We start from the raw sequence: 141,442 nt of genomic DNA on the forward strand, positions 1-141,442 counted from the left end.
CCAGGGGAGGCTCAGGTGGGACAGGAGGAGGAATTTCCTGCTGGAAAGGGTGGTGAGGCCTTGGCAGGGGCTGCCCAGGGAGGTTTGGAGTGCCCAGCCCTGGAGGTGTCCCAGGAAGGCCTGGCCGTGGCACTCAGTGCTCTGGGCTGGGGGACAAGGTGGGCATGGGGCACAGGGGGGATCCATGGGCTGGGAGGGCTTTTCCAGCCCCAGTGATTTTGGGATTCTGATAGAAAAGCAGATGCTGATAACCTGTGCAATCAGTGCTGGAAGGAAGAACAAGGAGCATTCCATGGCACTGGACTGACTGATCCCAACCAGCCTCCAGCGACCGTGCTCTTGCTGGAGCCCCTGGTGTCTCTCCTCCCCCCTGACTGGGGCAGGATGGTCCTAAACACTTCAGTGCCAACCCTTGTTTGAAATACTTCCATGCAGGATGGGGCTTTCCTTGGTTTTGCTGGTGTGATTCACTCTCAGGGTCACGGTGCAGTTGTTGGGGTGTCCCGGGCAGGGCCACCAGTTGGACTCGGATGGTCCTTGCGGATCCCTTCCAACCCAGGATATTCTGTGATTCTCTGGCTGGTTTTCCTTTCGAAGACCAAGTGTCCTCCTGCTGGAAAAAGGCCTTCCAGTCCAAGCAGTGCAGGCAGCTGAGTGCCCTTGCACGGCAGGTCTTCTCCAAATTGGGAATGAGAACAAGGGGAAGGAATATGTGACCTTCCAGCCTTAAGCTCCGCGTGCCATGTGGCTGGTGGGAGGCATTAGCAAGACTCCACTGTTCATTGTTGTGGGTGTCTTTATGAACACTGGTGACTGAGAGCCAGCAGTAAATACAGACAAGCACCAAAAATCCACATTAACACTTATCCAACGGCAGAAAAAAATACCATGGGAAGTGCCTGGTTTGCAGAAGTTCCGTGTGGAATCCGGGCTGTGAAGTGGAGGTATTTAGGGCCACGGTGACATAATCCATGCCATGGAGTAGCAGCGTTTGCAGGGGGCTGTGCACAAGCCAGATCTATATGTGCTCTAGCCCTGCTTAAAATAAAACTACACATACTATCACTGCCTTATTCTGGGAAGCAGCGGAACGGGGCGAGTGCTGCGGCAGCGACAGATCGGTGTAGACTCCACGTACTCGGGTTCCTCCCACTCTTGTCACGGCCATTTCTCCTCAGCAGTTGCCAGAGCTGGGGAGAGGCAGAACTGAGATTTTTGGGGAATGCAGGAACAGGGTGATCAGGGTTTGCTTTGCACCCTCATGGCCTTGATGGTGGGATTCCAGCCGTGCTGTGCCCGGAGGAGCAGCTCACGGGGGTCACAGTTCCTTGGGGCAGGGGAGGAGAAGGGTGTATTTATTGTCTGAGCCTTGATCCAGGCTTAGGATCATAGAGTCATGGAGTAGCTTGAGTTGGAAGGACCCCTGAGGATCATCCAGTCCAAGCCCTGCCCTACCCAGGACACCCCAACACTCCCCCCTGTCCCTCAGAGCGTTGTCCAAACCCTCCTGGAGCTCTGGCAGCCTTGGGGCCGTGCCCACTGCCCTGGGGAGCCTGGGCAGTGCCCACCACCCTCTGGGGGAAGAACCTTGTCCTGAGATCCACCCTGAGCCTGCCCTGTCCCAGCTCCAGCCCTTCCCTGGCTCCTGTCCCTGCTCCCAGAGGTCGGAGCTGCCCCTCGGGAGGAGCTGCAGCCCCCGCTGAGCTCTGCCCTGGGGCTCCTCTGCTCCAGCTGCACCAGCCAAGTGCCCTCAGCTGCTCCTCAAGGGTCCCTCCAGGCCCTTCCCCATCCCCGTGTCCCTCCTTGGGACACTCTCTAAGAGCTGTGGGTCTATTTTATAGGATGGTGCCCAAAACTCCACACAGTCCTGGGCACCAAAGCCAGTTGGAATCTCTGTGATGGTGTCACAGCCGTAGTGTTACAACCCCAGAGATGGCAAAGCCCCAGTGGAAAATACTTGTGATGCTCACTCAGCAAAGCTCCTGCTCCCTCCCCTCTCCCAGTCCCCCCAGTCTTTTCCACACGACTGTGCTGGACGAGCTGGTGGAGATGAAAAAACCTAAATATTTTGGGATAATGATGCTGAGTCATTAACCATGTGATGGAAACAATTCCTCCAGTTATCTCCAGCCAGCTCCACCTCCAGCCTCCCAGTAGCCGGGGGCTGCTAAAGTGCTGTCCCTCCTCCTCCAGAGCCCTTTGTGTTCCAAGTCCTTCTGTCCACAGGCAGGAATGGCCACTCTGTCCATGACTCACACCCTGGGCACTGCATTCACTCTGATAACACTCATTCCTCAGACCCTTTCACATCTAACAGTTGGAAAAGTCTGGAATAAGTAGACTGGGGAGGGGAGAAAGATCCGCTCCCGTTTGCTTCTCTTTAAATATTTAAATTAGTGTCTGAAAACCAACCTTAACAGGGACCTCAGCAATTGTAAATCTTAAATTTTACATCTATTTCCACGCCTGCACCATCCTGGATACAGGTGTGGACATCCTGCAGATGTAGTTTGCATATAAAAAAGCTGTTTGTGCAGCTCTGGAGGTGCAGGAAAAGCTTTTCTGCATGCAAACCAACATCCACATTTTGAAAATGTGTCATTAAGTGGTGGTTTATCACACATTTTTTTTGCCTTCCTCCCTTCCAAATAACTGTGTACATAGGATTGAAATACTGTGTGAGCTTCTAGTTGGAACAGGATTTTCTGATTCTTCAGTAATTTATATTTACTCCCATCTAACAATGAAAATTGCTTACAGCACAAAACTTCAGCCTACTATGGATTAAAATGCATTTTGGAAATGTCCCCAGATTCCTGGCACATTAATTACGACGACTCAAATGTACAGAGCATTTGGGATCTTTAATCTTCACGTTCCTGTAATAAGAAAAGTTGTATAATCCACCTCTGAAGGACAAATCCTTATGAAAATATTGCAACTATATCCTGGTAGTGGACTTTTGAAATCTCTCATCCATATTCAGCGAGGAGAAGCCTCTCATTTTCTCCTATTACCACATTGGCTTGTTTGTTGAAAAGCACTCCTGGAGCTCAGCTGCTGTTCCAGGTCCATTTCCCCCCCTCCACAGCCCGTCCTCCTCCCTGGGATTGCTCGTGGGTGGGCAAAGATGGGACCAGAGCAAAGACAGAACAAGGAGCTGGAGCTTCACTGGCCCAGGTTGCCCAGAGAAGCTGTGGCTGCCCCTGGATCCCTGGAAGTGTCCAAGGCCACGTTGGAGCAACCTGGGCTGGTGGAAGGTGTCCCTGCCCATGGCAGGGGTGGCACTGGATGGGCTTTGAGGTCCCTTCCAACCCAGACCATCCTGGGATTGTATGAGGTGCCACCTGGGAGAGGGGACAGAGGTGAAGCCCAAGGGATGGACAGGTAGGTGGAAGGCAGGTTAAAATGTGGTGCTTCCTAATATTCCCGATTTGCTGAACTTAGCGTGGTCCTGGAAGGAGAAATCTTCCTCTGGCAGAGGCATTATGGGTCACTGCCATTCCTGACTTCTAAAGTGCTGAAGTTTAATGGCATTTGCACAGAATCCCACACTCACAGAATCCCAGAATGGTTTGGGTTGGAAGGGACCTTAAAGCCCATCCAGTGCCACCCCTGCCATGGGCAGGGACACCTTCCACCAGCCCAGGTTGCTCCAACCCCGTCCAACCTGGCCTTGGACACTTCCAGGGATCCAGGGGCAGCCACAGCTTCTCTGGCCAACCTGGGCCAGGGCCTCCCCACCCTCCCAGCCAGGAATTCCTTCCCAATATCCCATCCAACCCTGCCCTCTGGCAGTGGAAGCCATTCCCTGTGTCCTGTCCCTCCATCCCTTGTTCCCAGTCCCTCTCCAGCTCTCCTGGAGCCCCTTTAGGCCCTGGAAGGGGCTCTGAGGTGTCCCTGGAGCCTTCTCTTCTCCAGGTGAACCCCCCCAGCTCTCCCAGCCTGGCTCCAGAGGGGCTCCAGCCCTGGGCTCATCTTGGTGCCTCCTCTGGACTCTCTCCAACAGCTCCACATCTTTCCTGTGCTGAGGCCCCCAGAGCTGGACCCGGCACTGCAGGAGGGTCTCACAAGAGCAGATCAGAGGGACAGAATCATCTCCCTTGGCCTCCTGATCCTGCTCCTCTTCTGGTGCAGCCCAGGACGCCGTTGACCCTCTGGGCCGCAGGATTTTCCTTGTTCTTTTCCAGTTCACCTCTCCTAACTCGGCCTCTGCACGTCGCAGATAAAACACATACAGGAAGGAAAATTCCACTGAACATTTGTGCTTTTCACTCTCTCCTTGTTTCCAAACACCACTCTCGAAGCATGTGGTGCCAAGTTACATAATATATATATATTAGTCCTCCCTCTCCTGTTCCTGGGTCCTGCACAGGAGCAGATTTGGGGTCTTTAAGGGCAGCTGAAGAGGAAGAAACACGTGGTTAATTCTTCCCTGTGCATCCCAGAGAGCAGAACAGCTGAGCTGGGCTGGGGACAAACACTTAGGAGGAGAAAACATAAGATTTTCTGGACAGGTGTGTTGCTCCAGGATCATCTATCAGAGGAGGGGTATTTGGACGTGACACAACATGAAAAAGTGCAGTTTGAATTCTTTCAGGGCTCAGACATCGTGTGTTACCTGTCCAATGTGAGAAACCAAAGAGAATCTGTTTAACACCCTCCTCTGGATAATAACCAGTGGTTGTTGGTGACATGGAAAAAAACCTCTGGGATTGAACCTGTCAGAACTCCAACGTGATCAGTTCAAAACTTTGCTGTTTGCTGTGTGATATTTGTGTTTGTAATTTTATCTCTAGACAGAGCTAAACCTGTTTCTCTCCTTGCCAAAGGAAACGATAGATATAAATCATCTACCAAAAAAAAGTGAGGCACGGGGCCATTGTTTATGTGATATGGAACAATTTCGTTCTTGGTAATTATTTATTTTGGTCCAACTACAAAGAGGTAAGAGCCTTATTTATTTTTTTTTTTTAGAAAGACAGGAAAGAAAGCAAACTTAAAGCATTCCATTTTCCTTGGCATTTTCACACTGATAATGGGCTTGTTCAGCGTTTAAGATTTAATGGGAAGAGGAAGTGAAAAGAGGCAAATTCTGCCTTACCCCCCCTCTGCTAAGGGACATTTGCTGCTTCCTATGTATTTCTAAGTGCAAATTTTACTCTTATTTCCAGTATGACTGTCAAAACCCATCCTCGATTCTTCACAGGGCAGGAAATTAAATTCTGCTGCTGGGTTTTTCCCCTGTTCCTTCCTTTGTTGTGGTGTTGTGTTTTCATCCCCTGGTCCCGCAGCCCCAACTCACCCACAGTGTCCTGCTCACACCTTGCAGCAGGTTTCATGTGGCTACAGCCCAGCTGGAGCCACCAAACCCCAGGACTGCAGTGATGCTGCTGTTGCAGTCCCATATTTTGTGCTAATGCTGCCACCAAAAACGTGGTGGCACCTTGGCTGTGCTGCTCCTTCTTCACCACGGGCTCCTTCCTCCATCTCCGCTTGCCAAGGCCAGCATTTATTTGATCCAGCTGAAAATTAAATAAACCCAGAACTCCTTCATGAACATAGAATTCTGGAATACCCTGAGCTGGGAGGACCCCCAGGATCACCCAGTCCAAGCCCTGGCCCTGCCCAGGACACCCCAACACTCTCCCCTGTCCCTGAGAACATTTTCCAAACCCCCCTGGAGCTCTGGCAGCCTTGGGGCCGTGCCCACTGCCCTGGGGAGCCTGGGCAGTGCCCACCACCCTCTGGGGGAAGAACCTTGACCTGAGATCCACCCTGAGCCTGCCCTGTCCCAGCTCCAGCCCTTCCCTGGGTCCTGTCCCTGCTCCCAGAGGTTGGAGCTGCCCCTTGGGAGGAGCTGCAGCCCCCACTGAGCTCTGCCCTGGGGCTCCTCTGCTCCAGCTGCACCAGCCAAGTGCCCTCAGCTGCTCCTCCAGACCCTTCCCCATCCCCGTGTCCCTCCTCTGGACACTCTCCAACAGCTTTCCACGTTTCCCATGTACACATGTGAACTCCCACACACCTTTGGAATGACTGCAGAGGTCCCACCATAGGCTGCAGCCACAGGTCATCGATCTGTAAATCGTGTGGGCTTTGTCTTGTTCCCTCTTCCCACGGTGCCTGGCACACACAAAGCACCAGACAAACAACAGCATTGCCATGGAAATGCTCCCAGCCGGTGCACAGATCGCTGGAATTCGCCGGAGGAGCCGCTGACGGATCCTTGTGCTGGAACCCAGGTAAGAGACAACGTGGCACTGGGAGCAGGGGGATGATGGGGGGGGTGTGTGGGTGCAGGGCCAGCAAAGCCACCCCTGGGTGTGAAACGTGCCCGGTGTGAGCGGTGACAACGTGGTGACACCGAGGGGACACTGCTCCTCCATCTGTGCCAGTCCCACGTGCCCCGGGAGCGCTGCCCGGGCTGCCAGGAGCTGTGGCAGCTGGCACTGCTGCCCACAGAGGTGAGAGCAGGCAGGATGTGCTCTCACCGGGCTAATTTTGCACCGGAGGAGGATGTTGGCCACCGAGCACGGGTGGCTGGTGGTGCCAGTGGCAACGTGCCAAGGTTGTCAGCTGCCAGCACCGGAGGGGAAGCGGCTGTGGAAAGTGTAATGATGGGCACTGCTGCCCTAGGAACGTGAGGGAGGTGTTGGGCACCTTCTATCTCATCATCTCTCCGTGAGAACTCGGGAACGTGGCACGTTGGGGAAGCGTCAGCTGCGAGGAGGGAATGCTGAGAATCACTGATTGTCTCGGAGCCCCCGCACGGCTCGGAGCTGGGAGGGAACTCGGCAGCTCCCACTGCTCCAAAGCCAGGCAGGGAGCTGCTGCTGCTGCTGCTGTTGTGCCCCGAGTTCTTCTGCTGAGAATAGCACAGGTTGTTCTGCCTCGCAGACTTGTAACATCTTATTACCCAACACAGACAGTTCCACATCCCATGGAGCAATGACACAGTTCACTGTTTCACTTTTTGTATCTAATTTCACCAAGGGAAATGGGGATTGCTAGAATATTGTAATTTTTTTTTTTGGTGTATCAGCATTCATAACTTCTCTGCAAGGGGCTCTTTGACTTCCCCCTTCCCCGTGACCGTCCCGTGTTTGTTGCAGATTGTTTTCCACACGTGTTTTCTGTAGGGATTGTTCTGTGACTTAACCTAATCCCAGCTCCTGGAGATAAATTCTCACTTTTTTTTCTGACACAATATTCAGTTCTGAAAACAAAGGTCTGTTCTGATTCCCCCTCATTTTTGGGGTCGTGGTTCACTTAAAGAGTTGGACTCGATGATCCTTGTGGGTCCCTTCCAGCTCGAGAACATTCCATGATTCTGTGACTATAATTGCAAATCCTGGTAAACGTGGCAGGTAGATTATCCTCCACTAAAAGAAGAGGTTTGAAGTGTTTCCCAGACACTTGTAGCTGCTGAAGCAAGTCTGAAAAATCTTTGTTCTGTTAGGATTCACTGTTAAGGATCATTGTGGCACCTCACGAAGACAGCCAGGGAATCACAGAACATCCTAAGTTGGAGGGGACCCAAAAGGACCATCCAGTCCAAGCCCAGGACACCCCAACAATCCCCCCCATCCCTGAGAGTGCTGAGGGAGGGTCCCCTTTCAATCCCACTTGCTGGTTACAACACGTGTGTGGACACACAGACACACGGACACGCCTGGCAGAGCCGGGCTTTGCTGCCAGGTCTGAGCCTGTCCTGACTTGTTGTGCTCAGTAACTCGGGCTCAACATCCTCCTGCTCCTCCCAGGCTCACTGGGCTGTCAAATTGTGTGTTAAATTACAGAACAGACCCAGCAGGGCTGGAAGTGGGAAGGGAATCCCACTGATTTTCTTGAAAGCGAAGGGAGAGATTTTTGGGTACAGGTCAGTAACAGTAAGAGATGCTGCTGCAAACTGCTTTCATCTGCTGGAGTTGGAGAATCATGGAAAGTTTGGGTTGGAAGGGACCTTAAAGCCCATCCAGTGCCACCCCCTGCCATGGGCAGGGACACCTTCCACCAACCCAGGTTGCTCCAAGCCCCGTCCAACCTGGCCTTGGACACTTCCAGGGATCCAGGGGCAGCCACAGCCTCTCTGGGCAACTCCATTTTTGGGCCCAGAAATCTCCTCATGGTAGAGATGCCTTTCAGCTGAGTGTCCTCATCAAGGTTATCATGGAATCACAGAATATCCTGAGTTGGGAGGGACCCACAAGGACCATCCAGTCCAACCCCTGGCCCTGCACAGGACACCCCAACAATCCCACAAATAACTAGAAATTTCAGAAAAACCTGTTGCTAATAAATTCTTAAAAACCTCCGTAATCCCCAGGTGATCTGATTTCCCAGGTGGATGATTTCAGTAACATCCAACACCTGGGAGCTCCTGATCTTTGTAAAGGAGAACAACTTTGCACAAATGTTAATTACAGAAATTAGCAACTGCAATAATCATCTGCACAAACTGAACTTGAAGCTTCTGGCTGTAGCAGGATTATGTTTTATAACATCTCCTGCAGGTTGGACATGCAGGAATAACTGTATTATCTGAAAGATTTCACAGAATCACACAATATTCTCAGTTGGAAGAGACCCACAAGGATCAGTTTGAAATTATTCACATTGCACTAAACAGACTTCCTAGTATAATTTTTCTAGGACTAAATTCCTTTGTATTTCTTAATCTAATATTTCTGTATATTCCTCTGTAGTTTGACTCCAGTGGGCTCTTTGCACTGAAGTTAATATTGGGAAAAACATGGGCTCCTCTTTGTCATGGACAATTTTAAACTGTTGCTCTGCAATAAAGAAACCAAGACTAAGAGCAGGGTGTTTTTTCCTCCCCCATGGTGATATTTCTGTGTCTGGCAGCACGAGAGGGAAACAAAGAAGGTGCTTGACAAACACTCTTTATGTCATGCCAAGAGAGAATTCTTTAATCCTGTGGAATGAATGATGGAGGATATGCAACACTTCCCAAAGTGGGAGTTCAGCATGTCAGAGCTGGCTTAAGTGCCAGGCTGGCACTTGGGGAGGGGGAGATTTGCCTCCTCACCTGCTAAACATCCTTGGAATAAACTATTTCTCCCAAATGTTCCTCTCTCCCCGAGAGGAAAACAAATCCTCTTTTCCCCGAGCCCTACAAGGCAAAGTGTGAGTTAAGATTGAGCCTTAACTGTGGAAGGGTCTGGAGAACATGTCCTGTGAGGAGCAGCTGAGGGAGCTGGGGGGGTTTATCTGGAGAAGAGGAGGCTCAGGGGGGACCTCATTGCTCTCCCCAACTCCCTGACAGGAGGGGGCAGGGAGGGGGGTCGGGCTCTGCTGCCATGTCCAAGGGAAAGGAGGAGAGGGAATGGCCTCAAACTGCACCAGGGGAGGGTCAGATCAGAGATTAGGGAAAAAAAATCCTTGTCAGAGTGGTCAGGCCTTGGAATAAGTGTCCCAGGGAGGTGGTGGAGTCCCTGTGTCTGGGAGTGTCCCAGAGGTGTCTGGATGTGGCCCTTGGGGACAGGGATTGGGGGTGATTGTGGTGGTGCTGGGGATGGTGGCACTGGATGATCCTGGAGGTCTCTTCAGACCTTGATGATTCTGGGATGTCTTGTTTATGGAGTATTTCTGATATCTCCACAAACACCTACAGAGGCTGAGTTTTTTTTTATGGGGATTTATTGGACAAAAAGCCCTGTGCATGGCCTGGATGACACAAGTGCAGCTCAGCTGAGGCCCGTGGAACCACTGGATGTGCTCTGCAAGGTGGTAGAGATGGTCTGCAAATGTCAATCCAAACCATTCCTGATCCACCAGAAATGTAAAGTAAATCCAAACCATTCCTGATCCATCAGAAGCCCTGATCATCCACCCTTGGCAGCATCAGCCTCTCTGTGCCTGAGGAAAAGGGGGACCTGCAGGTGAGCAGGTCCATGGATCAAAGGCACAGTTCCAGTCAGACTCTGATACCTGAAAATTCTGAAGGAATGTCTGAAATCTGCCTTTTCTGCCCAGACACGCTTTTTGAATGGGAAAAAGAAAAAAGAAAAAAAAAGGAAGGATATCCAGGGAAACCTGGTGCAGGAATTGTTGTTTCCATAGGAAAGGAAAGGCAGAGCTTGGCTGAACAGTCTTCACTTTCATCAACCCGAGTTTGGGAAGAGCCACCTGAAGCCATGATCAGGGGAGCAGGAGACTGGTGGGATCCACAGGAACAAGGGGAAAATGTATTGGCTTGTTTATTTTTTTTGCTTTTCTCGTGTATTTACAAGATGAGGAGCACACCTACACATCAGCACTGTAAATAACAAATGGCTTTTCACACGTGATTTAATAGGGTGCTGGGATTAAACCTCATCACTCCCCTAAATTCCTGTGAGAAAATGTAGGTTTAAACGAGATTGAACATTTGGATCAGGTTAGATTTCCTTGTTTGTGAGGTTGTGTTTCCACAACACAATTTATTAGCAGCGAATTCCCACATGGAGAGCACGACAAACAGCTGGGAAAGTCGGGAGAGGCTCCGTGCATGGGGGAGGTGCCATTTTAATGGCCCAGATTTCCATCCTCCCTGTGCCAGCCCCGGGAAGAAGGCTCAGCACAATCACTGAACCCACTGCAAACAGCTGAAGTGGCAAATCAGACAATTTCACAGAGTCCCAGGATCCCTGGGGTTGGAAAAGCCCTCCCAGCCCATGGATCCCCCCTGTGCCCCATGCCCACCTTGTCCCCCAGCCCAGAGCACTGAGTGCCACGGCCAGGCCTTCCTGGGACACCTCCAGGGCTGGGCACTCCAAACCTCCCTGGGCAGCCCCTGCCAAGGCCTCACCACCCTTTCCAGCAGGAAATTCCTCCTCCTGGCCCACCTGAGCCTCCCCTGGCACAGCTGGAGGCCGTTCCCTCTCCTCCTGTCCCTTGTTCCCTGGCAGCAGAGCCCGACCCCCCCCGGCTCCCCCCTCCTGTCAGGGGGTTGCAGAGCCAGAAGGTCCCCCCTGAGCCTCCTTTTCTCCAGGCTGAGCCCCCCCAGCTCCCTCAGCCCCTCCTGCTGCTCCAGCCCCTTCCCAGCTCCGTTCCCTTCCCTGCACACGCTCCAGCCCCTCCAGGTCTCTCTTCCATGAGGTTCCAGACCTGGACACAGCCCTGGAGGTCCCTCAGCAGTGCCAGCACAGGGGACAGTCCCTGCCCTGGGCTGTGCCCACACTATCCCTGACCAAAGGAACACCCACACTCTGCAGGCCCCACCAGCAGCACATGGAGGTGTCCCAGCAGCTCTCAGTGAGGGAAGCCAAGTATTGACCCCAGTCCCAGTGTGACAGCAGGGCAGGAGCAGGAGAGCACTGGTGTCCCCCCCCGGGTTTCACTCCCGCTCCTGTCACACATTCCGTGCAGCTCCATGCAGATCATCCCCCCTCTTTGCACCTCTGCTGCTTCCCACCCCCTTTTCTTTCTTCCTGCCCCTCCAAACAGCCTCCAGGACAAGGAGCAGAACTGCTGCCTCCCAAATGTTTGCAGAGCAATGCAACAAAAACAGCCTTTCAGGTTCATGACAAAACCTTTCAGCCCTCTCAGAAAGGAGCAATGCAGGTCCTTGGTCGTCTCCCAGGTGATGGGATTTCAGGCTCCTTTTGCCAGAAATGCACATGATGTAGCCAGACTTTATTTTCATTTAATTTTATTTAATTATATTTTATTTTATTTCATCTCATTTTATTTAATTTCATTTATCTTGCATAAGTTACCAACAAAGGCTTAATATCTGGTTTTTTTACCTGTGTCAGGAAATCACTGAAGCAGAAATTCAGCCGTTCTGGCACAGCCTGTATTTATTTACAACTGCAGAATTAACAGAGAGACCCCAAGAAACGATCCAGGGATCAGAAACCTTGCAAAGTTCACACATTAGACCTGATTATTTTTTCCTGGTTTGAGGTTACACACTGGAAAAACTTCCCTGGGAGCTGAGAGATGCCTCACCCAACAATGACACCCTCAGGATGCCACAATTCCCAACTTCAGATGCTTCTTAAGCCTTTCAAATATGTGTTTGCAATTTATAAGGTGCATTTTCCTCATGAGCTGTTGGCCTTGGGTCTGGTGCCCCCTTCCCAAACACACTCCCTAATAAATTTATGCCTTTTTCAGCTGCATTTAACACCCTCAGTGCTAAAGACCCGATGACCTCAAGTGGCACCAAGGCCTCCCTGGCCTCATAGGCAGGAATTTTTTCCTTAAATATAGCAGAAATTGTAATTTTAGATACTATTTAATCTCCCTTCTCCCTCCTAAGCATCAGAGTTTCCTGCTGCCTTCCCCCTGTTCCATATTTCAAGGCTCTTCTCATGTTTCTTCTCAGTGCTCTTTTCTCCAGATTAAATAAAACACCAAAAAACTAATTCTTCGAGATTTCCCTCCGGGGTAAATTTTTTTTTAAAGCCTTTTAGCCCTTTTTGCTGCTCTCAGGACTTTTCCCCAGCTGCCCTCGTGAGGCAGCTGCAGAACCACCACCAGCTTTCTGGAGCTCAGTGGCCAAAGTGAAACAGCCCCTTTTTTTTTTAGTTTCAGACCCACCAGGGCTGAGCAGCACTGGAGAAATTATCCCACGTGTCTCATTTTTCCACACCAGGATGGCACTGCTGATTCTTAATTTAAGCTCTTCCAAAATCCCCAAGGCACTTTTGTGCAGCTCTTTTGCCTCGCCAGCTCCTTCCCCTCGGGGGTTTATTCTCATCTAATTTTTTACTGCAATCCTGTTTGTTTGTTTGGTTGTTTTTTTTTCAGAAAAATCCTATTTTTTTTCAGACCATTTCTTCAACTGATCAAGATGCTAATCCTGCCAAGGTGCTGGTAGAACTCTCCCTACCAATTTAGCAGCCACCCTCCAAAACACAACCAAAGCAGTGCAGGTGCCAGCCCCAGGGAGGGCACCTGCAGAAGTTCTTGCCATAATTCTTCCACATCAACAACGAACCAACACCAGTCCCTCTTCTGGAATATTTTTTTCAGACAGCTGAGTCCACCTCACAATAGTTTCATTTCAGTTCACTCTACAAGGAATCACGAGAGAGTCTGTTGAAAGCCTCCTCCAAGTCAAGATATGCAGTTATCCATTGTCCATAAGATCTGCTACTGTCAGAGAAGGAAATGAGCTTTGGGTCGGCATGATCTGTTCCTGGCAAATCTTTCTCGGCCTCTACTTATCATTTCATTATTTCCCATACACAAAAGAAAACTTTGTTACATTATTTGCCCCGACACATTCCCAGGAATTCGAGTTGGGCTGTGTTTTTCCCTGTTTATGTTCCCCAAGCTGCTTTTCTTCTCCCTTTCAAAGATGCTGCAGTCACCTGTCCCGGGCCTTCCACTGCTCAGGTGCTGTGGGAAGGGATCCCTTGTGGTTCTAGGATGGCTTCAGCCAGTTCCCCATGTGCTCTTGGTTGGTTTCTGGCAGGTCTGGCGTTATTTTCTGATTGGAAATGCCATGTTTTCTGATTGGAAAATAACCCACTCGACTCTGGGCCTTCTGTTCTTCAGACATTCACTGTTAGTCAAAGGACCATTGTTAATTGTTCTTGCTGAAGAGTGAGGGGGAAAAGACATCAATCATTTGGCCTTTCCTGTGCCACCTCTCACCAGCTGCCATCCTTGCTCAAGAGGAGATGGTTTATTTGCCATTGTTTTGCTCTAACAGACAAAAGTGCTCTCCTGGTACTTTCTCTTTCCTTTGCTAATTATATTATATTATTTCTCTCCCTTGTCCTTTCTGATTTCATTCTTACAGGCTTCTGTTTTATTCTTGCCCTCGTTTGCTGCAGTGTGAGGCCATGTTGGAGGGTTAATGAGTCATTTACTGAGATTTAAACAACTTGTTCCTGTAAACTGAGGCACAGAAACCAATGTTGTGCCTGTGGTGGCTCTGCAGCTTCTTACCAGGGTCTTCCTCTACCTGCTCCTGCACTTGGAGCTGTTTCCTCATCAGGGATCATGGAATGGTTTGGGTTGGAAGGGACTTTAAAGATCATCCCATTCCACCCCCTGCCATGGGCAGGGACACCTTCCACCAGCCCAGGGTGCTCCAAGCCCCATCCAACCTGGCCTTGGACACTTCCAGGGATCCAGGGGCAGCCACAGCTTCTCTGGGCAACCTGGGCCAGGGCCTCCCCACCCTCACAGGGGAAAATTCCTTCCTGATATCTGATCTAATCTCACTTTGTATCTATGTAATCTCATCTTGTCTCCCTGGCAAGCTAAGAACTGAACCCTGTCAGAACCTCTGAGCTCTCCACTCTGTCATTCCCACCCCCATCCAGCCACAGTTCACAGAATCCCAGGATCACTGGGGCTGGAAAAGCCCTCCCAGCCCATGGATCCCCCCTGTGCCCCATCCCCACCTTGTCCCCCAGCCCAGAGCACTGAGTGCCACGGCCAGGCCTTCCTGGGACACCTCCAGGGCTGGGCACTCCAAACCTCCCTGGGCAGCCCCTGCCAAGGCCTGACCACCCTTTCCAGCAGGAAATTCCTCCTCCTGTCCCACCTGAGCCTCCCCTGGCACAGCTGGAGGCCGTTCCCTCTCCTCCTATCCCTTGTTCCCTGGCAGCAGAGCTGAACCTGCCCTGGCTCCACTCTCAGAGTCAGAGAGTTGCAGAGACTCCTGGTCCTACCTGGCAGAACCAGGTTTAGGTTTCTGGTGGACAAGACACTTTGTGGAGGATCAGGATGAGCAGCAGAAAGACACCTCTTCCTCCCCTTTCCACAGAAAAGAATCACCAGCCATAAACACATTTTGTTGCCTCTTGGGTGTGATGTTTTTGGGATGGGCTTGGCTTGGAATTACCTGTGGTTTAAGGATGTGTAGATTCCAGTTGCTTGGTTTGAGACAATTCAAAGTTCCAGTGAATGTTCTGAGAAGTTCTTACGTTCTTCATTCAGAGCATTTCACTCGTTTAGCACCAGCTGAATTCAGTTCCATCTGGGGTCATTCAACACTTCTGCAAATGAGACCACAAAATGTCAATTCTGATCCTCAGAAACAGGAGCATGAAATTCGTGGCCACCTGCAAGAAATGTGGCTTAACTGCCTTGTGCAGCATCACACAAGAACTATGTGTGCAAGGAGGGACTGAATCCAGTCCTGGGGCAAATCCCAGCTGGTTTAACCAAGAGCTCATCCTTTCTCACATGATCCCGTGAAAATCCACTGCTCATCTTCTGTCTCATGAAACAAATGTGGAAAAAAACTTCTGTAGACAGAAGCCTCCTCCACTATGTCATCCTGACACAGCTCCAGAGCTGCTCCACCCTGCAAAATAAATGTGGCAGAGATCCCATGGAAAGAGAAGTAGGCAATTATCTACTTTGCATGTGCCTATGCAAATGAGAGGAAGGAGAAATAACACTCCTCATTATGGAGCATTGATTTTGCAACCTACTCCTCATTTGAAGCAGATTTTACATTTTACATTGCAATTCTCCAGCTTTTGAAAAAGTGAACTGTAAAAAGAATCCAAAACTCCTTCCGCAGCATCCTATTGTTGCAGATGGACATGGAGCTGCTGGAGAGAGTCCAGAGCAGGCACCAGGAGGATCCCAGGGCTGGAGCAGCTCTGCTGGGAGGAAAGGCTGGGAGAGCTGGGATTGTTCAGCCTGGAGAGGAGAAGCTTTGGGGTGACCTAAAGGCAGTGCCTGAAGAGAGCCTACAGACAAGATCATGGAATCATGGAATGGTTCGGGTTGGAAGGGACTTTAAAGCTCATCCAGTGCCACCCCCTGCCATGGGCAGGGACACCTTCCACCAGCCCAGGGTGCTCCAAGCCCCGTCCAACCTGGCCTTGGACACTTCCAGGGATCCAGGGGCAGCCACAGCTTCTCTGGGCAACCTGGGCCAGGGCCTCCCCACCCTCACAGTCAGCAATTCCTTCCTCATATCTCACCCAAACCTACATTTTTTTCCAGTGGGAAGCCATTCCCCCTTGTCCTGCCACTCCCTCCTTTGGAAATAGTCTCTCTCCATCTTTCTTGTGGGTCCCTTCAGGTCCTGGAAGGCCACAATCAGGTCACCCCAAAGCTTCTCTTCTCCAGTTGAACAATCCCAGCTCTCCCAGCCTTTCCTCCCAGCAGAGCTGCTCCAGCCCTCTGACCATCTTGGTGGCCTCCAATGATACACAAACACATGATTTTTCCTGTTCTTTTCTAGCACAACCCATTCACCTTCCCACAACCCATCTTCCCCTGTCCTAATCTTCAAGTCTACCTTTCCTCTATCCCAGCCTTTGTCCATCCATTCTCACCTCTCCCTTTCCCCTCACCCTCTCTTTTACATCCTCTCATTAGATCCCTGCCCCAGTTTAAAGCATCATGTCACAGTCTCCTCCACATTCCCTCCCTCTTGTCCCTGCTCTGGTCTCCTTGCCCACACTCCCACTTTTCCTTCATTTCAGGACTGTTCCCATGCAGGATTTGTCCCCCCTAGTTCACCTTCTCTTACCTGAAACGTGTGGTTTTCAGGGACAAATCTCATGGAGAAGGTGGACAAATACCAGGGAGAAACAGTCCTGTACCTGTATCTATCCCCCTGTCTAGAGGCCACAAACCAACCTCACCTGGCAGGGTAATTTCCCTTTTCATAAGCAATCCCTGTTTTCTGATGTCTCTAAAAATCCCTCCTGATCTGAAGTTCAAGATAAGAAACATCCTGGTCCTAAAACTGTGATAAATTTTGATTTTATTTTGATGTTGAGCAACATAGTGTAGGTAGAAAGTAAAGTTTTTAGTAAGAGGAGAGAATTGGCTTTTCTGTGGCACACACAGGACCTGCTGCAAAAGGAGCCCGAAGGAGTTGTGGTTAGAGAGGCTGTTATTGGGCATTTTGAGGGTTTAAAAGTGTCTTTTTCTTCCCTCCTTTTCCCCCTTTACCCTGCTGTGCTGGGCCAGCTTCTCTGTCAGGAGTCTCTGAGATATTGCATCACGTGTTTTTATAGAATCCCAGGATCCTTGGGGTTGGAAAAGCCCTCCCAGCCCATGGATCCCCCCTGTGCCCCATCCCCACCTTGTCCCCCAGCCCAGAGCACTGAGTGCCACGGCCAGGCCTTCCTGGGACACCTCCAGGGCTGGGCACTCCAAACCTCCCTGGGCAGCCCCTGCCAAGGCCTGACCACCCTTTCCAGCAGGAAATTCCTCCTCCTGTCCCACCTGAGCCTCCCCTGGCACAGCTGGAGGCCGTTCCCTCTCCTCCTGTCCCTTGTTCCCTGGGAGCAGAGCCCGACCCCCCTCAGCTCCAACCCTAAAACATTTACAGCAGCTTTATCAAAGAATAGATTCTGTATTTCCATATGCAAATTGGATGCATGAGGACATATTTTAATCTCATGCTTTATTAGAAAGGGTGACATTATTCATTCACACTCTCTGTGCTGCTCTCTGGCACAGGGATGGACGGGAAAGACACTAAGATGCAGAGAGGACTGTTTGCCCAAATTCCAGCGTGAAAAAGTCATGGCATGAGCCTTGCAAGTCAAAAGTTTACACTTGTTACTTAATAAAGGAAATAAATCTGTATTAGGGGACTTTACATTTCCTTACTGAGCATCCAGGGCATGGCCACTACATGTTGTTCAGACCTTCCTCTCTAACCCTTGACATTTAAATATTAAATGAGGGTTTCCTACAGTCTTTGGATGCTTGTGGTTAGGGGGTGTTTTTTTTTGAGGGAAAAGAAACTTGTGAGATTCCAGGGAGCTTATACCTGCTGAGGGCCCTCAAGGGCTGTGTTCATTAATATATGTATTAATGTATAAATAAACCTACTAAACCAGGAACAAGTGTTTGTACCTGAGTGAGCAAATCCCATCACAGCCATAAGTGAGACTCAGGCTCAGCCTTATGTTTTTGGGGTCTTGAGACACGGTGTTGAAGTAAAGCTGTGGGTGGGATTCCCAAAAAGGGGGGGTTTGTTGGCCCCATGCAGATGTGCATTTACGGGGCTTGCACGTGGAATGGGGTCAGAAGTGAGTCTGAACGGGGAATATAAATGTACATCCAACTGAGAATCAAATACTGGCGTTTGAAAGCAGCACTGGAGATTTCAATAAATAGACTGAGGCATTTGCATAAAGTTCTGTGTGAGAGAGGACTTCAGGAACAGGGATTGGATGTGTTTCCTTTTTTTGTGGCAGGAGAGTGTTTTAAGGAGGTAGAACACTGGTAGAAGTGGAAGTTGGAGCTCTCCCCACTCCTTTCTGCCCCTGGCCCAGGACACAGCTCCAAATGTGACACAGAGAACAGCGTGGTTCAGGTGTGGCAAGGTGCACCTGGAAGGTGGGAATGGCTGGGATACCTGGGCATTCCCACCTCCACTGGGAACCCCCACCTGCATTTCCTCACCAGGAGCTCGCCAGGCCCCTGTTCAGAACGAGGAAGAAGCTCAGGCCAGACACTGGATTTAAAAAAAGGAAGCAAAATAACCCAGGGAGGGTTCGTGCCGTGGTGAGCACCGAGAGGCAGTAAATTATCCCTGTCAGCTGCCTGGCAATTAGTGCCTGAACATGGGGGGGGGGGGGGGGGGGGAGTTTGGGAATACGTGGAAACGCTTCTGCACAGGTAATTTATCTTGTAGCAGAACCCAAAGCAGCTCCCAGGACTCCCACAGGCCTTGTCGTGCCTGTAAGGCACAGGATGTGTTGGGAACTACTGCAAACTCACAGCTGCTCGAGGGGAGGAAGGCCCACAGCGGTGCCAGGGCTGGCTGTGCTGCCAGTCACCATGGAAAGGGCTGGGAGAAGTTTTCCACTTGCAAAACCTGCCCTGGGGATTTGTTTCGGGGACTGTGGTACCACTCCCGGGCAGGCAGAGCGAAAACAAGCGACCCTGGGTATGGGAAGGGCACGGGTGGGGTTCCCAGGTGAGGTGTGAGGCCTCCCTGGATGGGCTGGGATTTCACAGAGAGTTCATTAAAGTTTTTTAATGTTGAGTTCTGCTGCCTTCTCTGCTTCCCCTTGGCCACAGCGTGGTGGCTCTGCTCTCTCATCCCTCTTTTCTGAGGACTTCCAAGCAATGAGGGCTTCAACACCTTGGGCAGAAAACTTGTCTCTCCTGGGCACACGGTAGCTCTGTGAGGGCAGGGAATACCTCTGGAGGGACAAATCTCTGCTGCAGGTGAGAGAAAAAGTGTCAAAACAAGCCTGATGCACCCTCAGAGCCCCCAAACCCCTCCTTTGGTGGGGGCAGGTGGTGGCACCTTCCAGCACAGCCCCAGCTGGACGCTGGTGTCGGACGTGCTGCTGACAGAGGGGATCTGTCACTGACCTTGGGGTCTGAGGACAATGCCAAGGGTGTGTGCCCAGCTGGGAAGGGTTTGTCCAGAACCTCCCTGGCCAGGAGGACCCGGCACCAAGGCCAACCTCGGGTCCGGCACCCACCGGAGCGCCGGGCGGTGGTGGGCACTGACCAGGCTGCCCAGGGCAGCGGGCACGGCCCCGGGGCTGCCAGAGCTCCAGGAGCCTTTGGACAGGGGAAGACTTTGGGGTGTCCCGTGCAGGACCAGGAGCCGGACCCGACGATCCCCGCGGGTCCTTCCCGACTCGGGATACCCTGTGATCCCACAGGCTCAGGCACCTCCGCCCAACGGACGCGACCGAGTGCGCGCTGAGGCGCGCCGGGGACGGGGAAGGTTCTGGAAGACCCCAGGTCAGAGCGGGCTGGGCGCATCCCTGCGCGGCGGGAGGTGTCCGTGCCCGGGGGATGGCGCGGGGTGACCGTCACGGCCCCCCGACCCCGGCCCGCTCCGCCAGCCCCGGGGACTCCGCGCCGGGTCCGGGGTTGCCGCCCCCGGCCCGGCCCGGCCCCTCACAGCCCCTCACGGGCCGGCCCGGCCGCCCCCCCGCGCCACGGCGGGCTCGGGGCTGCGCGAGGGGGGAGCGCGGGAGGCGGGCGGGCGCCGTGGAAATTTCCACTCCCTGCAGCGGCGGCGGCGGGCGCGGGGGGCGGGCGCTGGCCCCGGGCCCCGCGGGGGGAGGGCGGCGGGGTCCAGCCCGGGGGGTCCGGTGCCCGCAGCCGCCGCCGCCCCCTCCCCGGGACGCGGGGCAGCCCCCGGGCCCCCCCGGGGCCGGTCGGGCGGAGGCGGCGCTTGGCGCGGGTTGGGCCGAGCCTGCGCAGCGCCGGCGCCCTTTAAGCCGCGCCTGCCCGCCCGGGTGTCTGTGCAGGGACCGACCGCGCGGGAAGGAGCCCGGGGACGCGCCTTCCTCCTCCTCCTCTTCCCTCCTCCCTCTCCTCCTCCTCCTCCTCCTCCTCCTGCTGTCCGGCAGCGCCGCAGCCCCCTCCTCCCCGCCCTGTGCCCCCCGCGCCTCCCGCCGCCAGCGGCTCTAAGATGCCCCGCTATGAACTGGCTTTGATCCTGAAAGCCATGCAGAGGGTGAGTGAGGGAGAGGAGACGGGAGGCAGGGAGGGAGGCAGGTGGGACCTGGCAGACCCCCGATGTCCCCCGGTGTCCCCCGGTGTCCCCGCGTGGCCCGGCCGGCCGTGCCCGCCCTCCCCCGGCGCTGTCGCAGCGCTCCGCGGGCTCCCCATGTGTCCCTCCGTGCCCTCTTCCCCCCTTCCTCATCTTCCCTTCCCTCCCCGCGCCCTTGCAGAGTTTGCCGAGTTGCTCCCCGAGAGCCGCAGTCCCCTTCCCCCCCCTTCCCCTCTGCTCCGCAGGTAAGGAGATCCCTGGCTCGGCGACACGGATGCGTTTCTCCTTCCTCACCCCCCCGCCGGGTGCAGGTGAACTTGGCCCTTCCCGCGCCCCTCCACATCCATCGCCCTCCCTCTCCCAGCGCTTCCCCATCACCCGCCGCGGGCACCTCGCGGGGCCGCAGCACCCCCGGCCCCGGGTCCCTTTGCCCTCGGGAGGCCGTGGGTTGTTGATCCCTGCAGCTCCCGGTGGCGGGTTCCACGCCGGGGAAGCAGCAGCCGGGGATGGGTTTTTTCCTGCTGCCGTTGCCGGCACCAGTTGAGCGGGGCCGATAGGGCGCCGTATCGCCCGTGGCAGGGGCTCCTCGGTGTCGCCACGGACCGTTGGCGCTGGTTTTTGGCCGGGCGGTGATAAAGCCGCGCTGGGAGCTCGGTTCTGATGCTCTCGCCGTTCTACAAGAGCTGAGTCAATGTGTGGTGGTGGTGGGGGGGACACTCGTGTGCATGTGTGTAAAAATAATAATAATAATAATAATAATAAAATAGGGACAGCTCCGCGTAGATGGGGGGTTTATTTGGGAAATCAGAGGTGATACTGGCCCTTCTCTAGTACCTTCTATAGCCTTTGTTTATCTGCTACTTTCCAGCTTAATGTGCAGTGCTGGTGTTGGAATGTAGCGCTTGTGTTAGGCTGGAACCCTCTGATCCAGCCCAGCGTGGAGACATAGTCTTGGATTTAACCTTCACTTGTAACACACACGTAGATTTGCCGTGGAGCAGCGGGAGCTAAACATCATCCCTGTGTTTCTCTGGGAGTTCTGGGAGCACGTCTGGATGTGCCGCATGCACTAGTACATTTCCATTCATTTTACATGGACCAGCCACATGTCAGCGTTGGCTTGGCTTTTTTTTTTTTTCTTTCTTTTTTTTTTTTTTTTTTACCCCGTGGTTTAACTGCAGAAGCCGTAGTAGAAACATCTCACCTGAGTCCTCTAGTGGAGAAACCCAGCAGCAATTTAAAACGCGGGTGACATTGCTGCACCACCTCAGAGCAGCCTTCACTCCGGGGGAAAAAAAAAACCGCTGCTTTTTGGCTCGGTTGTCAACGTGTAATTTTCTTTCCCGTGTATTTTTCTTTTTCCCCCTCCCCATCGCTGGATGAGCCAGAGATGCTTTTAGAGCCGTGCCGTTCGTGTGGGAGATGCTTTAAGCCGTGCAGGCACTCGAAAATGCAGGGCAGAAAAGCGTAGCAAATCTGACATAATACCGAGGCAGGAATAAACTGACTTCTCTGAAAGGATGCCACGGAGTGCTCTCTGCTGGAAAGGACCTTTGGTTTCCAGGATCTGGGCACGGGGATGCAGGATGAGCTTTTAGCCATAAGATGCTTCTAATGGGCACGGATGCACTTGGGATTTAACATCTGCAACCTTTGCCTCTTTGAAGTTTGACTCTCCAGCATGTTCTTTCCAGATAGATGCACCTTCAGGTGGTTTTGTTTTCTTTTTTTAGCTCTGCGATATGTTAAAACCCTGAAGTTTGGGTTCAGGTGTGCTGTTTTTAACCTACCCTTGGTATAACTAGTGGAGTCTGTCTCTAGGTGCTGCTATTTTTGTGCTGTTGACAGCACACCAGATCTGGGTGATTTTTTTTTTTTTTTTTGTGTGTGTCTTCCAGTACTTTGCTGCTCCTGCCTTTCTTGTGGCACGAGAACACTTGGAAAAATATTTCTCTAGTGGTTTTATGCCACATGGTGCTGCTGAATCCTGGCAGGGGGGTTGCTCTGAGGACCCCCGCCATCCTGACTGTAATACTAACTTAAATTAGTCAAAATAGGGGGCTAACAAAGCAGTCTGAAGTAGTGGGTTGACTACAGAGTTCCTTCCTGTAGAAGTTGGTGTGGTCACATACAATCCTGAATAATACCTTGCTTTTTCACCCCTTCCTTGTGGAGCCCCTGGGCAGGTGTTCCCTGTCCTGCCCTGGCAGAGGGGCTGCATGTCCTGGTGCCACTTTAGTCTGAGCAAGTGCTCACTCTCCTCCTGGTGTCTGTGATGTCCTTCCTCACCTGTGACAGCTCCTCTGCCTCCCAAAAAAACCAGCAAACCTTTGCCACTTGCCCTTAACGTCTCTGAGCTCCCCGAGTGCAAACCTCAGCCTTCTAGTCCTTCCTGCCTCTTTCCCGTGGCAAATTTGGTGCTTCTCTGGGGTTTTCCCCACCCACAGCTGTTTTTTTTTTTAATAGTTACCTCGGTATTCTCATAGATCCGGGCAGAATAAACCCCTCCAGTTCCTTTTTTGTTGCTTTAAACCCTGGTGCTGACCAGCACAACCCCTGATGTTCCTGTGTCTCCTCATGTCTTGACTCCTCAAAGCCTCTTTTACTTTCCTTTCATGCCTTAAAAACACAACTCTTTGGGGCTGGTGGGGGACAAGAGGGGAAAATTTCAGTTTGCAGCCCTGTCACTGGTTGTCTGCACGTACTTTCCACCAACACTCCTGACTTTATGCTGAACTCAGAGCTGAGCAGCCCTTCCCTGTCCTCATTTGAGAGGTAACAGACTCGCAGTAGAAGCAACATATTTGTAAATATTAGAGTCTTTCATCCTCAGCCAGTGACTCTTAGGAAAACAATAATAAAAAACCCCAAAAGCACCCTGAAAATAAATAAATAAAACTGGTACTCTGTGGTATGGCTGGGTTTGAAGAGGAAGGGGCTCGGTTTGTGTGTGTGTGTGAGGATCTGGAGGAGGTGCTTTGGGGAAAAGGAGGGTTTGAGGTCACTGAAGCAACAGGAACTTGGGGTGGAAATGGTGAATTTTAGCCACGTGTGTTGTTTTCTCCACTTGAATGTGCAAATAACAAACAATAAGGTGAGCTTGGGGAGCTTGAGGGCAGGTTTTTCTCCTGTTTCCTACTGTTCCCAGTCACGAAATCCCAGAATATGCCGAGCTGGAAGGGACCCCCAGGGATCACTGAGTCCTTCCAGGGATCATCGAGCCCTTGTGGGTCGTGTCTGCAAACAGCACTTTACCTGCCCCCAGGAGCCTGAGGCAGAGCAGTGGTGGGGAAGATAGCTGTTCATTGCCTGAACTTTCCTGTTCATCCCTAAAGATTACTTTCCAGTTATTCCTAATTTTCTCCCAGCAGTTGTCTTTGGCAGAGCAGGACCTGGAGCAGGGCAGGGCAGTGAGCAGGAGCAGGTGAGTGAGCAGGAGCTGTGGCTTGCTGGAGAGAGCAGAGTTCTTCAGGGAGGCTTCCCCTTCCTGCTGGAACTCCCTGGAGAGTCCAGGAAAGGAAGTGAGGGGGGAAAAGGGAAGGAAGGAAGAGCTGGAAATGGCTCCCCTGTTGCTCTGGTGCTCTTTTGCTGAGTGACCTCAGGGTGGCAATGCCAGACCCTCCCTGGGAATTGGGCACCCTGGGACCCCAGGACAGGCACAGCATGGGGGGTGTTCCCATCTCTGCCAAGCTGGGAATCCCAGAATCCCAGTTTAGGTTGGAAAAGCTCTCCAAGATGATCAAGTGCAACCTTTGATGACCACCTTGTCAACCAGACCAGAGCACAGGGACACCCATCTTCAGATCAGCTTTGGAACTGGAACTGAGCCGAATGGACAGTTGTGCAAATAATTCCTATTTCAGAGCATTTCACTATAAAGGAGGAAGCTTATCAATATTTTATTAGCACTGTTATATCTGTGTACTATATCACTTCACCTGTAGCAAAGGATAAAAGCACAATATGGTATATAGTCTAAAACCTAATTAAATTACCTTGTTTCAGCAAATACCTGGACTGGGAGACACATCCACCCACCTCTGCAATCCCAGAATGGTTTGGGTTGGAAGGGACCTTAAAGCCCATCTCGTTCCACCCTCTGCCATGGAACCACTAGCCCAGGGTGCTCCAAACCCAGTCCAGCTTGGCCTTGGATGCCTCCAAATAACCTAAATTAATAACAATCCTGCCCTGACTGTGGGCTCTCATTTTCACAGGCCTGTCCACACAACAGAACTCGCCTTCAGCGTGTTTGTTGCCTTTGGAGTGGGTTGCCATGTCTCAGAAATTCCCTACCTGGAGATTGGCAGCTATTTCAGGAAAGCCAAAGGAACTGGGCACTGGTGTTGCTTGACATCTTGACTATTAAACTTAATTGCTGTGTGGGCAGCAGCAGCAGTTGGGCTTTTGATGTCTTAGTTGCCAGGAGGGAGGGGGGAGAACGAAGCAGGAAGATACTGGTTTTATTTTCTTTCCTTTCTGGTGAACCCACCTGTTGTTAGAGTGGGATTTTGCCCATCCCCCCTTCCCCGCTGAGCAGGTTAAAATTACCCAAAAGTTTCCCTCTAATTCCACTGACATTTTTAGAAGGCTCTTCGCTGACAGGGAAGGATCCAGTGGTGCTGGAGAGAAGACCAAAGACTCAGGACTAAAAGACAAGCTTGGAAAACAACAAAATGTGGTGCTGACACTCCTGGAGGAGGCAGCTTTTTGGTGTCTGCCTTCAGCATTCCATAGGAATAACTGGATTTTGGGGTGGTGTGATGCAGACAGCCTTTGAGAACGATCCCCTCCTGCCCCATGTTTGCCATTTGCAGTCTTAAAAAAGGACCATGTTCAAACCTGGGGTTTTTGCCAGGTGTGGGAGGATTATTCTAAGCCTGGTTTAAGTTTAAACCTGGTTTAAGTTTGTAGCAGAGACTTGCTGTGGAGGTGAGTTTGGAAAGTTGGCCGGGGTGAGTTTATGGCCAGGATAAGGGACTCAGGAGCCTCCTGGTTTGCAGACTGCAGTGTGAGGGTGTAAAACAGCATTTCTTGTTCCCCACCCTGAGTGCTGAGGTAGGATTTGGGGCAGGCCTGTGGTGGGTCTGGCAGGATTCTGTGGGAATATTTAGTCCCTTTCCAGGGGGCAGGAATGGTGGGATTTAGGATACAACCTCTCTTTGCCCCTGTTCCCTCAGCAATGTGCTTTTCCTTTTGGTTGTGTTTCCCTCCTGGTGTGGTCACTGTGTCTGTGTGTTCCTGTGCATTTGTTGTGTGTGTGAACAGGGAGATGCTCAGAAACTTCAGACTGTCTGTCCTTTAACTCCTGAAAAAGCAGAGTTGTGCTAAAATACCATTACTGATCTCCCCTGTTGTAAAACCTCTCAGAAGTGACTGACTCCTTTAAAAAAAAAATGCCTACTACATCACTAAGAATAAGCTGTTAATTCAGCTTATGTGTGTGTGTGTGTTTTTTCTAATCTTTCAAACCTATTGTGTAATGATGGAAGTTCTTGCTCTCTTTACACATCCTGATTTCCCCAGTTCCCTTGTTCCAGAGCTGTAACACTGGCAATTTCCACCCCAAAATTGCTTTGTTGGCAGTTGTTGATTATTGATTATCTTGCTTTTTTAATCTCTGCCCAGAGAAGCTGTGGCTGCCCCTGGATCCCTGGAAGTGTCCCAGGCCAGGTTGGAGCACCCTGGGCTGGTGGAAGGTGTCCCTGCCCATGGCAGGGGGTGGAATGGGATGATCTTTAAGGTCCCTTCCATCCCAAAATATTCTCCAGTGTCCGTCCTGTGGATGAGCTGAAAAGAAGGTGAAAGGGAGGGGAAATAAAAGCAAGGGGAGGGATGCAAAGTGTAATTAATTATGTAGGTACAGACCAGGAAAGATGGGAAGTAAATGTGTGCAAGGTGCAGGTGAAGGACTTGCACTGTGGGAGCTCCAGTGCAAATATTGGTGCTAGAAATGAGTTCCTGAAGAAAAACTCATCACCTTGGGGAGGAGAAGGGCAGGAAAGGAGTAGATGGTGTAAAGGAAGGGGCAGGAACTGCATAGGAACTGTTGTTCTGCTATTTTTTTAATCCTGGTTTGTCCATTTCCAAGCCAGTCCTTGTGTCCAGTGATGCAAATATCTAAGGAATGATAGTTAAAAATCAAGGTACACGTGGAGGGGAGTGTGTGCAGTGGAGTTGATGTGTTTGAGACCTTTAGAAAAATAAATCAGTGTTTGGTGGCTTTTAATACAGGTAATTACAAAGCCTGATGTAGAATAGCACTAATTGTTTTATAGCCAACATAACTTCATTTAACCCTTGTTTTGCTGCCTTAAGATCCCCAAGAAGGATCAGAAATGTTGCAAGAGGAAGCTTGGAGGGCCTGAAACCTCAATCCTGAGAGTATGAGTTCCTCCTGAACTTCTGTCTCTCCTTCCAATAAAACTTGTGATGCTTGATAGTCTTGGAAAGGTTGTGGGCAGCCATAAATGTGGGGGGAACTCATAAATGTGAGGGGAACTTGGGGAAATCCTAAATAAACTTGATCAGCTTGGTTTTATTTTTTCATTCCTCTAGGAAGAATTCCTTCCTAGGATTTTACCCAGTGGCAGTGGCACCACTTCTTTCTCATTCCCCAGGTCAATTCTGAAGGCAAAATTCTCTTCAAATGGGGTAAAATCCCATTTTTTTTTTTGCTAGGATTGTGGCAGTTACTGCTGAATTGTGATAACCAGCAGCTGAATTGCAGCTTTGAGCTGCAGTCTGACTGAAATCACAGCTCTGAGCTGAAGTGAAGGGGCACCTTCAGTAGTGGCAGAGATTTTCCAGCACTTCCTGATATGTGCTTTTAATAAGGTGACTATTAGAGGTTTGTCCTCTACATCCAGACAACCAAAGTGGTCCCAAATCCACTACAAAAATCGAACACTTGTATGTTTGGGCTTGTTTTCCTCACTCTCTTGCTGTTGCTCTTGTGCCCAGGTAATTCAGCAGATGAATTCCTGCTCGTGGCAGTGACAGTGTTTGTGTCCATGAGCTCCAGGCTGCCAGGAGGAGGAATTGGAGTCTTTGGGCTCAGTGTCCCTCTGCACCTCCCAGCTGAGTGTGCCCTGACCTGCTGACCTGGCAGGGAAAACCCTGCATGGCGCTGCCTGAGCCCAGAATCTTCTGGGTTTTTGCCATCCCCTGGAAGAGAAACCCCTTCCCACTTCCTTTAAAATGACTTGCTTGCCCTTTTGTGCCCTTAATTCCTGTTGGCCACGTGCCTGCTGGGTTCCCTCTGCCCTCTTTTGCTCTCAGTTCCTGGGTGGAAGGACCAACTTAAGCTGCTGATTAGTCTTAAGACCTGAGTAAGATCCTACCTTGTGTCTAGGTGGGCATGGAGAAGACAGTCCTTCTTTCTGGTACCTCTGCATTTTAACAAATAAAAAGGCAATTTCTACCTCCTTTCTTCTGTCCCCAGCTTACCCCCCTTCCCCTTCTGGTGTCTGGAGTTTTGGGAGGAGCAGTGGAAGCAAAGGAGTCTGTCAGTCCTGTCAGAGTGCTGGGGGCTGACTCAAGGCCAAGGAAACCATCCCAGTGGGAATGCCCCAGGCAGTGGCCTGGAGTGGCTTTGGGGCACTGCTGGTGTTGTAGGGTTTGGAAAACAGCCCCTCTCCCTCCTGTTCTGCAGTTCAGCAGAACTGTGGCTTCTCTTGTGTTTGTGGAGTGTTGAAGCATCTTTCTCCTGCCTTCTCTCTCCTCCTTGGTTTGGGACACTAAATAGGTGTCTGAGCTTGGGATAGGTGGCAAAAATGGTTAAAAAACCCCCAAAGTGACAGTTAAATTGATGTCCTGCTCTCCCAGTGTCAGTGCCAGGGCCCTTCAGCCTCCGTTGGCCTCACATCACTCCAGCTGCTCCTTCTGCCATCGTCCCCTGTCTGGGACATTCCTGACTGGCAGATGCAGGGCACTTCCCTGCTTCCTTTGCTCTGGGGTTCCTCACTTCTCTCCTGTCTCCCTCAGCAGTTCTTTAGAAAAGAATGGAGAAGAATTGATGGTGGGAAAAGCTGGTTTTTTGGGGGGGCTGCACTGAGATGGAGCCCAGAACTGGAGCGATCGCTGAACCCCCCCAGGCAAAACCAAGTTCCTGAGGTGTTTGTAACAACTCCTTTGGCTTGAACCTTGCCCCTCAGGTTGGACTGGGGTGGCAGTGGGGGTTTAGGACTGGGATGGCAGTGGGGGTTTAGGGCTGGGGTGGCAGTGGAGGTTTAGGGCTGGGGTGGCAGTGGGGGTTTAAGACTGGGATGGCAGTGGGGGTTTCTGCAGTTGTCTCTGTCCTCCAAGGCCCCAGCAGTGTTGGGGGGTGAGGATGCAGAGCAGTGCCACGGGCAGGTTCATCAGCTCCAGGTGACTTGTGAACGTGCTCCTCTCCTCCCTCACCCTGTTGAGCTGCTGGAACTGCCCCTCCAGACCTTCCCTCGGGTTATTAATTAGATGTGAGAGCTCAACCTCTGCCTCTGAGCTCTCTTGCTTCCCACGACGTCCCCTGTGTGTCCCAGGTGGGATTCCTGCCCCAGCTCCTGCTTTCCAAGGGAAAGTCCTCAGACTGCTGCCCTGGATGTTGAGGGGGTTGCTTTGCAGCTGCCAAGGATGGTCCCTGCTCTCTCAAGGGCATGGACTACATAAGTTGCTATGGATCACTTACTCCACCAAGAGCTTTTGTGCTCCTTTTTTTTTTTCCTGTTCTAGAGCTTTTTCCTCTTTTTTTTTTTTTTTAATTTTTCCTCAGATTTATATTTTTTTCAGACAGCCCTGTGGACAGGTAGGAATTCCCTCCTGTGTCCGTGGCAGTGTGAGGAGTCCAGACAACACACTCCAGGGGTTGGATGTTGTACAGACCCCACTCAAGGCATGAGACTTCTATTATTTATTCGTTTTTTTCTGGGACAGAGAGTTAATATTTTCCCTGCAGGTATTGAGCCTGATAATCTGGACATGTTTCTTCCAAGCATGAGAGTTGTTCAGTAGGAGAAATGCTCCAGGTAGGGGTTGAAATGCTCCAGGTAGGGGTTGAAATGCTCCTCGTTGAAGAAGGTGGAGAGGGAAAATGTTGTTTCCAGGAGAACTATTTTGAAGTCTGTGAACACAGTTAAATATTGAATTTGCTCAATATTGGTGCTGCTGTGTGATACCTGGGCTTCTGCATCCTCAAATTAACCCTGAAAACACTGGGATTGATGAAGGAAAAAAGGGAAGAACTGAGAAACTTCCCATCTAACGAGAAGACAACTGAGCTGAGAACAAATAGTTGCTTTAGGGCTGGAGCAGTTTGATCCTGGCATGTTTTAAACCCCTGTTTTATTAGAAAAGCACTGTGGAGAAAGTTTTCTTTTGAAACAATCCTACCAATTTCTCCTCAAAATCCCACCCTGGGTCTGCTTCACATTATCTGATGCCTCTCCAGGGAATTGCTTGGGAGTTGTTTTTTGGGGGTTTTTTTTTGCCTTAAAGAAGAGGAGAAACATGTGAATTGTTTCCCCAGAGCTGCAACCTCTATCTCCAGACGAGAGGGAAGCACATTGTTTTGTGCTTTTGATATGATCCAGCCAGAAAACAGCCTTAGGGGAGAAAAAAAAAAACTTCCCAGTCCTTGGCAGCAGGGCTGTCTTTCTGTCTCTCTTTTTTTTTTTTTTATTTTCCCTGTCAGTGCCACAGTGTTCAGTGTTCTAATAACTCCAGATTAAACTCACATGGGGCATCTCCAAAGTCCTTTGTAAGACTGGAGGTCAAAACTTGCTGAAAGTTCAGAGGGACGAGTCTCATTTTCCTAATGAACACCAAAAAAAAAAAAAAATAAAAAAAAAGTTCCAGGGTTATTTTGGAATTAGGTCTAAGAAACTGGTACAAGAAGCTACTTCAGGGCTGTAATTTTGTGGCAGTGCAGCCAATTTGTAGCGGCTGCTGAAAACTTTCCACCTTTCTGAGCTGAACCCTGTGAAATTCGGGTCACCAGGGTGATGGGGGGGGTCTCTGTGGTCTCCATCGGTGGCCTGGCTGTTCCTGCCCATGGAAAAGGCTCATGGAAGTTCACAGGTTGTTTCTTTTGGTTAGACCTGAGCCCTTTGAAGTGTCTTTAATTGAGGGATGTCACAGTTTATTGGAGGGCAGCAGCATCTTAGTACCGACACACACTTGGAGTCTCAGAGTTCCAGGATGGTTTGGGTTGGGAAGGGCCTTGAAGATCATCCCATTCCACCCCCTGCCATGGGCAGGGACACCTTCCACCAGCCCAGGTTGCTGCAAGCCCCGTCCAACCTGGCCTTGGACACTTCCAGGGATGGGGCAGCACATCTTGTATCAAGTAAAACAAGTTTTAGCAATTATATTTGTGATTTCTTCAATATCCCTGTGCAAGGTGCTTTTGGAAGGTCAGTGCTGAACCCACAGGGAAGGTGGTGGGAGGTGAACTCAACTTCAAGTCGAACATTTCTCAGTAATGGAGCAGGACAACAGAAGAGGGAAAACACCATTTATTACTATTTCTTTATCTTGCTGTTCTTCCATTTTTCTCTGTAGTAGTTTTTATGGTGTCTGAGTAAAATCTCTTCTTCCCCTTTCCTTAAATATTTATAGTTTTGGTCTAAACATAAGGTAGTTGAGAATTTAGCTGAATGTAGTAGAAGACACAACACTATTCAAGTGCTTAAAGCCAAGAATAGGCCGTCAGGCTCGTGTCTGGCTGCGTCATCTGACGTGGAGTGTTTATAATTTTGGGTTGGATTAAGCTAATAGAGCATTTAACTACTACTGGATTTGTGGGGGGGGATAACTGGGAATTCTTCTATGGAAGAATTTAAAATGCATCTGTGGCTTGAGGCTTATGAGAAATGATAAACTGAGCTCACTGCTGTGACCAGTCCTTTTTGTGCCACGTCTCCATGTTCTCTCATTACTGGCTGTAACTCCAGGAATATCCCTATTCCTGTAGGTTTGTGGTGGGGACCCTTATTATATTTTTATTATCTATATTTTCATTATATATTCTTATTATGTATTTTTTATTAAATATGTTATGATCTGGTTTAGTATATATTTTATTATATTAAAATGTTATTACAATATATCAAAATTATTATATTACAATATATCAAACATATTTTATCTATTTTAGTATATATTTTATTATATATTTTTAATATGTTGTTATCGATTTTATTATATATAATATATTTTCATTGAATATTTTATTAAATATTTTTGAAGTATATATTTTGAAAGCATATATTTTGTTATTATATATATTTTTGGATTCTGGACTCCTCTTGAAAACCAGCCAGATCATACAAAGAACACGATTGTGAATCTCTCCTTGAGGCTGAAATTGTGGTTTTCTGGAATCTACTTTTAAAATACATGAGAAATGCCCATTTTTCCATCAGCACCATCGATTCCTTCAACACAAAGGGGCAAAGGGTGTGTTTTCAACCTTAACTCTCTTGGAATTTGCAGTGGTTTTATTTACTCTTTAAACACAAGGAATATGTTACGGGGATGCTAAACAAGAAACCAGCCAAATATTAGAATCTGTTATCTGGCTGTTTGTATTAATCATTAATTAATAGGGACATTCAGCCCAGTGCCAGAGCAATCCTGCCAGTGCAGTGGAAGGGGGAACACCTGGAGACTTGTGACACTGGTGGATCTTGTGGTCAGGAATAATATCCAGGGATTTGGAGGTTTTTTTGTGTGTACATTATAATTACCAATGGGTGGGAAAGAGGACTGGACTCAGACCCTGTTCCTTGTTCTCTGGAATAATCTAGACTCCTCGAGGTTTGTTGTTCTGATCTTTAGGCTAAACCTGATCTTTGCTTTGGTCTCCCTTTCCGTTCCTCTGCCTGGTGTAGGAAATGGAAGGATCCCACATCCAGCACTCCCCAAACCCATCCAGAAGGTTTGGGTTGGGAAATGAGGCCCTGGCACAGGTTGCCCAGAGAAGCCGTGGCTGCCCCTGGACCCCTGGAAGTGTCCAAGGCCAGGTTGGAGCAACCTGGGCTAGTGGAAGGTGTTGGGTTGGAACTGGATGGGCTTTAAGATCCCTTCCAACCCAAACCATTCCATGATTCCGTGATACCTCCCAAGGGATAAACGGGAGAGGGGAGCATCCCATGTCCAGGACAGAGGTCAGAGCCTTCAGTGTCCTTCAGTGCCCCTTCCTGTCCCAACTCTTCCAGCTCTGCCAGCAAGTCTTTATTATTAGTTCTAAAACAATGAATTTTGTTCCCTGACGTTCTCTGGGATAATGTCAGGTGGGATTTGGGTCTCAGGGAGAGAGGAGCAGGGGATGCCTTGTCTCCATACCTTCTCCCTGGGATGGTGGTGAACCTTTCCATGGCTGGATGCAAATGGATGCTGGGAGCATCCAACTGCTACCAAAATCCATCCAGTGTTCCCTCCTGTGCCTGGGGTGCTCCCAAAAAATCCAAAGTCACAATTCCAACAGAACTACCTGAAGTGGGATGTCAGGCAGAGTTTCGCTTCTGCCACTTGCTTGAACAGGACTTTCTCTTCCCTTGGATCCCGTGGGATATGTAGGAAGAAGTTTCCAAGTGAAATGTAACCCTGTGATTATGTGTACCCCAAAACTCACCTCCAACCTGTGGAGTAACCTCGATTCTCCAGCTGATTTTAAATTTCTGTTGTTTTTTGACAGTTTTGTGACTTCACTTTGATTTATTTATTTATTTATTTGTTTATTTATTTATTTATTTTAGCTCTAGCAGCCACTGCATCCATGTGGTGCCAGGATCTTGTCAGGATTTGTGGGATGCAGTGCTAGAGCCATACAGGGAATGACTGGCTCCGTAGAAGTTGTTATTTGTTGGGTTTATTTTCATTTCATTTTCCTAAGATTGCTTGAAAGAGGAAGACTTGAAAGTGACTTGTGAGACACTGAAGTAACACGAAATAAAATGTATTTGTGTTCCTTGCCTCGCTCTGGGGAATCTGGGCCCTTCAATCCTCCTGAATTGCTGCGTCTCCGAAGGTACTCGTAACCCCCGAAGCTGCCCTGCGAAAGGCTCTGCTGCTTGGTTCTGCCAGTATTGAATGATGTCTGTTATGGAATCATTATAAAGGGGGAAAAATCTGTGGTGTTCGGTCATTGTTTTACTACACTTCAAATTTTTTCTCATTACTTCATGAAATTCCTCTCTAATTCAATCTTTGTCTTTTGTCTTTGCTGCCTTGCAGGGTTGGTACAGTAGGCCTCACTAAACTTAGCTGCAACTAAGAATTTCTCCTACATCAACTGAGTTAAGGCTGATGCTCTTGTGGAATGTGGATTAAAAGTGCGTGCTAAGTTCCAAATTCCCAGTTGAGAAGCGGAGAAAGTAAATGTACCACTGCCACCAGCATCAGGACAGCAAACCAAGGGACAAAGAATTTGAGCCGCGGTGTTGCTCTTTGTTAACTGGCTCACGTGGTGCTTAAGAGACGTTGGCTGGGGGGCGAGAAGTGGACGCCAGCCGGTTACAAACATGAGGGCCGCCCTGGAGACGGCAGACATTGCCATTGTGGCCCTGTACTTCGTGCTGGTCATGTGCATAGGTTTCTTTGCCATGTGGAAGTACAATCGGAGCACCGTGAGCGGCTACTTTTTGGCAGGGCGTTCTATGACCTGGGTAGCGATCGGTGCCTCTTTGTTTGTGAGCAATATTGGAAGTGAACATTTCATTGGGCTCGCAGGATCCGGAGCGGCGAGCGGATTTGCCGTGGGCGCGTGGGAGTTCAACGCCTTAATGCTTTTGCAGCTTTTGGGATGGGTCTTCGTCCCCGTCTACATCCGGTCGGGAGTGTACACCATGCCCGAATACTTGTCCAAGCGTTTCGGAGGGCATAGGATTCAAATCTATTTTGCAGCGTTGTCTCTAATTCTTTATATCTTCACCAAACTCTCGGTTGACTTGTATTCGGGGGCGCTTTTTATCCAAGAGTCGCTAGGTTGGAACCTCTATCTGTCGGTTATCCTGCTTATCGGAATGACGGCGCTCTTGACTGTGACCGGAGGTCTGGTGGCCGTCATCTACACAGACACCCTTCAGGCCCTGCTTATGATTATCGGTGCCCTCACGCTCATGATCATAAGCATCACGGAGGTCGGTGGGTTTGAAGAAGTTAAGAGGAGGTACATGCTGGCGACGCCGAACATCACGTCCATCCTGTTAACCTACAACATTTCCAACACCAACTCCTGCAACGTCGACCCCAAGCCCGACGCTCTTAAAATGCTGCGCGAGCCGACGGACGAAGACATTCCCTGGCCCGGATTCCTGCTGGGACAGACCCCGGCTTCCGTCTGGTACTGGTGTGCCGACCAAGTCATAGTCCAGAGAGTCTTAGCCGCGAAAAACATCGCTCATGCCAAAGGCTCCACCCTGATGGCGGGTTTCCTAAAGCTGCTGCCCATGTTCATCATCGTCGTGCCGGGCATGATCTCCCGCATCCTGTTCGCGGATGACATCGCCTGCATCAATCCCGAGCACTGCTTCCAGGTCTGCGGGAGCAGGGCCGGCTGCTCCAACATCGCCTACCCGCGGCTGGTGATGAAGCTGGTGCCGGTGGGGCTGCGGGGCCTCATGATGGCCGTGATGATCGCCGCGCTCATGAGCGACCTGGACTCCATCTTCAACAGCGCCAGCACCATCTTCACGCTCGACGTCTACAAGCTCATCCGGAAGAGCGCGACGTCCCGGGAGCTCATGATCGTCGGGAGGGTCTTCGTGGCGTTCATGGTGGTGATCAGCATCGCCTGGGTGCCCATCATCGTGGAGATGCAAGGCGGGCAGATGTACCTGTACATCCAGGAGGTCGCGGACTACCTGACCCCGCCGGTGGCCGCCCTGTTCCTCATGGGGATCTTTTGGAAGCGCTGCAACGAGCAGGGGGCCTTCTACGGCGGCATGGCCGGGTTCGTGCTCGGCGCCGTCCGGTTGATACTGGCGTTTATTTACCGCGCTCCGGAGTGCGACCAGCCGGACACGAGGCCGGGCTTCATCAAAAACATCCATTACATGTACGTGGCCACGGCTCTGTTCTGGATCACCGGGATCGTGACCTTCGTGGTCAGCCTCCTGACCCCTCCGCCCACGAAGGAGCAGGTCCGGACCACCACCTTCTGGGCCGTGAAGAACAGGAGCGTCAAGGAGACGGCGGCCAAGGGGGAGCTCTACAAGGCGCAGGAGAAGAGCATCCTCAAGTGCAACGAGAACGCCAACCACATCATTCCCAACGGCAAATCCGAGGAGAACCTGAAAAACCTCAAGCCGGAGGACATCAACCTCCTGGTGACCTGCAGAGACGACAGCAACCCGGTGATCTCGGTGAGCCACTCCGAAGTCGAGACGCCGGTGGATTGTTACTCCAACGGCCAGGCGGCTCTGATGGGCGAGAAGAAGCATGAGGAGGAGACTGAGGACCCAGAGAGACATTTGAAATTCATAGATTGGTTCTGTGGCTTTAAAAGTAAAACCATGACCAAGAGAGCTGTTCGGGAGGTCGAGGAAGAGACTGTTTGTTTACAAATGCTGGAAGAGACTCCAAAAGTTAAACTATTACTAAATACTGGACTGGTCTGTGTGTGTTCGCTTGGAATATTCATGTTTGTCTACTTCTCTTTGTGAGTGAATAGTGAACTTTTAAGGGTATGGCTGAACATACAGAAGTTGATACAGGTCTCTGGAGATTGGTTTTCTTTTTCCTGGTTTTTTTTTTTGTTGGTTTTTTTTTGAATTTCAAACAACATAACCACAACCCAGGCATTGTTTACGCTATAATTGTAAGATCAACTCAGCTTTAGCCTATTTCCAGACCATTTGAGACGTGTTGTCCTCTCTCTGCTCAAAGCAGAACCTGTCCTGTGGTGGCTTTTTTTCTTTTTTCCCTTTTGTGGTTTTCTTTTTTTTTTTTGTGTGTTGTTTGGTTTTTTTTTTCTTGTTCCATTTGCAGTACTAACCTTTTGTTTTTATGTGTATAAATATACCAAAGGCAGGCAGGTGGCTGTGTTTGAAGTCAGGCAGTTCCAGCTCAGTCAGCATTAAGATAACGAGTAATCATTTACCAGTGTGGAAAATCTAAATGATCAAAGCTGTGTCAAAAGGTTTTTAAATGTAGAGCTGCGATGCACATCCTGTAAAATAACTGTATTCCCTTGGCCAACTTAGCACTTCTTAATTTTGCTCACTGCTTTCAGTTGTTTTTATTTTACTTTTTTTAATTCAATTTCTCTTATAGCAACAACAGGGAGTTATTTTGTCTCATTTTATAGCACTTAAAACATGATAGTTGTTAGTAGCTTTCTGTTTTTATTTTTTTTCTTTGTAAGAGAAGTTTTGACTTTTGATTTATTTTTTTTTTTTAATCCACTGTAAATTCCAGTACTGAAAAATCGCTGTATTTGAAGGGAAAAAAAAAAAAAAAGAGGGGAAAAAAAGAAACAACAAACCAAAATGAAAAAAAAAAGCCTGGACATGACAAACTGTCACTGGAGCAGAAGGAAAAAGAAATAATCTTTATTTGGGTTTTGTATTCAGCAGGGTGGGAAGGGATCTCTGGAGATCATCCAGTCCATCCACCTGCCAAGGCAGGTGACATGGGAATGTGTCCAGGTGGGTTTGGAATGTCTCCAGAGGGAGAAACTCCGCTCCCTCCCTGGGCAGCTGTTCCTGTGCTCTGCCACCCTCCAGGGAAAGATGTTTTTCCTCATGTTGAGGTGAAACTGGTGTTTTAGTTTATGGCCATAAGGCCAAGAAGATAATTTCAGCCTCTTCAGTCTCTGCACCTTCAGGACACAGCATTAGGCTCTTTATAGGGAAAAAAATCTGTTTGTATGTTCTGCCACTTGGGAAGAAGAGAAATGTGAGGCTTTGTGTGTTGTCAGTTTGTTTTCCACGCTGGGAAGGGCCTGTTTTCCTGTGCTGTGGATGTCTGGAAGGAGTCTGTCCCCAGCCCTGCTGCTGCTGCAGGTGGAGTCTGCGAGGGGAGAGAAAAGGAAGGGGGAGTGGGGGGGAGAGGTGAAAGTGCTCCTTATTTTCCAGAGTCCTCTTGCCTCATGTCTTCTCCCATTTCTCCTTTCACCCTGTCAAGCCTCCTTTTTTTATTTTTTTGTGAGGAATCCCAGAATGATTGAGGTTGGAAAAGACCTTGGAGCTTGAGTCCAACCCATGACCCAGCCCGACCAGAGCACCGAGTGCCACATCCAGCCTTTCCTTCAACACCTCCAGGGATGGTGATTCCACCTCCCTGGCCAGCCCAGTCCAATGTCTAGTGGCCTTTTCTGGGAAGAAATTCCTCCTAATTCTTCCAGCCTAAAGCTCCCTCCTCCAAACAGCTCCCCAGGGATTCCACGTCAGGAGATAAGGAACGTGTGCCACCATGATCTGTGTCAGGAATCCAGGTCTGTCCTCGTGATTCTTCAGAAAAGTTCATTTCTCCCAGACAATTAGTAGGTCTCCAGCTGCTGAGGATCTTTCCTGTTGAAGGATAAATCCTGAGGCAGGGATGAGCAATTCCCAGGTGTGCAGCACGTGGAGCTCAGCAGACCTAAAGGCGGCAGAGCTCGGTCCACATCCCTGTTTTTGGGTGCAGAGCTGACAGTGTGTGGCTGCCCTTCCAGTATTAAACCCCCTCCCAGCTCCAGGACAGGGTGGTCATATCCAGGCTTTCCATGGAAATAGTTCCTCCAGTTCTCTTTGCTCCCGAGCTCGTTCAGGGCTTGGGAGAGAACAAACTGGCTGGGCCAGAAATGGTCTGAGGGACCATCTGAGTGTTCAGCAAAATCAGTTCCAGGGTCCAGCGACATTTCCTTGGCACGGAAACGAGAACCAATTCCTGAGAAATCCGTCTGTAGAGATGAAATTGGGGTCAGTCCTGCCTTTGAGTGCTGGAGGAGGTTTCCTTTCCAGCCCAGTGGTGCCGTAACCCGTCCACATTTAGCAGATCACAGATCTGTTTGCAGGTGAAATGGTTCCACTTCCATTTTTGTGGGTGGTTTCTTTCCTGTTAGTTTTGGTGGTGTTTTTGTATCGATCGAGTCTCATTCATTCCGAAACTCCAAACAGAGGCTGAGATGCCCCACTTTCCTCCACTTGCTTTCGTTGTTGCTGCTGGGAAGTCGACTGCTCTGGGGTGGAGGAGTTGGAATGTTGTTGCAACCTGTGTAGAAAGAGTCATCACCCCCGGTCGTGGTGTCGGTACCAATGTGACAGGACACATCTTCTTACCGTTTTATGTGGCTGGTTTCGTTCAGAAAATGGTTTCAAATCCTTTTTAATGGCCAGAATTAAAAAGGGTGCGTGAATTAATGGCATCTCAAATCACTTCAGTAGTGGGCTGAGCTGGGAAGGATGAGGAGATGCACAAAGCACCTGGATTTTTTTTTTTTTGTCCAGAGGACAGAACGTTGGGCAACGTTCGATCTCGTAGCGGGGATGGAAAAACAACAACTCGTGGAGGGTAAAGATCATCTCAGTCCAACAACCTCTTCTTGAAAAGGCTGGGATCTGGCTAAAAAATGCCTCCTTTGGCACAGGGAAACAGCCTCATGTGCCAGGCACTGTCCCTTAGGAACTTGGCGCGTGTTTTTAGGAGCGGCCGGTGCTTGGCTTTTCCAGGCCGCTCCTCTTTGCTCTCAGTATTAACAAATGCTTTGCCACAACCTGTTAAGCCAGGTTTGCTCAGGGACCCTTTGGCTTGGCTGCCATCGCCTCACCTGTGCTTGCTTTTTTTTTCCCAGGGTGCCTTAAAAAGGTTGGGAAGTTGAAGGCGCGGCTTTTCCGGCCACCCGAGGAGGGGCTTTGCTTCCAGTGGCTTTTCCCTGCTCGTTTGAACTCCTCTTTGCCTTCCCCAAATAATTTAAAGAGGACACCCCAAGGGGTTGTTGATTCCCAGGTGTCCCCTTCACTGTAACTACAACCCATGGAGGAATCACCCTTGGAGGGTGGAAGGGAGTCAAGTCCCTCCCAAATGTGGAGCCTGAGATGCTCCATCTCCCGGTTCCAATATTCCCACTTCCCAAACCAATGAGTTGCCACATTAATCACAGTGATAATTGGCAGGCAGCCTATTTATTACTTAATAAATTAATACTCTGCATCCCCCCCCCCCTTTGGACCTGTTATTGTGAAGAAGCTTTTAAGCAAATTATTTCTCCGGGTTTTTTTTTTTCACATTTAAAAATGTGGTTTTATTTCTGTTTTCGTGGCATAGAGGTCATAGAACTTGCTGGTGTTCTTTGCTGCAGATAACCACTTAAAAAAAGGCCTTTGTTATAAAAAAATAGATATATTTATAAGGCTTCAAGCAAGCTGCCTTTTGGTACCTCACCCTGTGTTATGGACCTTGGGAGAAGTTGCTTGAGGATTTTTTTATAGCGTAAACATGCCTTTGCTAGTCATGGAAGGTGTTGAGGAATTTTGGTTGAAACACCGATTTTTTGGGGGCTGGTAAAATTCCAAAGCGTTTCCCAGAATGGACAATCAGTTCCATAAATTTTGTGGCCTCCTCCTCCTCCTCCTTGGTGGGACTGGTTGGTGGTGCAGGAGGAGATCCAGGAGGACCTTTGCTTTTATCGTGGTTTATTTATTGCCTTGAGCTGAGAATGACAGGCTGGAAAAACTGATTTTTGGAATGACAGCTTTTTTTTTTTTGTTGTTTCTCTTGGTATTTCCCTTAACTTATTTTTTTTTTCTGTTAAGATATTTGAATTTTCTCCCAGAAATGGTCGAAGCCTTTTATTTAAAAAAAAAATAAATAAAAATTTAAAAAAAAAAAAAAAAAAAGGGCTTCTTGAGAGCTTAATAGCAAATTTTGGGAGACTGTTCTTATTTAAGTTTTTTTTAAATGGCTGATTTGATACTTTTCTCTGCCAAAGTTTAGGGGTGGGGTTGATTTTTTTTTTTGTTGCTGTTGGTTTTTTTTTTTGTTGATTTTTCCTGGTAGCTTTTCCTCGAAGGAAACGGTGGGAGATTGTAAGAAATAAAAAAAATGGCCTTCAGTATATATTGTATTGTGTATTTTTACTTCTCTTCTGTGTTCCCTGATCCCAGAAGGGCCAACATGAGACTTCTGATGCGAGTCACGAGCCCTGTGACCCAGGAGGGAAATGAATCCATTTCCTGGGGTTGCAGTGGACAGGGCGGAGCCATCCGAGGGTCTTAGAAGATGCTTTCGACTTTAAAACAGCTTTATTTTTTTTATATATCTATTTTTTTAAATCCTAAGATAGAGGAGGTGTTGGGAGATGCTCCCTTTCAGAGAACAGGATACATGGAAGAAGCTGGAGTTGGGAAGCTCCAGCTTTTTTTGAGGAAATCTTTGGATTTAGCATGTACAGCAGAGCAAAATTACTCATCTGTTCATTTGGTATATTCTGTATGTTCTGTGCCCTTAAATGTAATTGTTTTGAAAAGGAAACTAACCTTGTCATGTGATGTTAAAAGAAGCAGATTTCTGTGCAATGTTTTAATTTTTTTTTAAAAAAAAAAAAAAGAGAAAATGTTTGTATATAATTCAATGGTTTAATGTGCTTTAATTGGCCTGAGGTAAAGAGTAGTCCTAGAATGTAAACATATATAATTAGGATTTCTGATTTCACTGTGAGATCTCTGAACTCTTGGTTGTTTTTCGGGTTGGGGTTTTTTTTTCTCGGGGTGTTTTTTTGGTTCTTTTTTTGGGCAAAGTGGTTTGTTTTGGTTCCGAAACACTTCGAGTTCTGTTCCTGGTGTTGGTTTAAAGGCTTCACTTCTGTTCTGATCTCGAACTCCCGGTCTGGTGACATCTGGTGACACACTTGGCATTCTCAGCTTTTCACTGTGTAAAAGTCAGACACACTCGGGGCAAAACCGCTGGTGGGGCGACAAATTCTCCGTGTCTCTGAGTCCACGCTTTTAAAATGAGGTGGTTATAAAAATAGTTGCTGTGCAAAAATGTTAGTAGTCTTCTTCAAGAAGAAAGCGAAATTTTCTAATCTCACTCGAGCAGTCTCTTCATTCATCTTCTTCTTTTCCAAGCACAGTGTCAAAGTGATGCTGCTTTACCTTGTATCTCTGATAGAATGTTTTTGGGTTTTTTTTTAGGGATCTGTGAAGTAGTTTTGTTGCTGTTGGATTTTTATATAAAATACCAGTTAATGAACTGCCTTTTTTTTTTTTTTTTCCTCTCTCTGGGTTTTTTGTTATTTGGGTTTTGTTTTTTTTTTTAAACTCTTCGACTAAAAATACATTTCAGACCAAAACCAAATGATATCATATAGCATTTGAAACCTGCCTTTTTTCCTTGGCCCTTGTTTTATTTGAAATAAGCCAAATGGGCATGTAGATAAGATCACTATAATGGAGCCAGGTCTCTTTTGGTAAAGTGTTATTTAAAGGTCTGTTAAGATCTTATAAGAGAAATATACTGAAAAACAAAAAAATTACTGTAGTAGGAATATAGATTTAGAAGTGTTAATGAGATTAATACAGCTTAATTATATTGTAAGTTGCTACTGTCCTTAATGACAAGCTTTTTGTCATAGAAACGATGTATGATAAATTAATTTTGGTCTAGTGTATAGAATTCTCATATTGCTATCAATCTTTGAAGTAAATCTGATGCAAAATTCTCCTAGTTAGCATTGCTGGCCCTGTGTATACTGTTCTTTGTATCCTGTATGCATATTATTTTGCCTCCTGCATTAGTCTTCAAACTAAAAACTCTTATTAGAGAGTATTTGGATACTTCAGACTGTGTTTCTTGCAGTTTACATTCCTTTACCATGGCATTTTTTGTCCTGTCCAAAAGTATTGTATGGAAATGTTTCAAACTTCTGTACAAAGTTTCAATAAAAATAGAGACAAAAAGAAAAAAAAAACACCCACAAACAAACGACCAACAAACCAACAGAACAGAGATTTGTGGAGCTGGTTCGGAGTGTTCTTCCATCCCTGGGGGTGAAGAGGCTTCCTGGCTTTCCCCTGAGATTCCAAGGCCTCTGGAAGCAAAGGGAGGGCAAAACCAAAGGGGACTCTTGAGAACTGTGAGAAGAACTTAAGGATCCGAAATGCAGAAATCTTTGGGCCAACTCATGTGGGAAGGTGGGATCGGGATGGGCTGGGGTGAAATTCCGTGGCCTGGAGCTCGGGGTGCTGGCAGGGCACAAAATGTGGGAGAACCCACCTCCAGGAGAGGCCCTTGGTTGGATATTGTGCAAAATTATGATTATTTGAGGTGTTTTCTTCCTTTAACTGCCCAGTTCAGCTGCTCTTTAACCAGTTCTTGAGTGGGACAGGCCCCTTCTTCCGTGACTGTGGAGTGTCCTCAAGTATTTCCAGTTTATCCTCCTGGGATTGCCCTTCTGTGTCTGCCTTGTTGGGATCTACCAGTCAGTCCCTGGGCCCAAGTTTTCCAAGGAAACTGGGCCAGCTCTGGGGCTGATCCCGTTTTCCCTCTGGTGGGAAGCAGCTGGAGCTTGTGGTGGGCAGTGCTTGGATGGTTGCCTTTGGGGAGGGAAAACCTTCAGCCAGGCTTTGTTTGCCCAAAATAAAAGCTCAGCAGGGTCCTGTAAGAGGAGTGCAAACAGGAACCTTCCACTTCCCGATCCCTCTCATCCCTGTCCCCCAGAAGGACACATTTAAACTTGGAAAACGTGGGAATTGTGACTTCTTCCTTTGTCCAGTGATGGTCCAGCAAGGAGAGGTGGTGCTAAATCACCTGTGGACTGGGAATTAAGATGCTCTTTTGGAGATGGGATGTTGGCCAAGACCGTGAGAAGGATCTACACTCAAGATTTTCACCTACTGAGAAAGTGCATTAATCAAATTATTCTTGGGTTCTCTTCTTTTGCTGATGTGCTGTAAAAGAAAAAGGGAAGCTTTGCTGTTGTTGGTTTCAAGGAGTAGATAAAAAACGTTTTTGGAGAGGAAGCTTTGGATTTGGGATGAAAAATAAGGCACTTTCCTACCTGCAAACTTGGCTTGGATTTGTGATTTCCAGGAGGGAGCGGGACTCCGGTGTTTTCATTAGTTAGCTGTTAATTAATGGGTTGTTTAATTAGTTTATTAGGTGTTTGCTCAGCAGATTCCCATTTCAGTGATTTGAAAAGAGGTTCAAGAAGCCTCTTTGTCACCAGCTGGTTCTGTTTGTGTTGGCAGAGACCCCGTCAGTCCCCAAAATCCTGGTGTTTGAGGCTTTGATGTTCCTTTGGGTGGGGAGTTCTGGCCCAGGTGAGTTGTGGGCAGGTCCAGTCACTGCTGCAGCAACACTTCTTTGGGGGGTTCACTGGGAAAACCACCCTGGGGATGGGGGGAATGATCCCCCCTGAGGTGAATTCCCCCTCCTGGGCCGTGGCTTTCCCAGTTTGCCCTTTGGATGTTTTCTGGTGCTGGGACAGGGAACAAACCAGGTTTCATCTCTGGACTTGCTTTCTTCACATGTCATCAGGTTGGACTTGATTTGATTTTTTTGGATGTTTGGGGGCTTTATTTTTGAGGTGTTGGTGGGTTTTTGAGGTGTTTGTGACAGGAGAAGGCAATAATTTGACTTCATGGTCGTGGTGTTTATAACCCTTGCATTTGTCAGCAACTATTTTTAATACTTACCCGAACCCTGAAACTACTTTATAAGTTAGTTTTGTGTATCCCAGTGTGTTTATTGCAGCATGTGGCAGAATTTGGGCAAGAAATTGCCAAGGTTCCCTCTTCATTCTGCACATCAGTTGGTGCAAACAGTGTGACTTGCACCTTAAATGCTCTTCTGGTTCAGAGACAAGGAGAGTTCATGACCTGCAAAACTGAGAGGATTTTAAAATGATGGTCGATGGGTCCTTGGGACAGGCTTTGGAAAGGTTTTATTAACCATGTTCAGCTTTTTTGTTAGTCCTGACTCTTCTTCTGTAGCATTAAGGATGTTCAGGATGGGTGTGACGAGCTGGGAAGGGGCTGGAGCAGCAGGAGGGGCTGAGGGAGCTGGGGGGGCTCAGCCTGGAGAAAAGGAGGCTCAGGGGGGACCTTCTGGCTCTGCAACCCCCTGACAGGAGGGGGGAGCTGGGGGGGTCGGGCTCTGCTGCCAGGGAACAAGGGACAGGAGGAGAGGGAATGGCCTCCAGCTGTGCCAGGGGAGGCTCAGGTTGGCCAGGAGGAGGAATTTCCTGCTGGAAAGGGTGGTCAGGCACTGGCAGGGGCTGCCCAGGGAGGTTTGGAGTGCCCAGCCCTGGAGGTGTCCCAGGAAGGCCTGGCCGTGGCACTCAGTGCTCTGGGCTGGGGGACAAGGTGGGCATGGGGCACAGGGGGGATCCATGGGCTGGGAGGGCTCTTAGGCAGTTGCAGGTGTTTCTCCCAAGGCTGGACCATTTCTGGCCTTCCAAGGCTGGAGCATCCAGCCCAGAGAACGCAGAACTGGAGCTGTGTTTGTCCCCTAGGGCTGTGTTTGTTTGTCCCCTGGAGCTGTGTTTGTTTGTCCCCTGGAGCTGTGCCCCAGCCCCGCCGTGTTTCCCTGCTGCCAGTCGGGCACTGCAGGTTCCCCCCAACCAGGGAGTGGGAAAGCGGGGTTGGAAAATACTACCCATGCCCTGGGCTGGCTTTGGCTGGGCTGGAGTTGATTCTTGTCTGAGTAGTTCCTCTGGGAATGTGTCCTGGGTTTGTGCTGATCACCAGGTTGGTGATTCCGGGGTGTCTTTATTGCTGAGCAGCTCTTGCATGGCACCGAGGCCTCGTGTGCCCCTCACACCTCCCACCCAGGGGAGCACACGGAGCTGGGAGGGGCACAGATGGCACAGGGGATCCCAAGGGACATCCCAGACCATGTGCTGGGGGAGGAGGAGGGAAGGGGGGATGTTTGCAGTGGTGATGTTTGTCTTCCCGAGTCGCTGTTCCCTGTGACAAGGGCCCTGCTTCGCCGGGATGCCCCTGGGAAGTGGGGAAGGAATTCCTTGGGGAAGGAATTCCTTGGTTTCCTTTGCATGGCTTTTGCTTCACCCATTAACATGTCAGTATTTCAACCCATTCCTTCTCTCATTCTCCTGGGTTTTCTCCCCCAGTCCCACTGGGGGAGGGAGGGAGTGGCCGTGTGGGGCTTCCCTGCTGCTCAGGGTTCAACCATGACATTCCCAAAGCAACTGTACTAGGAGAACCTCTGCCAGTTGGGAGCTGCCTGCACACACGTTCTGGGTTGGATTTTGGGAAAAGGTTCTTCCCCCAGAGCTCCAGGAGGGTTTGGACAACGCTCTCAGGGATGGGGGGGATTGTTGGGGTGTCCTGGGCAGGGCCAGGGGTTGGACTGGATGAGCCTTGGGGGTCCTTCCAACTCAGGACATTCCATGATTCTATTCTCTGTGGGGAAAAGAAGTCACCAGAAGTTCAGGGTGTCTAAAAACTGGCAGGTTGTTGCTCTGGGGAGAGGAATGGATGCCCTGAATTGGCAAATTGCAACCGTGTGTCCCCTCCCAGTGTCCTCAGGGAGAGGTTTTCCAGGGAGGGGTGTCCGTGTGTGCATTTCAAAGGCCAGGGAGAAAAGAGGGTTGGAAAATAACTCCCTCCACATCTTTTTGTTTGGGGTCAGGGGGTCTTTTCCACTCTTAATTATTTAAGCTTAACGGATATATAAATTAAACTTGGTGAAGTCTGTTCACATCTGAAGTCGTGAGAGGGACACAACTTGTAGTTTCTGATAAACTTGGTCTTAGCAAGTTTCTGATAAGCAGGATTTGGAGATCAGGAGTCCATATTATATTTTATATGTATGTAATAGATATTTGGAGACCACTGAAGCCCATAGTATAATTTATTCTGGTTGGAAGAAGAGTTTTAAGTTTCCAGCTGGAGCTTTAAGGAAGGGGTTTAATGGATTCTGAGTTGATTCTGTCCAGAGAAGCTGTGGCTGCCCCTGGATCCCTGGAAGTGTCCAAGGCCAGGCTGGACAGGCCTTGGAACAACCTGGGCCGGTGGAAGGTGTCCCTGCCCATGGCAGGGGGTGGAATGAGATGATCTTTAAAGTCCCTCCCAACCCAAACCATTCTGTGATTCCATGAATTTCTGGCCAATTATACTTGAATTATTTCTAGCAATAAACCCTTGAAACTGCCCTGAATCTTGGTGGCTTGGGTTGCTGTTAATGTCAGACTTAAAAGACCCCTTCTTAGAAACTATCAAGACTCTCAGCTCTCTAAAATGAGTTAAATCCAGCAAAGTTCAGTGCTGAGGCTGATGTGTTAATTTAACTGGGACTTGGTATTTCGAGGGGACTTGGATTTTTGGCTCAGTTTCTTCTGTATTTTTCCTTTGATCTTAAATGTTGAGTTAAAAATAAAAAAAAAGGCATCATAGAATTCAGATTCTTTGAGGGGGGGAAAAAAGGTGGATTTGGGGACAGGAGAGACACTGGCATGGCTTTGACTTGAAAAGTTGCTGCTTCCTCTGCATCCAGGTCCCCAGGTGTCCTGTTCCCTTCAGGTGGAGTTGCTGGTTCCTGGGCTTACACCCCATCAAAATGCTCATTGAAGACCTGGTTTGGGCATGGGCTGTTATTTTTAATTCAGACTGAGTCAGTTTTGATCACTTCCCCCCAGAAGACCTATTTTTGGTGGCTTTGCCTGCCTGCTGTGATTTTTCTCACTATTCCCAAATGAGTTTCTGGAACAGTCTCCTGCCTTTGTGTCCAGTCAGTGTTGGATGGAAACACGAAATGGTGGCATGAGCAGGAGATGGGGGGGATTTTCCCAGTTCTTCCTTATCCTGCCTTGGGCAAAATGGTGCTGTTGGAGTTACAGAACCCTCTCTGTCCCTGCCCCATGTCCAGCTTTCCCTGAATTGATCCAGCTCTGGGAACCCCAACACAAGAAAGGTGGATCCATTGAGTCCAGAGGAGGCCATGGAGATGATCCAAGGGCTGGAGACAAGCTGGGAGAGCTGGGAATGTCCAGTCTGGAGAAGAAAAAAGGATCCAGGGAGACCTCAGAGCCCTTTCCAGGGACTAAAGGGGCTCCAGGAGAGCTGGAGAGAGACTGGGGACAAGGGATGGAGGGACAGGACACAGGGAGTGGCTTCACATTGACAGAGAGCAGGGATAGATGGGATATTGGGAAGGAATTCTTCCTGTGAGGGTGAAGAGGGGCTGGGATGGAATTCCCAGAGAAGCTGTGGCTGCCCCTGGATCCCTGGAAGTGTCCCAGGCCAGGTTGGACGGGGCTTGGAGCAACCTGGGCTGGTGGAAGGTGTCCCTGCCCATGGCAGGGGGTGGGACTGGATGATCTTTAAAATCCCTTCCAACCCAAACCATTCCATGTTCCCTCCCCAGCCTTGCCCAGCTCTGCAATCCCAGGCAGGAGTTGGGAGCCCTCCTGTTTTTGGGGCTCAGTTTCCTGGTGGATCCCAGCCCGTTTTTCCTGGGGTGCAGCTCAGCTCCCACATCTCCTTTGCTCCATACCCACCTTTATCTGTGTGTGGATCTCTCCTCTCCCTCCTGCAGTGGTTGGACCCTCCCTAGAGCTGCTCTTCTGGTTTGTTTATGCTTTCACAGTAATTGCAGCTTTGCAATTTTGGATTACTCAGCTCAGGCTCCTTCCCCAGGCAGATAAAACCCCTGCTATTGGCTGAGTTACATACCTGGCTGTGCTCTTTAATATTAGCACTAATTTCTTTGCTGACCATTCTTTATCATATAATCTTATTTTTCCGTGTCTCCTTGGGTACCAAAACAGGGTGTGACAGTTAAGTGGCTCGTTCCACCTTCCCCTCGTTTCTCATGGCAAAGCCTTTTCTGGTGCCAGTGATTTTCTTGGCTCCTTCACCAATCCATGTTTGGATTTTTAATCATTTTCACTGATCAGTTTCTAATGTTTTATTAAGTAGGAAATGACAGCAAGGAGTTTTTTTCCCCCTTGGTTTTGCTGCTTTTGAATTGCACTTTCTTCTCAATGTAGATTTTGCATTCTTTGATTTCCCCCTCAGTAAATAATCTCAGGACAAGCTTTGTAACTGCTGAACAACCAAAAAAAAAAAAACAAGACATAGTTTTCTCTTACTGTTACTGCCTTGAAGGGATGATTGAGCTAATTAGGATGGGCTTATTTCTGTTCCTAATTTGAGATGTACCTGCTGACTTTAAATGCTTCCTGTTGAACTGAGCGAGTGGCCAGAAGAACTTGAGCCCTAAAATTAAGTATTTGGTGTCCACTTCCCTTTCTTTCTCTCCAGACTTCCTGGGGGAGCTCTGGTGCTTTGAGAAAGCTGCTTTCTTGGCCAGATCTGTTTTTTCCATCCCTTGCACTTGCTGTGCTCTCCCTCTGAGGTGGAAGTTGAGTCCTCTCCCCTGGCTCTGGTTCTTTCCCCTCAGTGCTGGGGGGGTGGCTCCTTGGGTTTTAGGAGGCATCAGCATCCCAACAGCTTCATTTCCAGCCCTTGCCCCGTTTCTGGTTTGTCCCCAAGCTGTTCTTTGCACCTTCATGGTTGATGAGCTCATGCCTGAAGACACTTTGCCATCAGAGCATTCCTGGGGTCTTTTTCCCCTTTTCCCCTGTCTTTAAGATGTTTCCTGGTTGCCTCATGAGTTCTGTGTGACCTCCAGGATCATCCAGTCCCACCCCAGCACCACCACAGTCACCCCCAATCCATGTCCCCAAGGGCCACATCCAGACACCTCTGGGACACTCCCAGACACAGGGACTCCACCACCTCCCTGGGACACTTATTCCAAGGCCTGACCACTCCTGCAGGGAAAAATTGTTTCTAATCTCTGATCTGACCCTGCCCTGGGGCAATTTGAGGTTATTTTCTTTCCTCCTTTCCCTTGGATGTGGCAGCAGAGCCCGACCCCCCCCGGCTCCCCCCTCCTGTCAGGGGGTTGCAGAGCCAGAAGGTCCCCCCTGAGCCTCCTTTTCTCCAGGCTGAGCCCCCCCAGCTCCCTCAGCCCCTCCTGCTGCTCCAGCCCCTTCCCCAGCTCCGTTCCCTTCCCTGCACACGCTCCAGCCCCTCCATGTCTCTTCCATGAGGGCCCAGAACTGCCCTCAGGATTGGAAATGGGGCCAGCCATGGGTTTGGAAGGAGTATCAGGGCCTGTGGTTGGGGTGACACCTGGGCAGGTGTGACCTGGTGGGAATGGTGCAGTGAACGTTTTTCTCCTGGGCAGCTGGAAGTTTAGATATGTGGGAGCAGAGGGGGGGGAAATTTTAATCTTTAGAAACAGTCCTTAGGTTGCTTCTTCCAGGAACTCCCCCCCCATGTCTGTAGGGGCTGCAGGGAGGGGGCAGAGGATGGACCAGGCTCTGCTGGGGGGGCCCAGCAATGGCACAGGAGGAACGGGCAGGAACTGATGCCCAGGAAGTTACACCTGGACAGGAGGAAGAACTTCTTGGCTGGGCAGTGAACAGATTGTCCAGCCCTGAACAGACTGTCCAGAGGGGGTGGAGTCTCCTCCCTGGGGATATTCCAGACCCATCCTGTGCCATGTGCTCTGGGATGGCCCTGCTGGAGCAGATGACCCTCTGTGGGCCCCTCCAACCTGACCCATCCTGGGATTCTGTACCTTTTGGAGAACTCCTGGCTGACTGAAGTGAACCCAGTTCCCTGACAGAGTTCACCAAGTTCACTGAGGGTGAAACCAGTTGAGAGGGCTCTGGTTTGACTCTGGAGGCAGAGCTGGAATTACCAACCAGGGCTTTTGTGCTCTTGGGAGCTCTTCCTGCTCTCCAGCACGAACATCCTGCCACCAGCTTCCAGCTTCTCCCCTTCTCTCCCCCAGCTTTGCCTCCCCACATCTGTGGTGCTGGAATTCGTGCTGGCTCTTCAGGAAAAAATGTTGTGGCTCGTGGGTTGGGAGCCAGGCAAGGCCATTTCCTACGTCCTCAGCTGGTCTGGCTCTGAGGCAAACCAAGGAACCTGTGTCTGTGGGTATTTGGGTTAGGAGAGGCCTATTTATAGTTGGGTTGATGGCTTTAGGCAAGCTCTGATAAACCAGGGCATTTTTTGGAGAGGGGGGATGAGAGGGATTACAGCGACGAGCTTTCAAACCCAACAATTAGTTCGTGTTTTCGAAGTGGGGAAGGTTGCAAAAATGTGTAATATTTTACAGTCCCGGATGGAAAAATCTGTGGCTTTCTTTTTCTTGTTCTTTTTGTTTGCTTTTGTGTGTTTTAAATACACGGGGTTTGAATCTTAGGCTTCGTTGTGCTTGGAAACTGCACAGCACGTTGGACTTGGAGCCACTCAGGGAATGTGCTGATCTGAGGGGATGGGAAAAGGAGACAAAAAAGCTCGTGTGTCATTTGGGCTTTGAGGGATGTAGAGGAGTGAGGTTACCCAGTAATATTTAATTTAAATCTGCAGGGTGGTTAAGGGGGGTTTGTCGGGGGGGACCTCATGGATCTCTCCAGCTCCCTGACAGGAGGTTGTGAGGGGGGGTCGGGCTCTTCTGCCACATCCCAAGGGAAAGGATGAGAGGAAATAACCTTAAATTGCACCAGGGCAGGTCCAAATTAGATATTAGAAAAAATACTTTCAGTGGAAGAGTGGTCAGGCCTTGGAATAAGTGTCCCAGGGAGGTGGTGGAGTCCCTGTCTCTGTGAGTGTCCCAGAGGTGTCTGGATGTGGCCCTTGGGGACATGGATTAGGGGTGATCCTGGTGGTGCTGGGTGAGGGTGGGACTGGATGATCCTGGAGGTCTCTCCCAGCCTTCATGATTCTGTGGTTTACACTCAGGAACCCAACTTTGAGTCATCTTATGCACGGGGTGACTGAAGACTCACACGAGTTTTCTCCTGACTGAGAAGAGATGGTGATGTTGGTCTGATCTAATAAAATCTGAATACAGCTGCAAATCAGCTCCTTCATTCCTTTTCCATTCCCAGCTGGTGCCACCTCGCAGGCCAGGTAGACCTGGGGTTGTGTCCTGCTGTGAAATGTTGCCAGGAGAGCAGGGTCAGGCTGTACCTTCTGCTTGGCTTTGCTTGGACACTCGTTTGTCTTCTGTTCTCTGTAGGAGACCCGTTTCTGAGGTCCTGGAGCAGGTCCAGAGGAGAGCAACGAGGCTGGGGAAGGGACTGGAGCACAAGTGCTGTGAGGAGAGGCTGAGGGAGCTGGGGGGGCTCAGCCTGGAGAAGAGGAGGCTCAGGGGAGACCTCCTCACTCTCTGCAACTCCCTGACAGGAGGGGGGAGCCAGGGGGGGGTTGGTCTCTTTTCCTAGGCAACCATCAGCAAGACAAGAGGGCTGGGTCTTCAGCTGTGCCAGGGGAGGGTTAGGTTGGAGATTAGGAAGAATTTCTTTGCAGAGAGGGTGCTCAGCCATTGGAATGGGCTGCCCAGGGAAGGGGTGGATTCTCCATCCCTGGAGGTGTTTAAGGACAGACTGGATGTGGCATCAGTGCCATGGGCTGGGAACCACAGCGGGGTTGGATCAAGGGTTGGACTTGATGATCTCAGAGGTCCTTTCCAACCCAGGAATTCTATGATTCTATGATTCTTAAAATAATTCTTGTTGCTGAGAGTGTGTCAGCCTTGCAGTTGTTTTCCAAACATTCTCCCTTGTGCTTTGTGCACGTTCTCCTGGATATTGTTGGGTGTCAGTACCCCAGTGATTCAGTGCTCAGCAGAGCCCCCCCTGCCACCCAGTGAGCCAGAGAACACTGCAGCTGTTTTCTCCTCCGTGTTTTTTGGCTGCCTGTCCCTCAAACTTGTTTTTCTGAGGAGTGCAATCTCTGCATGTCGGACTAATTGCTGCGTGCTGGCTTCTGGGACCTTCCAAAGGTGTGGATGTTGGCTGGGAGAAAGGAGGGGGATGTAGGGATTTAGCCAAGGGGCCATAGGAACATGAATCAGCTGTGCCATGTTGGCCAAGGGTGTCCTGGGGGGCATCAGGCACAGCAGTGAGGGAGGGGATTGTCCTGCTCTGCCCTGCACTGGGGCAGCCTCACCTTGAGTTCTGAGGGTGGTTTGGGTGCCAGAATATGAAAAGGATCTAAAGCTGTTGGAGAGCACCCAAAGGAGGGACACAGGGATGGGGAAGGGCCTGGAGGGGCCACATGAGGAGCAGCTGAGGGCACTTGGCTGGTGCAGCTGGAGCAGAGGAGCCCCAGGGCAGAGCTCAGCAGGGGCTGCAGCTCCTCCCGAGGGGCAGCTCCGACCTCTGGGAGCAGGGACAGGACCCAGGGAAGGGCTGGAGCTGGGACAGGGCAGGCTCAGGGTGGATCTCAGGACAAGGTTCTTCCCCCAGAGGGTGGTGGGCACTGCCCAGGCTCCCCAGGGCAGTGGGCACGGCCCCAAGGCTGCCAGAGCTCCAGGAGGGTTTGGACAATGCTCTGAGGGACAGGGGGGAGTGTTGGGGTGTCCTGGGCAGGGCCAGGGCTTGGGCTGGGTGAGCCTTGGGGGTCCTCCCAGCTCAGGATATTCCATGATTCTCTAAGTGTGCAGCTGAAGTGACAGTGTCAAATGACCATGGTGCTGTTTGTTCTCTCTGGATCACACCACAGATCCATGTTTTCCCCACTCTGTTCCCTTTAAATATTCTGGTGAACAATCCTAATGAGCAACAATGGTCCAGGAACCCCAAAACTGTTCTTTCCTTCCACCCTTCTTTCCAAAGCTCACCCAGAGTGACACCAGGTTAGTTCCATCCATTAACTGTTTTCTGCTTCCTACTCTGCTGGGGCCTGATGTTGACATTTCTGGAAACTTTCCTGTTGCCATAATTCACAAAGGAATTATCCCTAAAGATTCTCTTCCTTAGGAGGAGGTGCTGCTGCTCCCACTTTGCCCTCTCAGGTTGCAGACCCATCTCTCCTGGTGCTGAGCTGTGCAAGTGCTCCTGTCCCTCCTCTCACATCAGAAGAATAACCAGATTTATGGACATTTCCCATTTTTTTTCCCTTTCTCTTCAAGCCTGAAACAGCTGCTGTGCTGAAACGCACCGTGGAGGCTCTCATGGAGAGAGGAGCTGTGGTGAGGAAGCTGGAAAACCTGGGGGAAAGGGCTCTTCCCTACAAGATCTCCAAGCACTCGGAGCGCCACAGGAGAGGATGGTGAGTGGGAGGTGTTTCCTTCAAACCCTTCAGCTGCTGCTCCTTTAAAATCCACAGAAACGACTCGGATTTGGTCTTTCTTGTGCTTTTTGGGAGTACACCTGGAACCTGTGTGATCCCAGCAAGGTGCTGTGTGGCTGTTGGTGGCCCTGTGTGTTCTGCTTGGAGTATTTTGTGTCATTTATTCCGTGTGGTGTCAGCTTTTTGGTAGTTTTCAGTCGCTGTGTTGCCGTAGCCCCGATCCCAGGGCTGCAGAATTCCTTTCTCCAACACAAACAATATTACTTTGCTGTGTCATTTTTCACACAACGATTTTCCAAACTACTCAGGCCGTTGACTGATAAAATTTGAACTTAATCTGCCGTTGCTGATTGGCAGGAAAGGTTCTTTTTCTCTCCTCTTTATTAATAACCACGTGTGCCCTGGGAGAGACCCAGGTGTGCTTCCGATCCGGGTTTGATTTGTGATGCCCTTGGAATCGTGGAATTCTGGAATGGTTTGGGTTGGAAGGCATTTTAAAGCTCATCCAGCACAATCATCTGCTTTATCTGTAGGCTCAGACTGAAGTTGGAATCACAGAATGGTTTGGGTTGGAAAGGATTTTAAGGATCATCCAGTGCCACCCCTGCCATGGGCAGGGACACCTTCCACCAGCCCAGGTTGCTCCAAGCCCTGTCCAGCCTGGCCTTGGACACTTCCAGGGATCCAGGGGCAGCCACAGCTTGTCTGGGAATTCCATCCCAGCCCCTCCCCACCCTCACAGCCAAGAATTCTTTCCCAATATCCCATCCCACCCTGCCCTCTGGCAGTTTGAAACCATTCCCTGTGTCCTGTCTCTCCATCCCTTGTCCCCAGTCCCTCTCCAGCTCTCCTGGAGCTCCTTTAGTCCATGGAAGGGGCTCTGAGGTGTCCCTGAAGCCTTCTCTTCTCCAGGTGAACCCCTCCCAGCTCTCCCAGCCCCACCTCAGGACGTTCCAGGTGTGGTTTATGGGAAGCCCAACAAATGTGAATTATCCTGAGGAAGGTGCCGTGGGTCGCACCCTCTGCTCGGGCTGCTTTTGCTCCTGGAGGGAAGTGGTGCTGCCTCTCCCAAGGACTGAGGAGTGTTGCTAAGCAACTGCTGTGCCTGTGGTAATCAAAAGAACAATTAGCAACAGGCTCCTCCTCGTCCCCTGTCAGCTCGGCCAACCTGTGCCGGGTTCCAAAATATTGTATCTGCAGAAAGAAATTGGAGTGGTCTCTGCAGAAGGCCATGGGGAACAGAAGCTGGGAAAACCCCTTTTCCCTGACCTCATCTCTGGGGATTCTCCCTGCCTTCTTCAGCAGGATGGAAAGAAACTCCTTACACGGTGTTATCACAGGCCCTGCCCAGAGAATCCACAGCCTGGTCTCCTCAGACCTCTGCCTGAAACCCATCGTGTTCCCCCCTTGCATGTGCACACTCTGTAACCCTTTGCACAGGGACATCCGATACCTAATCCCCCCTGTAAATCCCCCAAGATGAAATAGGGTTTTTCCCAATGCCTAAGACCCCAAAAATGCCTTAACCTGGGTTTTCCCCTTTACCTCATCCTTGTGAAACCCCTCAATTTTAATACCATGAATACATAAACCTCCTGTTAAATATGTAAACCCTGAACCCTTTAAAAATGAGCTTGTGAGTCCAAATAACCTATTCCAGTTTCTCTTCTCCCTGGGGTCGTGAGAGCTTTATTGACCTCCTTGGGGTCGTGAGAGCTTTATTGACCTCCTTGGGGTCGTGAGGGCTTTATTGACCTCCTTGGGGTCGTGAGGGCTTTATTGACCTCCTTGGGGTCGTGAGGGCTTTATTGACCTCCTTGGGGTCGTGCTGGCTTTATTGACCTCCACAAACCTGCTGAGGTGACTCCAGGGATGAAACCCCAAACCTTCCTTGGAGCATCTCCCCCTGGGGCACTCGGGGTGTCACTGCCTCCCCAGAGGACCTGCTGGTTCTCCTGGGGAGCTGCCAGGTGGAGCACACTCAGAGAGGGCAGGAGATCTCCACCGTGGGCCTGTTCCTTCAGCCTGGAGGAGAGAAGGCTCCAGGGACCCTTGGAGCCCTTTCCAGGAGCCTCTAAAAAGGAGGGAGAGGGACTTTTTTTACAAGGACTTGGAGCAACAGGACAAGGGGGAATGGATTTCAAGTGCCAGAGGGCAGGGTTAGATGGGATATTGGGAAGGAATTCTTGGCTGGGATGGAATTCCCAGAGAAGCTGTGGCTGCCCCCGGATCCCTGGAAGTGCCCAAGGCCTGGTTGGAGCAACCTGGGCTGGTGGAAGGTGTCCCTGCCCATGGCAGGGGCTGGGACTGGATGATCCTTAAAATCCCTTCCAACTCAAACCATTCTGTGATCCCTCTGCTTCAGACCCTGGTGTTGGGCCAGGACTGTCCTGCTCTCCAGCTCCTGGTGTCCTTCAAAACAGGGCTTGATCCTGCCAGTTCTGTATTTTAGGATGTGAAGTCTTGTTGTGTACACATGGGAACTGATAAAAATTCTTGTTCCAAGACAGAATTACTAATTTCCTCATCCTTCTGTTGGAGTAGAAGCAATTTATAAACATTCAAGTCTTTTCCAAAGGGCTTCCTCGGAGCGAGGAGCTGGTGTGGCTCTCCTTGGACAAACAGGGAGCTGAGCCAGAGGGGTGAAGTGCCACTAATTTTGGGGGCTGAAGTTGAGACTTTGGATGACTTGGGTGGCATCAGGTTTTGGGTTCTCCCACAGGGAAACCAGGCCAGGGGAAGAAAATAAGGAGTGTTGCGAGGATATGGGGCAGGGATGAACAGGAGCCATTTCTCCAGGGGATCTTTGGACATGGAAAGGAGCTCAGCTCATTCCCTGCAGCAGATGAACTACTTAATAAACACTGTGTGAGGGGATCATGGAATCTTGGATTGGTTTGGGTTGGGAGGGACCTTAAAACTCATCCAGTTCCACCAACCCAGGTTACTCCAAGCCCCCTCCAACCTCTACTCCTCCTCTACCTCCCAGCTCCAGTGTCCCTAAATATTTATCACCCCTTGGCATCCTCTTTATTTCAATATTCCCCAGATATCCCCCAGATATCCCCCAAATTTCCTGGGCTCTCGAAAGGGAGAAGTGATTGAGAGAGGGGGCTGCAGGGAATAGTTATTTGGAGAACTCCAAATAACTTTTATTTGGAGAACTCCAGTTCCAGACACACCAAATCCTCCCAGGGGAAGCAGGAGCGCTGTCAGGACCTGGGAATGCACATTGGAGTGGGGAGAGTCCAGCTCAGTGTGCAGGTGAGGTGGATTCCTGGAACACCCTCCAGGGTTTTATGTGGTCTGGGGAAGAAGATACTCAGGATATTCAACATTAGCCATTAATAGGAAGTGAAAAATCACTTCCTTGACCCACTTTTATAAAATCAGTCAGTTCTACTTTACAGATCTGTAAAAAATTATATTTTTTTTTTAAACAGGACAAAGTTATAAAGGAAATAAACAACTCTTCAAGATAAAAATAGCTGAATATCCACCTGTACTTACTAAGAATTCCTGAAGTCTTTTCTCCTTCACAGCCCATTTCTACTCCTGCTGATGTTCCATTTTTTGGGAATTGCTGTTGAGGGGTCCAAGGGGTCCATCAGTACTGACTGTGTCACCTTTTCCTCAGTCTGGGCTTTTTCTGAATTAACTTCAAGGGTTTTTGTGAGAATTCAAATTACACCACGTGTCTTGGGGAGGGGAGGGTGTTAAATCTTCCCAAGCTTTTTCATTTTTTTGTACACTTGGTTTTTAAAATACTTTGAAGTTGATTATTATTATTATTAATATAATATATTATTTAGTTTTGTAACTCTTAGCAGAGCTTTAACTAGTTTATTTTCCACCAGGATGGAGATAGTTGGAGACTTGGGATGTACATTGAACCTGTTATTTCCCTGGACCTCCTGGCTGGTGAATTATATGAAAATCAATGCAGTTACATGGAAATTAATGGAATTAAACTGAGCAAACTGCTCTAGTGGAAGGTTCCCTTCCAATGGCAGGGGGGGTTGGATCTGGATGAGCTTTTTTAGGTCCTTTCAACCCAAACCATTCCAGGATTTTAAGTGAGGCAAAGCTTCCTGCTGGACTTAGCCAGGTTTGGGGGTTGGTTTTGGTGATCAGTAGAGTTAAACTGGAAAATACATATTCTGAAGTCCAAGGGAGGGGAGTTGTCTCCTAAATAAAGTGCTTTTTTTCCTCCTCTGAGTCCTGTGGTGCCTCAGCATCATCTCTCTCAGATCCAGGGCATTACAGGCACGTTCCAAATTTAAGGGTATCCAAGAGAGACTTGACAGAGAAGGAGAATTTTCCTGCCAATTGCTGTGTAAAGCTGAGATTTTTCCAAGGCTGCCCTGGGGGATTGTGGCCCAAAGCTATCACTGGAAGGAGCACTTTTACTCTCTTGAAAACACCTCAGATCATGCAAACAATTGACTTTTTTTTTCTCCTCAGGAAATTCCCCTCCCTGAGCAGGTGCAGCATGTTAAAAGAAGTTGATTTTTTTACTAATAAATTTAAGCATGGATGTTAAAATAAATGTAGGTCTTTTAAATGCATCTCTTTGGGCAGAAAACACCCTCTTTCTTTTTTTTTTTTTTTTTATTTTGGAGACCTCATATTGGCAGCTTTTGCATTTAGGTAGTGATGAAAATAATCTTTCAGGATTTGTGTGAATGTGGCTCAAGTATCAAACTTTGAAATCACTGGTTTACTGATATTTAAACTGAAGCTGACTTAGCTGCTAATTCGTATTTAAGGTGTTCATTGCCACAGCAGAACATTAATATTTTGTTTTTAAGGTGTGATTGGAGTAGGAAAATTATAACAAATGCTCTTCACCTCGTAGAGGAATCAAATGTGACAGGGGCACCCGGGTTCCAGTGTGGGTTGGGTATGGAAATTTAATTTCTTTGCCCATCTCCCTGTCCCTGAAACACCTTTGCAGGAATGTAAGCAAGGATTACAAATCCCTCTCTCCTAATGGGCAGTAGATTTGTGCCAAGTATTTGTTTTACTCGCCACTACTTGTTATTAACGACTTGCAGTTAAATTGCTTTTAACACCGCGGCTTTGGATTGAAAACATTGCATTATTGTACCGGGAGCTGCTTCTTTCTGGCACAAACAAAGGTGGGCCCATTTAAATAAGGTGTGGATTCGTTCAAGGAATGTTAAATAGGATTCCCCCCCCTCCTTTGGGAAGGTCGGGGCTCAGAGCTTTGGCAGAGCAGGAATCTGTGATGGGGGCTTTGAGGAGAAGGAAGGGGCTGGGTTGGAATATTGGGGGGGTTTTGAATCTGAGAGTTGTTGATTTTTTTTGATAGTGATTTTTTTTTTATCCCCCCTGTGATGTGGTTTTCATTCCTGTGTTTGTTTGGGAAAAGGTGATTTCCACCAGCCTGGTGGGGTTTGTGGATTGATTGATGGAGCACCGTGGCCTTTCCCTTCTTTGTTCTGGGGGGGTGTGATTCCCCCTAGAAATCTCCCTGGAGAACAGGAACGGTTTTACACCTTTCTCCCCACATTTTTATCATTTAATTTACTTCATTTTATTAAATTATTTACCTGTTTACTTATATGGAAGTGTTCCAGGCCCGGTTGGACAGAGCTTGGAGCAACCTGGGCTGGTGGAAGGTGTCCCTGCCCATGGCAGGGGGTGGCACTGGATGGGCTTTAAGATCCTTCCAACCCAAACCATTCCTTGATTTACAATTTACCCAGCTAAACTCAGCATAATTCTGATTGTTCACAACAATTTCCATGTTCTATTTGCCAGTTTTTCACTGCCTTGCTGTTCCTTTTTTCCCCCCCCTTTCAAACCCGAGTTTGAAAAGGTGGCAGTTTGCTTTTGTTGTTTGCTTGCTTTGTCTGTTAATCTTTGTGTTTTGCTGTTCACTCCCAGTTATCTCATCGGCCCACTTGTTCTCCCAAACAACCAGACTCGGGTCTTACTTTTGTCCTTGCTGAATTTGTGTTTTTGGGAGCGTTATCTTTACATGTGCCCGGGGGGGAAATTTTCTGCAGGAGGTGACAGGAGAATTCCAGGGGCTGCTAAGGAACAAGAGCCCAGGAGGCAGAAAATCCAGGTTGCTGTTTCAGGTGTGCTCTGGACTTGTGTGATGGAACCAGGGCAGACTCAGATGAGAGATCAGAAACAATTTTTCCCTGCAGGAGTGGTCAGGCCTTGGAATAAGTGTCCCAGGGAGGTGGTGGAGTCCCTGTGTCTGGGAGTGTCCCAGAGGTGTCTGGATGTGGCCCTTGGGGACGTGGATTGGGGGTGATCCTGGTGGTGCTGGGGTGACTGGATGATCCTGAAGGTCTCTTCCAACCTTGATCCTGTGATTCCATGGGAATGGCAGGGCAAGGAGGTCCTTTCCCAAGGATGAATAACTCAGCCTGGCTTCCAGGCCCCACAGCACCATCAGCACCAGCCTCCCCTCTGCCACAGTGGCTGCCCTGGCCTTCCCAAAAATGCCTCCCAGCTCCCCAGGGGGGTTGAGGCTCTGAAATGGTTTTGCCATCCCATGGGAACACCTTGTGTTTTGCCTTTATTCCGTGCTGTGGGACTTCATTGCTTTGCCAAAGTTCCTGCTCACGTATCTCATTTCTTGAGGCCTCAGTGGCCTCATCCAGAAGGAACAGATTGTTATTCAGAGGAATACTGCAGTAATTAGCCATGGAATCATGGAATGGCTTGGGTTGGGAGGGATCTTGAGGATCATTTAGCTCCAACCCCCTGCCATGGGCAGGATCACCTTCCATAAGACCAGGTTGCTCCAACCTGGCCTCCAGCACTTCCAGAGAGGGGGAGTCCACAAATCTCTGGGCACCACTAAGGCATTTGACTGTTTTGGAGACATATCCATGTAAATTATGTTACATGTTCAAACTTCTCCTCTTTCCATAAAGTCTCTGAGCTCTTAGGAACTGCCCTTGCACAATTTACCTTTAAACAAGCAGCTCGGGGCAGAACGAAACATTCCACGTGGACAGGGGATGCTGGAGTGTCCTCTGATAATCATCCACCTGGATACAATTTTATTGACTTTATTCCTGAGCCTGAAATAATAGTTCCCTGTCAGGATTGTTCTCTGGAGCGTTGACAAGTTTTAACAAAACCCTCCTCCCCACCCCCTTGGTGAAAACAAACTATTGCAGGGTTTAAAGGACTTTATCCTACAGATACCAACGTGTTTAGCTTTGCTCAAGTAAAACCTCTCGATGATTTTCATGGTTATTGGAGACCAAAGAGGAGCAAAGAAAAACAGATTAAAGGGGTGCAACTTTTCCTTTCTTAATAGCACCAAATGGAATTTATAGTTAATGCACAGCCTGTTTCTGCTCATATTTCAGAACATCTTGAGTTGTTTCAGCAAAAAGGGGTTCTGGGTCTGTGTTGCACTTGGATGAGAACAAAACCAGCTGGAATCTTTGTGGATTATGCACACTGGGAGTGTTTTCTGCTCAGTTGATTGTCTCCTTCCACTAGATGGGGCTTTCTCCATTGATGAGTTGAACCATTACTTTTCCTTCAAATTCTTTCCTCCACATGCTCGTACTTTTAAGAGTGGATGTGCCTCAGGTAGCAGAGCTCTAAAATATTTGTTTGTTTTTTTTTTTTTCCCCTCCACCTTACCCGTGGAAGTGCAGTTTGGAATTCTGGTGCTCTTCAGAGGCACTGAGCAAAGTCTGTGGTGTGGAGGCCCCTGTGTCATTCTGTGATCACTAAATCCTTGTGCCAGCACCTTGGCCAAGTGTGATGGCCACTCCAGCAGTGGTGGGGTGGGAATCAGTCAACATTTTGGGGATGTGAAGCTGTTTTACAGGAGGCAGAGAAGTGGCAGAAGCACGTTGAAAACTTGCTGTGGAACTTCATTCACCCTGTTCAGCACCATCTTCCAAACTCCAAATGCTGCCCTTGAGCATCACTTTGTTTTCAAAGGCTCCAAATAGGTCAGGGAAGTTTTTTTCTCTTTTGCAGTCTACAGTATTTTTTTTTTTTAATTTTAACTTTCTTTTTCTTAATTCTTCTTCATTTAGTTTTTTTTTTAGCTCCGTGCCACAGGCTGAGGGCAGAGGGGCTGGAAAGTGGCCCAGTGGGAAAGGCCCTGGGGGTGCTGGTGAGAGCGGCTGGACACGAGCCCGGGTGTGCCCAGGGGGGCAAGAGGCCAATGGAACCTGGTTTGGATCAGGAATAGTGTGGGCACAGCCCAGGGCAGGGACTGTCCCCTGTGCTGGCACTGCTGAGGGACCTCCAGGGCTGTGTCCAGGTCTGGAACCTCATGGAAGAGAGACCTGGAGGGGCTGGAGCGTGTGCAGGGAAGGGAACGGAGCTGGGAAGGGGCTGGAGCAGCAGGAGGGGCTGAGGGAGCTGGGGGGGCTCAGCCTGGAGAAAAGGAGGCTCAGGGGGGACCTTCTGGCTCTGCAACCCCCTGACAGGAGGGGGGAGCCGGGGGGGGTCGGGCTCTGCTGCCAGGGAACAAGGGACAGGAGGAGAGGGAACGGCCTCCAGCTGTGCCAGGGGAGGCTCAGGTTGGCCAGGAGGAGGAATTTCCTGCTGGAAAGGGTGGTCAGGCCTTGGCAGGGGCTGCCCAGGGAGGTTTGGAGTGCCCAGCCCTGGAGGTGTCCCAGGAAGGCCTGGCCGTGGCACTCAGTGCTCTGGGCTGGGGGACAAGGTGGGCATCGGGCACAGGGGGGACTGGGTGACCTTGGAGCTCTTTTCCACCCCAGTGATCCTGTGGGAATATCTTGCCATTATTTAATTAGCTTAATAATTCTCTGTCTCACATTTGGCAAATGATATTTCTGCAGGCTGGGGATGGTAAAATGTGGCTTTTTCCCCCCAAGTAGTTGCTCACTGTGGATTTATTGGCATCATTGCTGTGGCACAGTCTGGTCACTCAGGCCCAGCTTTTGAGCTTGATCTGGAGCTTCCCAACTGCTGTCCTGGTGATTTTGAAGGAAAATTAGATTCTTGGGAGTTTCAAACCACCACATCCATCCACATATTTTTCTAAAAAGCTTAAAGTAAGACGTTTCCTAGTCCTTCCAGCCACCAAGTGATAATCCTGAGCATGGACTTGCCTCTATGCCCTGCTGAGGAGGAGGAGGAGCTGCCACAAGAGTTGAGCAGAAAGGCAAAGAACCTCCTTGCAGTGGTGTTAAGATAAAATGAGCCTTTGGGACGCTAAAACAACTTCATTTATATAGGATGAACTTAATGAGAACAAATATTGAGCTGTTCCAGCACCGGGGGGTGGTTTGCTCCAGGTGATTTGCTCCACATGTTTCACCTTCTTTACTCCACATCTTCCACCTCCTCGAGGGAACAAGACATGTTTTGGGACCACAAGGCCTCTCCCAAGCCCACCACATCTGCCATTTCCCCCTCAGCTCCCCGGGCTGACGGAGTTGGATTCCAGGAGGATTCCAAAGCAAATTTTGATGCGGGTTCTTTGAACTTCTGCACTGTCCATTTGAAAGCAACACATTTCAGTGTCCTTAGGACTCAAGGTTCATTCAAGCAGTTTCTGGCTTGAATATATAAAAATGATAAATGAAACCTGCCTTTTCTTCCCCCCCTTTTTTTTTTTAAATTTCGATTCTATGCAAAGGCACGTCCTCCTTACTTTGAGGCCATATTATATTTGATTTTTTTTTTTCACTTAATGCATTGTTTTAATACATTCCACCCTGCTCTCCTGCATTTAAATCATCCTTCTGTTTGCAGCCAAGCAGGAGGACAAAAATAACTGTGGTCTCATAGTGAATCAGTGGAATTTTCCTGCATTTCTCCCCTGGTGACTCCTAGAGAGTGTAAATGCTTTTGCATTTCTCTCTGCAAGAATGAGGTGGTTTCCCTCCTGCATTCCTGTATTTTTCCCTGTCTTTAGGTCTCCCTGGGATTTGGTTTTGTTTACTACACAAGCAGTTGTGTATTGGGTCATCATCAGCCTGAAATTAAGGTTTGAGGGTGGGGTAAAAAAAAAAACCCCTGGCCTCGGGAGGGTCCATTTAAATGTGGATATCTGGGGGGGGGAGAGGGTTTCAAATCTCCCCGGGGATTGCATTGTCCATTGTGTTTCCTTATTATTTTTGCAGCCCTTCATTTCTTCTCCTCCTTTAATGCAGAAACACTAATTTTTTTTTCCTTCCCTCTGTTTTTGGGGTGTTTTTTTATATTTTTTTGGCCAAGGAAGGCGATCGTTGCTCTCTAACGGCTCTGCTGTTTTTTTTCAAGCTGCAGTTTTGTCTCCTCAGATAAAATACCTTATTTTTTTCTGCCGAGGAGTCAGAAAGATCTGCTGGAACAGCTCATCCTCCTCCCTTCCCCCCCCCCCCCCCTCCTCCTTGGGTTATCAACAGTGCGTCAGTGGAAATTTCCACCCCTCGCTAATGGCAGAGAAAGCACAAAGTTGCAAGGCAGCCTTTGGAAGGGGGGGGTGGGTGGGATAAAAAACACACAACTCTGGCTGTTTTAGGAGCTCACAATGAAAAGCAGCAGCCGAGGGGGGCGAGAAATCGGGTTCGGTTTTGGGGCCGAAAGGATGCGGCGAAGAGCGGGAACGGCGGCGCCCTCGGTGCTCTGGGAAGGGAACGGGGCAGGAGGTTCTCCCCCCCATCCTCCTTTCTTGGGAGAGGGATCTGGAGGCTGCTTCCCAAGGTGTCATCTGCTAAATTTACCATTTGGAGCTTTTAATGGCTTTCCCAGAAAACCCGAGCTGCCCTTTGTGAGGGCTGCGTGTCCTTCCGATGTGTCCGTGCTGGGATTCCCGACGGATCGTCCAGGCTGGTTCTCCCAAAACTCTTGACCAGGTGGCATCCCTCCATCCTGGAGACCAGGAGGCAGCAGGTAGTTCAGGTCTCCAAATGTACAATCCTGGAGACCAGGAGGCAGCAGATAGTTCAGGTCTCCAAATATACGAAGCCGGATTTTGTTCCCTGTGGAAACGCAGGAGGATCTGCAAGGAGGACCAAGCCCACCAGAATTCCTCCAAATCCTTAAGACCAGTTATCCCTGGAACTTGGTGGCCCTGGAATGCAGGGCTGGCAGGACCTGGCACTGGCCCCTTGGCTCTAGTCACAGCCAGATGGGCAACTCTTCTGGAGGACTCGTTGCCTCAGTGTGGGCTGCAGGGAGGGGTTTTTTGCCATCTTACCCCTCACATCCAAGAATTCCAGACCTTCTGGAAAGCTCAGTTGTGGCTGCTCACATGTAAGAGCCTCGGGATCAGGGGGCCTGGCTGAGGAAAAGCATTGCCACTGTGTTTTCTGAGGATCCACCCCAGGGCAGTAACCCAGCACACGGTGCCTGAGTCACTTCTGACCCTCTGGGTGGGATATTTTGGATGGAACATGTTAAGAGGGATGAAAATTAACTCAGTTCAGTGGGAAGGACACGAGGGTGTCGAGTTCATGACCCCACCTCCTGGATTTCCTACTCAGGCTCCCAGTTCAGCTTCTGGTCTTGGGGACTTACCCTCCCAGATGACCTTTGTGAAGGTGGATTGTGATGATCCTGTTACAGGTGACTTGGTTCAAGTCCATAACTCCTGCAGAACAAACTCCTCTCTGTCAGCTCCACCTTGATATCAAGCTGGGATGTTTGATCTTGCTTGATTAATAAAACTTCATTTCAAGGACAGCACTTTCAGGCCAGGGGATGCTTCCTGGAGAGGTATCCTTGGAGAATCCTGGAGTCCTTGAAAGGTTTGGGCTGGAAGGGACCTTAAAGATCATCCAGTTCCAACCCTGGACACCTTCCACCAGCCCAGGTTGCTCCAAGCCCCATCCAGCCTGGCCTTGGACACTTCCAGGGATCCAGGGGCAGCCACAGCTTCTCTGACCAACCTGGGCCAGGGCCTCCCCACCCTCCCAGCCAGGAATTCCTTCCCAATATCCCATCTATTCCTGCCCTCTGTCAGTTTGAAGCCATTCCCCCTTGTCCTGTCCCTCCAGCCCTTGGAAATAGTCTCTCTCCATGTTTCCTGGAGCTCCTTCAGGCCCTGCAAGGCCACAATCAGGTCACCCCAAAGCTTCTCCTCTCCAGGCTGAACAATCCCAGCTCTCCCAACCTCTCCTCCCAGCAGAGCTGCTCCAGCCCTCAGACCATCTTGGTGGCCCTGACCATCCCTCCTCCCTTGAAATGTTGTGAGCGAACCAGCAGAGCTGGGGGAATGGCTTCACACTGACAGAGAGTAAGTTTAGATTGGATATTAAGAATTAATTCTTCCCTGGGAGGGTGGGGAGGCCCTGGCCCAGGTTGCCCAGAGAAGCTGTGGCTGCCCCTGGATCCCTGGAAGTGTCCAAGGCCAGGTTGGATGGGACTTGGAGCAACCTGGGCTGGTGGAAGGTGTCCCTGCCCATGGCAGGGGTGGCACTGGATGGGCTTTGAGGTCCTTCCTACCCAAACCATGGTGGGATTCTGTGATGTTTTGCTGTCTGCAGGATGATTCCTGCCCTGGGTCACTCATCCCTGGCAGGAGCAGTAGATATGATGTTGCTCCTGAAGGAGCTGCAGTTCTTCAGCAAAGGAATTTATTGTGGAAATACAGGGAAAGAACCACACCAGGAGGGACTGAGGGCACTTGGCTGGAGCAGCTGGAGCAGAGGAGCCCCAGGGCAGAGCTCAGCGGGGGCTGCAGCTCCTCCCGAGGGGCAGCTCCGACCTCTGGGAGCAGGGACAGGAGCCAGGGAAGGGCTGGAGCTGGGACAGGGCAGGCTCAGGGTGGATCTCAGGACAAGGTTCTTCCCCCAGAGGGTGGTGGGCACTGCCCAGGCTCCCCAGGGCAGTGGGCACGGCCCCAAGGCTGCCAGAGCTCCAGGAGGGTTTGGAAAATGCTCTGAGGGACAGGGGGGAGTGTTGAGGTGTCCTGGGCAGGGCCAGGGCTTGGACTGGATGATCCCTGTGAGTCCTTTGAGCTCAAGCTATTCCATGAATCCATGATGAACAAAGAAGTGTTCAACTGAACTCTTCATCTTTGGAATTGAGACAACACTGAGCTTTCACAGAATCAGCTGGGTTGGAAGGGACCTCTGAGATCATCAAGTTCATTTCCGACAACTCCGGTACCACAATATAAAAAGGAAATAAATTAGAAAACCTAATTTAAGAAATCCCATCGAACAGTCTCTTGGATTCGAGCCGTTGCAGTGCCAGGTGTGTTTTTACCGCTGTCATTATTTTGTGTTTCTCTCCTTGCAGGTATTTTTTGGTAGACTTGGAGGCCCCCCCTTCGATTGTCTCGGCCATGACGGAGCACCTGGGACGGGACATCGATGTCATCAGGCAGGGCTTTGTCAAGCACCCCCTGGCAAAGCCAGAGGAGTGCCCTGGAATGATCCCAGTCAGCTATGAAGACAAACTAAGTGGCAGGAAGAAGTGAAGCTCCCGAATGTTTGGAACCTTTTTTTAAAAAGTGGGTTATTCCCGCTTCGGAAAACGGTTTTGGTAACTCAGGTCCCAAATAATCCCTTCTGCCCGTGTGATGTGTGTGGTAGAGTCACTCTCTGGAGTTATTGTGACAATTGAGGGGTTCTTTTTGTTGCAAATAATTTAAATAGCCCTTAATCTCCCTGCTTATCTGGATCTTTGACAGCTCTGAAAATTGATTTGCTTTTCTCTTGGAGCGTTAAGTTGATAATGAAGATTTATCCATCAGCAGGATGCTAAAAATAGCATTCTTTTCCAGAGATTATTCAGAATATGTGTATTTACACAAGAGATTAAGAAGTCTATGGTGTAAATATAGCAGGGGAGGATGTGATTTGTTGGGGGCTTTTTTTTTCTTTTGGCTTGTTTTTTTGGGAGGGGAATAAAAGCGTGATTAAAAATAAAACTTGACTCATTTTTTTTTAAAAGCAGAAAAGGTACAAGATAAAAAAATAACTTCCAGTGCCAAAAGACACGTCAGAGTCCCTTAAGGCAATAACTTTTTTCGTAGTACAGGTAAGAAAAATTCTTCTCTCTAGAAACTTCCAGGGGGCAACTTGGAGACTAATCCTGATTTAGATGACCAGGAGAATGAAAAATGCTTTATTTTACCTTCAGCTGGACATTTCAGACTGAGAAAAACATCAGGACTAAAGTCTTAAGGTATAATTTTTGCCCCTTTTTTTTTTCTCTTGTGAGAACAGGAGAAAAATACTTAATATATATATTTTTGTCTTTTTTTTTCCCCTCTTGTGAAAACAGGAGGAAAATCAGCCCAGGTGAAAAATGACATTCATGGAGTTCAACCTCCTGTTGCTGACTAAATTCCAGTAGTTGGATCTTTTCTGGAGGGGGTGTTGTGTGTTCTCCTTTTTTCCTTTGGATGGAGAACTTCGAGGGGGAAAAGAAATCAGTGTTTTTTCTGAATATCTTCAGGACAAAAAAAAAAAAAGACCTTTTTTTCCCCTACATCTTTCTTTAGGAGACACGTGTGGTTTTGTGGGGTTTGGTTGCTTGGAACTTTTTTTTTTTAATGGTGTTTTTTTCTGTGTTTTAAATCTGCTTTTCTTTTAAGGGCAGACTGTCCCGTTTTGTCTCTTCTTTCTTGGAAAAACTGTGGGAAGAAGAGAGGGAATGCACTGCACATTTCCTGAAGCTGAATCTGTAGTATTGTCCTTTTTTATTTTTGTGGTTACTACCAGTTTCCACCACGTGCAGAGCTTTTCTTATCAATGATTTTTGGATATGGGAAGGAGGAGCCAGAGGTTTGGGAGTCTGTGCTACAGGTTTGGCTCCCTGAGCTGCCCCTTTCTGATGAAAATTGGGATTTGTGGTGGAGAAAGTGCAAACTGCATGTAGGGAAATAGAGAATGTTTTAAAAAGTGTCTTAAAGGTTTCCCCAAAGCTTGTCTTAAATGGGACATGAACTGAAAGTCTGTGGTTTTAAAGTCACTTTGCCTCTGGGAGGAATTTGGATTTTCCTGGATTTCTTCTGGGTAGAAAGGAGAATGTTGAAGCTTTCAGCTCCCTCAACTGAAGGGCAGCAGGAGCTGGATGTGTGTAAATGTTGGATGTTTTATTGAGTTTTCTTTAGTGTAGTATTAAATTTTGCATTTAGTTTGTCCCAGTTTCAGTGATCCCAGAATCCCAGAGGTTGGAAAAGAGCTCCAAGGTAACCCAGTCCCCCCTGTGCCCCATCCCCACCTTGTCCCCCAGCCCAGAGCACTGAGTGCCACGGCCAGGCCTTCCTGGGACACCTCCAGGGCTGGGCACTCCAAACCTCCCTGGGCAGCCCCTGCCAAGGCCTGACCACCCTTTCCAGCAGCAAATTCCTCCTCCTGTCCAACCTGAGCCTCCCCTGGCACAGCTGGAGGCCGTTCCCTCTCCTCCTGTCCCTTGTTCCCTGGCAGCAGAGCCCGACCCCCCCCTGGCTCCCCCCTCCTGTCAGGGGGTTGCAGAGCCAGAAGGTCCCCCCTGAGCCTCCTTTTCTCCAGGCTGAGCCCCCCCAGCTCCCTCAGCCCCTCCTGCTGCTCCAGACCCTTCCCAGCTCCGTTCCCTTCCCTGCACACTCTCCAGCCCCTCCATGTCCTTTTTTCAGTCCCATCCCTGCAGTCAGCAGGAAAACCCCGGATTCCCCTCAGACCCGAGCCCGGGAGCTGCTCAGTGAATCCATGGATGTCAGCTGGGAATCAGGACCTTTGCTCAGTCAGACTCTCAGGCCCCTCTTCCCTGAGGGCCCCATTCCTTATCTCCGCTGATGGATTGCTGGCACTGCTGGATGGCAGGAGCAGAAGGTTTGGACCCCTGATTCCGGCTCATCCCGGGAGCAGATCAGCTGGAGCACATCTCCTGGAGCCACAGCAGATCCTGGTTCCTGCAGTCCTGAGTGTGCAGAAGGGAGTGACTGAGTCCTCTGTGCCTCTGGGGCACAGACACCCACCGGTGCCACCCGTGGCCACAAGCAGGGCCGTGGTTGCCCCGGCACTGGGGGGGCTTTCTCAACAGGAGGGTTTATTTATAAAAGGCCCGTGAAAAGCTGCTCTTTCCTTCCTAATTGATAGTTTCTAATAGGAACAGTTTTTATTTTGTGTCGGTTTAATCGTGGGTGGGGCGGGGGAGCCTCGGGTTATAATTTGTTTAGCCCAGAGTTGGATATTTTGGGAAGTTGATGCCTAATGGGGTAAATGCAGGGATGGGGGCGAGTGGATCAGATTGGAGCAGTTCTGGGCCTCAGCAAACAGTTGTGCTGTGGAAGAAAATGAGTGTTTGTGCCCTGAATGATCATAAATCCTCCCTGCAGAGGAAGGGAAACCTTAAACATCTTTCCCTCTTTGACCATCGATACTCAGTTTATCCCACTGGGCTCTGAGAGACTCTTGATCTCCAGGAGTAAAAATTCAGGACACTGTGGTGTTGCTGGACAGCCAGAGGAGTCTGTGCAGCCAAACCATGGCCTAAAATGTCACACTCCATGGCATTCCCAAAGGCCTAAAACATTTGAACACCAGTACTTGAAGTTTTGTTTGCCAAAGAATCCGATAGTGAAGCTCTTCAGCCCTCCCTTGGATTATGTGTATGAAATAAGCAGTTTTCTGCTCCCAGATCCTCTGGTTTCCTTGTTTGTGGATTGTGGGGATACACAGAGTTGGGTAAGTATTAAAATAACAACTGGCAGCTCTCCTGGCTCGGGAATGTTTTCTCAGCAAACAACTAAACACGATGGTTTCACGGTGGAGATCTTGGGTATGTCCTCAGTTACTCCTTTTTCCTCATCTCCTCCTCCTTCCATGGCTGGACTTTGCCCTCTGGAGGGTTCTCCAGCAGGCTGAGGGCACTGCACCATCAAAGAACTCCATGGCCTCTGCCCTGATCCCAGGAAGTTGGTGTGTTCAGGGATTCGCTCCCGTGGACCGACAGTGCCTCAAAATCCCCTTTGTTGTAGTGTGAGCTGAAAGAATTTCAGGATCTTCTGGCACTAAATGTTTTGCAGGCACTCTGAAAATCACCTCAAATCCTCCTGGTTGAGCTGGGTACCAGCAGCACTCCGGGATGTGCTGCTTTGGGAATCATCCAGGGAGTGATTCCAATGGCAAAAGTCAACGTGAGTCACGGGCTCCTGCTAAACCTGGGCTTTGATCCTGAAACACATCCCCTGTCACTCAGGGACATCAGCTGCTCTTCAGGAAGTTGCTTCACTCTGTCAGGAAGGAAGACTTTGAAATTCAAACCAGTCCTGTTGGAGTCAGGAATTTCTTTTGAGAGGTGAGCACGTTGTTTGTGCTCGGAGAGGCTCCAAGGATCTGTCCAGCACTGCCAGGATCTCCAGCAGAAATGTTAATCACAGAATCCCAGGATGCTGTGGGTTGGAAGGGACTTTAAGGATCATCCAGTGCCACCCCCTGCCATGGGCAGGGACACCTTCCACCAGCCCAGGTTGCTCCAAGCCCTGTCCAACCTGGCCTTGGACACTTCCAGGGATCCAGGGGCAGCCACGACCTCTATGGGTCACCACCCTCCCAGGGAAGAATTTCTTCCTAATATCTTAATCTAACTCTCCTCTGGCAGTTTGAAGCCATTCCCACTTGTCCTGTTACTCCAGGCTCTTGTAAAAGGGTCCCTCCACACTTTTCTTTTGGGATCCCCTCAGGCTGCAATGAGACAACCCCCCCCCCAGATGTTTCCAACTCCTGGAATGTAAGAACAGGCTTAAAAATCATCAGCATTGCTTAAAACATGAGGGGCTTTTTATTGGCCTTTTAGAGTTTAGGATTTACTTTTCTCAGACTTGGTTGCTGGCAGGATTTTCATGTAACATCCCACTGAAGAGCTCTTGGAAAAACACAAGCTCCAGCAAACGAGATGCTTGATAAATTCTCTGGGAGCAGCCTGAAAGAGAACAAGGGATTGAAAAGAGAGGCATCATTGTGTCCCTTCCTAGAATTTGGAGGTTTGGGCAGAATAGAAGTGAGAATTGACGTGGAGCCAAAACTTATATTTTCCCAACAGCTTCATTCATGGAGGAAGATTAAAAAGCTGTTACTCTCCATGACCTGTGGAACGTGTTGCTTTCTTGGTGCTGCTTCAACAGACCTTTAAAAGCTTTAAAAGCCCTCTGGCTGCAGCTCAGGGACCACCTCAGGCTACTGCTGCTCCTCTTTGTGGAGGGGTGGGAGAGGCACCACTTCACGCTGGTGAAGAGGGGGGGTGAGGCACTGACAGGTCCCAGCCCTGAAGTATTCCAGGTTCCTTCCAAAAGCGGTTTTTACTGGGAGGTAACACACTCTGTGAAACCTGGGAGGGTTTTAATCCCTCTTGGGTTTGTGTTGTGCTGAGGCTGCCAGGTCAGTCTGGTTTGCAGAGTGCTGACTGGCACGTAGGAAATGTGGCTTGTGAAAATCCTGAGCGGGGGTTTTGTGGGATGGGGAGATTCCACTGGATCAGTGAAAGGCCCCTGGCTGAGTTTTGGAGGAGCAGAGAAGTTGTGGATGCCCAGAGAAGCTGTGGCTGCCCCTGGATCCCTGGAAGTGTCCAAGGCCAGGTTGGATGGGGCTTGGAGCAACCTGGGCTGGTGGAAGGTGTCCAGGGTTGGAACTGGATGATCTTTAAGGTTCCCTTCCATGATTCTATTCTTTTCCCTTCATTTTCTCTCCTCTTAAACTGCCTTCATCTCAGCCCACGAGTTTTCCCTTTTTCCTGCTTCTCCTCATCCCCCTGTGAGGGAGGGAGGGAGTGAACGTGTGTCTCTGTCATCTTTAGCTCCACATTAAACCACAAAGGTCATTTTTGGTGCCCAGTGTGGGGCTTGAAGAGCTGAGGTCCCAGAATCCCAGAATTATTAGGGTTGGAAGGCACCTCTGGAGATCACCCAGTCCAGCCCCCAAGGAGCAGGTGACACAGGAGCACATCCAGGTGGGGTTGGAATGTCTCCAGGCAGGGAGACTCTACAGCCTCCCTGGGCAGCTGTTCCAGGCTCTGCCACCTCCGTGGAAGGAAGTTCTTCCTCGTGTTGAGGAGGAACTTCTCGTGCCTTTAGTTTCTTGTCCTGTCGCTGGGCACCACTGAAAAGATCCCACCAGGCTGAGTGCAGGGTGTTAAAACAGGGCTGGTGGAAGCATTTGGTAGGAAAGTTTCGTAGTTGGTCGCAATGTTGATTTATTTGGAGCAACCTGTGTCGTGGAAGGTGGCCCTGCCCCTGGCAGAGGGCTGGAACTGGGTGGTCTTTGAGGTCCCCTCCAACCTAAACCATTCTGGGATGGTTTTATCGCTCTGCAGAGCTGTGAAGGGTTTGAAGCTCTCAGAGTTGGTTTCTAAAGCTCCTCCCTGGCTGTGGTTGTCCCCCACTGTGCTGTTTGTCACCTCTGAGGGCTGGGCCAAGGGCATCACCTCACCCTGGTTTGTGAGATGCTAAAATTGCTGGTCTGGTGTTTGTGCTCAGCATCACCATCATCTCCATGGGTTGGAAACCAGCACCTGGAACACGGAATCATGGAGTGGTTTGGGTTGGGAGGGACCTCAAAGATCATCTCATTCCACCCTCTGCCATGGGCAGGGACACCTTCCACCAGCCCAGGTTGCTCCAAGGCCTGTCCAGCCTGGCCTTGGACACTTCCAGGGATCCAGGGGCAGCCACAGCTTCTCTGGGAATTCCATCCAAGCCCCTCCCCACCCTCCCAGCCAAGTCTGTCTCCAACCTTCCCTTTGGGCAGTGGTTTTTCTGAAGGCTCTGGGTGAATCACTGCCCAGAGGAGCAGCATTTCTCCAGGAGAAGCTTCTCCTCAGCCTCTGCTGACTGTGAATAATCCCTGGGAGATGAGGAGGGCTGAGGGCTGTGGGGAGGCTCGTGAATCCCAGTCACAGTCCCTCCTGCATGTGACATTCCTCTGGAGCCCTGGGAGCTCTAAAAACAGCTGTGGGCTGAACCCCCCGTTAACTGGGAAGAGCCCGAGCCCCCTCCCAGGGTTATTATGATTCCAGTTCCATTCCCTCAATGCTGGCTCTTGAGAAAGGACAATAGTGGTGTCCCTCATGTGAGAACCCACAGAAATGTTGTGGCTGCTTTGCAGGGGAAATGTGGCCAAGCCACCGAAGCCACTCAGGGTCCCACGGGGAAGGGTTTGGCCAAAAGTATTTGCGGAGGGATTTTTGTGAGGTCGAAACCCAGAAGCCCTGGAAGAGGTTCCTCAAGGTGCCTCGTTCTTGCAAACACGGGCACGTGGTTTGTTTTCATGGAATCACAGGATTGTGAAGGTTGGGAAAAGCCCCTCAGGGATTGTTGAGTCCAACCTTGTCCCCACCTTGTCCCCCAGCCCAGAGCACTGAGTGCCACGGCCAGGCCTTCCTGGGACACCTCCAGGGCTGGGCACTCCAAACCTCCCTGGGCAGCCCCTGCCAAGGCCTGACCACCCTTTCCAGCAGCAAATTCCTCCTCCTGTCCAACCTGAGCCTCCCCTGGCACAGCTGGAGGCCGTTCCCTCTCCTCCTGTTCCTTGTTCCCTGGCAGCAGAGCCCGACCCCCCCCGGCTCCCCCCTCCTGTCAGGGGGTTGCAGAGCCAGAAGGTCCCCCCTGAGCCTCTTCAAATTAAACCTTTCCACACCTGGTCACTCTCCTGCTCCTCCTGGAATTCTGTGCCACAGCCTCAGGCCTCAGAGGGCTGGGAATCTTCCATGATTTCCCACCTAAATCTACCTGTGGCCAACAGAATTCCATTTCTCCCAATATCAGCATCATCCTTTGATAAAGTCCTGTTCTTTTCCTGTGTGTTGTTCCCTCTCCAGGTGCTCCAGGAGAGCTCTAATATCCCTTTTCACAGGCAAATCCTTTCAGGGGTGAAGATGAAGAAATTCCTCCTCCTGTCCCACCTGAGCCTCCCCTGGCACAGCTGGAGGCCGTTCCCTCTCCTCCTGTCCCTTGTTCCCTGGGAGCAGAGCCCGACCCCCCCCTGGCTCCCCCCTCCTGTCAGGGGATTGAGGTTTTATTCCCATTGATTTCTCCTTGGATCTGGGCTAGAACATGTGCTTATTTTATTATTACTTATTATATTTTGTACTTACCATATTTTACGTTTATTTTATATTTATATTTGGGATCTTCCCAAATCTTCGTTTGCAAAGCCTAATGATATATAAATCATATTTATATTTATTATACTAATATCTAATCTAAATCTTTTGTATTTATCCTTATTTATGATGTCATCATTTGCCAGCCCTGTTGATTTCAGCCCAGCTCAACAACCTGCTGATGCCACCCCGGCCCGAAAATCAGAGCTCTCCTGAAAGACTTCCAACAAACATTCCTTGGAAAATAATAAAGAAGCGACTCTTGGCAGAGACCAAACTCTCCAGGTGGGCCAATTAACTGTAATGAGTTTTCTCCTCTTTGCTGTGTGTGTCAGTTATTTGAAAATACCTGGTGGGCTTTGGTTGGGCTCTGACTCGAGTTCAGGGCAAGGCTGGGCTGTTCTGGGCAGGCTCAGGGAGAGATTAAGACTTTGTCTGACTCCAGATAAACGCATTTGTTCATGCCATCTTTCAAAGTTCTGCCCCTTTTTTTGGAGCTGGGAGAGAATTTCAGTGGAAATGCCTGAATTTTGTCCCTTGTCCAGTTCATTTTAGGTTTCCTGCAGGACTTTTTTTTTTTTTTTTATGACATAAAGAAGCTCAATTTTGTTTTTTTTAATTTGAGCCTCTCTGTCAGGAAACAAACCCTTTCAGCCAGGATATGTCAAGGCTCTTTTTTATTACAGGAAACTGCAGTTTTGGAGGTACTTGTGTTCAATTTGCTTTCAAGCTGTATCAGGTGTCTTTCTATAATTAGATTAATTTTCACATATTCTCCTACACTTCCCTCCTCTCTTCCTCAGTGCATTCCTGAACCCATTCCTTCTCTTTGGAGTTCTCCTGATGGAGTGTTTCTGTCCTTGGGAGTGTTGGTCCTGCCTCGTTTCCCACTTTTAGCTTCGAGAAATCCATGGATTTGTTTTCTGAAATTTCCATTGTCTTAAAAAAACAAACAAACAAAAAGATGGAATCTCTGGATCTCCACCCTCCCAGTGATGTGATAGAACCAATTTATCTTTTTTAATATCCAATATTGTTCAAACAGTGCTTTTCAGATGCAGGAAAACTCATCTATATTTATATGTGTCCTGTGTATTTGTAGCTGTTATTTAGCTTTCTGGTTGCAGCTTTTATTTGTATTTATATATTACCAGCAAATAAATCTCTTCCTCTCCAGAGTCTTTCCCTGGAGGATCAGTGGGAGGCAAAAAAAATCTCATTTAAGAAGAGAAAGAGGGAGAGAATCTGGGGAAATAAGACACCAAACCTGGAGTAAGGAAAGAGGGATGGCCAAACTTGATATTTTTTCGCTAAAAAAAAAAAAAAAAGGAGAGAGACTTGAAGGAAAGGAAAATAATGAAATACTTTGAGGAAACACTTGATTGAAAAAAAAACAAACCAAAAGTGGCCTAATCAGGAAGAGGGAAATTCAAGAGAGAAGTTGTTGCACAAAGTGCATTTCCCTACAAATAAAGAGCCACAATTTGGTTCTCTTTTAAATTTTGGGTGAATTTGGTTCGTTTTAAATCACTTGGGTGTTTTATCCCAGTGTATTCCAGGTCACCTGGAGGTTCCTGGGGAAAGCTCAGAGATAAGATGTGACTGGTAATTAGCAGGGACAGAGAAGTGTTTAAAAAACACAGAGAATTGGTTATAATGTAATTTTTATCACTTCCTTCTCTCGGAGGAAGACGATTTCCCAGACAATTTTTATTTTTTTTATTGCTTTTCTCACAGAAGTGGCCACATGAGTTCCAAAGGAAAGTGCTTTGATCAGTCAGATGGAGCCAGATTTGGGATCAAATGAAATGGATTTCTGCCCTTTTCCTCCTGCTGCCCGTTTTCTGTTGGAAAATCACCTGATTTTCCATAATTCTAATGCTCTCTTTGGATTTAAAATAATTTTTATTCTGTTTTCTTTTGTATTTTTTTTGTTTTAAACTGTTTCTGGGTGCTGTGTGTGCTGTGAGCGTTGCTGTAGGTACGGGGTGACACATAGTCCAAACATTCTGTCACTTGAGTTTTATTTTTTTATTTTATTTTAAATTTAATGTAGAGCAGCCTCTGCTCAGTGCTGACTTAAAACTTTCATCTCCCTTTCTTTTTCTGTGTCAAAGCAGCAAAGTATCCTGAGAGGAAAACAACAAAAAAAAAGATGTTTTGATCCCTACTAGGCAGCAACTGCCCTTAATGGTTTTAAAAATAGCATTTTTTGGGTTGAATAGAAGGATATTTAAATTATGGTATGTCATGTTATGACATGTCATCGTTAGTCAGTGAATAATTGTATTGATTAGTCATGAAATAGCAGGAAAATAGGAAGAGAACTTCCATAAAATAAGGGTATATTTTAAAATGAAGATTCAAAGTCCTAAAACTGACTCTGAAACCAGGTTTAATTTAAGCAATTTAACAGCTCTTGAAGCAGCCCAGAGAAGCTGTGGCTGCCCCTGGAGCTCTGGAAGTGTCCAAGGCCAGGTTGGATGGGATTTGGAGCCACCTGGGCTGGTGGAAGGTGTCCCTGCCCATGGCAGGGGTGGCACTGGGTGGCCTTTGAGGTCCCTCCCAACCCAAACCATTCCAGGATTGTAACTTTAGTCTGAGCCTACAGAGGAGCAGCTGGTTCTGCTGGAAAGGCCCCTCCATTCCCTGACCTCTCCTCTCCACTGGGATCTCCTGGGACTGATGCCAGTGCAGTTCCAGCTGTGCCCAGGGGATCTTCTGAACCCCAACCTGGCTGGGAGAATTTCTGTGTGCACAGGAATTATGGAATTGTGGAATCCCAGGATGGTTTGGGTTGGGAGAGACCTTAAAGCCCATCCAGTGCCACCCCTCCCATGGGCAGGGACACCTTCCACCAGCCCAGGTTGTTCCAAGCCCCGTCCAACCTGGCCTTGGACACTTCCAGGGATCCAGGGGCAGCCACAGCTTCTCTGGGCAACCTGGGCCAGGGCCTCCCCACCCTCCAGCCAAGAATTCCTTCCCAATATCCCATCTCTCCCTGCCCTCTGGCAGTTTGAAGCCATTCCCTGTGTCCTGTCCCTCCATCCCTTGTCCCCAGTCCCTCTCCAGCTCTCCTGGAGCCCCTTTAGGCCCTGGAAGGAATCAATTCCCAGATTTTTGAGCACTGTTTGGCTCCTCGATGTCTCTGTGCAGGAAGGCCTGGGAGGGACCTGGATCCTGCTGTGGGTACAGGCAGGAGCCAAAGCAGCCTTGGCCAGTGGCAGGACAGATCCTGTTGGATTAAAGTCTCCATATAAGCCCAGCCTGAGGAACTTTAAGCTCTGTTTACTCGTGTGCCTAAGTCTGTTTGTCCTGCTGGTCCAACACAGGACAAACACACACAGCCCCACGTGAGAGGGATGGACACAGAGAAACACAACCCCCATTTCCTCCAGCCCCAAACAAACAATTCCAACGTTTGTGTCCTTTTGGGGCCAAAAAATGTGAGCCTGGAGAAGGGGGAAAATGGGATTGCCACGGGGTGGCTGATGTCTGTCTGCTTTGAGCTGTTTGTCCATCCCTCTCCCGGGGAATTCCAACTGCTCCCTGCTTTGGACAGCGGTGGGACTGGAGGGAGGGTGAGGGCAAATCCCAGCCTGCTGTATCCATGGGAAATGAGCCCCACAGAATGTCCAAGGAGAGATTTCAATGGGAAAAATCCTCTCAGTTTACTCTCCTGGATCCTCTGGGCTTAACTTTCACCACAGCAGGCCTGGAAAGGCTGAATCATACGGTGGGAACTCAAAACATTTGCTCTTCCATCCCACTGGATGTGTTTTAATGCACTTCCAGTTGATGGAATCAGATAACTGAGTATCCTCTTTGGAGCTGCCCTCCAGTTTTGGGTTCAGTCAGTCCACCCTAGAGTTAAATTCTGTCAGATATCTCCCCTCCACACCCCTCCAGGCTTCCCCCAGCTCCTCCTCACCCCTCACTGCATAAAGAAGCAGTTTTGTCACTGATTTGGTGCCAAAATTGCCCGTGTGGGTCCTGCTCGACCTGCTCCGGTCACTGGGACTTTACTGGGGCACAACCCCCCACTGTATAAAGGGTTTTAATTAAACTCAGCTTATCTGGGCTGAGCTGGCAGATGGAGGAGGCCAAGAGGAGGTCAGCAGTGACTCCTGTGGTGCCAGCTTTGCAAGGAGGTGACCAGTGGCTTTTCCCAGCTGTGCCTGCACCTCTGCTCACGTGGGAAGCTGGAATGACAATCCCTGAGCCTTGTTCTGCAGGGAATTTCTTCCACAGCCAAAATATCTTAATTTTTTTGCAATCCAACCCCGAGTCAGGGTGCCCCTGAAGGGGTTCAGGGAGCCCTTTGCTGAGCTGAGCAACAATGAAAGGTGATTTTTCCCCTGCATTGTTTATGAGCGTTAAATTCTGCTTGGCATCACTGAGCTGCTGCCCATCCCTCTGGAAAACCTTCCTGCCTGAGTGACCCCAATAACTGGGCACCATTTGGAAGTGCTGCTGCCTCCCTGCCTCCTTCCCTGTCCAGGCCATCAGTGCCTGTCTTGGAAGGCAGCAGAGGGAAGGGTCTCGTTGCCACCTTTGGCCAGGAGGAAAATCCACTCTTGCTTTTCATTTCTTCCTGGTTTTTAGATCCTTTTTTGCCACGAGGAATTCCCTGGTGTCAAGGACTGGGGTCATCTTGTCTCATTAAACTGCAGGGGCTCCATCACATCCACCCCACACATGTAAGGAATTCTGCAAGGCCTCTGCTGGGAGTCTCTGGAGTGTCTGCAGCAGTTCTCCAGTGCCCCTCCCAGGGTGGCCTGGAAAAGAGTTAACACAGGATTTTAGAATCATGGAATGGTTTGGGGTGGGAAGGACCTCAAAGTCCATCCAGTGTCACCCCCTGCCATGGGCAGGGACACCTTCCACCAGCCCAGAGTGCTCCAAGCCCCGTCCAACCTGGCCTTGGACACTTCCAGGGATCCAGGGGCAGCCACAGCTTCTCTGGGCAACCTGGGCCAGGGCCTCCCCACCCTCCCAGGGAAGGATTTTTGTAGGACAGAAGCCACATTTGAGTGATCTCCTGGGCCCATCTTGTTCTCTTTTTAAACTGTTTTAGCCCACGAGGCCTAGTGGGGTTTAACCAGGCTGAGCTTTATGAAAAGCAAGGCTCAGAGCTGGGCTGTCCTCCCAGCCATGGAAACAGGTAATGATTTTCATGAATTGACTTATTTCTGGGAGAACCTGACTTGCTTTCACCCAGCCTCACAAATTTAATATGATTTGAAGAGATTTCCTTCCAAACCACACTCCTGACCTGCCCTGAAGCCCCGGTGGAGCCAAATCCTGAAAGGACCTCGAGTTGATTTGTTTTAATACTTGGGGCCACTTTTTTTTTTTTTTTGTTTAGCTCAATTTTGGCTCTTCTGATTTCCCCTCTTGTTTTTTTTTTGCTCACAGTCATTTATCATTTCATTATGCCCAGTTTCCCAGACATGTTAGGGCAGCCTAAGCAACCCCTTGAAGTGTCCCATTGAACCATATGTTATTTCCTCAGGGCCTTTTATTAATGAACTTCCACTGGTGATGACTCTGTGTGGCCCCAGGTGTCTTGTTTCCTGTCCCTCATTTCACTGATTCAATGACTCTGCAGCCTCCTCCTCTGCCCCCGTGGAACAATTAGACATTTCTGAATGCCTTTGTCAGAGCTGATTATTTAGGACTTTACAAGATGCTTGTTCCACAAGGGTTATTTCTCCTCTATTGTTCCTTTAGGTCCTTGTTCTCCTTTGCCTGGAAGCAGGACAGAACAAGCAATTACTGGCAGCTGCTTTGTGGCCAGAGAGAGGGGAAGGAGCAGCTTTCTGAGCTCTTCCAGGAGCTGGTGCACTTTACCTGGAGGGAGAACCTCCCTCAGGTTCCTGTGTGGTCTCACACTGTAGGAAAGGCACTTTAGTAGCTGGGAAAAAATCACCTCAGAGCCATAAAATCCCAGAGTTATGGAATGGTTTGGGGTGGGAAGGACCTTAAAGCTCATCTTTAAGTTCCAATCCCATGGGCAGGGACACCTTCTGCTAGCCCAGGGCGCTCAGTGTCCCATCCAACCCTGGAAGTCACATGGTCAGAAGTGGTTGGAGAACTTCACCAGGTGCCTTTTATTTCGGGATGAGGTCACGGAAGCCATTTCAGCAGCACAGACCCTTCCCAGCTCCCTTTTCCAGAGGCACATCTTCATTTTGAGGTGGATTTGCACATTCCAGCCTGGCACTTGCACACAGTGAGGTGGCTGATGTTGTGGGAGCGGTTCCCTGAGTTCTCCTCTCTGCTGGGAAGCTGCAGGAGGTGTCAGGGGAAGAGCTGGAAGAGTCTTGTGGTTCTGCCATCGTCCTGCTCCCCCTTTTCAGCCTCAAACCCAGGGGTGTGTCGGGTGTCTAAAAGCAGCAGATGATTTGACTCCCAAATTCAGCCATTTTTGACATCAAACCAGCATTGTCTGATTTTTCCAAACACAAGGAAGGTGTGGAGCTCTTGGAGTGAGTCCAGAGGAGGCCACGGAGATGATCCAAGGGCTGGAGCCCCTCTGCTCTGGAGCCAGGCTGGGAGAGCTGGGGGGGGGTCACCTGGAGAAGAGAAGGATCCAGGGAGAGCTGAGAGCCCCTCCCAGGGCCTAAAGGGGCTCCAGGAGAGCTGGAGAGGGACTGGGGACAAGGGATGGAGGGACAGGACACAGGGAATGGCTTCAAACTACCGGGGAAGGAATTCCTGGCTGTGAGGGTGGGGAGGGGCTGGGATGGAATTCCCAGAGAATTCTGGATCCCTGGAAGTGCCTAAGGCCAGGTTGGACAGGGCTTGGAACAGCCTGGGCTGATGGAAGGTGCCCATGGCAGGGGGTTGGATGATCCTTTAAGGTCTCTCCAACCTGATCTTCCAACCCAAACCATTCCATGATTCTGTAGTTTTAGGCCTGCCTATACAGTGGCTTAAGCCAAGCCTTGCTTGTGTGCATGGGAGCGTTGGGAGCATGTCTGGGCTGGTTTTCATGGGTACAGGGCACCAAAACCACCGCTCAGAGGGTTCTGGGCCTGGCCTGGCTCAGGGAATTTGTGGGGCCGTGAAAACCCCCCTCAGCTGGGATCAAATGTGCTCCAGCAATTCCTGCTCCTGCTCAGGTGGCCTGAGGTGTCTTTCAGAAGGGGTCCATTTCCTCATGTTTTCAGTGCTTTCCCACCTCTGCCTGTCTTCCCTGATCCCAGGGTGGAGGATTTTTGGAGCTCTGTGGCAGAGGTGACTCCGGCTGCTGTGGGATCCTTTGGGATTCTCTGGGTGTGCAGGGCCAGGGGGGTGTTTTGGTTCCTGCTCTTCCTCCTTGGCCCTCTGCAGGTGCCAGTGTGGTATCCAATTCCTGGGAATGCTGTCTGAGATAATCCATCCCAATCTTCTCAAATGTGCTCAGCTTCCAATTAAGGCTCAGCAGGCAGAGGTGGAGCACAGATAAGCTGGGACTTGTTTACTCCTTAACCAGATGGTTTTTCCAAAGGGAAACGGTGCTGGAAGCTCCTCCTCAGACCTGAGGGATCCAGAAACATCCATCTTGGCTGAATTTTCCATGTTGTTCATTAGGAAAACTGTGACAAGCTCAGGTTTCCCTTAGAGCTGAGCATTAACTAAGGCAAAATTGAATTAGTCTGTTCCTTGCTCCTTTAAGGCTTGACAAGCAGCTATCCCAGCACTTGGATTAGGCCTTGATCAGGCTGGATTTTTTTCCCTTTTTATTCTCATTTGTGAGGAATCTCAGGCCTCACATCCCCTCTCACAGTTGGGTTTTTCCCCCTAAATTAATGAGGTATCACTTGAGGTTGAAACCTAAACCACTGCTCCCCTCCCTTACCCCCGAGGAGGGGGGACTACTTGAATTAAGCTCGACTCAAAAAACCTCATTGACTTGGCTATTAAGTGACATTCCAGATGGGACCACACCAGGAGCTCTGTGCTCTGTTCTGGGCATCTCAACACCAGAACAGGCCTCTCCTCCCTCCAGTTCCTCTTGCAGTGTGGGCTGGGCGGTGCTGGAGGGCAATGTTTGACCTAAAAATGAAGGAATTATTTTCAGATGTCCCCCAAGAGTGGCACTTCCAGCCGTGGCGAAGTAGTGGCATCTCAAAACAATTGATTAGAAGAAGTGGTGGCATCTTTCCCAGAAATTCTACTCCCTGGCATGAAAACTGGGGGATGTTTCCTTGATGCAGTAGAGTGAATGTGGGAACTGCGAGGGGACAGCGGGCAAGTGGAGTTTGGAATGCTTTCAACTCCCTGGACGTCGGAAATGAGCTGGGAACTGACTGTCTCTGCCTCAGACAGGGAGTGGGGATGAATGGAGAAGGAAGGACAACAAACATGCCGAGGTTTCCTTAATTTTATTTGGAAATCTTTTTTCCCGAGCTCAGGATGTCCAACCATCCAGGTGATCCCCAACCATCCAGGTGCTCTCCAGCCATCCAGGTGATCTCCAGCCATCCAGGTGATCATCTCCACATCAGGTGTGGGCTGGTGGAAAGGGCTGGAAGGGTTTTAGGTCTGGAGCTGCTGTTTGTCCGTGTGGCCTGGCCCCAAAGTCCCCAGGGATACGAGGCAGGTGAAGCGCTGAGGGCGCTGAAACGGGGCCTCCTGTGCACCAGCACTTTGGGGGTGGAAATCAGGAATTCTGCTGCCTCACCAGGGGTGTCCCCTGAGGCAGGGAAGCTGTGACACAAAGCACTGGTTGCATTTCTGGTGGCAGGGGAATAATCCCAGGATGTGCTGGGCTGGAAGGGACCCACAGGGATCGTGGAGTCCAACCCTCAGCCCTGCACAGGACCCACCCCGGGAGCCTCAGAGGGGTGAAGAGGTGTTCCCATGGAGCCTGTGAGCTCCATGGTGGCTGGAGGCAGACAAACCCCCAGCTCCTGTGCCCTCTGCCCCCACAGAGAGTGGGGCTGAGCTCGTGCCACGGCAGCTGGGGCAGAGTTTTTGGTGGGGCCGAGGCGCGATGTGGAATCTCATTTTGAGGTTTGCTCCGCCAAATGTTCCAATTCCCTTCTTGGGACTCGTTGAGGAAACAGAAGCTCGACCTCCAGGGAAGTGCAAGGGCTGAACCACCTTCCCTCATTGCCTTATTCCTGCTCTCTTCCCCTTCCCTCATTGCCTTATTCCTGCTCTCCTCCCTCCTCCTCCCTCCTCTCTCGGTGGGCGCCAGTTCAAAAACACACACTGAGCAGGGAAAGTGGAGCTGTCAGTGCATGGAAACAGGGAGCCCAGGGTAGGGAAACGTGGCAGAGCTGAGCTGCAGGGGAGCCAGGCAGGGAATTAGCCTCGTGCTGTTAAGAAATAGATGTGTTTTCCGACCCAAATAAAACCGTAAATCTCCCGGCAGTGCGACAGAAACGGGCTCTGGGGTGGGGATGGAGTCCTTCAGTCGGTTCTTGGTGTCTGTGGCCTTCCCTGGCATCACAAGGACCCAACCAGGTGGTGAAAAGCAGGTGTGGAGAGGAGGGGCTTTTGGCTGCACCAAGTACTGGAGGTTTGGAGGGGTGGGGAGTGACCTTTTTGGGGAGCTTTGGTGGGAACCTCCCCCCTGAGCTTTGTGTTTGCCTGGATTCTGAGTGGTGGGGAGGGAGGAGTGTGGGGAGCTGCCTTCAGGGAGCAAGGCTCACGTTCCTGCTCTGCCTGGGTGGGGTCTCCAGCTCAGGGATGACAAATCTCTGGGGGGCTGCACACAGAGGGTGTTGCTGGGGTTGTTTTGAGGTCTGTGTGTGCAAATGGCCAAGTGTTGGGTCCTGCGTTTGCTCCAACAACCCCCTGGAATGCTCCAGGCTGGAGGAAGAGGGGCTGGAAAAGCTGGAGAAGGCCCTGGGGGTGCTGGTGACAGGGGATGAACACAAGCCTGGGTGTGCCTGGGGGGCAGGAGGTCAAAGGCATCTGGGCTGGATCAGGGATAGTGTGGGCACAGGGACTGTCCCCCTGTACTGTCACTGCTGAGGGACCTCCAGGTTGGTGTCCAGGTCTGGAACCTCATGGAAGAGAGACCTGGAAGGGCTGGAGCGTGTGCAGGGAAGGGAACGGAGCTGGGAAGGGGCTGGAGCAGCAGGAGGGGCTGAGGGAGCTGGGGGGGCTCAGCCTGGAGAAAAGGAGGCTCAGGGGGCACCTTCTGGCTCTGCAACCCCCTGACAGGAGGGGGGAGCTGGGGGGGGTCGGGCTCTGCTGCCAGGGAACAAGGGACAGGAGGAGAGGGAACGGCCTCCAGCTGTGCCAGGGGAGGCTCAGGTGGGACAGGAGGAGGAATTTCCTGCTGGAAAGGGTGGTGAGGCCTTGGCAGGGGCTGCCCAGGGAGGTTTGGAGTGCCCAGCCCTGGAGGTGTCCCAGGAAGGCCTGGCCGTGGCACTCAGTGCTCTGGGCTGGGGGACAAGGTGGGCATGGGGCACAGGGGGGATCCTTGGGCTGGGAGGGCTTTTCCAACCTCAGGGATTCTGGGATTCTGTGAAATTTTGCACTTCAGTGTCCCTTGGCCTCTCCTCCTTCTGTGTGGCCAGAGAATGAACTGGCCTTGTCTGGCAGCAGAGCCCAGCTCAGCCCTGTCCCTCTGCTCTGATTCACCCTCTGCCCTCAGCCCACACAGTTTGATATCAGTTTGGTATCAGTTTGATATCAGTTTGGTAACAGTTTGGTATCAGTTTGGTATCAGTTTGGTATCAGTTTGGTATCAGTTCGATATCACTGCTGTCCCCAATCAGCTGGATAACAGTTCCCAGCACCAGCCTTGGCTCTGGCTTTTGGGTTGCACTGATTCAAAAAATTCATTTTAAAGCCCTTTTCACATGCCTTCAACAGCCCAGGAGGGCACCAAGTTTACAAGGAAGATGATCCCATAAGATTTAGCATTTCCCTGACCTCTCATCCCACTGCTGATGGGATTTGCAGTTCCCTGAGCTCCAGAAACATTTTACCTCGGATTTTCACGCTTGACCTAAAACTCATCTCAAGGCCTGAATCCTGCCCTGGGCTCAGGCTCTGCCAGGCTCAGGCACTGGCAATTTGGAAGTAGGTTACTCAGAGACAACCACAGCCCCAGCCCAGTGCTGGGTTTCTGGAGCTGCCTCTTTCTCTGAAGGTTGAGAAAAACCAAGGCCGTGCTTGGCCAGGACAGGGCTGTTCCTCTCTGTCCTGATCTCCACCAGCACAGCTGCTGAATGGCCACAAAATCATCCTGTTTTTTTACCAAAAAATGGTTGTGCTCTTTGTCAGGATGCCTTTCTGTTGCAGAGAGTTCCCCAGGCTGGTTTTGGACCTCTCTGAGAAGTGTTTCCTTTCACCGGCGAATGTTTGGAGCTGTAATCCCATCAAGTGTGTGCTCGTGGCCCTTGTCTGCTAGCAGGGTATTAATGTGGGTATTATTATCTTCTGATCAGCAGCAAAGCCCAAATCTGCTGAGGAGCGAATTATTTTCCCCAGCTGAGTGGAGTTTTTCAATCTTTCTGTAATCCTGCTTTTAAATCTCCGCCGCCGGAATGACTTTTGTACTTATCGTTTGTGTCTAGAAAATTGAAATCTAGAAAATGGCAGGTTTTTTTCTCGGGGAGAGTAATAAGTCAGGAAAATGCCATTAGTTTGCAACCTAAATTGTGGCTGTCTCATCCCAGGCACCGATGCAAAGTCATGCTGCAGTGGTCAAACAAAATATGGTGATGGGAGGCCTTTATTAAATCACTTCTGATGTTCAAACTTGCTTTTAAATCTACTTCTGGCCAGTCTGTAACAATATGACAGCATGGGAGCTCTATGGGTCAAGAAGACCCTTTGCACTTCCAAAAGGTGCTTGAGAGCAAATCCCAATTTTTGCTGAAATTGGCCCCAAAGGTGAAGTGCAGTTCAGGCATCATCCCAGTGGCAGCTGAGTGGCCCCATCACCAGACACTGAGCAGGTTCTGAAGCCAAAGGGTTGTCCTGGTTTTCTGTTCCCTCAGAGAGCTTGTTCTTCTCCCTCTGTGCCCCAGATTTGTTGGCTGAGATGGCACGAAATAACCAGGGAAAGCTGTGCTGGCATCCAGAGGAGTTGTGCACGAGGATTCTCTGCTGACTGAGAGCAAAGCCTGGGGGGGTTCAGTGATGGGGTAAATGTCAGGTGAGTAGAATCAGAGAATAGGATCATGGAATGGTTTGGGTTGGAAGGGATTCTGAGGATCATCCAATGCCACCCCTGCCATGGGCAGGGACACCTTCCACCAGCCCAGGTTGCTCCAAGCCCCATCCAGCCTGGCCTTGGACACTTCCAAGGATCCAGGGGCAGCCACAGCTTCTCTGGGCAACCTGGGCCAGGGCCTCCCCACCCTCCCAGCCAGGAATTCCTTCCCAATATCCCATCTGACCCCACTCTCTCTCAGTTTGAAGCCATTCCCCTTGTCCTGTCCCTCCAGCCCTTGGAAATAGTCTCTCTCCATCTTTCCTGGAGCCCCTTCAGGCCCTGCAAGGCCACAATCAGGTCACCCCAAAGCTTCTTTTCTCCAGGCTGAACAATCCCAGCTCTCCCAGCCTTTCCTCCCAGCAGAGCTGCTCCAGCCCTGGGATCCTCTTGGTTCCTGCTCTGGCCTCTCTCCAGCAGCTCCATGTCCTTGCTGGGCTGTTCCCCAGGGCTGGAGCAGCTCTGCAGGGGGGTCTCACCTGAGGGGACAGAGGGGCACAATCCCCCCTGCCCTGCTGCCCACGCTGGGGGATCAGCCCAGGGCACAGGGTTGGGTCATTTCCAGCCTCTCCTCCAAGTCCTTCTCCCAGGGCTGCTCCATCTGCTCATCCCCAGCCTGGATTGATCCCGGGGTTTTCCCAATCCAGGTGCAGCACCGGCACTCGGTCTTTCCCAAAGCAAACAGTCTCACTTGGGACACCCAGAGAGCTGCCCCCGATGTGCTCCACAAAGCAATCCCTGCCTCTCTCAACCCACCCCCCCTCGGAGCAGACACTTTCATTGCTCCAATTTCCTAACGAGGGGATCATTGTCTGCCCTGCCCTCCGGGAAATGTTGGGAAAAGAAACGGCTGGATGTTGTGCAAGCCCAGAGAAGCAGATTTTCAAAGGTGTTTATTCCGCTGTGCAGGGCAAGAGACCAAACACTCCCAGCAGTGCTGGTCCTAATTATTTAAAACTCGATTTCGACTGTCTGTCTGCATTCCTGGGCTCCTGAAGGAACTCTGGAGTCTTGGGAAAGCCAACAGCATGAATGACAGAGAAAAAGAAATCAGTGAGGAAGTGAATCAGGATGTGTTTAAGGATATAAGGTGAGGGAGGTTTACTGGGAGAGATAAGGGCTTTCTTCAGAGGGAATTTGAATTGTGTGCAGTAAATAATGTTTGCCCGGGCTGGGTGGTTGTGAGAAAACAAATTTATGAATAGGGGTTTGTCCAGGGATTGTGGCCCCTTCCACGTGTGACTGAGCCATGGGAGTGAGAGGAAAACGTCACAGGGTTGTGTCATGAGAAGCTCTGATCTGAAGATACGGAGGTGAGAGAGGGAAGTGGGGGTTCTGCAGCCACAGGTGCAGGTTTGAGAGCGGCCCTTTGGTGTGGAAATTCCTTGGTTGCTTGGGAAAAAAGAAGAGGGAAGTGTTCCTGTGTCCAAAGATGGGCTGGGAGCAGCTCAGCTCTGCTCCACACTCTGCAGCTCCTGCCAGGAGGGGGGAGCCAGGGGAGGACTGACTTCTGCTCCCAGGGAACAAGGGACAGGAGGAGAGGGAACGGCCTCCAGCTGTGCCAGGGGAGGCTCAGCTTGGACAGGAGGAGGAATTTGCTGCTGGAAAGGGTGGTCAGGCCTTGGCAGGGGCTGCCCAGGGAGGTTTGGAGTGCCCAGCCCTGGAGGTGTCCCAGGAAGGCCTGGCCGTGGCACTCAGTGCTCTGGGCTGGGGGACAAGGTGGGGATGGGGCACAGGGGGGATCCATGGGCTGGGAGGGCTTTTCCAGCCTCAGGGATCCTGGGATTCCATGACCTGTTCACTGGTGGAATTGGAGAAGTCTCTGCTGAGGATGTGTGGTTTCTCTATGATATGAAATGAAATTCAGTTGGACTCTCAAAGCAGAAGGTAAAACCATAACCCAGACAGGCAAAATTTCAGGCTTCTCCTCAATTTTAACGTGTGGGAGGTGTTAAACTTTCCAGAAGAAAGTTCAGTAGAGCTTTTGCTTTCAGAGGTGAGATAATTTATCAACTCCCAACCTCATTCTGGGGAACAATAGCACAGTGAAGGCTGAACCTTTCAAAGCAACCAGCAGCCAGAACCCACCTGAGCTCGGTGCTTGTCACCCAAACTTCCCCCCGAAATGGTTCAGCTCTGCAGTGACAGGTCCCCCAGAGCCACGTTGTTCTGTGTCACTCCTTGGCAGCTCCCACTCGCCCCACTTGGACTGGGTTTTAATGTTGTTTCATTTTATAACTTTCTCCTTTGCAAAACCCCGAGGATTTGAGCTGCACTGGAGAATTTGGCCTTCCCAGCTCGTGGCACCGAGTGGTGCTGGCTGCCTCCCAGGCTGTGTGTGTGAGCAGCTCTGTTTTAGTCCTGTTTGGAATTTGGTAAATTTATAAGATCTCCCCACACCCTTTCTCTGCAGGAGCCACTTAGTTTCTTTGTGAGCTTTGCTGTTAAACTGTGCATAATTTGGGGTTTTCATTGTCCTCCCCCTGCTTTTGAAGCCTCTTTGTGATTTTTCAAAAGATGTTAATTTTCCTTTTGTTGTTTTCTGTTGACCACTTAATCCTCTCCCATTCCAATTGTTATTCTTACTGGGCCCCTCCAACTTTGCTGTTGTTTGAAATGTCTGTCATCTCAAACTCGCCTTTGTTCCTCCAACAATGATTTTGGGAGCCTCCCTGCTGAGCCACATTCCAAATGTGTGTGTGGCTGTGGATGGGGGGGATTTTTGGCCCTCCTTGCTCTCTGACTCCTCTCCATCCTCCATCTGGGCTATCAGCAAATCCAAGAAGCTCCGAGGAAACACGACCAGTTTTCCTTGGACACTGGAAACTTAAAACTCCACCAGGGTGAGTTTATCAGCTCTAACTCAGCCTTTGGGGGCTGGTGGTGCCTCTGGTGGAAAATGGATTTCTTTTTAAGCCTCCCAGCAGCTCCACAAACATTTCAGAGCTACCTAACCTTGCCACAAAGTGGAAACAATCCAAAAAAACCGTGTGAATCATTCCTTCCAAAATAGTTGAGGAGAGGATGAAGCACCTGAAGGTCTCCCTGGAGGTGCACGTGGATCAGAGGGGGAGTCCAGATATTTATCAGGCACTAAATGTTTTCGCTTCAGTTCCAAGAATTTCGCCTCAGAAGACCTTGGGTCTTCAACAATCATCTTCAAAGAGGGGGTGGGCATCACAGTCGTGGGGACACCTGAGGAACTCGGGGTGGGAGTGCCCAGATTTTAGAGCTGGTTGGGTCCCAAGGGATGGAAACAGTGGTAAAAGAGCAGCATTAGGTGTCTTGAGCCTAAAGTGGAGATCCCTAACTCAGCTTTGGTTGGGGACCAGCTCCATGGCCTGGAGGAGGGCAACAAAGTGGAGGAAAATGGGACATTTCCTCCTTTCTTGCCTGCAGATGGAGGAGTAAAAGTGCCAAACAGGGGGAGAGGATTTAGGACTGGGAGTTCTGGCACCTCGTTGCTGCCCTCTGGAAAGAGCCAGGTTTCTGGGGATGGGTGGGGTTTTAAGGCACTTTCTAATCCTTGGACCCCCCCAGTTGACTGGTTTGGGTGGGATTCATTTCTGTGGCTGTTAAAGCAGCAGAACCCCGAGGTCCCGAAGGTGGACTCACCCCACCACCAGAGCTGATTTAGCAGCTCAGCACTTGGCATTTGCATCCAGACTTTGTCCATTCCTGGGTGGAAATGGCTCAGGAACACCGAGGTGCTCGGAAAAAATGTGCTACTTTGGGAGAATTTGCCCCTTGCTGGACTCCAGGTGAGTGGCCATGGTGGAACTGGGACAGCCTGGTCTCCTCACCAGTGACTGTGTCACACAAACTGGTTTGGTTTGAAGTATTTGTGTCACTTAAACTCATCGAGGAGAGGGCAGAAAACGTGAGGAAGTGGCCTTTGGGTGTCACAAAAGCTTGATCAGGGCTCAATGTTCTCACTGACACAGTAAAGGCTCAGCCCTGAAAGCTTTTTTTCGAGGTCCTGCAGCCCAAAGTCACCCAGGTTGGCCATTCCCACCCAAAATGGTCCCGAGAAAACAAGTTTGGGATTGACTCCGAGGCTTTGGAGTCTTTGCCCAAACCATTTTGGAAAAGAAAGATCCCAGAGAAGAGAAGCTTTGGGGTGACCTGATTGTGGCCTTGCAGGACCTGAAGGAGCTCCAGGAAAGATGGAGAGAGACTATTTCCAAGGGATGGAATGGCAGGACAGAGGGCAGGGATAGATGGGATATTGGGAAGGAATTCCTGACTGGGAGGGTGGGGAGGCCCTGGCCCAGGTTGCCCAGAGAAGCTGTGGCTGCTTCCCACCTGCCAGTGAAAGGTCTTCTCCTCCTCTGAAGTGGTGCCCATTTCCTGAAGAGCCACTTGGACAATTGTCTGTGTTGAGTTCCAGGTGAGGAATAACTATTTTCCCTACCAGAAACATCTTTAACTTGGTGGTGTCTCTTGAGCTGGTGACAAACTCTGCTTTCCTGAAGCCCATCCAGCTGTTTTTCAGGGATCCTGGAGGTGTTTTGCCCTCCACACGTGGTTGGGCATCAGTTCAGTGCTGCAGCTCAGCAGTTGGCCTGTGTCAGATCTGCTCTTTACTTCAGTAAATTCATTATCTGCCAGTGCTGCAGCAACACAAAGACTCCCTTTGGACAATTAGGACCACAAGGGAGGCTTTGGGAAGCTGATTGTTCCCTCCTGGGAAGAGATGAAAGACCAGAGTGGTAAAGAGAAGAGATTTTTCATTATAGATCTTAAGATTAAACCCGAGGGGCTGCTTGGGCTGGAAATCTGCCTTATGTTCTGTAGCAATAAGTGGATTTCAAATGCTTGGCTCCTGGTCATGTTTGTAGGTAATGGTCCTCTACTTGAGCTCGCTCTGCTTTCCTGGAGGTGGATTAGGACATAATTAAATCTGGGGAAGGGTGTAACAAAAACCAGGATTCCATCCCAGCGGATTAATTGCCGGGTCTGGTTTTGAGCTGGGCAGAATCCCTGCAAACACTGAATTTGCTCCATCTTCCCCCTATTTACATGAGAGCCCTTGGCATTTACTGCCAGCAAACGTCAAAGGGATCATTTTCTTGTGCAAATAAAAGCAGGGGGGAGCTGCTCTCCTGGGTGTTGACACTTCTGTGGCACCTGGTGGGAACTAGTCAGAGTAAACTGCACTTAACCCCCTACTACACCACCAGAGGTGCATAAAGGAGCCTTTTTGGAAATGAAACCCAGGTCATTTATCTTCTGCTGTGTCTGTAAAAGAGAGTTTTTCTTAAATGGCAAAGGCACCATCAGTCCCTGTCTGATGGGGCATCACTAAATAACCGCTTCTGTGCTGGGTTCGTGTGGAGGCAGAAATTCGGGAGGGATCTGAGCCAGAGGTTTGGCCTGTGGCTCCATGGGCAATTCCAGCTCCTGGGATGCCAATCCTGGCAATTCCCATGGGAAGGCAGCTCTGCTGGAAGGGGGCAGGGAGAAGGTTCTGCTAAAGACAATGTGGAAATGTGAGAAAAGCTGAAAATCCCAGTGATGCTGGGAAAGGTTTTTATGTTTGAGAGGAATTCGAAGCTGGACGAGTCTCCATCTATCCCACACAACCTTTCCCTGTGCTCAGCCCCAGCCCATCCTTTTGGGATTGCTGCAGCTCCTGGAGAGGCTGAAGAGGGGATGGAACAGAGACAGAAGAGGCTTTGACTCCCCAAAAGCTGCTCCTCCTCTCTTCTGGTGGTTACTGGAATTAGGGATGATTTTTAAGTTTGAGGTGCTCATGTTAACAAAGTGCTTTTGGAGCTGTTTTAATTTCATTTTGGGTCATTACAGTTATTTTAAATGAGAGGGAAACGGTTACCTCCAACAACATGAGCCCAGTTTAATCCTCCAGCCCAGTTAACCAGCCCAGTTTAATCCTCCAGCCCAGTTAACCAGCCCAGTTTAATGCTCCAGCCCAGTTAACCAGCCCAGTTTAATCCTCCAGCCCAGTTAACCAGCCCAGTTTAATCCTCCAGCCCAGTTAACCAGCCCAGTTTAACCCTCTGTGCCTCGGCTGTCCCTGCTGGGAGGAAGGAGCAGAACCAGCCACCTTGGTTTCTGCTGTTTGACACTTCTTGGCTTTCCCAGAGGAGCAGCATCCCAATGATTTCCACTGTGGTTGTGTCTCCAGGAGCAGATTTGAGGAAATCTCCCCTGGTTGGATGGGCAGGGACAGGAACAGTGGGAGAACCAGCGTTGGCAGAGCAGTGGAGCTTGAAACCATCCAACTGGATAATCCTCTGGGATTATTCTTTGTGCCTCTCTCAGTAAAAACGAGGGCAAGCAACCCAAGCCAACCCTGATGTGGTTTTACTTCCCTCTGCTGCTTTGCTGGGTCCCTTTCACACCAAACACAGAATCAGGAACACTCAAACCTCACTGGGATCTCGAGGTTCCTTCTCACCTCATGCAAACAGAATTTGCTGCTGAATTTTGGGAGAGAGAATCAGGCTTTCATCCTGACTGAGCAGCCATTTATAAAGACAAACCCCAATTCTATTGATTATTTCCCCTCTGGCATAGCCTTGCTTGGTGCTGAAAGCACAGCCAGTTGTTAACCTACTTTTTCAGGGTGATGTGTCCTCCAGCATGGAAAGACCCAGGGAGTGTTTGGGTTTTTTTTTCTCTTTGCAGTCAGAGAGGTTTTTTATTTTTCAGCTCTGAAACACGGGGCTGAGGGAGGGATGAGATGTGAGATAAGAAGGAGCTGAAGGCAGCAGGTCACTCACTCAAGATGCCAAATCCCAGCTTTTCTGTTCATCTGCTGTTTCTGGCTTAATGACATTTTCAATACTTTAATATTTCAATACTTTAAATATTCAGAAACGGCTCCATTTGCAGTTACACCTGAAAACAGCTCTAGAAACTCCTTGGGAGGCAGGGAGAACTTTTCATCCCTGGATATTTTGCTTCCAGTTAGCCTGGGGAATTTTTGTTAAATGGCAAAGAGACCTGACTAATAGGGAATCACCAAATATTGGGAAGGAATTCCTCCCTGTGAGGGTGGGGAGCCCCTGGCACAGGTTGGGCAGAGAATCTGTGGCTGCCCCATCCCAAGAGGCTGGAATCAAATGGGGAAAAAACCATCTTGAAAGGGATTTTAGGGCAAATTACAAAATGCAAAAGGCTTCCAGAATGCAGAATATTGTTATAAATTTATCTTGTAAGGCAGAAACCGAGAAGAAAATCTGACACACGGGGCTTTGACCCCAGAAATCACATTTCCAGGAGGCAGGTAATGAATGATTAGACCTGTGCTTAGGCTGGTTCTTTTTTCATCTGCCTGGCTTTTCTAATTGATAATTTTAATTTTAATACTCTGTTGAAGGTGGGTCAGAGCAACAGGATCAGCAAAGAGCTGTCCAGGAAGAGGGAACAGCACGGATGGAGCCCTTGGAAGGTGGGTATTTAGGTAGTTGTAGTGTCCAGGGACAGTGAGGAGGAGGATGAACCTTCTGGTGGAAGGTGATGAGGTGGAATGAGATGATCTTTAAGGCCCATTCCTGCCCAAACCATTCCATGATTCCAGACTGCAAGGCTGGAGTGAGGCAGGGACAACCCCCAGGAGGGATCCAGAAGGTGCTGGAGACCTCTCAGGTTGGCACAAGCAGTGCCCAGGGTCCAAAGGGGCAAACCCAAAGGTGCCTCTCAGACCCCAAAGTTCCCAAAGCTCCCCCAAAGGTGCCTCTGCCCCTGCAGGTCGGCACAGGCCAAAGGCATGGATACACTCACTCAGACTTCTCCTAAATTTCTGTCTCTGCATGAACTCCTCAGCACAAAAGAGGGAATTTCATGGAATCCCAGGATGGTTTGGGCTGGGAGGGACCTCAAAGCCCATCCAGTGCCACCCCTGCCATGGGCAGGGATACCTTCCACCAGCCCAGGTTGCTCCAAGCCCCGTCCAACCTGGCCTTGGGCACTTCCAGGGATCCAGGGGCAGCCACAGCTTCTCTGGGAATTCCATCCCAGCCCCTCCCTACCCTCCCAGCCAGGAATTCCTTCCCAATATCCCATCTAATCCTGCCCTCTGGCAGTGGGAAGCCATTCCCTGTGTCCTGTCCCTCCATCCCTTGTCCCCAGTCCCTCTCCAGCTCTCCTGGAACCCCTTTAGTCCCTGGAAGGGGTTCTCAGATCTCCCTGGAGCCTTCTCTTCTCTAGGAGAACAGGATAAAAATAATCTAATAAAATAAAAGTGCAAGTTTTCCAGAAGGCTCCTCGTGCTCTGGAGCAGCAGGAGGGGCTGAGGGAGCTGGGGGGGCTCAACCTGGAGAAAAGGAGGCTCAGGGGGGACCTTCTGGCTCTGCAACCCCCTGACAGGAGGGGGGAGCCGGGGGGGGTCGGGCTCTGCTGCCAGGGAACAAGGGACAGGAGGAGAGGGAACGGCCTCAGGCTGTGCCAGGGGAGGCTCAGGTGGGACAGGAGGAGGAATTTGCTGCTGGAAAGGGTGGTGAGGCCTTGGCAGGGGCTGCCCAGGGAGGTTTGGAGTGCCCAGCCCTGGAGGTGTCCCAGGAAGGCCTGGCCGTGGCACTCAGTGCTCTGGGCTGGGGGACAAGGTGGGGATGGGGCACAGGGGGGATCCATGGGCTGGGAGACTTTTCCAGCCTCAGGGATCCTGGGATTCAATCATTCAGATTAATCTGTTTTGAGACAGTTGGGCCACGAAGTGCTGCCATCAATCTTGAATTGTCCTTTTCTCAGGTCACAAGAGAACATTCAGCACCTTCCACAAGGAACTGGCCCCCAAAGCAGCATTTTAACCCCCAGAATGGGCACTTTCCAGGCACACCAAAGGTGAGTTTGTGCCTGTGTTTTGATTGTCTGTGTGACACCTACAACATCCTACAGTGTGTCATCACCATGCTCAGCGTTTGCTCATTTTTAGGCACTTCTTTCTCCCCTGTCCAGCCTAGATGTTTATAATATTTATATCACTCCACTGCTTGAGTAGAAACCTCCTTAGAATGTCTTTTCGGTGGAATTTTAAAGTTGAAATGGCTTTTTAAACAAAAAAAAAAAAAAAGAAAAAGGAAATTTCCTTGGTAAAAACAACGGGCTTTAATTACATTTTCATGCCCTCCATCAGGAAAACTGAGAGCTAAAAAAAATCTCCCCCGTGTCTGGCGAGCTAAACTGAGAGAGTTTGTCGTAAAATTAGTTGTCATGTGGCTGAATTTTTGGGGTTGGACTTTTTTTTATTGGAGGAAACCGGAAAATAATTTTTAATTTTGCGGTGGGAGTTTGAAAAATGCAGCAGCAGCCTGTAAATAAATTAAAAATCCTCGTGCTTCACGAGGGTGTTTTTAACATAAAAACAACCCTTCCAAGTGGAGGTGATCACTGGGCTTAGTTCTGCTGCAACAGATTAGTTCATCCTGGAACTAATTTTAGGCTGGCTCTTAGGCTGGCTCTGGAATCCAGAGAGAAAAACCTGCTGCACAGCAAGATTTTGGACACCTGAATCAGGCTTTTGCTCTCCATTTCCTCTTGGAGGAACCTCTCCGTGCCCCTGAACCATCTGGTGTGGCCAGGGCTGCAGCTTTCAGCTTGGGAGGCTGAAATATTGCTTTCAGTCCCTGGAAAAAATGGGATTAGATAATAAAGACTTCAGACATTGAACCATAATAATTATTAAGACATTTTCTGGGACAGGTGGGATTTGCTGCAGGGATTTGTTAACACAGGTAGGTTGGGGCAGATTATTCTGGGAGTGTTTTTTCTGGGTGTGACAGAAAGAAGGGGGAAGGTTGGGTGACTAAAACGATGAGGTTTCCAAAAATATCCCCTCCCCGGGGCTGTGTGTCCTGCCCGGTGTCTTTCCCTGTCCATCCTCTGGAATTCTCCATCATTCCTGGCATTTTTGTGTCTCTCAAGGCCTCCTTCTCCCACAGCATCACCATTCCTCCCTGAAACTCTTCTCCTTTTGTCTCAGGGCCTCGTTCTTCTCTTGGAGAATCTCTCCTGGGATATTGGGAAGGAATTCCTGGCTGGGAGGGTGGACAGGCCCTGGCCCAGGTTGCCCAGAGAAGCTGTGGCTGCCCCTGGATCCCTGGAAGTGTCCAAGGCCAGGTTGGAGCAACCTTGGACAGTGGAAGGTGTCCCTGCCCATGACAGGGGGTAGGAACTAAATGATCTTTAAGGTCCCTTCCAACCCAAACCATTCCATGATCCAAACTTTGTCCCACAATGTCCCCAATTCCCCTACGTGTGTTGTCTTCTCTAAGGAGGGAATTGTGTTAATTTGGCACAATTTATTCCTGGCAAGTCCAGTGGAAATGCTCATTATCATCCTTTAGGTCCTTGAAAAATGGTGGGTTTATTTCATAAGAATCTCTGGGTTTCAGGGATCCCTGTTTTGCTGACAGGGGCTGTAATTCCCATAATTTTTAGAGGGAACTGTTCCCTGTTTCCCAGCCCTTCCAGGGGATCACTCAGGGCTCTCAGATTTCTGTTGCTGCCTCCTTATCACGTGAGGAAGGATTTTCTCAGCCCCTGATGGTTTGAACACCCTTTATTTGTCAGAAATATGTTGAACCTGTGTTTTCCACCCCTTGCCTTTCCCTTGTTAACACCAAGTCAGGCTTAACTCTTTTCCTTTGACCACAGAAAGAAATGTTATCGTGGATTTGACGTCTCTGTGGGTTTTTCTCCACACCAATTTTACCCATCTAATTTATTTCTTCTTGCCTTTCTATCCCCTGTCACTTGGCACTCATTTTTACTCCTCTGTGCTTCATCTGTTCCCCTTCACTCCTCCTCAGTTACCTGCTTTTGCCCTCAGGATTTGCTGATATATTTGTTGATATTCTGGTCACTGAGCTCAGTGTTGAGACCTTTCCTTTGAATCTTATGCTTTCCACTGCACATTTAATAGACTTTCCTTTGCTTCCTCACAGTTCCCCCCAATTATCTTCCTGGAAAACTCTCCCAAATTCTTCCTTAGCTGGGGGATCCTGTTCTCCTGAGATCTGTTGTTTCTTATCTGCTGCTCTCACGTTTCCTTTTTTTCTTACAGCTCTGTCGTTTCACCCAAATTCTCCCTCACTTTGGCACTTGCCAATCCCTTGGAACTGGACAAAAGTTCCACCATCTTTTCCCACCTCCATTGGATGCTGCAGCCACTTGTCCCCCTGAGGAAGTCAAACAGCTGACTTTGTGCCTCTTCCATTCATCCCCACGTCTTGACTGGAACAATTTTAAACACGAGGTTTATTTCAGTGACAACACTTACCCTCCTTCCTGGAATTCCTGGTTTTTGGGGAGGAAACATCTCCAGCTTGTTCACAGACAGGCACATCTCCTCTTTGCAAGTTCCACCTCGGAGCTGAATGGAAATTAAAAAAAAAATTAAAGCAAAAAAAGGAGAAGAGACTCAGAGATGGATTTATCCCCAATTAGGCACGTCTTGGATGTGTGAACATGGCTTAAATTTTCAATCTGTTGGGGCTTGACCTTGGCAGGACTGAATCATGGAATAGCCTGAGCTGGAAGGGACCCCCAAGGATCATCCAGTCCAAGCCCTGGCCCTGCCCAGGACACCCCAACAATCCCCCCTGTCCCTCAGAGCGTTGTCCAAACCCTCCTGGAGCTCTGGCAGCCTTGGGGCCGTGCCCACTGCCCTGGGGAGCCTGGGCAGTGCCCACCACCCTCTGGGGGAAGAACCTTGTCCTGAGATCCACCCTGAGCCTGCCCTGTCCCAGCTCCAGCCCTTCCCTGGCTCCTGTCCCTGTCCCAGAGAGCAAAGATCAGCTCAGTGGAGCCTGTTTGGCCCCTGGGGACTCAGTTCCTGGAGTCATGTCCATCCTGTCCTTGCCTGGCCATGGACACCTTTCCTGCAGTGTCCTGGGCTCCCCCCGTGTGCTCCCACCTCCTAAACTCTGGGAATGTTTCAACAACCAACAGCAGTTTCAGTACATGTTCAAATTCTCTTTTTATCCATATTTGCTGACACCCAGAAGGCTCCTTTCTTTGAGCAGGGAGCATCTCATGAACAATTCTGCTTCGGGCTGCAAAACATCAAAGTCAATCTCTTTTCTCCTTCTCTCCCAGAAAGCCATGATGTGGGAAATGGACTCCCTTGAAACAGAGTTGCCTTCGGGGCAGTTTGTGCTCATTACAACACGCTGGAACAAAATAAATATTATTTGATTGTAAAATACATTTCATTTTCCTGGATCCATTTAAAAATGGGGCAAAATAACGCTCGGCTCCAGATGTTCTCAGAAGCACAAACCCCTCCAGGTTGCTCACTCTCAACCCAGTTTAGATCACCTTGTTCTGGAGCCAAGGCTTCAAATTCAGGCACTGTCCTTTGGTGTCACTGGACTGGGAGTTGGGATATTCTTTGACCTGATGGAGAGAGGCCAGAGGAGGCACCAAGAGGATCCCAGGGCTGGAGCAGCTCTGCTGGGAAGAAAGGCTGGGAGAGCTGGGATTGTTCAGCCTGGAGAGGAGAAGCTCTGGGGTGACCTGATTGTGGCCTTGCAGGGCCTGAAGGGGCTCCAGGAAAGATGGAGAGAGACTATTTCCAAGGGCTGGAGGGACAGGACAAGGGGAATGGCTTCAAACTGCCAGAGAGTAGGGTTAGATGGGATATTGGGAAGGAATTCTTTACTGTCAGGGTGGTGCAACCTTGATTTGTGTCTGAGTGTGTCTTGACAATGTTCGACTCAGAGTAGGCCCAAGCATGTCATGATGGTTGGTTGAGATTTTTGGGGATGCTGCAGCACCCCAGCAGCATATTTTCATTTATTTTGATTCTTAAATGAGATCATTGGAAAGAAAATCCACGTAAAAATATCCCAGAAACATCTGGAAAGAGCCCCATCCCCAGTGACAATGGGTTTTACTGCTGCCCGGCTCAGAACTTCACACCGTGAGCCAGGAGGATTCTCCAGAGGGCCACATTTATTTGGAATTCTCCCTGGGGTTTGCCATGCCAGCTGTGACTGTTGGTCACCTCCTGCCAGTGCTGCCACCACCTTGCTGGGGTTCAGGGAACAGTGCAGTGACAGAACCTCACTGGTGCTTCTCCTAAGGGTCTCCTGGAGGATCAGCACTCGCAGCAGATGGTGGAATTTTGCCATGGCCTTCAGGAGAAGCATTTTTTGGGCCTAAATTGCACCTTTTATATATAGCACCCAGTGCTGTTTGGCCTGGCAGGCGTCCAGAGTGTGGTTCCAGTGGCTCCTCCTGCCGTGTCACAGGACAGGGCTCTCCATGTGAACATCTCCCAGATGTTCTACCCTGGCCAAATTTAGCCCCCTGGATGGGATGTGGCATCCCGGCACGTAGACAGGGCTTTCCTGGAGGCCATGGAGAGGCTCCTGTCATCCTGGAAGGAGGAGGATCCCTGCAACCCTTGGGTTTGTGCTGTGGGAACTGTTCCTCCCCGGGGTGACCCCCGGAGGGGCCGTGGCAGCCAGGCAGGAGCACAGCGGCGGAATTTGGCAGAGGCCCGGAGAACGTGTCCCAGTTTTCTTGACAGATGTCCACTGGGATGGGAAAGAGCTTTCCCCTGCCCATTAGGGGACCTCAACAAGCTCCTCCGTGGACTCACAGAATCCCGGGATATCTGGAGTTGGAAGTGACCCACGAGGATCACGGAGTCCAACTCCTGGCCCTGCACAGGCCCGGCCCCAAGAGTCACACTCTGTGCCCCAGAGGATCATCCAAACCCTCCTGGAGCTCTGGCAGCCTTGGGGCCGTGCCCACTGCCCTGGGGAGCCTGGTCAGTGCCAACCACCCTCTGGGGGAAGAACCTTGTCCTGAGATCCACCCTGAGCCTGCCCTGTCCCAGCTCCAGCCCTTCCCAGCTCCTGTCCCTGTCCCAGAGAGCAAAGATCAGCTCAGTGGAGCCTGTTTGGCCCCTGGGGACTCAGTTCCTGGAGTGATGTCCATCCTGTCCTTGCCTGGCCATGGACACCTTTCCTGCAGTGTCCTGGGCTCCCCCCGTGTGCTCCCACCTCCTAAACTCTGGGAATGTTTCTACAAGCAACAGCAGTTTCAGTGCATGTTCAAATTCTCTTTTTATCCATATTTGCTGACACCCAGAAGGCTCCTTTCTTTGAGCAGGGAGCATCTCATGAACAATTCTGAAGAACCTTTTTCCCAGAAACCCTGACATCCTTCTCCAGCCCTGAAGCCAGGTAGTTTCTCCAGGAGTTTCTCCAGCAGTTCCTGCAGGGGATCAGCCAACATGTCCATATCTTTGTGGTCTGCTGTTATATTTTGGAGCTGTGGATCCCTGAGATCTCATCTGGAGATCCCATCACAGCCACCTCCCCGGGTTGCTGCTTTGAAGCTGCACCTGGTGGTTCTGAGTCACCCAGGTGGGCAGGGAAGGAGCTGGGAAAGAGCTGGAATGAGCATCTCCTTGGCATAACACAGGTGGTGGGAATGAGGCAGCAGGAAAGGCCTTTAAGTGAATGAGGGGCCCAAGGGTGGGCTCCGACTCCTGGCTGGGGTTTGGGCTTTGCTTTTCCATCTCAGTGGGGTATGGAAGTGTCCTTTCCCACTTTGCCTGGTAAAACCTGCAAGGAGTTGAAGCCTTTTCCAGCTTGATCCAGCCCAGAAATCAAGTGTATCCTGGGCTGTGCCCAAAGCAGGGTGGGCAGCAGCTGAGGGAGGGGATTCTGTCCCCCTGCTCTGCTCTGAGACCTCACCTGGAGTTCTGTGTCCAGCTCTGGGGCCCCCCAGTATAAGAAGGACATGGAATGTTTGGAGCAAGTCCAGAGAAGGCCATGAAGTTGATAAGGGGTCTGGAGCACCTTCCCAGGTGGGACAGGCTGGGAAAACTGGGGCTGTTCAGCCTGGAGAAGAGAAGGTTGGGTGGAGACCTCACAGCACCTTCTGGGGTCTGAAGGGGCCTGCAAGGAAACCAGAGAGGGATTTGATCAGGAACTGCAGGGACAGGACGAGGGGGAATGGGTTCAAACTGAAAGAGGAGAGATTCAGATGAGATATGGGGAAGGAATTCCTGGCTGGGAGGGTGGGAAGGCCCTGGCCCAGGTTGCCCAGAGAAGCTGTGGTTGCCCCTGGATCCCTGGAAGTGTCCCAGGCCAGGTTGGACGGGGCTTGGAGCAACCTGGGCTGGTGGAAGGTGTCCCTGCCTGTGGCAGGGGTGGCACTGGATGGGATTTAAGGTCCTTTCCAACCCAAACCAGTCTGGGATTCCCTGATTCCATGATTCCATGACCCTTTGGGTGCAGCCCAACCCAGCAGCAGATGGGACACTCGGGGACAGCCTGAGAAGCTGTTCCCATGGGTGAGGCCATGACAGTGAGTGCCACCACTGCCATGCTGAAGGTTTTCCAAGCTCATTCCATGCCTGTCTCCTCCATCACAACAGGAATATCATCTCCCACTCCCTCCAGTGACCTGCTCATCCAGCAGTGTGGAACACCAGGGCTGGGAGTTGCTTCTGCACAAGATCCTTCTGCCCCAGGAGAGTGAAGATTCTGCTCAAAACACCTCTTTTTCCCAACAATACCCATGGGAATTTCTGCAGGCTGGCTGAAAATTGCAGGATTGCAGAGATACAGCCCTGCCCTGATGCTTATTCTCTCCCTGAAATCCTCAGTGACTTCAGCAGTTCAGGGCTGGCCCAGAAACTCCAGCATCTCTGGGATCCTTCAGGATGAAAGGCTCTCCACGTGGGTAAGTTATCATTATTTGTTCTTCTCCTCTCCCTGATCCACTCTGGAAGACAGATGTGCATTCTTCCCCCCCCTTCCTCCCTGCCTCTGGAACTGATGAAACATGAAAATCACTCCTTAGATTAAAAAAAAAAAACCAAACAACAAACCAACAACAACAGGCCCCCAAAGTCAACACAATACATTGGGAGCTGTTTGGTTTCTAATCTCTGAAAAGGAGCCAGGTCAAACAGACACAGCTCCACTGATAAATTGTTATTCTTAGAGATTTCAGCCTTCCATGGAAAAGTACTGAGCTGGCTCTGTGATCTCCTCTTACACTGTCATCAACATCCAGCAGTGGAAAATTGGAGAAAACCAGCTGCAAGGGAGAGTGTTAAGGGCATTATTTTTAGCTGCTTCATTTCTTTTCTGCCTCCACACGCTTCCCTGTGGAAAACAAGGCTGTCTGTCCCAGGGACTTGCTGGCAGCTGCTGTGTCAGGCACCACAAAGCTGCTCCTTGGGAAGGAGGTGCTGAATAAAAGCAGAGAAATCCGAGTGGTGGCACAGCAGGAGAGGTGAGGGAATGTGGGGAAGCTTTGGGAAGAGTGTGGGTTCTCCCTTCACCAGAGGGTTGAGTTGGAGGGGTGGAGCTGCAGTTGAATCTCCCTCTCCCTCTGCTGAGGTGGTTCCTTTCTTATTTCCACTCCCTGCTGGGCCATCTAAGAGTCTCAAATACTCTTAAATACTCAAATAGCTCACAAACACTGATGTGCTCTTACAACAGGCCCGCTGAAGAGAGGAATTCCCACCCTGGAACTTCTGAGGGCTGAGGTAGCAACTAAATCCAGGAGGGTTCTGGTGCAGGTGTGGATGGATCCACTGCCAGCCCATCCCTCACCTCCTGAGGGTGACTTCCAGTCAAACTGGGAGCACTGGGCTGGAAAGGCTCAGTCTGCCCACTTTGGCCCTGTGAGGTCTCACCTGAGTGGAAGAATCATCAAATCATGGAATGGTTTGGGATGGAAGGGACCTTAAGGATCATCCAACCCCCTGCCATGGGCAGGGACACCTTCCACTAGCCCAGGTCCAACCTGGCCTTGGACACTTCCAGGGATCCAGGGGCAGCCACAGCTTCTCTGGGCAACCTGGGCCAGGGCCCCCCCACCCTCCCAGCCAAGAATTCCTTCCCAATATCCCATCTATCCCTGCCCTCTGGCAGTGGGAAGCCATTCCCTGTGTCCTGTCCCTCCATGCCTTGTCCCCAGTCCCTCTCCAGCTCTCCTGGAGCCCCTTTCAGCACTGGAAGGGGCTCTCAGGTCTCCCTGGACCCTTCTCTTCTCCAGGCTGTGCCAGGGCCTCCCCACCCTCCCAGGGAGGAATTTCTTCCCAAAGAAAGCTCTCCGTGTGCCAGCCTGTTTTTCCTCCTCGTTTTTGGGGCACTTCAGCTCCTTCTAAACCTCTGGCCTTGGCAGCACCTCTGGATCCTCACCTCTGTGAGCGTCCTGGCAGCCAGGGGGGTGAAACCTGGGCGTGCTCCAACCCCTCCTGCTACCCCAGGAGAGTGTTTGGAGGCCAAACCAGGGAAGAACCCAAATGGTGCCAGAGCAGGATGATGCCTGGGCCTGAAAAATTAATGATCCTCTCCTGCCATGCACGAGTTTGTACAGGAACAGGGCCAGCCCAGGTGGGTCTCCTGCATCTCCTGCACCTTTTTAACTTGGTTTGGCAAATCTGGAACCTGAAGTCCTCGGTGACTTCAGCAGTTGAGGGCTGGCCCAGAAACTCCAGCACTTCTGGGATCCTTCAAGATGAAAGGGTCTCCATGTGGATGCTGTTTTTAGGGAAGATTTGAGGTTTGATCGATGTTTTTAGGGAAGACTTGGGGTTTGATCGATGTTTTTAGGGAAGACTTGGGGTTTGATCGATGTTTTTAGGGAAGACTTGGGGTTTGATCGATGTTTTTAGGGAAGACTTGGGGTTTGATCGATGTTTTTAGGGAAGACTTGGGGTTTGATCGATGTTTTTAGGGAAGACTTGGGGTTTGATCGATGTTTTTAGGGAAGACTTGGGGTTTGATCGATGTTTTTAGGGAAGACTTGGGGTTTGATCGATGTTTTTAGGGAAGACTTGGGGTTTGATCGATGTTTTTAGGGAAGATTTGGGGTTTGATCGATGTTTTTAGGGAAGACTTGGGGTTTGATCGATGTTTTTAGGGAAGACTTGGGGTTTGATCGATGTTTTTAGGGAAGATTTGGGGTTTGATCGATGTTTTTAGGGAAGATTTGGGGTTTGATCAATGTTTTTAGGGAAGACTTGGGGTTTGATCGATGTTTTTAGGGAAGACTTGCCCAGAAGTTCAGTCCTTTCCAAGGATAAAGTCGTTGGTGTTGGTTTGTCCACCCTCCATTAACAATTTGGGAGGTTTTGCTGAGCAGGTTTGGGGTTTCCATGCCTGGGATTTCCCACTGGGATGCCCTGGTGTCAGGGGCTCTTTTTCCAAGATAAATTGCCTCTATTTGTCCTGCTTGGCACCTCCTGGCATTTGACAGATGCCTGGAAAGGAGACAGACTTAAAAAAATCTTGGCACGGGGACAAGTCCTGACCATGACTTCAGGAGCTGGGCAGGAGTTCAGAGGTGACTCTTGGGAATGCTGTGTTGGACACAGAGGCTGAGAGCAGAGAGTTTTGGGGGCTCTCAGTGCTCCAGAAAGCGAGCTGGAGGAATTCCTCTGGATTGCTGAGGGCAGGAGAAGTGGCTGGAAAGGAATAGGGAGCAGGGAGGTGGGAGCAGGTGACCCACAAGGTCCTCTCCAAGTGTTTGTTTCCTTCCTGTTTCCCTCTTGGATGGATTTCCCTTCACTCCTGTTCACTTGCTAAGGTGAACATGGGTCTGGATTGGGAGTCTTTGTGGGTACATGAGGACTGTTCATCCCTCAGGGACTTATTCTCAACCCCAGTGGCTCTGACCAAATAAACCCCATGGACATCATTTTGAGTTAGAAGAGGACAAAACTCCCATTAAAAATCACTGGGGCAAAAATGTAACAATCATCCCATTTATTTCTCCTCTGTATCCGTGTCCTGTTATTCCAGATAAGAGTGTTTTGGCTCACTGGGAAGGTAATGCAGCTCTCCCTCAGAAGAGAGCTCAAAACCTCCAAGGCAGAGCAAATCGGTTGACTGAGAGAATTTGAGCAGATTGGGTTTGTTTTTGATCTTTTTGGCCAATGAGATTAAGCCTGAACCTTGTTTTTCCCCTTCTATCTCCACGATAAACCCTGGAAGCTGCTCCTGCTGACAGGATACCTGGAAACTGTCTCGTTGTTGAAGTGCTTCAGAGCCTCCTTTGCTTTATTTGTGGCTCTGAGAGTGGAACGTGGGCAGCTGAGAAAGATCAGGGAGGTCTGGATGCCTCAAGGTTATTCCAATTTGTTTGCTTCCCTGCTTTTTACACCCCTGGGGACTGAGAGCATTTCCCTTCCCTATTTTGATTTTTCTGTTCCTTCCTCCCATCTCAGGAGCCTCTACCCCTGTGTCCTGAGGGCACGTCCTGCCAGGAGCCTGGTTGTTGTGCTTGGCTCATTATTTACAGGCCTGGTGTCTCCTTAATGTGGCTAAATCCTGATTTTTTTCCCCTTCCATCTAATGCAAATTGACACCCCAGTCTTGTTTAGTCTCACACACTCTGCTGCACAGTCCCAGAGCTGTTTGAGCCCATCAGACTCCCCAAAATTCAGAGCTTTGCCCTGTTCAGCACCCCCTAAGTGCAGGTGCAGAGAGCTGGCTGGGTGTGGAGATGCTGAACTGCTCAATAACATGATTTGTAAAACTAATCTTGTTTCTAACTCTGGGTTTGTTGCACATAAACTCTCAGATGAAGCCTCTGCTCACCAGAAATATGATTTAACTGGGTTAGGGGGCATTAAAGAGGTGAAAAGCAACGGGCTGTGCCTTCACAGGAGCTGCACCTGAAACAATCCTTGCCCAGGAAATACAACCAGAGCTGCTTTTGCAGGAGTTTTGTCCCATTTCTCGAGGTAAACTGGGAATAATGGGAAATAACAGCCCTTTTTTGTTGGGAATTGCCTGTGCAGCCCCTCCCTCTTGGCTCAGCACAGGCTGGAGAACATCTCAGGCACGTCACTGCAGGTGGAGGAGGCACTGGGGCATCTTTCAAACAAAAGAATGAGCTGTTATTGTGTTATTATTTGTGTTGTTGTGTTATTATTTGTGTTATTGTGTTATTATTTGTGTTATTGTGTTATTATTTGTGTTATTTCAAAAAAACATGGGGAATTCACTGCTCCTGGCACTGCCTGTGCTTGGCCTTCAGAGCCCACACACTCCAGGCAGGGAATATCAGGGAGTTCCAGGCTGTGGAGAGAGTGCTCAGGAGGTTTGAAAATCAGTGAACAATGAGGAGTAACCAGTGAATAACGATGGGTAACCAGTGAACAATGAGATTTAACCAGTGAATAATGAAGTGTAACCAGTGAACAGTGTGGTTTAACCAGTGAATAATGAGATTTAACCAGTGAATACTGGAGTTTAACTAGTGACTAACAGGGTTTAACCAGTGAATAACGAGGTTTAACCAGTGAACAATGAAGTTTAACCAGTGAATAACAAGGTTTAACTAGTGAAAAGTGAGATTTAACTAGTGAAAAATGAGGTTTAACCAGTGAATAACAAGGTTTAACCAGTGAATAATGAGATTTAACCAGTGAACAACGAGGTTTAACTGGTGAACAATGAGGTTTAACCAGTGAATAACAAGGTTTAACTAGTGAAAAGTGAGATTTAACTAGTGCAAAATGAGGTTTAACCAGTGAATAATGAGATTTAACCAGTGAATTATGGGGTTTAACCAGTGAACAGTGAGGTTTAACCAGTGAACAATGAGGTTTAACCAGTGAATGACAAGGCTTAACCAATGAATAATGAGATTTAACCAGTGAATAATGGGGTTTAACCAGTGAACAGTGAGGTTTAACCAGAGAATAACGAGGTTTAACCAATGAATAATGAGGTTTAACCAATGAATAATGAGGTTTAACTGGTGAACAACGAGGTTTAACTGGTGAACAACGATGTTTAACCAGTGAATAACAAGGTTTAACCAGGGAATAACGAGGTTTCCAAACTGGCCACATGTGCACAGACCTCCACACGTGTGCCCAGAGTCCCTCACCTCTGCCCTTTGCAGAGTTGCCACCTGAGAGGAAATCCCTGGCTATTCCTCTTCCTTCCTTCCTCACATTCTTTGGAAAATGCTGTTCCAGTCGTTGGGAAAGGGCTGATAATGAATGGCTTAATTTGATAGTTCAAGTGTCATGGTCTAACTTTTCCTTTGTGGGAGCTAAATGGGAATGTCTGCATGGAGCAAACTGGTGCTTGGCAGCCCCCCATGGAGTTAACTTTTTAAAAAATATTATAAATTAATTAATAATATAAATAAATATAATAATATAATATATAAGGTATATAATCAAATATAAATTCATAACTGAGTAGCCTCTGATATGACACTGAACTTCTGATTTTTGCTGAGAGCTCACTATGCCTTGGGGGGATGACTGGGTTTGGCTTTTTTAGAAATATGGCCCACAGTGTAAAAATTAAGGGAAAAAGAGGGTTTTATATGTGAGAATAAATATGTATGTAATACATATTAATGTATAAACTTCAAAATGACATGGCTCTTACAGTTGTAAAGTAGATTCATCCCATATTTATAGTGATAATATTGCACATGGCTTCCAGCTTTTAGTGATGGTAGGAGGCAAATTAAAACCACCAGAAAATAATTTCCAAGCATTCCCCATCTCTGGAAGTGTCCAAGGCCAGGTTGGAGCAACCTGGGCTGGTGGAAGGTGTCCCTGCCCATGGCAGGGGGTGGCACTGGATGGGCTTTAAGGTCTCTCCTAATCCAACCCATTGTATGATTTTGGGGCACATGTTGGTGGTGTGTTGCTAAATTTAACTTGCTCAGGGAGCACAGGTGGAGTCTGACACGGATGGAGGAGTTGTGTCAGTGCAGGGCTGACAAAGCTCAGCAGGAGCTGAAGAGGGAAAAATTCCCTCAGGGCAATGCTGAGGGAGAAGGTTTGGAGCAGAGAGATCACGGCCAGCCACTCACTCTGTGCGTGGGCTTGTGTTTGGTGATCAACTCCAAACTTTCCAGGCCTTTTCTCCACCTCAAGGAGGAGCTGAAAGTCCCTCTCCTCCTCCTCCTCAGGCTTTCCAAGGGCTGCAGGGCTGCTCAGCTCAGCCAGACCCAGAGGGTGGGTGCCAGGGAGGTTGTGGACTCCCCATCCCTGGAAGTCTCCAAGGCCAGGCTGGACCTGGAGCAACCTGGGCTAGTGGAAGGTGTCCCTGGATGAGCTTTGAGGTCCCTTCCACCCCAAACCATTCCATGATATCTCCTCCTGCCACTGCTGGTGTTGGGGTAGCTGCACCAGGATCCCTCTCCCAGAGGAGAGATGCCCTTGGAGAGGGAGATCTCCACCCAGGCCCTTCCTTTGGCACAGGGTCTCTCCTGCCCCTTTGGCTGCCCAGTGTCCACCAGGATCCTGGACAACTGGATTAAGGCCAAAACTGTCCCTGCTCCTTGCAGGGAGGGTTGGAACAGATGATCCTTAAAGGTCAACCCAAACCATCCTGAGGTTCCTCTGAGGAGCTGGCAGTGCCAACCATGGGGGTTTGGGTGTGCAGGGGCATTTTCTGGGCTCCTCTTTGGGCAGGGCTGTGAACATTGACCTGTGTTTGACCACGTGAAGCTGCTGCACCAAACAGGTGCTGGGGTGCCAAGGACAAAGCCAGGTCATCCCTTCCCTTCTGTGCAGGACCCACGGAGAACATCCGGGGGGGGTCAAGTCTGGGCTGGGTTATGATGAGCACCAGTTGATTTGCCTTGTTAATAAGAAGCTGGGATGATGGAGATCTGACAGTTTTAGATATTTCCAGAAATAAAAACCACGTGGAAGCAGGGAGGACCCTGTGAAGAGAGGCAAACTCAGGCTGGGAGCAGGATAAATGTGACCCCAGGGCTTTAATTTCCAGACCATTTTCTCCTGGCACAAAGCAGGGAGTGAAACATCTTTCCCTGCTCCAGTGCTTCCTTCAATTCCCACACCACCCTCTCTGGGATGCATTAGGACAGTTGTTTTCCAGGTGAGGGAACTGCACTGGGAACTGGTCCAGGTTCTGAGAAAGAAAAGTTGTGTTTTAACCCAGCTCAGGTCCCGGTTTCATTCCTCGTGGCATCTTGGACACGGAGGATAACAGGAGGAAGGAGCAGCTTGGGCTGAGGGCAAGACCCCTTTTTGGGGTCCCCTTTGGCTGGCAGTGATGGTGAGACCATGGCCCAATCCCATCCCAGCTCCAGCACTTGTCTTGCCACCAAAATAAAACATTCTGCCTCAACCAGGCGGACCAATTCCATGAAAATCCCTGTTTCCGTGGTAACTGCTGACAACCCTCACCCTGCAGGTGTCATTCCCATGGGATTCACGAAAACCAGCAGCTGGAAGATTCCCCCTCATCCCATGGGCAAGGCCTGGAATGGAGGGATCACTTCTTCCTGTGGTGAGTAGAGGAAACCACCGGGGTTTGGGACATTTGAAACGATCCCGGGTGGAATGCTGGAGGATTTGCCATCTCCTGCCAGGCAGATCCCAGCAGCTCGTGTTTTTCTGGCAGCCTGAAGTGTGACTTCTGATATGGATAAATGGAAATCATAGAATCCTGGAATATCCTGAGCTGGAAGGGGCCCCAGAGATCATCCATTCCAACTCCTGGCCCTGCACAGAACACCCCCAAAATCCCAGCATGTCCCTGAGAGAGTTGTCCAAATATTCACTTACTTTGGCTTTTGCTTTCTTTTTTTTTCACTTTTTTAGGAGCAGAGGTGAATATTCCTTGCAAAACAAATGTAGCTCTTCAAACAAAACCTCCCAAATACTGTCTTTTGTTAACTAAAAAGCGCTGAAAAACACTTCTGTGCTCAGCAACAATGAGCTAAAAAGATTTGAAGAGGTTGGGAAACGAACAATTTCAACGCTTTCTCATCCTTTTAGATGAAGCCAATCGTAACAAAAATAAAAAGAAATGGTAATGAATGGTAAGTTATTCATGACTTTTTCTGAAGAAGGAATAACAATGTGCCTTCTGTGAATATTAAGTAAAAGTAACCTGGGGGGGATGGGTTGGGCCTGGTGAGTCACACACAGGTTTGGAATTTTTGATGTTCCACAACTGGCAGCCTTTCCAAGCTCTCTATGTGTCCCTGAGTCCCTCCAAGGCAGGTGGAATGAGTTCCTGCAGATCCATCCATGTTTTGGATCCTGTGGCAGCACAGGGAGGAGTTTGGAGCTGAAGGAGCTCTGTGCTGAGTGCAGCCTGTCTTGCAAAACATTGCCTGGCCTTCCTTACCCAGGGGCTGGATCTATGGAAACATTCCCAGGTGTCCTGTTGGGAAGGCTCCTCCACTGCTGCAGGATGGGGTTTCACTGGTTGCTTCTCAGAGCTGAGCTTGATGAAGGTGATTAAAATGGTTAATGAGCCCCACAACCTCTCGGCCCCTTCAATCTGGAAACAAAAAGTGGGGCAGATTGGGATGGGAAGAGCTGCAAAGCTCCAAAGAAGGAGGATTAAAGGGGCTGTGTGTCACCCACCCCGGCTGTGGGGTGGGATGTGGGTTCCAGTCCCACAGTGTCCCCATTTTCTGGGCCAGGGGGGGGCCTGGACTGGGATGGTGCCCATGGCATGGGCAGCACTTCATTGTTCTGCTTCCTTCTCAGCATTCCAAGGGGCCCTCGGGCCTGACTTGCTGCAAAGCATCCAGATCCTGCTGGGGCTCCTCTCCAGCTGATTCCCTCCTCTCCAGCTGATTCCCTCAGCTCCACCCTGCCTTCCTTTGTGCCACTGGGGAGCCCTGGAGACCAAATCCACCCTTGGGAGCCCTGGAGACCAAATCCACCCTTCTGGAGCCAGAGGAAAAGCTCCTGTGCTGGTGAAGGCTTCCCCTGAAGGCTCTCCAGAGGCAGGTTGGTGGGAATTACAATGGTGGGAGCTTCATCCCTGTGTTTTCCAAATGGGCAAACAGTTCTAGGTTTTGATAATTGTCTCCTGCCCGGAGAAACTGTGGATGCTCCTTCCTTGGAAGTGTCCAAGGCCAGGTTGGATGTGGCCCTGAGCAACCTGGGCTGGTGGAAGGTGTCCCTGCCCATGGCAAGGGGTTGGAACTGGGTGATCTTTAAGATCCCTCCCAGCCCAAACCATTCCATGGCTATCTAATTCCAGGATTCCAGGACTGTTGTGAGGAGAATCCACAGGACAGCTGGAGCAGAGGGACAGAGCAGGCTGTGCTGAGGTTTGGCTGATGCTCAGAGGTTCCCAATTCCAACTGGATGTTAAACCCTCCAGCACAGACACTCCTGCTGCTGCAGGCCCGGGGGCTGGACACAAATTCCAGGGGGAGGTGGAGAGGGAAAGCAGAAGGAGTTGTCACCCTCCTGTGCTGTGTGTGTGAGGGTGGCACTCAGTGACCTCGGAGGTCTCTCCCAACCCAAATGGCTCCATGACCAGATGTCTAAGTGGGGTGGGATTAGTTAATCCTGGTTTGCTAAGCCTATAGTCAGGATTTAGCACGAGGTGATATAGGGAATAATGTGTAATTACTGTTCCAGATGGATTGTGATAAGAGCAGTAATTAAGGAGGGATGAGTAGCTCTGTGTGTCAGCAGAGAATTAAGGGTGTTAAACAGAGGTTTGAAGATCAGGAGATGCAGAGAGGAGATGGGTCCAACTGTCAGAAGAAATTCCCTGCTAGTAAGGTGCCAATAAACATAGTTTTAACCTTATTTAGTAGGAAAAGATCATATGACCAGATAGAATTACAGATGTAGGCTAAGATATTTTATAGTAGTGATTAAAATTAATTAAAATAATTCCCATCTGTTCTGCAAAGACTGATCTTGTCAAATGTGGGAAGGCCAGGGCTGACCCCCAGTGCTGGGGACATTCCAGCTTTGCTGATCCCTGGCTATCCTGGCTCCCTCAACAGAATCCCAGGATCCCCAAGGTTGGAAGAGCCCTCCAGGATCCTCCAGTCCCACCATTCCCCAGCACCACCAGGATCACCCCTAATCCATCCAATCCATCCCCAAGGGCCACATCCAGACACCTGGGGGACATTTCCAGGGAAGTTGCTGCAGAAACAGAATCTCTCCCACAGGATTTAGGGACTGAAGGCAGGAGCAGCCAAGGAAAGCTCCCATCCCTGCCCCTGCTCGGGCCCATCCCAGGGAAGAGCAGCCTTTGGAAGGAGCCCAAGCTCCAGGAGCAGAGGGCATGGCTGGAATTTGGGCCCAGGCTGATCTCCCCAGGAGCCTCTGCTGGTTCCAGGCAGCAGGAATTCCAAACTGTGCCTTTCCTGGCTCAGGAAAGGGTTCCCTGTGCAAGGAAGGGCTTACCCAGCACGGGACTTTAAGCTTGGGCTTAAAGCCAAACCCACGGTGAGGGGCTTTACTGGGGCACTGAGGGAGAGGAAAGAACAGCAGGAAAAGCTCCAGGAACCTTGGAGGACGTTGCCTTCATTTCAAAAGGGGTTTTTGGCCTAAAACAAACCTTCAGACCTCAGGGATCTGCCCTGAGAATGAACAGATGCCCCAGGCCTGGACAACCCGGGGTGCTCAGGGAGTTTTGGGACTTCCAAAATATGGACAAAAAGATGATTCCATGAAGTGTCTGCCCAGAGAGGTTGAGGACTCCCCATCCCTGGAAGTGTCCAAGGCCAGGTTGGAGCAACCTGGGATAGTGGGAGGTGTCCCTGCCCATGGCAGGGGGTGGCACAGGATGAGCTTTAAGGTCCCTCCCAACCCAAACCAGTCTGACCAGGTCATACAAAATAAATTAGATGCAATTTCATATTTCCGATCACTTCTTTCTCTCTGTTGGTTTGTGTCTTTCTGGAACAGGACTTGGACTGTCAGTTCTCTGAATCCCAGAATTACCAGGGTTGGAAGAGACCTTCAGGATCATCCAGTGCCCTCATCCAACACCACCAGGATCACCCCCAATCCACGTCCCCAAGGGCCACATCCAGACACCTCTGGGACACTCCCAGACACAGGGACTCCACCACCTCCCTGGGACACTTATTCCAAGGCCTGACCACTCTTTGAGAGTAAAAAATTTTCTCAAATCTCTCATCTGAACCTCTCTCTTCCCATCCCCTTTCCTCCTCAACCGGGTTGATGGGAAAACAAGAGCGGGGTCCTTGAGGGAAGGCCACCACCCAACGTGCCTTGGGAGACAACCTGGGAGAGGCCTGTGGGCAGCATTCCCTGACTTCTGGCAAGGGTAGAGTCTGAATGCTCAAACACATGGATATTCTGCTTAAAATAGACCGGCAGGGAGTTTATGACAACCCTGCAGTCCCTGGGGAGGCTCTCTGATGAGGCAAATGTTTCAATGCAAATAAAACCAGGCAGGTCAGGAAGAAGCTTTTCAACAGAAAATGCCAGGGCCAGAAATATCAACTGAAAAATGTGCCTTTTTTATTTTTATTTTTTTTTTTTTGTTAACTATGAAGTCCATACCAAATTATCCTTCCTGGTTGTAACCATTTCCTCAGCCCCCACACAATAGTCTGTCTTCATTTGCTACTCTGGTTTGTTTAGACTCCAAGCTTTTATGGGCTTGGTTTTATCAGCTTGATGTGTTTATAAAGCTCCATGTATGTCTTGGGAGTTGTTTGAACAATAAGAGGAACTAAATAGAGGGTAATTAGGGCTAAATTGCTGCAAAATATACACTTCAGAGTCCTATAAGGGGCTTGATTAAGTGTATATTTGATTTGGGAGTGGATTCCCCAGCCCTGGGTGGGATTGGATGTCTTGGTGTCCGGATTGGATGGGTTTGGAGCAACCTGGGCTAGTGAAAGGTGTCCCTGCCCATGGCAGGGGGTGGCACTGGATGGGGTTTAAGGTCCCTCCCAACCCAAACCATTCCCTGATTCCATGCTATGTGAGTTGGATTGGACTGGCTCCCTCCTCACTCCTCTCACTGCTGGTTTTTCCAGCTATTCCAGCTGGAATTCTCCTGCTGTTGTGCAGCACAAACCCTGCAGGAGTTTGGGAACTACAGGATTCGTGAGGCATTTGCTGGGATTCTCCAGCAAGGGATTCACCCCCTGGTGTGAGGGAAGGAATGTGGCTGGTGCTGAAAGGGCTGGAGCATCTTCCAGGTCAGGACCAGCCCCCAATTCCCTCCTCAGGGTCCCAGCAACATTCCAAATCCTGATCCAGAGCTCAGGGAGCATTTGGACAGCGCTCTCAGGGACAGGGGGGGGATTGTTGGGATGTCCTGGGCAGGGCCAGGGCTTGGACTTGAATGATTTTTGGGCGTCCCTTCCAACTTGGGATGTTCCATGATTCCATGACATCAGGTCCCAAAGCTCTGGGTGAGCTCTTGGACTGGCAGTCAGCTGTGCTAGGAGGACATTTCCTTCCTTGGGGAGCCCCTGGTGCTTTCTGGAGGGTGAGTTTTTCCCAGGTCTCTGCGCTCCAAGCCCGGGGTTTGCAGTGAAAGCCCCGAAATAAAAAGCACAGATGAAAGAGTCTCCTTTTCGCTGAGGGAGATGCCAGTTGTTGATAAACTGGGTCAGCTGAGAAGTGTCTGGGGGTGGGAGTTGTGTTACTGGACTTGAAAGTCTGGGGTGGATGTCAGAGCTGCTCCCCTGAGCTCTCCCTTGCCCTAATTTAGGCACCTCCCCGGGGCTGGGATGACTCACGGCCTGCAAAGCCCTACAAAGGAATCCTGGCTCAGGGCTTGGGGGCTGCACTGGGCAAAGGCTGAATTTGGGGCAAACTGATCCTGACCTGGGGGATTTTACGTGGGAGTTGATGGATATTGTGAAGGCAAAAAGCTGGTTGGCAGAATCCCGGGATGGATGAGGCTGGAAGGGCCCCCCCAGTGGGGCATCTGCTCTCCTTCTCCCACAGCATCACCATTCCTCCCTGAAACTCTTTTCCTTTTGTCTCAGGGCCTCGTTCTTCCCTTGGCACAGCCAGAATCTCTCCTGGAGGTTTCCATGATGTCTCTCTCCACTGTCCTTCCAGCCATGTTCCAGCTAATTCCCAGCTCTCCTTCAGGACCTTTAAAGGTTCTTCTTGTTCTTCTGTACCAGGACCTTTAAAGACCACAGGGTGGGTGGGGTTGGAAGAGCCCACAGTGTCCCATCTGGTCCCATCTCCCCGCTCCAGCAGGGCCATCCCAGAGCACATGGCACAGGATTGTGTCCAGATGTTCTGGAATATCCCCAGGGAGGAGACTCCACACCCCCTCTGGTCTCTGATGCAACTCCTTGATTTTTCCTTTTTTTTTTTTTTTTTTTTTTTTTTTTTTTTGTTGTTGTTTTTTTTTGTTGTTGTTTTTGTTTTTTTTTTTTTTTTTTTTTTTTTTTTTTTTTTTTTTTTTTGTTTTTTGTTTTTTGTTTTTTTTGTTTGTTTGTTTGGTTTTTTTTTTTTTATTTTCCAGGCTTGTATTTGGGAACATCAGCAAACCTGGCAGAGGATTTGTCTTCATGGGCAGGGACAGAGTGACTTTCACCCAGAGGTCAGTCCTTGGTCCACCTGGCCATGAAGCCATCCTGGAGCACCAAGAACATCTCCACAGGCATGATCCAAAGCAGTTGTGTAAAAAAGGACAACAAAACCTTAGTTCTGTGTTTGAGAAAGGTCCAAATCCAGCTTTTTGGAGCTTCAACTACAGGAAGATACTGGGTAATGATACAGATCTTTATGCACAGGAAAATACTGGATAATGATAAGGATCTTTATTCACTGGAAGATACTGGATAATGATAAGGATCCTCAGCCCAAGGAACTAAAGGAGAGGAAATACTTTAGGGATGGGGCAGTAAAACTGTATTTAGGGATGGAAGGGCTGTAGAAGCAGCTGAGAAAGTCTGGGAGAAGGTGTCATGATTTGTGACAGTTGTGGCATCCCAGGGTAACCAGAAGGTACCAGAAGGCACAAAGGCAGCATCGAGCCCCCAGTCTCACATTCACTCTCTCTGCTGAAATCCTACAATTCTTGGGAAAAAACAAAGTGCAGGGATGAGCAGGAGGCAACCTTGGCCACTCCTGGCACAAAATCCCAGTGTGACCATCCCCACTCTGCCCACGTGAAGATGCCTCCCATTGCTACGGGAGCTGGAAGAGCTTCCAGAGGCCTCAGGAGATGCAGAGGAGGATTTACTATGTAATACCCAGCTGTTTATAGCAAGGGTTGACTGGTGACCTCCAGGCAAAGTCTTTGCTCTGTAGGAAGTTCCTTTCACAGTGAAACAGGAGGAAAAAAATAGGTGAGGCCCAGGAAGATGCAAAGAAATAAGGGTTGGGATGGAACAAGAAATAAGGGTTGAGGTGGGACAGGAAATAAGGGTTGGGATGGAACAAGAAATAAGGGTTGGGATGGAACAAGAAATAAGGGTTGGGATGGAACAAGAAATAAGGGTTGAGGTGGGACAGGAAATAAGGGTTGAGGTGGGACAGGAAATAAGGGTTGAGGTGGGACAGGAAATAAGGGTTGAGATGGGGAAGAAATAAGGGTTGAGATGGGACAAAAAATAAGGGTTGAGATAGAACAAGAAATAGGGGTTGAGGTGGGACAAGAAATAAGGGTTGGGATGGAACAAGAAATAAGGGTTGAGATGGGACAGGAAATAAGGGTTGGGATGGGGAAGAAATAAGGGTTGGGATGGGGCAAGAAATAAGGGTTGAGATGGGATAGGAAATAAGGGTTGGGATGGAAAAAGAAATAAGGGTTGAGGTGAGACAAAAAATAAGGGTTGAGATAGGACAGGAAATAAGGGTTGGGATGGGGCAAGAAATAAAGGTTGGGATGGAACAAGAAATAAGGGTTGAGGTGGGACAAGAAATTAGGGTTGAGGTGGAGCAAGAAATAGGGGTTGAGGTGAGACAGGAAATATGGGTTGAGAGTGGGAAGAAATAAGAGTTGGGATGGAAAAAGAAAGAAGGTTTGGGATGGGACAAGAACTAAGGGTGGAGATGGGACAGGAAATATGGGTTGAGATGGGACAAGAAATAAGGGTTGAGATGGGAGAAGAAAGAAAGGTTGGGATGGAACAAGAAATAAGATTTGGGATGGGGCAAGAAATAAGGGTTGAGATGGGACAAGAAATAAGGGTTGAGATGGGACAAGAAATAAAGGTTGGGATGGGACAGGAAATAAGGGTTGATGTACTCTGTGGTTGCAAATTGGAGGATTTGCAGCCACTGCACATCAGAAAAGTCAAAACCCACACAGGCAGTTAAATCTGTCATGAAAAAAGCAGGACTGACAGAAGGGGAAGAGTTATTAACTGTGAGCATTGGTTTCTACTTTTTTTTTTTTTCCTGGGAAACAGGACTTTGTGGGCATCCTTTGTAAATAGGATCTCAGCAAAGGGTCTCTCTGATGTTGTCATTAATTTTTTCCTCCTTCTGGGCTTCAAATAGTGCCATAGAATGTGCTCCTCGGGAAAACAAAAAGTTGCTTGAAGAAAAAAAATCTTGAAAATATGATTTGTGGCAGAGTTTTTATTTAGATGCAGATGTAGGATAAGATATCTCCATATTTGGCTCAAATTCTTGACATGAGACTTAGTAGAGGGGGGGGAAAAGGGGGCCTGTCAGAGCTGAGGAGCTGAGAAAATTTAGGTTCTCTCTCCACATGAGACTTTCCAAGATAAATTAACAGTGGATGTTGAGCTGGACTTTAAATTTACAGCCCAAGATGTGAAAGGAGGTTCAAACCACTTCACCCAGCTGTGGAATTTGCCAGGGAAACCCAACCTTCCTTTGTAGCAGTTCCCCAGGAAGGCAGGGAGACCAAAAAAAAAAAAGGTGGAATTCAATTGCTGGGAGCCCTGTTAGTCCAGGCTTGCTCCTGGTGGGCATCAAAGACAAAAAGCAACTGTGGCTTTGTGGAACTCCTGGAAACATTATTAAATTTGACTCAGAAAACAAGAGGATAATGCAGAAATCCAGGGAGGCTGTTCAGCTAATTGCTGGGGTGGTAATGAATTAAAATTGGCTCTGGGAGAGGCTCGTTTTAAACTTCCAGTGTGGCCAAGGGAGAGGAGCACAGTTGCCTGGTGGAAGTTCCTGGGATGCAAAGCTGCTCGAGTGCAGTTTGCATGTCCAAAGGTGGATCTGGGAGCTCTTCTTTGAGGAGTTCCCAGTCCCAGAGAGCTGTTCTTTGAGGCCTGGAGCTCCTGGCTGCATCTCGGGCTGCAAGAGAGGGAAAGAGAGGGAAGGGTGTCTTAAATTCCCCAAAAGAGTTTTAGACTGGAAGAGCTTTTTAATTTATCTTTTATGGAATCATAGAATGGTTTGGGTTAGAAGGGATTTTAAGGATCATCCAGTGCCACCCCCTGACATGGGCAGGGACACCCTCCACCATGCCAGGTTGCTCCAAGCCCTGTCCAACCTGGCCTTGGACACTTCCAGGCATGAAAATGTTCGCTGATCTTGGCTGTGCCTTCCCTTTGCTGGCAGGCAGATGTGACACCTACAGTCTGGGAGTGAAGAAGTCCCAAAAGCTCTGGTTTCTCCCGGGCTTTTGCAGTTTATTTGTGCACATAATTGAGACTTGGCCCTGCCATCTGTCCCTCTGTCACACACTTGCCCAGACTGTGGCAATTAGCAAAACTTTCCCAGGCAGTAGCTGAGCTGGGTCGTCACCACAGCTGAGATTAGAACCAGGAGCCACATGGGCTCCAGAGGAGCAACCAACCCCACCACTGGATGATGTATGGACCCAGGGAAAGCTGCTTTGGAACCTCCCAGAAGCCCAAGTTCAGCTGTTTTCTCACATTCATAAATCCTGCTGGAAGTGGATGTTGGCGGAGGAAGTGGGAGGTGCAGACAAATGAGGGATTTTTGGACACTCCTATTTGGGGAGCACCCCGGGGAAGGACTGTGGAGTCATCTGTTTGGGCAGGGCCTAAAATTAAGGGGCCCCTGCCCGTGGTGTGAGGGAACAGAAATAACAACAACAACAGGAGTTTTCCCCTTTTCCAGCCGGGGCTCCTCACGGGATGGACGTTGGACATGCCAGGCCGGGCTTTGGCCTGAGGGGGACTTGGGAAGCTTTTTATAACTTCTGTGGGGGTGACCCCTCTTTGCCATGGGAATATGGCTCGGGATTTATCTGTGTGACAAGTGAAAAGGGACAGGAGAGCCAGCCCTGCCTTCCCGGGCGGGCGGAGAGGCCTCCATGGAAGGGAAGGCCCAGGGTGGGATTTGGAGTTCCAAAAACACCCCCTGGAAGTTGTGCCCACACACAACTGGTCACCGATGCCCAAACCTGTTTTTTTCATCCCTTGTGGTTTTCTCCACGTGACAGACACGGAGCTCTCCTTTTCCAGAGGCTCTGGAAGCCCTGGCTTTGTGCGGATGCTGCTCCTTCGGAAGGTGCCGGAGGGTTGGGGGGGGGGTTGTTGAGCTGTGAAGGCACTGATGGAGTAAGAGCTGAGCTCTTGGTGTTCCCAGCTCAGCCTGGCTCCCCTCTTGGGGGGTTGAGGGGCAGAGGGAGGGAATCCAGCTGGAAGGATCCTCCTTTTTGTTCCAACAGCCCTGTTGGATGGAGAGGCCTCTCCCTCCTCGGTGCTGGGGCAGGTTGGGCACTGCAGGGTTTTCCTCCTGGTGGTGGTTTGAGTTGCTCTGGAACCTTCTCCCTGAGGAATTTCCCTCCTGAGGCAGCTGCTTTTCCCACGGAGGGGCCACCAGGAGTAGCTCTGCAGGGGTCACCAGCAGCTGTCCAAGCAAACCAGACCCACCGGGCTACGAGTTCATGGAATCATGGAATGGGTTGGGTTGGGAGGAACCTTAAAGCTCATCTCATTCCACCCCCTGCCCCGGGCAGGGACACCTTCCACCAGCCCAGGTTGCTCAGGACCTCATCCAAGCTGGCCTTGGACGCTTCCAGGGATGGAGCAGCCACGGCTTCTCTGGGAATTCTCTCCCAGCCCCTCCCCACCCGCCCAGGGAAGGATTCCTTCCCAATATCTCAGTTGCTTTTGACCTGTTCTGGTCGCCCCCCCCTTGTGTCACAGTGCCTTGGTCATGGCCAAACAAATACCTTGTCTCAGCCCCCCATTTTCAGGGTAGAAAGTCATTTTTTGGGTGGCACTGAGGTATTGGGAAGCTCAGTGAACCCTTCAGCACAGAAACGCTGCCGTCCCCAAATTCTCTGCATTTTGCTCAGCTCTGATTGCACAGAAAACTTCTCTTGCTTTGTTTTTTGGTTTTTTTTTCCCCTTCTGATTGTTCTGTCACTGAATTGTGTAATTAATGTCTTTATTAGAACATTCATAACGTGAGGCAGCAACAAAGCCACTCTGGCAACCAAACCCAAGTGAAAACCCCTGGAAGATTAATGCTCTTGTTCTTTCTCCCGTGGTAAAATGTCAGTATTTTAGGAGAGAAACTGTTTTCAGCTGTGCACAGAAGGGTTTTTATTTAAGTGACCACAATTTCAGAGTTTCAATTGTGTTCTCATTCTCCCTCTCTCTTTCTTTACCAACAGCCTGGTATCATTTATTTAAAATTCTGCCTGTTTTCATTGGAATGTAGTTAATTGCCTTGGAAGGAGTATAATCTCTTGAAGAAAAACATGCTTACCATGGAAATAGCTCCTTTTTGAAAGGTTTGCAAAAAAAAATAAAAGGCAAAAAAAAAAAAAAAAGGCAAGCAGATTATGTACAAATTCTTAGAATGCTCCATTGTGCCAAACACTGATGAATTTGCTTGGATTGGGCAAGTCCTGGCAGCAAAGCAGGGCATTTTTATGGTTATTTATGTTCTTTATTAACTAATGTATAGCTGGGATAGTCTAATTACTACAACCATTGAAGCTGTTCACAGCAGGAGCACAAACCACACAGCATTTGGCTGGTTTGGAGCTTGAGCAGGGAAGGAAAAAATTCCTGGGTTTCATGCAAAACTCTTTGGCCCCTGAACCTTTCATCAAATCTGCAAGAATAACTTGGTTGGTTTTGGTTCCCCCCCATCCATCTCCCCACACCCCCCCCTGGGTTATGGCCAGGCTGAAATGGGGTTTTGTTATGGAACTTCTGCTTGGAAATCAGGGATATGATGGGTTTCCTTGTTCCTCAGGGACCACAAGCATTGCCTTGGAGTGTGTATAGGCATAGAAATGTATCTCACTGCTGAATCCCAGGATCACTGGGGCTGGAAAAGCCCTCCCAGCCCATGGATCCCCCCTGTGCCCATCCCCACCTTGTCCCACAGCCCAGAGCACTGAGTGCCACGGCCAGGCCTTCCTGGGACACCTCCAGGGCTGGGCACTCCAAACCTCCCTGGGCAGCCCCTGCCAAGGCCTGACCACCCTTTCCAGCAGGAAATTCCTCCTGAAAATGTGGCCCATCCTTCTTGAAATGCTACAAAAGACCTGACACCACTTGTGTCAGACTCGGCCCTGGCTCTGCTGGTCAGCCCTGGTGGGACACAGAGGACCTCAATGGCGCTGCAAGTGTTTGGACTCAAAATGAGCTCCACTGCTCTGTTGTCTCCATGTTCATCTTCCTCTCTGGTGAGAAAGCAGCTGAGATTCAGGCCAGGCTGGATGGGATTTGGAGCAACCTGGGCTAGTGGGAGGTGTCCCTGCCCATGGCAGGGGGTGGCACTGGATGGGCTTTGAGCCAAACCATTCTGGGATTTTATTATTCTAAAAATGGCTGAGGGAGCTGGGGGGGTTTATCTGGAGAAGAGGAGGCTCAGGGGGGACCTCATTGCTCTCCCCAACTCCCTGACAGGAGGGGGCAGGGAGGGGAGTCAGGCTCTGCTGCCATGTCCAAGGGAAAGGAGGAGAGGAAATGGCCTCAAACTGCACCAGGGCAGGGTCAGGTTAGGGATTAGAAACAATTTTTCCCTGCAGGAGTGGTCAGACCTTGGAATAAGTGTCCCAGGGAGGCGGTGGAGTCCCTGTGTCTGGGAGTGTTCCAGAGGCATTTGGGGGGGGGGGGGGGGACATGGATTAGGGGTGACTCTGGTGGTGCTGGGACTGGAGGATCCTGGAGGTCTCTCCCAGCCTTGATGATTCTGGGATTCTGCTGAGCTGGCCCTCCACTGGTGGCTCCTGAACCAGTTCCCTGTGTTGAATCCAAGCTTTGTTGGAGGAAGGACCTGCTTTGCTCTTGGATGTTTGAGGAAGGTGCAGTTCTGTGCTGAGTGGTGGCAAAGGGCTGGAAATGGCACCAACTTGCTCCCCCTGGGCCTGGGCAGCACTGAGGACATGTGGTCACATCCAGATATGCCCTGGCACTGCCTGGTCCAGCTGTTAAGGCAATATTTAGGAAATATTTAGGAATATTTAGGAAAGAGGAGCCTGGCTGGAAGTTGGGATATTGTAACTGAGCAGGAAGACCAGGCACAGGCAGGTTGTTGAGGCACCTCCAGCAGCAGCCCAAGGAGGAGCAATGGGATGACAAAACCACCCCCCTGGATCCTCTGGGAGCCTTGGAAAGTCCAGGTAGGATCCTGCAGCTGCTGCTACTCGGGGAAAAGTCTGGGCCTTTGGGATAGTGAAGAATCCCTGGCACAATCCTGGAAATGTGCAGGGCCAGCAAAGCCTGGATTTCCAGTCTCCATCCCCTGATTTATGGGATGCTTTGGGTTAAAGTCTCACCCCCTGCCATGGGCAGGGACACCTTCCACCAGCCCAGGTTGCTCCAAGCCCCATCCAACCTGGCCTTGGACACTTCCAGGGATCCAGGGGCAGCCACAGCTTCTCTGGGCATGATTCCCCTTTGTGTCCCTTTTTCCTCCTCCTTCCCCTTAGCTGTGGAACAGCCAGATTTTGTTTTCTTTACAATGCTGAGAAGCCTTTGGCTGCTTTTGGGATGGACTGAAAACTGCATTTGGGTCCTGGAGAAGGACAACCTTGGGCCATCTCCATGGTTTTGGCCTTTCCCTTGGCTGGCTCAGCAAACTGAGCTTGGTGGCTCTGACTTTAAGGGATGCTGTTCTCTCCTGCTGTGGGAACACAGACCTGGGATCTTGGATGCTGGGAATTCCCCGTGGCAACCCAGCATCTCAAATTTGGGATTGCAAATGAAGGGCAGCAAATGAAGGGCAGCAAAGCCCCGGGAAGGCTCCTCAGGATCAGGATATCATGGACAAAGGCAGGCCAGGGATAGAAATCCATGGTGTTGGAGTTATTAGGCTTTGACAGGCACAGAGTTTTCCCAGGTTTTATTCCCTGTTTATTTGGAATGTTAGAGGCAGTAGAGCAGCCCTGGGGCAGTGACTGGATGGCTCAGAAGGGGAAGTTTGTTAAAAGTGATGCCCGAGGTGGGGGGGCAATGAGAGCACTTGTGCTTCCCTGCTCCCAGCCTGAGGATGGACTGAGGTGGGTTCTCCAAAAGTGCCCAAACAAATGTGGTTTATTCACACACAGAATTCCTGGGTTTGTGCAGCTGAGGAGGGAGGGAGGGGGGCAGGGAGTGGCCGGGCAGAAAAGGGCTTTTTGTTCTCATTTTGCCTTTGGCAAATGCTCCACTTTGGCAAAGGGCTCCAGCAGCCAGAAGGGTTGAGATTCTCTGCTGGAAGGCTCAGCCTGTTCTGCAGGGTGAAGCTGATGCAGTGTGGGCCCAACCGTGGCAGAATTCCAGGGGTTTCTGCCTTTAAAAATGGCTTCAAAAAAGAAAAGTTGCGACCACAAAATAATTTTTTTAATTTCTCCCCCCCCCCCTCCAGTAGCAACATTTTTAAACAGCTCTTCCTCTGCAACCCCCTGACAGGAGGGGGGAGCCGGGGGGGGTCGGGCTCTGCTGCCAGGGAACAAGGGACAGGAGGAGAGGGAACGGCCTCCAGCTGTGCCAGGGGAGGCTCAGGTTGGACAGGAGGAGGAATTTCCTGCTGGAAAGGGTGGTGAGGCCTTGGCAGGGGCTGCCCAGGGAGGTTTGGAGTGCCCAGCCCTGGAGGTGTCCCAGGAAGGCCTGGCCGTGGCACTCAGTGCTCTGGGCTGGGGGACAAGGTGGGCATGGGGCACAGGGGGGATTGGATGACCTTGGAGCTCTTTTCCAACCTCGGTGATCCTGGGATTCTGTGAAATCGTTGTTTAACCAGTCCATTGCCCTCCTCCTCCCATCATTCAGCCCAACAATAGACTTTCAGTTCACAATTCAATCAGCATCCACTGGCAAATCCTTCTCACCTCTTTGAAACGCTTCCCACACCTTTGGGTCTTTGTGATTGCTCAGTAGAGGGAAAAGGAGGGAATGGAGGAAGTTTTCAGATACCTGGTGGGACTTCACAGAATCACAGAATCGCAGTTTGACTCTATGAAATCCTACCAAGTATCTGAACATCACAGAATGATTTGAATTGGAAGAGATCCCAAAGATTCTCTCATTCCAACCCCCTGTTGGGCAGGGACACCTTCCACTAGCCCAGGTTGCTCAGGGATAGGTAAGGCACAAGTGCCCAGATCCTACGAGAAAGATGTCCAACCTTTGCTGGGACAGAGGGATGGAGCAACCCCCAAATTCCTGTTTCCTGGGAAGAGAATTGCTCTATGATCTCCAGCCAAGGGGTTGGGAGCAGATGTGCTCAGTCAGGTCCCCCAGTCAGGCCCCACTTACCCTATCACCCCAGTCCTACCTGAGCAGGTCCCTGAGGGTGGGCTGGAGGGCCCCAGGGAGAAAGGAACACGAGCAGAAGTGGCAGGAGGGAAGAGGGACAAGGATTTAGGATGTGAGGCCCAGGGTTTGATTCTAGAGCAGTGGGAACTGTGGAGAAATACAGGGAGAGCTGAGCTTGCCAGGTTGTTCTGGGCACTGTCAGGTTGCTGTGGAGGGAGAGCTCCTGGGACCTGAATTTGAGCTGAGATTATTTATTAGGGGTATTAAGGCAGGCCCTGGAGGCCTGGGCTGGGCTCAGGACTCCACTGCTCCTTCCAGAGCCAACAAATCACTTGGGCTTTGCTGCTCCAGACTAACTGTGTGTGTCTCTCCCCTTCAAAGCCTGAATCATCTCTAATGAAAGTAATATTTTATTATTAAGTAGTTGGAAGCAGAAAAACGGCAATAAAAAAGCCCAGCAACATCTTGATTTGGCTGCCTTTTTTTTTTTTTTTTTTTTTAATGAACTACTGAGAATGTGAATAACGTTTCCTCTCCACATCCAACAAGACACTGGGAATCCGGGCTGTCTGTCCAATTTTCTGAGTCATTCCTTGGTTTTTTCCTGCTGCTCCTGGTGCTCTGGGAGGTTGTGCTGCTGTGGGAGGAAGAGGAGGTCAGGCAGGAGAAGAGGGAAAGCACAGCAAGGCCCCGAGTCTCCAGGTGAGAAGGGATGTTCACACGGATCCAGCTCCATCCTTGGAGTGACAGAAGGCTGGGATAAAGCAGGTTTTTTGTTTGCCATGTAACTGGAGTGAGAAGGAACCTTCCCAGCCGTGGTTTAGAGCTCACTGCACGTTCTGGAGCTTTCTAAGTGCTCCTCCTGGTCTTACCTTTCCCTGGCAGTCACTTGTGTCCTGCTGGAGAGGAAGGATCATCACCCTCTTGTGGGAAAGGGATGAACTGAAGGAAGTGTAGGAGGCCAGGCAGGAGGGAATGTGTGATTTATCCATGTCCAGTGGTAAGGAAAGCGGGTCAGAGCTGCTAAAATCCCTCTCAGCTGCTTGTCTTGGTCATATTCCCAGCCTTTTGTGATCCCTTTCTGTGGCAATCACTGATTTTTGGGATCTTGTTCCTACAGAGAATCATGGAATGGTTTGGGCTGGAAGGGACTTTAAAGCCCACCCAGTGCCACCCCCTGCCACGGGCAGGGACACCTTCCACCAGCCCAGGTTGCTCCAAGCCCTGTCCAACCTGGCCTTGGACACTTCCAGGGATCCAGGGGCAGCCACAGCTTCTCTGGGCAACCTGGGCCAGGGCCTCCCCACCCTCCCAGGGAACAATTCCTTCCCAGTATCTCATCTCATCCTACCCTCTGGCAGCAGGAAGCCATTCCCTCTTGTCCAGACTCCAGGCCCTTGGAGTCTCTCTCCATCTTTCTTGGAGCTCCTCCTGGTCCTGGAAGGCCAGAATGGTTTGGGTTGGAAGGGGAATTAAGGATCATCCGGTCCCACCCCCTGCAGGAACACCTTCCACTGGCCCAGGCTGTTCCAGGTCCAGCTTGGCCTTGGACACTTCCAGGGATCCAGGGGCAGCCACAGCTTATCTGGGCAACCTGGGCCAGGGATTTTGTACAGGAATTCCTTCCCAATATCCCATCTATCCCTGCCCTCTGGTAGTTTGAAGCCATTCCCCCTTGTCCCGTCACTCCATCCCTTGTCCCCAGTCTCTCTCCATCTTTCCTGTCGGGTCCATCAGGTCCTGGAAGGCCACAATCAGGTCACCTTGAAGCCTTTTCTTCTCCAGGCTGAACAATCCCAGCTCTCTTGGTCTTTTTTTTTTCCACAGGAAAGGTGCTCCAGCCTTCCCAAATGGGAAGTCCACTTTTTGTGGATCACTCCAACAGCTCCACGACCTTCTTGTGCTGAGGAACCTGGAGCTGGACACAAAATCCAGGTGGGATCTCAGAGTGGATAGAGGAAGCACCTCCCTCAACCTGCTGCCCACACTGGCACAGCTTTCCCAGAGAAGTTGTGGGCTCCCCATCCCTGGAATTGCTCCAGGCCAGGTTGGAACAACGAGATTCCCCTGAAGGATCATGGAAAGGCTCTTCCAGCTCCATGGCTTGTCCTCCAAAATCAGCTCCTCAGATCAATCTGGGCAAGGATTTCATTCCCTCTCTGCTTTGCAAAGTCCAAACCAACTTGGCTTCCCTCAGAAAAAAAAAAAAAAAAGCCTGTCCTCAAATTATGATTTATAACCAAGTAAATTGATTTCAATTCATCTTTAAATCCATGTTGAATCGGAGGGAGGGTCGTAGTAGAAAACAAACATTTTCCTGCAACAATGACGAGGGCCTCGTTATGGTAATTGCAACATAATTTGCTCCATCAATCACAGGGTCGTGTGGGTTTGCTTCTTTTTTTTTTTTTTTTCCCCTTCCAAAAAAAAAAAAAAAGATAAATGGCTAGAAAGCCACGCAAAAAACAAAACAAAACAAACAAACAAACAGCAAAAAAAAAAAAAAACCCTCACGAATTTTTAGCCAAATGTTTGTCTGTTGTTAATTAGAAGAATCTGGATTTTTTTGGGGCTGACTTATGGCTCTTTCCCCAGGGAATAACAAACCAGATGCCCCTTAACCAGGACTAACCTGCCAAAGTTATGGTTTTGGGGTTTTTTTTGTTGTTGTTTGAGGCACTCCCTGCATCTGCTTTGCAGACTAAGAGAGAGAGAGAAAAACACCAAGAAAACTATTTTATTCCTGTTTTTTAAATGACTTTTGGATTATTTAATAGCCCAGAGGAACAGCATAATAGCTAAAAATTCAGGTGAAAGTGATGGGTAAGTGAGTTTGCTGATTGTAAACTTTTGAAATGCGAAAAATCTGGAAAATGTCAGACTTTTCTATTCCTTTTAGTCTTTTCTCCAGCCTGATTTCGTGCCTTGACAAAATTCCTACAAAATGCTTCGCATACATTAAGTTCCGACTGTTTGTGCTCCTTAAAAATGGCAAAATTATACATTTTTCTTTCAAATTTTGTTCCTTTTGAGTCCAGCTGAAGGAGACTCTGGGCTGGGCTTTTCCCCTGTGACACAGTTCTTTCCCACAGGGAAAGATTCCTTTGTTCCATTTGTCCAAGGGGGGAATTGCAACATCACTTTAAAAAAAAAATAAATTAAAAAAATAATAAATCTGATTTTATAAAACTGCTTTTCAGCATCACCAGCTCATGACAATCCAAGGAGAATAGTCCTGGAAGCTGGGTTGGGAATGGTATTTATGGGAATGGAAGTTGATCATCTAAAGATAAAGGGGCACTTCCTAAATACATCCCTGGAGCAAAGAGAGGTGCAGCCCTTCATTTTTGGGAGGAGCTCCTTTGGATGAAGAGGTTTTCATTCCCTCAATAACATTCCTGGCTCGGCTTCCTGGGATTCTGGGAAGAGTCCAGAGTGGGTCTCTTTCTGCAGGATCCCCCTTGATGTTTCCATGTGACTACCTGGTGATCCCATGGGATTACCTGGTGACCCCAGGTCATTATCTGGTGATTCCATGGGATGATCTGGTGATCCCAGGTGATTACCTGGTAATCCCACGTGATCATCTGGTGATTCCCATGTGATTATCATCTGGTGATTCCATGGGATTACCTGGTGATCCCATGTGATTATCATCTGGTGATTCCATGGGATTACCTGGTGATTCCATGTGATCATCTGGTGATTCCATGGGATTATCCTCTGGTGATTCCACGTGGTTACCTGGTGATTCCATGGGATTACCTGGTGATTCCACATGATCATCTGGTGATTCCATGTCATTATCATCTGGTGATTCCCATGTGATTGTCTTGTGATTCCATGGGATTATCTCGTGATCCCAAGTGATTACCTGGTGATCCCATGTGATTATCATCTGGTGATTCCATGTGATTATCTTGTGATTCCATGTCATTATCATCTGGTGATTCCCATGTGATTGTCTCCTGATTCCATGGGATTACCTGGTGATTCCATGTGATTATCATCTCGTAATCCCACATGATTACCTGGTGATTCCATGTGATCATCTGGTGATTCCACGTGATCATCTGGTGATTCCATGTCATTATCATCTGGTGATTCCCATGTGATTGTCTCATGATTCCATGGGATTACCTGGTGATTCCATGTAATTATCATCTGGTAATCCCAAGAGATTACCTGGTGATCCCAAGTGATTATCTGGTGATTCCATGTGATTATCCTCTGGTGATTCCATGGGATTGTCATCTGGTGAATCCATGTCATTATCTGGTGATTCCATGTGATCATCTGGTGATTCCATGTGATTATCTGGTGATCCCTTAGGATTATCATCTGGTGATCCCAAGTGATTATCATCTGGTGATTCCACGTGATTATTTGCTAATCCCAAGTGATTACCTGGTGATCCCCCTCTCTCCCAGTCAGGGACCAACATCCCAATCCAGAAACACCTCCCAAAGCAAAGAGTCAAGGACTCAAAGCAATCCTGGAAATTCCAATTGGCAATTTGGATAACCGCTGGGAGGATCTCAGGGAAGGGAATTTCCCTGGAATACGCTGAGGGAATATTAAAGGCTGGCTGTGAAAGGGTGATGGTGATCCCACCAAAAAAGACCCTGGAATTACGCCTGAGTATATTTATTTTATCTTTATTTTTTAAACAAGGATTTCACCAATCCAAGCCAGGCCATTCCACTGCTGTGCCTGGGAGGCCTCGGGAAGCCCAAGGAAAAGGATGGAAAGCAGGAGGGAGGAAGATCTTGTGCCATCCCATCGTTTCCCCAACTCCCAGAGCCTAATGGGAATAATTGAATTTCCCTCTCACTCGCAGAGAAACAATGAAAAACTTTGATATGTGGCTGGTGGAGCACATTTAATGTGCTTTTCAAAGACAGGCACGTCCAGGGACATTTGGGAGTGTTTCTGCTCTCCCTAAAAAAAAAAAGGGAATTGTGGAAAGGCACAAACAAGTGGTTATTTGACCTACTAAACACAGAAGGAATTGTTCTCCCCGAGCCATCTTTTATTTTGTGTGTGGTTTCTCTGGTGTCTGATAATACCTTGGAGTAATTTGCACTAATTTAAGTGTCTCCTTGGCATTGCCACGGATTTCTGGGGGAACTTAATATCTTGGAATCCTCCCTCAAGTTCTATTTCAAAAGGCTTCAGTGAGAATTGTCTGGTTTCCTTAGAAAACCAGGCTAAAAACACCATTAAAAGTGAATTTGTTATATGTTTACTATTGCAGCCAAGGTGCTTTACCAGTTTAGAACCTGTATAAACACAGTGCTTTATATTTTTTATATATTTTATATATTTTTATATATTTTTTCACAGGTTGATGTACTAACCATGCACCTTTACAAGGTGTTTCCCCTGTCCTCAGTTATTAACAGAATTTCCCAGGCTGTAAATTGATATCTGGAATCATTTTAAGAAAACTCAAGGATTTATAAACTAATGTGACACTTACAGGAGGCTTCCTAAATTTGAGATATATCTTGAATTTCCTCCCCTCAGAGAGGAAAAAAAGGTGTAGCCCAAGAAATCTGCAAAATCTCAGAGTTGGTAAAATGTAAAAATCTTTGCAAAATGTCTCAATTTTGAGGATTAATAATTATATCGTCTGCTTGGGAATTTTTTACAGTGGTAATAATTATGTGTGTAATAAGTAATACTTATAATAATTACAGATGAGTCTCTTAAAACATTTTTTGGAGGTGGAAAAAGAGCAGTTTTAAAAATGTGATTTTTTTTTAATTGAATCAACTGATTTCTTCTAATTAATACTCGCCATAGATAAGAAATATCTGCTTTATTTTGCATTATAGAGAGCAAATAACCCTTCTGACCACCAGCTCAGCAGGATCAAACTCACATCTGCCTCTGAACACGTGACAGTTTTTAGTGAAGTCACAAAAAATCAGCTGAAAAATCAACTTGTTTTGTCTTTATTTTGAAACGGGATCTTCCTAATCCCAAAACTAAGCCACATAAAATTGATAGAACTCTGATGTTCTTCGTGGCAGTCATGGGATAAAAGGGGTTAGTCAATTAACAGGCTAATTAAGCAATAATTAAGTATAATTTGGGCCCACGTGATCTTAATCATCTTTATTTCGTCACGGCTGTGCAGGAGTTTATGGGTTTCTGTGTTTTCTGGGACAGAAATAGGACCTGTCTTCTGAAGGAGGATTGTTTCACCACAGGGATGTTCAGCCTGGAGAAGAGAAGGTTTTGGGAGACCTTGGAGCTGCTTCCAGGGGCTCCAGGAGAGCTGGAGAGGGACGGGGGACAAGGGATGGAGGGACAGGACACAGGGAATGGCTTCCCAGTGCCAGAGGGCAGGGAGAGATGGGATATTGGGAAGGAATTCCTGGCTGTGAGGGTGGGGAGGGGCTAGGATAGAATTCCCAGAGAAGCTGTGGCTGCCCCTGGATCCCTGGAATTGTCCAAGGCCAGGTTGGACAGGGCTTGGAGCAACCTGGGCTGGTGGAAGGATGTTTTGGACCTGAAGATGGAAAATGTCCTTTGCCCCGCTGGAAAATGGGGAGAGTTGGTGAAGAGCCAGCTGGGAAGAGTTCCTGGGATAATCCTGAGATCATCCATAGCCCAGGGAAATTTTTAAGAGGAGAAGCAGCAGCAGCTGCAGGTCAGGCCTAGAGAGACTTTTTCTGAGGATCTGGAGGGACCTGATGGGGGCAATGGTTTTAAACTGAAAGAGAGGAGGTTTGGATGGGATATTGGGAAGGAATTCTTCACTGAGGGGGTGGGGAGGGGCTGGGATGGAATTCCCAGAGAAACTGTGGCTGCCCCTGGATCCCTGGAAGTGTCCAAGGTCAGGTTGGATGAGGCTTGGAGCAACCTGGGCTGGTGGGAGGTGTCCCTGCCCATGGCAGGGGTGGCATTGGATGATCTTCAAGATCCCTTCCAACCCAAACCATTCCATGATCCCATGAAAAATTGATTTATATAATCTCTTCCAGAGGGTCATAGAAATCCTTGGAAGAGGAGAAAGATTTTTATATCTGCTGAGAGGGAAAAACCAGGGGAAAACGGGCCAGGCTCCTGTTCTTCCACGGAATAACGGGCTCAGTTTAACCTGTCACTGAGATAATTGTGCCTTGAACAAAAACTGGTCGTGATGAAACCCAGCTGAGGGATCCCAGTTCTCCTTGGAAAAGACATGGATCCTGCAGACCCCTCCTTTCCTTGGATTGCACAACTGTCCAGGGACAGATGCTTGGAGACAACCATTGTGTGAGGGACACGAGGAACACGCTGTCACAGGACATCTTCAACCCTGGGGCTGCAGCTCCAAGGGCAGGGCTCCCTGGCACGTCTTGCCCAGATTTTCAGGCTCTACTTTGTTTTTGCTCTCATCAGTTTTCTCCTACAAACATTTGTGACAGAAGAAAAAAAAGAAATGAAGCCACGGGAGCTGAAGCTGCGAGATCTGAAGGACCAGTTACAGCTTTCAAAGCAGTGTTTCGTCACCAAGAAGGAGCTGAGTCCTCAAAGGGCCTAAAAACTGGTCGAAAGGGAAGGTGGATCTGTTTAGTGTGAATTTAAGGAGAGGTTTCCCAGAAAACCTGTGGATTCCCCATCCTTGGAAGTGTCCAAGGCCAGGTTGGGTGGGGCTCAGAGCAACCTGGGCTAGTGGGAGGTGTCCCTGCCCATGAGATGATTTTTAAGGTCCCTTCCAACCCAAACCAGTCTGTGATTCTGATTCTAATGATGGCTAAGTACCAAATCCTGCTCTGTGTGGGTGTTTGTAGGGTTTTTTTTTTTTAAATCCAGAGGGCAAACAACCTCCCAACCTGAGGAAAATCCTCGCAGGGAACGAAGATGATCCAATGCTGAGAGGGGTGTTATTGTACAAACAACGGGGACACAGAGGGGCAGAATTAAAACCGACAGAAATAATGGGTTGTTTTGTGTGTAAAGATGTTTCTGCAGCTGCAGAGTCACAGGACATGTCCCTTGTCCTGCTAAAGAGGACACAGGGCTTCAGCCCCTTCAACCCGAACACGAGGAGGGATCGTTTCGGAGCCTGCTGCACACGTTGGATTCTTCCTGCTAGAGCTGTATTGGATTTCTCCTGCCTCTCGTGGTGACCCTGCCACAGCAGAGAGAAAATCTATAGGAACCAGAGGTATAAGAAGGGGGGACACCACTGGCAGGACGTGCTGGGGTGGGATGGACCCCTGCAGAACCTCTGGAGATGGCGCCGTTTGCTCACGCTCGGCTGCGGCTTCTCAGCAAGACTTCGGACCAGTCCCGAAAAAACCCGACCAGGTTCGTGTAGAACCATCCCAAACAAATATTAAGAAGATAAAAACAGCTGTCTTGTGATTTTTGGCTTCTTTCCCTTCCTTTTTCTGTCTCTTTTCCCGATTCTCGGACGTGTTTCTGGTCGTTGTCCAGCAATTCATTCGTCACATCTGCTCGTCCTTCATCTGCCTGATGGTTCCCTGTTCTTTCCTTTTCCTCTTACACTCCATTCTCTTTTAATATTTTGCTCCATGTTCCCCCTCAATTTCTGATTTTCCTTCATTTTTATTCCATTTCTACCTCTGTATTTATTCTTTCTTTTTTTTCCCCTAGGCTTGGCCTCTCCGTGATTTCGTGTCATCTGAAGGCAGAGTTTCAGCTGATAAAAGTTTCCACGGAGGTCCTTCCCCTTCCAGAATTCTTTGCTCACTCTTCCTGAGAAGTCACCTTTTCAAATTCCTCAGAAACATCAAGGAAATTCTCCTTCCCTGAGATGTGTTCAGCCACCTCCCAGATAAATGTGATTTGCTGGGCTCTGCTCTGTGTTCCAGAGAAAGAAAATTGAGCAGGGAACAGTTTGCTCCTGTTTCTTATTCTGTGTAGGATTGGCAGCCTGAACCCTAATTTAGGGCAACATTTTGCTTGCTTTGCAAAACTCCAGAGTAGTTTCAAAGGGAAAAAAAATGGCTCAGGGCTTCAGGTGGGATTTATCATCTCTCTGCATCATCATTGAAATGCTTCCTGAGCTACTTGATTATCTCTGCAAGGAGAGAATTCTTCCGTGGCTTTGTCCAGCTGCCTTTTGGGATGGTCTCTCCCTATGAATTGTCTACAGGCAATTTAAAGATCTCAGTCTGCACCACAGAGGGTTTTTACCCAGTTTTTCTCAACTTGTCTGCAGAATTTCTTCCCCTTGACTTCACCTGAGACAGACCTGTCTGTACACAGGATAATTTCTGCAGCACCTGAAGTACAAGTTGAACCCATTGTACAAGTGCTGGGAACAGAGAGCTGGTTATTATAGCAATAAAAATGCAAAATTGGTCTTGAGAAATAGTTTGCTTCAGAGCTCAGGAGCAGCTGATCCACAGCACAATTGGGTACAAAAGCAGATTAGATAAAAGCAAATAAACCAGAACTCTGATGCAAAATAATTCAGTGCTCTGTTGGCCTTCAACGTTGGCTTTCAGTTCTTCCAGTGCTTTCCAGAGTTATTTCAAAAGATAATAATGAATGAAGTCATTGTTGGTATCACCTGAATTTTGAGCCCTTTGTCCCTCAGCGTTCCCTTTCGTAGAATTAATTCCTTTAATTCTTAAAGGAATTATTGTGGGGCTGGGAGGGTGGGGAAGGGCCTGGAGGGGCCTCTTTGGGGCGTTTGGAAATAGTCTCTCCATCTTTCCTGCGGGGTCCATCAGGTCCTGGAAGGCCACAATCAGGGCATGGGGGGACTGTTGAGGTGTCCTGGGCAAGAGTTGGATTTGGATGATCCTTGGGGGTCCCTCCCAGCTCAGGATCTTCCCTGATTCCATGATAAGTCAAGGAGAAGGTTTGGAAACTTTCTGGGCCCTGTGTGGTCAGTGCTCCTTCCCTCAACAAGGGTCAAGGCTCAGCTGCCTCCAAAGCCTAAAGCAGTTTTTTGGATCATTCCTTTGTATAAATCAGAGTCACCCCAGACCCTGAGGTGAAATCCCTGTGATCCAGGAGGTGGAGCTGGAACTACCAAAGCCTTGGTGTGGGAACAGCCACTTGCCTGGAACAAAAAATGCCCTTTATTGAGGAAAATCCAGGGTGTAAGTCTGCCCTCAAAAGAATTATCATGGAATCACAGAACATCCTTGTAGTGGTTTGTCCAAACTGACACAATCCCGAGCTGAAAGGACCCCCAAGGATCACCCAGTCCAAGCCCTGGCCCTGCCCAGGACACCCCAACAATCCCCCCTGTCTCTCAGAGTGTTGTCCAAACTCTTCTGGAGCTTTGGCAGCCTTGGGGCCGTGCCCACTGCCCTGGGGAGCCTGGGCAGTGCCAGAGTGCTTCCTCAGCATCCCCACACCTTTCCCACTTGAAAATAAAACCAAACAAACCCCCCAAAAACCCCAACACAAATGTTCATCTGGTTTGGTCTTTTCCCTCTTTTTTTCATTGGATGGGGCTTGGAGCAACCTGGGACAGTGGAAGGTGTCCCTGCCCATGGCAGGGGATGGGACTGGATGGACTTTGAGATCCATCCCAACCCAAGCCATTCTGGGATTCCATGATCCTTTCCTTAGGAATTGAGGCCAAAATCTTCTCGCCCAGTTCCTGCTCTCCCACCCCAAAACCTCCCTTTTTCTGGACTTATTCTCCCCCTCACCCCACCCAGGAACTTCCCTTCCAGCCTGTGCTCCAGGGAATGTTGTGCTCCCTGTGCCAACCCTCTGTTCAACCCCCACACTGGGTCCTATTCCCTGTTCCATGCCAGCTCCTTGTCCACACTGATGGGAAGAGGCCTCTCCCTCATTCTTGGGGCATCCCAGAACACCCTGACCTGGGAGGGACCCCCAAGGCCCATCCAGTCCAAGCCCTGGCCCTGCCCAGGACACTCCAACAATCCCTGGGAGCGTTGTCCAAACCCTCCTGGAGCTCTGGCAGCCTTGGGGCCGTACCCACTGCCCTGGGGAGCCTGGGCAGTGCCCACCACCCTCAAGGAAAGTTCTGGAAGAGGAATCTGAGCACAGATTTTGCTTTCCTTTGAGAGCACGTGGAGCCTGCAGCGCTTCCCTGAGTGGAAACATCACCTTCCTAGAGGGAATTTTTGTTACTTCCAAAACATTTTCATCTCCAGTGACCTGACATTATCCAAGTCTTCATGTGCAGAAATTAAACCACCAGGACAGCAGAGTGCCCTCAGTGCTGGTGCTCTGCCCTCCCTCTTCCTTTGGTCTCTCTGGCAGGGATCAGTTTATCCCTGGTTTGGTTTTTATATTTTGGACAATATCCTGCAACTGCAGATTTCCTCTGGATTTTATTGTGTTGGAAGATGGACTTCCCATATGCAGTAAATGAGCATCATTGCTTATAAAACTCCTTCTTGGGAAATGAAATTAATTTGTTGTTTTTTTTTTTTTTTAATTTTATTGTGCCAATTAAGACAGTTTCCATCTTTCCAACTGAGAGGTTTCATCCATATTTCATCTCTATTTCATCCAGAGCATCTAAACTCTGAGCAAGTGTATCTAGGCTGGGGTTTTAGGTGTTTCTAAAGGATTTTTGGGGTGTGGGTGAACCAGGGTTAGATCTTGCTCCTTCCTGGGCCTTTATGGGGTCACTCTTGTGTAACTCAGAGCAGGATTTGGCCTCACACGTGGGTGTAAGTTCATTATAAATTAGAACCTGATGCAACATGTAACCATTGCAAACGGTCTGTGAGACCAGAGCAGTTTTAGTGCCAAGCCTGGACTGATTTCCCATCTGGTTGATCACCTCAGGCTTCTCTGCAGCAAATAAAAGAAATGGAAAAGTGAGATTTGGACGTTTGGTGCCGAGGACTGGGCTCTTGTGTTTGCACAGAAATGCTCCTGCAAACTCTCTGCCAGCTGGGCTTGGCTTTAGGGACATCCAGGCATCACTTTTGGTGCCTCTATTCCGTGGTGAATAAAGGGAAAAAAGAGCTTTCCAGCTCTAAAGTTTATTTTCAAGTCCTTTCCTTACTTGCTGACCATTCCTGCTGGGAAAGGGAGGGTGACACAGTGGATTCCCTGCCCTTGACAGGGGTTGGGACTAGCTGGTCTTTAAGTTCCCTTCCAACCCAAACCATTCCATGATTTTCTGCCTTTGGTGAAGGCCAGACTTCAGAAGAAGTGTTTGGTTCCCATGAACACCCATTCTTGGTGGTCATGCTTTGAATCTTGACCCAGTTTGGGCTGGGAAATCTCCCCAGGAAGCCCAGACCATCCATGCCAATTAAACCTTTTATCCATGGAGACACTTGGAAAGGAGTTATTCCATCTCCTGTGCCAGGGATTTCTGTGGGGGAGAGAAATCTGCCTCCTTCTGTCACTGATTTGTTCTTCGTGGTGTCGTAACGGTGAGAGAAAAAGAGACCTGGGAAAGCTTTAAACTGGACTGGAATTCCCTGAAAACCAGGGAATATTTTAGGGAGATAAAAAGAAACACCTGGAATTCTTCTGGCAAACAAGCCAACAGAACACCCCCAGCATTCCAGGCGGCTCAGCTGCAGCTCCGTGGGAATCCAAAGGAACTTGGAAATCCAAAGGAACTTGGAAATCCAAAGGAACTCTGAGCTCCATCCCAGAGCTCCAGCAGGAGCCAGGGTGCTTCCAAAGAGAAGGACTGGCATTTTCTGGGAAAGGTTTGCACGTCCTTCACGTGGGAAACGAGGGTTCAGCCCTCTCAGACATGGGCAGGGCTGGAGCGTGGACAGGAAAAAAACCATCTTGGGGTGATTCCCGTGCAATTGGGGGATATACACATATTTTTGGGGGGACTTAGGAGCCCTTCCTGATGAGATCAGACAGGGAACTCCCCCAGAGTGTGTGAAGAGTGACAAAGTGACAAGTTTGTGCCCAGAGTTAGTGCAGGGTCTGAGTTCTCAGCATCAGTGAGGTCCCAAAACCTCCTTCCCATCCCCAGGCCTTGCTCTGCTCCCTGACACTGTTCTGACCCTTCTTCTGGTTTGGCTTCAACTAAGGGCTACAAGGGCTAAATTCAGATTTTATTGTGCCCAGACTTCCCAAGCGAGAGTCCCTGGGCGGTAAGAGATGAACCTCGAGGAGCTTGAGCTCTTTAAATCACAAAATTTGGGATTTGGGAGGGGGGAAACCATCTCAAAACCACCTCAGTGGGTGCTGATAACACCAAGGTTGTGGGTTTGATCCCAATATGGACCATTCACTTACGAGCTGGACTCGATGATCCTTGTGAGTCCCTCGGAATTCAGAATATTCTGGGATTCTGGGATCATTCCTCATTTATTTCTGCAAGGAACTGGTGAATTAAAAACTGGTAAATTAAAAGACTTGGATGTGAGGGGGAAAACTCTTCCTAAAGCTGCACTGGCACAAATTCATGCCCTGCACACACCAGGTGATGACAAAACCGAGGTGTTTTCAGGTGACAAATCCTTCCTCTTGTCCCCTCATCTTTTCCTTCCTGTTCTGTAGTTATTGATTTTTTAATACCTGTTTTTGTTATATTTTCATAACATATATTTTTTTTTGACATTTTTTCCCCCCCACTGACTTTTTATTTCTCACTCAGCAAGACAACAGATTTAATAACATCCAAGTCCACCACTCGATGCCGGGAAGGTGAATTTATTCAGGATGTGAGGGAGGATCCTCTTGGGCCACAACTAATGGGAATAACCAAGCCCTGGGAATGGGGAGATGCTTGAACTTATTCCCAAACCCGGGAAATCTGGATTATTTCCCATTGCCTGTCAATCAGTCCATGGGCTGGACAATTTGAGCTCCCAAACCTGCCATTCCAAGAGCTCTTTGCCGACCACTGGCTCATTCCCAGGCCTTGTTTTCCTTTTTTTCCTGAACATTCCCACAGCCTTCGTGGAGTGTCACGTCAAAAACACCCACTTCCTTCGGCCAAAAACACAAACAAGCCCCAAATAAGGACCAAAAAAATAAACAAATAATAATTAAAAAAAAAGGTGGAAGGAAAAAAATAATAAAAAAAAGGAATATTTTGACTGCCCCAAAGTGAAACTGTCTCAGTTTCACTTAATAAAAGGAATATTTTGACTGTCCCAAAATGAAACTGTCTCAGTTTCACTTAATAAAAGGAATATTTTGACTGTCCCAAAGTGAAACTGTCTCAGTTTCACTTAATAAAAGGAATATTTTGACTGTCCCATTTTGGAAATTCCCAGCAACAAACTCGGTTCCGAGTGGGCCTGAATTTTGATTTTAAATCAAATGGAGTTGTTTGAGTTGTTTCCCTTTTGGATTAAATGAAACCCTCTCTCTTGGCTTCCAGTGTTTTCCACCCTCGGTGTTTTGGTTCCCTGGGAATAAATAAAGGGAAAAGTTCCTATTTCTGGTTGATCTGAAGCGATAGGAGGGTTTAATTATGACCTGCTAATTAAGTGAAGTGTCAGGGATAAGCTGCCATTCCTGCCTGTTTTCCCAGGGGATGAAGCATTTCACAGTCCCACAGAACTAGAAAAAAAATCCCCTTTATTCCAACCTGACATTCCCAGGCATCCAACTCTTATCTCCCGAGGTCTACACAGTTTATATTTGATTTTTAACGTAATTATTAAATGACCTTCTAGTTGGGTTTTTCATCTTTGCCCGTCTCAGTTTGGTAAAAAAAGCAAATCGTTCTCCTGGCTGGGAATTCTCACCATCAGTTTGCCAATAATCCCAGGAATTTCACATCCTAAAGAATAAATAAAGAGATGTTTTTGAGCTCCCACACGAGGCACAAAGGGTCAGTCATACGTTGAGGTGCTTCCATTATTTTTAGAAGCTGCCATAAATCGAATTATTAACGGACAGAGGGAGGACAGATGTTCTTTTTTATCCTGAATTTTTTTATCACTGCTGGAATCAGAAAGCACATTTTGCTTTTTGGGGAAAGGTTCCCTCCTCAAGTCCATGTTTTCCACGTTGTCCTTGCAGTGTCCTGGTTTTTGAGGATTCCCATTCCAAGGGCTGGCTGAGGATGGGTTGGAATTATGGGCCAATTAGTAGAGGTTTGTTTTACATTTTTAAATAATTAGGAGAATTTTCTTGTTCTTCCAGGTGTCTTCAAACCTACTTGTGAGGAGTTCTCAGCAGCCAAAGCAATCTAAATTATAATCTAGATAAATACAACATATTTATAATGTCTATATTGAAATATATTACATATTTATACCTATTTTATAATAATATATAATTTTATTTATGTGGAATTTTTATAATTAAAATATAGACTTTTAAACACAAAATATTTATATAATAGTTATATAACATTTTCACACAATCTCAATAAATATAAAATATTTATAGTAATTCTATAACTAAAATATATAATTTGAAATGTATAATAGTTCTATAATAATTACACAGTTCTATATAATCTAAATAAATATAAAATATTAATAATTTATATATTTTAATATTATATGTATTTATTTTATTTTTATAGTATTTTAAAATATATTTATAGAATGTTTATAAAATTAAAATATATAATTTAAAATAAAAATATTTATATACCATTATAGAATATTTCTTTATAATCTCATTAAATATAATATATTAATAATTTATATATTTATCGATAATATATAACCTTATATTTATTTCTATTTATACAATATTATATAAATTTATTTATACACTATTTATATAATAAATATGTAATTTAAAGCATTATATATTTAGATAATAATTATAGACTATTTCTACATAATCCATATAAATATAAAATATTTAAAATATTTCCATAATTAAAATATATAATTTTAAATATAAAACATTTCTGTAATAATTAAATGATATTTCTGTATAATCTCTATCAATATAAAATATTTACAATAAGCCTATAATTTAAATATGTATTTAAAGATGCGATATTTCTATAATAATACTTATATAATAGGTATAATAATATTAATATAATATAATAATATCATAATACCTATATAAAAGGTATTATATAATAGGTAATAAACAATAATTTATATTTATTTATAAAATATTATTATTAAATAATATTTTAATAAAATATTATTATTAAATAAATAATATTTATTTTTATTTTTATGGTATAGGTATAATAACAAAGAATAATATTATATTAATTATATATTGTATATTAATTATATTATTTATTACATCTAGTTATATAATGAATAAATATTATTATACTTATTATTAATTATGTATTGTGTAAGTTATGTAAGTATATATTAAATTATTATATTATATGTACATTTATATAATGAATATAACAATTAATAAAATTAATATAATATAATAATTATCTACTAAAGCTGGTCTGGCAGCTAAGAAGGAAATACCTGAGCAGTGAAAGTTCTTGTGCACAAAGGATTTGTCCCTCTCTGCCTCAAAAACCAAAATCCCTCTCAGGAGATCAATGTTTGCCCTCATCAGCTGCATTTCCTGTGAAAAATCAATATTCAAATGAATATTAATTGCAATGAGCTGAGCTTTTATTCCTCTCATATGTTTTATTTCATTGTT

The 141,442-nt window shown here is 49.1% G+C and overlaps 2 protein-coding genes and 1 long non-coding RNA gene across 3 annotated transcripts; all 3 read left to right on the plus strand.

Moving 5' to 3' along the window:
* Positions 1-20,241: 20,241 nt before the first annotated feature.
* Positions 20,242-42,290, plus strand: SLC5A3 (solute carrier family 5 member 3). The gene is made up of 2 exons (XM_051791216.1): positions 20,242-20,383; positions 33,635-42,290. Exon 2 carries the CDS (start codon positions 33,922-33,924, stop codon positions 36,061-36,063), a length of 2,142 nt encoding a protein of 713 aa, XP_051647176.1. The 5' UTR covers positions 20,242-20,383; positions 33,635-33,921; the 3' UTR covers positions 36,064-42,290.
* MRPS6 (mitochondrial ribosomal protein S6) lies at positions 20,268-67,291 on the plus strand. Its single transcript, XM_051791283.1, has 3 exons — positions 20,268-20,383; positions 53,282-53,421; positions 66,658-67,291. The coding sequence occupies exons 1-3, from the start codon at positions 20,339-20,341 to the stop codon at positions 66,836-66,838; spliced, it is 366 nt and encodes a 121-aa protein (XP_051647243.1). The 5' UTR covers positions 20,268-20,338; the 3' UTR covers positions 66,839-67,291.
* A 34,783-nt stretch (positions 67,292-102,074) lies between these two features.
* LOC127472710 (uncharacterized) lies at positions 102,075-110,386 on the plus strand. Its single transcript, XR_007905120.1, has 3 exons — positions 102,075-102,286; positions 109,762-109,857; positions 110,172-110,386. It is a non-coding gene; the product is annotated as an uncharacterized LOC127472710 (long non-coding RNA).
* Positions 110,387-141,442: the final 31,056 nt, after the last annotated feature.

This window comes from Manacus candei, unplaced genomic scaffold (genome assembly GCF_025592945.1).
Source record: "Manacus candei isolate 608988 ecotype Guabito, Panama unplaced genomic scaffold, ASM2559294v1 h1tg000031l, whole genome shotgun sequence".
Lineage (NCBI taxonomy): Eukaryota > Metazoa > Chordata > Aves > Passeriformes > Pipridae > Manacus > Manacus candei.

Bases quoted from the DNA above. Each gene is read 5' to 3' on its own strand.
- MRPS6 (XM_051791283.1), top strand. From the start codon at position 20,339: ATGCCCCGCTATGAACTGGCTTTGATCCTGAAAGCCATGCAGAGG. The intron at 20,384-53,281 runs GTGAGTGAGGGA...TTTCTCTTCAAG, and splicing joins TCCTGAAAGCCATGCAGAGG to CCTGAAACAGCTGCTGTGCT. The intron at 53,422-66,657 runs GTGAGTGGGAGG...CTCTCCTTGCAG, and splicing joins GAGCGCCACAGGAGAGGATG to GTATTTTTTGGTAGACTTGG.
- SLC5A3 (XM_051791216.1), top strand. From the start codon at position 33,922: ATGAGGGCCGCCCTGGAGACGGCAGACATTGCCATTGTGGCCCTGTAC.